The following is a 119,901-nucleotide window of genomic DNA, read 5'->3' as shown; positions in this document are numbered from 1 at the left end:
GTGCAAACAGAAATCACTGTTGGGATGAAACCAAAAAGTCCTGTGGTGTGTGACAGCATCACCAAACCACTCTGAGAGGTGGGCTATAAGCATATCAAGGGCATTAGAAATGACAGTGTTTTACAGAAGTAGTTAACCCAGTTGTTGAGGCATTTAAGCCTAATAATTTTCTTGCTGGAGTGTCTGAGCCCAGTAGCCTTCCTGGCTCTGCCTGGAATGTGGAGAACAGTAAGGATCAGTGAGGTCAGTAAGGGAGAGAGGTCTCTCAGACCTCATCCCAGGGCTGCCCATTGATGGGCCTAGAGACCTTGTGGAGTATTTAGGGAAGCTTCTAAGAAATCCTAGCAGGCCTCAGAGGAAAATCCTCCCTTGCACCTGTTCTTTGTGTTATTGACAATTGAAATGAATCATAGAATCATAGAATCACTAGGCTGGAAAGGACCCACAGGATCATCGAGTCCAACCATTCCCATCAAACACTAAACCAGCCCCTCAGCACCTCATCCACCCATCCTTTAAACACCTCCAGGGAAGGTGACTCAACCACCTCCCTGGGCAGCCTCTGCCAGTGCCCAATGACCCCTTCTGTGAAAAATTTTTTCCTGATGTCCAGCCTGAACCTCCCCTGTGGTGGAGCTTGAGGCCATTCCCTCTTGTCCTGTCCCCTGTCACCTGGGAGAAGAGGCCAGCTCCCTCCTCTCCACAACCTCCTTTCAGGTAGTTGTAGAGAGCAATGAGGTCTCCAATGGAACAGCCATTGAATTCCAATGCCTCTCTGGCAGGGGTGATGCTCAGGGGTCTCAGAAAAGCACGGGTGTGACTCAAACCAAACCATAGAAGCCCTCAGACCTATTCTAATCTTCTCAGTTTCCAACATTGTAAAATCTCTCTTTTTCCTTTTGCTACAATATTCTGCTTTAGGGAGAGGTGATGTTAGAGAAGATGCTTTTTTACGTTTACCTTTGCTAAAGCTGAGATGAGTTAATACATATTTGTGGTCAGAATATCACTGAGGCTCGGTTATCCTCATCTGCCGTACCAGAGTGTTTCTGGCTTAGATGACAGAATGGGTTTGAGCCGGTTCAGAGCACAGTTATCCTGTTCAGCTTGCACACGGTTGGTATCAAACAAGCCTAAGACGTGCAGGAGCGGATTTTTTTTCCTGGTGTGAGCCAGCAGCATCCTAGACCAAATCATTTGCTTACTCAGTGGACAGTAGAAATGGGAGCCCTGTGGTACTGCAAGAATACTTTGTTTGCTTGCCTCGGAGAGCCCAGGCTTCTGCTTCTGACATCTCTGGAGACATTTTCCCAGGAGGAAGCACTCCTGTGTTGTCTCTCTCCCAGGCAGCAACGTGGTACTTCACCTCCCCCCCTGCACAACCACACGGGAGCAGAAAAATCAGGGATGTGCTGGTGGTGCTGCTGGTGTCCATCCAGCTTTCCCAGGCTGTCCACCAAGGACACCCAGCAGCCACTAACCACAGGCCGATTCCAGCATCACGCTGAGAATTCCTGTTAACACAGGCCACGAGCAGAGCTTTGCACAGGATTAGAAGCTGAGGCAGATGTTTAAGACAAGGAAGACAATGGCTGTGAAATGCTGGAGCTGACACCTGGATTATGGTCCCACCCTCCCAACTTCACCTGCTGGAAATCAGTTCTTTGCTCCCCTTGCTCTTTTGCAAACCAGCCTGAGCTGAGGAGATGGCCACATTTTGATAAGTTACAGGAGCTCGATGCAAAGTCAGCTAGAAGGTGAAAGCTGCGATGGATACGCAGAGGCTGAAGCAGCCTTTGATGCTGCTGGTGCCTGACAGTTTATGCTATGAAAGCCTGCAGCCCATCTGAGCCAGCGCATGGAACAGCTTCTAACCTCTGTGCTCCTCAGCGAGCATCACCATCAGAACTTCACTACAGTCGGCGTCTGCCAGATCATTTCGGCCCAGGAAAGGGCCGTACAGTTCCTGGAATCCATCTGGCCCCTTCAGCCTTGCCCGTGGCCAGCCCTGCTTTGTTACTAGCTAATCCCAACTCCCTGGGTACATCTCGTAGGACACCGCTGCCAAGAGCCTGGGAAGCGATTTGGGACTGTGGTTACTCCAGCAACAGGAGGTGAAAAAACAGAGCCAGGAGAGACAAGTCATAAGAGAGTTTCATAATTACCTGACAACGGAGAAGCAGGGATAGAGAGGAGAGCCTGTGGTTGAAACAAGCATTTCTTCCTCTCTTCCCCTGTATTTCCAGCTGCTGCCACAACCCCTGCCCAGCAGTTTGCTGCTTGCCAGGTTTGCAGGCTGCACTGACGGTCAGATCTCCTGGTCTTAGCAAAAAGAATGAAGGAACTGCTTGAGCAGTAGCAGTACAAGAATTTATTAAGAAGCAAGTAGGAAAAAAGGGATCAAAGCAAAAAAACCCCAAAGAGCAGGAACCACACCGGACTGAATCACATAAACACTTTATAAGCCACTGCATCAGGAGAAACCGACCTCTACTGTGTGCAGCACAAAGGACAGTCATACTGAGGAAGGTGGGAAGTGAAACACGGAGCACAGCTGTACAACACACTGCACACTGCCAGCACCTCTGCCACATAGGTCATTCTGCATTTATGCTTCATTTAATGTGAATTGCAACTGCCACATGCTTAAATCCATAACAGTCCTGGAGGAGAAAGCACACGTCTCACTGAGTTGCCTCCAGCACCACAGAATCTTCTTGTGATACTGAAGATCCCAGAGCTAAACCTGTTCACTTAGATGCCCCCAGCCACACCTTCAGCTGCCTTGCACTGGCCCACGTGCGTCAAGACAAGTTGCTGCCATTCTCCCTTCAGCTAAATAATTCCCCCCCCACCCCGGGGCTGTTTAAGGTTACCACACTCAGCCATTAAAGGAATCCCATAAAAGAAAGGAGGGAGATTTAGATTGGATATTAGGAAGAATTTTTTTCCTGCGAGGGTGGTGAGACACTGGCACAGGTTGCCCGGGGAAGCTGTGGCTGCCCCAGCCCTGGAGGTGTTCAAGGCCAGGTTGGATGGGGCTTTGAGGAGCCTGATCTGGTGGGAGGTGTCCCTGCCTGTGGCAGGGGAGTTGGAACCAGATGATCTTTAAGGTTTCTCCCAACCCAAACCACTCTATGATTCTATGATTTGCACTAGCTTAGGGGTTGATTCACGTCTTTTCTCCTGCTGCCCCTGGGGCAGGATGAAGGGTGACTCAAAGGCAAGGGCTGACAGAAGACAGACTGGACAGACAGATGGGCTCCGGAGTTAGAATTTTCACTGTACAAAGAGGATGATTGATCCTAGATTCACTGACAGAAGGCAAGAGGACAGTTAGGAATAGACTCCCCTGCCAGCACCACCAGCGAGTCAGATGATGAATAATGTGATACGGCTGCACCAGGCCCAGCACCTCTTTGATTGGAAGCATCACTGTATGATCGCCCCTGCTCCAGTAGGAAAAGCAACTCATGTACATTCAGAAGGACCTGATTTCTAGCACCATCATCTAGCTACTTACCATCTCAATGTGTTTCCGTTTTACACTCTCCCAGTTAACAAATGCAGAGCAAGAACTTTCTGAGATACAGGCATAACACTTGCAGGCTCATGTCAAACACTGAAATTAATGATCTATTGTTGTTCCATTTGTGCACCTGCAGTCTAGTAAAAATTGCCACGGAGCTACAAGTGCAAAACTTCAGAGATGCTCAGCCACAGCACCCTTCGGTTCCCTCAGGAGCTCGATTGTCCTCCCAGGCTGCAGCAAGCCTCCTCGTAGGAGAGGGAAGATATTTTTCTTGACTAGGAACAGCCCCGAGCACTCATGCCCCCTCAAGGGCTTACAGAGCTGTGAGAATTTCTAGCGAAGCAGCAGTACGGATCATTACACAGACTATTACACAGCAGCATCACCCATGGATTTCCTGCGGCTCTAGCATTCTGCCTCTGGCTCTCTCAATTTCGTAATGATCGATGGCTGAACAAGCAACCAAAGGGAGAAAAGCCTGGCAAACAGACTTGGTGTGGGAAGAAGTCCCAAGTACACTGTGGATAGACAATACTTGGTGTGATATGAAGCCAGTACGTCCATGTCTACAGGATGTATTTGATCTGGGTTAGCGGGTCAAATAGCTTTATTTTCTGAACGATCTCAGCATTGTATTTCATAGAATCATAGAATAACCAGGTTGGAAGAGACCCACTGGATCATCGAGTCCAACCATTCCTATCAAACACTAAACCATGCCCCTTAGCACCTCGTCCACCCGTGCCTTAAACACCTCCAGGGAAGGTGACTCAACCACCTCCCTGGGCAGCCTCTGCCAGTGCCCAATGACCCTTTCTGTGAAAAATTTTTTCTTAATGTCCAGCCTAAACCTCCCCTGGAGGAGCTTGAGGCCATTCCCTCTTGTCCTGTCCCCTGTCACTTGGGAGAAGAGGCCAGCACCCTCCTCTCCACAACCTCCTCTCAGGTAGTTCTAGAGAGCAATGAGGTCTCCCCTCAGCCTCCTCTTCTCCAGGCTAAACAACCCCAGCTCTCTCAGTCATTCCTCATAAGGCCTGTTCTCCAGCCCCTTCACCAGCTTTGTTGCTCTTCTCTGGACTCGCTCCAGAGCCTCAACATCCTTCTTGTGGTGAGGGGCCCAGAACTGAACACAGGATTCAAGGAGCGGTCTCACCAGTGCCGAGTCCAGAGGGAGAATAACCTCCCTGGACCTGCTGGTCACGCCGTTTCTGATACAAGCCAAGATGCCATTTGTGACCTGGTTCTAGACCAGAAGCCAGATTTAACAATTACCGAACTATTTACTGAAGACTGGGAAATGAAACACCACCAAATCTCTTTCCTTTATGTGATACAGCAGGAAGGGGCAAAGATTTACTTTCCCCAGGTTATTTTCATAAGCATTATGACCATAGAAACCAACATCAGCCAATACTACTCTTCCGCTGTCCCACAGGAAATACACAGGCAATGAATACCTCAGTTTTATACTCCTGGAAATTCAGGTAGCTTAGTTCCGATTGATGGGTGGAAGATCCTTCCTCACTTAGGCACAACGACTAAAGCAGTCTCCCTTTCCGGATGCTCCGGATCTCCTGCATCAGAAGCATGTTTCATCAATCACCTTGATTCTCTCCCTAACTGCACTCCAGTCCTCATTTCAGACAAGTAGTTCAGATTATTTTATCAGGATACCAGAGGTAAGACTTACCTTCCCTTGGCTTAACATTGGTGTGGTTCTTGGATACTATGATGCTCACCACCCCATGAAGATCTTAAATAAGGAAAAGCCCAAATTCAATCATTCTTGCATAATTAAAACTTAATGGCATGTTATCGTGAATTTGCTAATAACAAGCCTAAAGCAGTGTTTTGTCACAGTATGCAAATTCCCATCCCACCTCTCTTTTACAATACAGAAGCTATAGCTGCTCACTGCAGGGGAAGACAGGCCCTCAGTATTTCTGGAATATTTTTATTCCAGAAAAGGATTCCAAGAGTTACCAATCTACTCATTCTGCTATGTAAGATGCATCTAGAAACAGTTGTTCACCTTTTGTCACACTGCTGAATTCCATTAAGAGAGGTGAGGCAATAGATGTTAGCAAGCACTTTACAGCATGCTGATACCAGAGGGACAAACACTGGTAATGGGCATTGTTCATCAGGCAGCTGGGCCACACAGGAAACCTTAAAGCATTCCCAGGAAGATATTAATGTTCAAATTTCAAGTGGGGAAATAAAAAAAGCACTAAGTAGTTAGTCATCATTTCGGACCTTAAAATGACATTAATTCCAAGTGGAGGGTATTTGCTGTTGGACACAAGTCCTTGTTCAGATGTAGAGGTCTTGTTTGAGCTTTCACTGCCAGCCAAAACACTGTTGAGTTCTCTACTGTGTTAGAATTATCACTTGTGTTCTGACCATGCTGAAGAGGCTACAGAAGAGACACCGAGGAAAAAACACTCTGTGAATTTATAGCAATATTATACACGTATAAACAGCGGGCCTACAGAGGCACTTGGGCTAGGGAGACACAGAGTGTCAGCAGAAGCTGCTGAAAACACCAATAAATCATTACATAGACTGCCTCTAAGCATCACTGCTGAGTACCTCAGTGGTGCTGCCTCAAGGACAACTTGCCAACCTCTAAATTCTTCTGAGTGCGTGTAGGGCTTATCTTAATTTATAAACCCCTAAGCACTTTCAATGTGACAGTCAACAGCAGCCCCTTTATTTTAAGGCAGCTTGTACCTAAATGAAATACCAGTTTTTGAAACTGAAGTCATTAAGGTTGTGCCCTGATGATTATGATTCCATGTAGTTTTGCTTTTGAGGATCTTAGGAGTCAGAATTGTTGTCTCAACGACTGCTGTTCCTAGAGCACATGTGCCTGCTAAAAATTCTTAATAAGCAAATGACAGTTTTTAACTGACTGCTGCTAAGTAACCACCTAGTGACCAGTACATCCTTCTCAAGTTATTAGACAATGTAGTTTCCTTTTTTATTTTTTTATTTGTTTTTCCTTAATTTTTGTTTGTTGTTGCTGGTTTTTTGTTTGTTTTTAATACAATTAAGGATGTGCCGTTTACACCCCACAAGAAAAAGCAGAAAGAGTCCTTATGGAAAAAAAACAAATATATTGAACACATACCAATCAAATGGTACAGATATGGGACTGGCTTTGATTTCAAAATTTAAGTAGAAATAAAAAAGATGTAATGCAACAGCTGTTCAATTTCCAAGTCTAAATAGGCACTGTAAAAAGACATTTCCACTTTCTCCAGCACACATTCCTGTCTAAATGCTCCCACTGTAATCAACTCCTAGGTTCCCAAACAACAACAAAAAAAATCACTGGGAACATAACCTTAGAGTAAAGTCAATATCCATCCACCCACCCTCTTACAAAAAAAGCAAACAAAAAAAATCCCTCAAAATACAACCTTTCAATGCTGCTGTTTTGACTGGAGCAGAATTGGAGAATTTATAAAGGTTCAAAAGCACCCGAGGCAAGTAGTACAATATAATTTGTTCACTAACTTGTACTGGAAAGGAGATTAAAAACATTGAGATCTGCATCTTGGTACATAAAACTGTTGTCCTGAATAAAGAGAAATCTTTCAGAAAAGTTTTACAACTCGGTGGAAGTCCAGGACTCAGCTTTAGGCATCATTAATTCATGGGGTTTAATTCTGACTTGGTTATAACCATTTTTATACACTGTACATCTACCCTAGTTGGATCAGTGTCTGGAACTCTCACTGGTGTCCCTTTGAACAACTGTAAACTAAACCATAGTATGCAACTCCATAGGAAGCTAGAGATCAGGTGAATATACAGCCAGTTATATCTCCCCTGCTTCACGCTCTTCTGAACTCCTCGGGTCTTCCGACCGGCCGTTTGCACTTTCGTAAGAACGTTTCTTGTCTTTGAAATCTCGCGGTGACCTCTCTCTTGAGCTTCTATCTTTATCACGTGATGTTCTATCACGATCTCTTGAACGTTCTTTGTCTCTGGAAGACCTTTCTTTTGAGGATCTGAAAAGCGCAGCAAATTTGAGAGTTCAAGTCAGTCACAAATCTGTAGCATTTTATTTTTATATTTTTCTTCTTTTTCCAACCAACTTTAGATTTATATAAATACAAGTACACAAGAAGACATGCGAAGTTGTTCTACTTTTCTCCCTTTCCTATTTCCAGTTTCAAAAGACAAATATTGAAAGAGGCAGAATTTAATCGACATCTATCACAGAGCTCATTTTAAGGTCAATGTCCTTCACTCTTAGTTTCAACCTCTGTCCTTAAGCCTGTATTAACAGAAGTTTAATTGGTATTTCTCATCTGTAGTGTCTAGATTGAGAAGAATGTCTAGCCCAACTTAGAAGTCAAAATCAGAAACCTGAAAAACATGTTTTCAAATGGGAGTTCGATTAAAAGCAGGGGGAAATTAACTTGAGTAATTCTAGAATGAGTCTATTACATGACAAAACCCAGATCTGGAATCTGTACTACAATTAGGTTTTGTTAGAAGAATTATCCCTTGTGTCATTCTGCGATGTTGGGGTAGTGTTATTTGAAGACATTTTACTCTGATAACAGGCATCTCCAAAACTTTTACAATGGAGCAATAGAAGAGCTGTTCTGTTAAACAATCCACAGTTTTAGATTAAATGAGCCGCCTGCACCGGAAAAAAACCCAAACAGATTAGACATCCTCCTCTATATTCCCTCACAGAGTGCACTGAAGCCTGTTGAAAAACATTACATATTCATTTAAAGATGTACTGCAATCAGAAAAGAGTCTAATCCATACCTTCATAGACACAAACCATTAGCATGCTACAAAGCCAGCCACTACTTTCTTAGTCAAAAAATCTGGTGTACTGGACAGCGAGCCTGTACTCCTTCTACTTACAAAAAGTTACTGTCATCACTTCAAGCTTCAAAGCTAAAGTCTACAAAAGGGTCCTCCACTAATTTCCTTTTATAAGCTTAAAGGAGTGACCTTCACTTTAGTTCCACAGCTGGAAAGATTATTTTCCCTACAATACGCTGTTTTGCAAGACTTTGTGTTTGCAAACACCGAGATCCACAGACATTATTCATATTCCACAAACTACATGCCAAATAAGAAGAGGAGCGCCACGCAAAAGAAGAAGTTAACACTGGCATTAGTACAGCTATAGCACAAGTATTTTGTGCTGCAAGTCCCCTGCAGAAGTAACAATGCTTCCAAACTGATTGACTCAGGCTAATTCTAGTAATTAATCCTATTACAGAGCAGGCAGGCAGATAGGACATGATGCCATCCACAGCTTGGCTTTTCATTCAATGCATTCTTGAGGGAATGCAAGACACAGTAGTCCAGCTGTGCCATCTCTCCACAGGAAGTCTCTAATCAGCTGACAAAAAGGAAGACTGGCTTTAATGAATCACAGCATACTGATGTGCAGGTTTGGAAGGCTTTAGAACTAAAATACCATTCCTGCCTTTCCTCAAAGGCAGGTACAGTCGTTAGAACCAGAACCCCTACTAGACTTATGTTCTCTAGAATGCTTAGAAAGCATTGCTTCCTGATCTTCAGCAGAAACCACCCCCTTTACCAGATATGCAGGCAGCATCCACACAGTCACATTCACCAACTATAAATAGTGCTAAAATACATGATACTCGTTCCAAGACAGGATCTGTGGATGCTTGCACTGGGTCTGAGGACAAAAAAAAAAAAAAAACCCAAGAGTCACCTTGGACAAAATCCCTATGACAGCCTTGGCAGTCTGGGAAAATCCTAGAGCAGCTCGTCAGATCCAGGAAAGCAAGGCAAGATGTAGCCACAGTTCCAAACCTCCCAGAGTGTGTTTGACTGAACAAGCCTGTGCTTCCCCAACACCCAGCTTCAAATGTCTGCAGTGTAGATATCTAAGAAATGGACACTAAGGTATAATTTTGTCTTATCTTAAAATAGACTCAAAATTATGTCAGATGAGTCTAATGAGACTCAAGATTTACATCTGACCTAGTAATCTAAAGCCAGGTGAAATGAAGCCCCATCTTAGGACTTCAGGTACTCCGTCCATACAATCTCTATATGGGAGTGCACTGGCCCTTGTCACATGAACTCCTGCAATGACATAAAAGATGATTCATTTTAGTTATTTGGAATTTATAGCTAATAGCAAGGAAAAACAGGACTTTATTTAGACCTGCTCTTGATAGAGCAGTAATCCAAGCCTGGGTAGATCTAGAGTTCCTATTACCTCAGGCGCGTTGCCGTTATTACCAGATGGGATCCCACTATCTTAGACACATTTGTTACTCTTGCCAAATACTTTGCATATGTTCAGTTGTGCCCAGAGTATGGAGCTCCACTCCTTATAGTGATAAATTAGAAACAAGAACCCAGAAACAAAAATCCATCAATCTGCCTATTCATAGGGTGAACAATGATACAGGTTAAAGAAAACTTTTTTCCTTACGAATGTGTATTTTAGAATTTTCTCGGATACAGCAAACAATAAACATCCCTTTACTTTCAGAATGCAGAAGTATCTGAGAGGTGGCAGCTTTTCAGTTTATGCAAGAAGCACTTCAGGAAAATACTTTCTGTAAAGGGTGGACAGGAAAAGAAGAAGGAACTGCATGGTTTGCTGCAAACAACACCACTAAGGACATGTTTGCCTATGATAATGTCATTATACAAAACAAAATGGGAAAATTACTTCCAGGAGATGCATATCAAGAGTTTCTCCAGTAAGGAGTCTAATTGTCTAGTATGCTTACATATCAAAGCCATAATGGATGTGATTAAAACTGAAAAAAAACAGACACATGAATAGCTTTTACAGCAGGATTCAACAGTCTACAATAACTGTATTTTATAGTATGTTAACTAAGTCTGAAAATCACTTTGACGGCTTTAGGCTCAAATAAAATGATGCAACTGCTCCCACTTCGCTACTCCAACTCCATGTTTCTCTTAAGGCCCTAGAATTAGTGGCACCATGGGCTGCCACTGCTGCAGCTTTCAGCCATCCTTCTGTTCCTTCTGGTGTCACACTCTGCTCTTGTGCAAGAGTTTGGCAAAAACACAGTGTTCTCAGACCTCAGTTAATTTGGTTATTCAAAGCCACAACGCTACTACTCCTTCCTGAAGTCGTTAATTTGCTGGAGTGTCGCTTTTATTTTCCAGAGTATTCTTGGCCAAAATTCTTTGAACAACTGAATGTTTTGAGCTTAATGAAGACAAGATTTTATATCAGGATTTTAAGAAATTCCTCAAAAAAACCCAACAAAACCCAAACCAATTTAAGAAATAGGATTTGGCAATGAGAACTTCCCTGGTCTAGAACAATTTCTCAGGGACATTTGAGCCTACACGTTCAGGTTTATTTTGGATTTTGTCATCAACAGTGGTACGGGTTTCAACAGAAAGACTTCTCCCTCATGTGAAAAGCAGCTCTAATGGCTAGCAGTACATCTCTAAAAAGCAGGTATCCAGCCAGCCACAAGTCCAATAGCCATCCTGGTTCCAGTGCAGCAAGGTCACAGATCTAATGATTCTTTAGTCTCTTGGAAACACAATATACATAGATTAAGAGCAAAAATTTTGCTCTACCTCAGAGAAATAAGAGGTATCAGATTATAGTGATGGCACAGCAATTTTTCCCCTCAAGTTAAGAGTAATGCAAAACTCTTATTTGTATCAAGGATTCTCCCAACACAGGTGTGCCTCATTGCTTCAGGGCTGGAGCTGACATCAGAAGAAATTTCCAGTACTGAATACCATAAGGTTGAAATCTTGTGCCCTGAAGTACATTGTATTTTTTGTTGAAATCTTGTGCCCTGAAGTACGTTATATTTTTTAACTCATTCACATAAAGCAAAGCCTGAAGGGCTTATTTGTTGATAGCAGCTTGCAAAAGGACACTGACCTGATTTTCAAATCATCTCGTGCTTTTTCAATTCACGTTGAGAAACCTAGACTGACAGGTTTACTGCTATACGGACAGCATCAATGGTCCACACTATTTCCTTGTTCTTGCACATTTCTTTGTTCACATACAGAAAACAATGCATCATTTGGACTGTGTAGTTCATATTGGGAAGTTTGAAAAACTGTGATGACAGTCCTGGAACAATCAATCAGTATAGTTTCCTTGGAACGACTGAAATTAAGTCTTGCAAGGCTGGACTTGAAAGTTGAAGAATTAAAGGCAATTTTAGCATATGCTCCTATACATAAATTCATCCAAGTTAATAAATACGGTGATTCAGAGGAAAAATGTCTATTTTAAGACTGAAAACTTCCACATTTGAAGACTTGCTAATCTGCCTTTGTGAATGCCTTGAAAATGCAAGCCCTTTAGCATAACTGAAAACAGGTGACAATCAAGATGAAAACTGCTGAGCCCAAAACATTGAGACTTTATGACACTGAAGAATTTTCAATACCAGACACTGATTATATCAACTATAGTGCTGGGCATTTAAGTTTTATCTTTCTGCAACAAGAAAAAGGAAACAAAAGACGTGGACCAACCCTCTCTTCTATGCTCTCTTACAGAGCACAATGGGACTACAGTCACCTACACATTTCAGGAAAACAAAAAGCTCATTTTGAGGGCAAAGAGCCCAGGAGATATGTGAACACATTCAACACATTTCTCCCTCCTTGGTGATTTAAATCCTAAAATCGTTTGAATTATAAACCTGGCATGTGAAGCCACTTCAAAAGCAGATCTTTTCTCTTCTTGCAAGTCGACAGTCTGTCAGAGTTTTAAGTCTGGGCACCCCGCCCACCATACTGCACTCAAATCTGTGCCACGGTGGCTGTTCTATACAAGACAGGAATCCTGGTTATAAGCGGACCTCCCTACCAGATGCCTCGTTGTGCAAATTCCAAGACTCTTCTACATTATGCTTACCTCACTCATCTAAAATAAGCCAGCAAATCCTCGGGAGCAGACAGCAATTCCATCATTCAAAAGCAACAGCCCCAGTCTGCTCTCTGCAGTAATCCTTCAATGAGGGGTTGAGACACTTTATTTGCAAAGCAACATCTCCAGATGCAACGCAACAAGTTTATATTCAGGCATATCTAAACTTGTTTTTCTCTGGCACAGTACACAATAGACAGGCTCCAGTGCTGGGAACAGGAGCCCAGGGGAAAAAAAAAATGGATGACACTAAGACAACTGCTGATATATCCCTGGCTTCAAAAGGAGATCAACTGTCTCACTTTGTAGACTGCAGAAAGCTGACAGTATTATCAACCTGACACCAATACCTTATGTTGCTCCTTGAATAATACAGAAATAATACATAACCCTATTATTTTCACTAAAAAAAAAATCACTATTGTATATCAAGTCATAAAAATGCTAAAGGCGTAACTGAGACCTCAGACAGTCTTAAAATGTGTTTAAATTACTGAGTGCTAAATGTAAACTCAATTTAGTGTGAAAATTCTCATCACGCATCTAGGAAAAGTCACTTATTCCTAGGCCAACATTTACCTCTTTTTGGAGCTGCGCTCTCGGCTTCTCTCCCTGGAACTATGCCTGCTTCTATGATGGCTGCGACTCCGGCTGCGGCTGGCAGAGCGAGACCTGTGACGATGGCGTTTCTCACGGGATTTGGAGCGAGTTCTTCTCTTCCGTTCCCGGGAGGCTGAGCGAGACCGATGCCTGCGGCGATCTCGGGACCTAGATCTAGGAACAGAAAGGACTTAAACCAGACGCTACATTCACCAAGCTACTCTATCAGTGTACTTTGAATATTATGCACTCTAAGCATAAGCAAATCTGTACAGAGAATGGTCTGCAGTGTTCAGAGCTATCGTATTGTCCTTTCACAGGAAAACAGAGAGGGGAAAGTAACATTAGAAATCCTACAAACTCCTCTTGTGACTAAAGCAGACAATTTTACAGTTAACTGATGACTGCATGCATGGTTTCAGCATAGCTAATTCCAGCTGCTGAAAGGAATTAAAAATATGGAAAAATCTGCTTTTTTAAATTTTAAAATCTTGTCTTTATCAGGCAAAGTTATAGAACTTCGTGATGCAGTGGCAGGGATCATCTGCCAGAGCCTGTGTATTACGATGTTCTAAGAAAACAGGAAAATATCCTTTCCCTTTAACTGTGCAGTTTAGGATCCTATTGATAGGTCACCTGTTCAGAGTTTACCCAGCATTTAGGATTTAAAAAACACGGGTTTTCACCAAAAAGTATAAACCATAAACTTCTGCTATGAAGAAAGAGCAATTCTCTGTGTTCTAAGCATTATCTGGAACAAAAAGTTGTATTGTAGTAGCCACAAAAATAAGACTACATGTACAAACTCAGTTGCATAGTGATAAATACTGTATGGACACACAGAGTGTAACAGAATGGTTTGTCTGTAAAGATGGACACCTTAAACTAATAGTGCTAGACAAACTTATAATGTTCCAGCTAGGGAAAGACTGGCTTCACAGATGGCATTCCTTGTCTGCAGATTTAAATACCTTTTGGCATGCTTGCTGTGGGATCTGGACCTGAAATAAATGGAAAAGAGTAAATACATTTTTGTTACAGAATCTTACCAAACACAGTACAATTTAGTAATAACAAACCAAACTAGTTGACCATTACTGTATTTCTTATTTTTACTAGCAACCGATTTTGAATTTGTTGGGGTTTTTTATTTGTCTTTGAGCCCACCATACTACAAACCCAAAAGAATAACTAATCTGTTTTGTTTTTTTTCCCCTCCACCCCTTCCACAGAAAAAGCTTACAGTTCAAGTCTGAACTCCTGTATTTCTTGTCAGACAAGTACCAACAGACTGCAACAGCTTTGCAAATTTGCATTGTTCACCTCTGAAGCTGACACAGCAGCAGAACTGCAGTTCCACTCTAGCCCCACAGGCCCAGAAGCAACTATTTCAAAGAACAGGGAATTACTTTCCTCAGTCATAAACTCAACTGCTCACTCCCAATAAGGAAAATTTCTAACATTATAAAGAAAATATCTAACGTTAATGGATGTTAGGAACTCATGTGTATAAGCTCACATTTGTCAGGTCTCAAAACAAGGTACATGCCTGAAAATATGCAGACACCTGTAGTTTTTAAAAAGGCTTTCTATGAAACGATTCAGGTTTTAAGAGTCAGAAATGAAATTCACTTTCAATCCTCCTAAGTCTCCCAGGAAAGCAGACCAATGTGATTCTACAGATTTAAAAATGTGTTTAAACTACAACATTATTTCCCCATTAAATCAGGTCATTATGCATATGCAATTAAAATAGATTCCTACCTCCTTAGTTTCTCCCTTTCTTCTCTTTCTCTCTCCTCTCTACGTTTCAGACGTTCCTGATTTCGTTTCTCCTGTTTATCAGCCACAATCCTCTAAAAGCAAAAGAATATATTCATTAAGTTACATTTCAAAATTTCTCAGATGAAGGTGCTATAAAAATAATCTAGACAGTTAAAATTCAGTTCATTCCCTCATGTTTATTCCCTTTCCCTTGTGTATATTATTCCCTCTCTCTTCCTCAGTGAGTATATATGCATTTTTTTCTCCAAGAAACCAAGGTTATTGCAGAAGAGCTGCAGCAAATAGATGGGCGTTATACAGAAACCTGAAATATATAGTTATATTAAGTTTTCCACAAAGGGGAATTCAGAGCAGTAAGTCATGCCTTTAATGTGAGAGTTTCCATGCCAATCCTATCATATTTTGGCCACTGGGGAAAGGTAGAAAGGAATCAGAACTGGGAGAGTTAATTGTTTTATTAACTCCTTCAGTTATGCTGTGACAAAGAAATTCTTAAGTCTTAAAGGACTTGGTTGAGCTGATACCTAGTTTTGAGGCTACTTATTTCTGTATTGTGAACATGAGACACAATTAGAAAGGATGCTACAGCTGACAGCCCCCAGGTTGCACTCACTACTACTGGGGACAAGGCACGCTCAGTAGAGGGCCCTCAGATGTGGAACTCACAACTGGAGATCTGGCCAAACCCAAGTCTCGCCACCTTCTGGACATGATGCAAGAAATTCAACTCTTTGTAAAGACCTTCTTCTGAGATGTGGAATTGCCCCAGCAGCATCTTGATTAGATCTCTGAGGAGAGCTCTGAGGAAGGAGGGGATAGTTATTGTTTTCTTCTTTTGTTAGCGAAGTACTTCAAAAGATTATTTTATTGATGCTTTGGGAATGGGAAATAATTATCCATGCATTTTTTTTCTGAATGGTGTAAATAACTGGTTACTATTTCAACCCTTTATATCAAATTGTATCTATATTTCCCTGTATAATACCAGTAATTTAATTACAAGCAAGGTTTCTTGCTCATGTGACTCTCTGCATAATTTCATGGAAGGATAAGAGGAAGCACACATGATCTGTTCTAGCCCTCCGAGGTTAAAGTTACAGCAGCTATATTTAGGAGCCTAAATTTTCAATACAGGCAACGGAAAGAGTTGGGCTTTCTGAAGGGTAAGTCACAGTATCCATGCAAGACAGCTGGAATATTACCAAATATAAGCCAAGACAATTTACTCAAATTCAGTAGCGTGTTTTCTACTTTAAGGGATCAACCCATTTAGCTATTATCTTAGTGATTTCCACAGTTAAATGATTAACTAAGCCTTGAGCTCCATCATCTGGGTATTAACATCATAAATGGCATCAGTATCCAAATCAATCCTCTTAAATATCGAAAGTCTAGAACATAATTCCAGTAAGTCTTTCCTACAGCACATGATTTCTGGTCAAGACAGTGTTGTTTAAGGTAATATTCCAACTGAATTTCAAATCTTCATGCTATCTCAGCATGCAACCTCCATGTAACTATTATTTTAACTATTATTTTATTTATTATTTATTAGCTGGATGTCAAGATATACATCTTTTTTGTAATCTGACTTTGGATAGCTACAGGCTTGAGTTGTTGGAACTTATTTTCACCAACTGCCAGTTAAATGTAAAAGCCTTCAAAAATTACTTAAAAAAATAAATAATTTTTAGTTGTTGGTACCTACAGAAAGAAAGTTCCTTCCTAATCCCTATCTGGATAAAATAAACAAATTGGCTTTAGTCCTTCACCATACAGCAGACTATCCAAGCGTTTCTGTAGATCTTTTTGGAAAACTTTGCCACGTGTTACCATCCTCCTTAGGTACTCATACCAAAACTGAGGATTTCAACACCAGCCCTATTAACAATTTATCCCAATTAAATAAACAAAATATCACTCACTCAGACCTACATGTTCTTGTATTGTCAAGAGTCTCATTATTACTTTCAGCCAATCAACTGGCTAAAAGTCAAGTCAATTTGACTGTCTCCTACGATTGCTAAATATGTTTCAACATCACTGTCATTCAAAATACAGTTCTCCATTTTACAAGTGGAATCGCGCTCTTTGTTCCCAAGATGCACCACTCTGTACATGTGTTTTAATGTACCTCAGTACAAAAGAGATCATCTCATCAAATTATCCAGATAACTGACACTAAATTAGAGTGTTCAGTGCTTTGTAGACTAATGCAATCCCAAATTTTAAGGTAATATGAAAAAAATTCACAGGCTCAGAAAGAAATATTCCATTAAGGTTGCCTGGCAAATAATTTAAGTAGGAACACACGCATATACACACAGAAAAAAATAACAAGTATTTACCCTGAGTTCCTCAAGCTTCTCTCTTATTTCAATAAATCCTAAATGCAGTTTTCCTCCAAAGTGGTCAGCAAGTCGTCGGTCATTGTCATGAAGACCAAGATAAGCCGAGCAAACTTCACAAACCCGGAGCTTTTGCTGCTGAAAGCTGGAGGCAGGCATAGAATTCCTGTATACTTCCTAGAAAAGAAACAAACAATTTTCTGTTACTTCTCAAGGCACAGAAATACAAGGAAAACATTCTACCAAACCGATAACAGAATTCAATGTACACCAGCACACCCTTTAGTTAATTCACACTATTCATACAACTGCCTCTTTAAGAGACAAGGCAGGTTCTTTATTTTGAAAATCAGATATACTTAAAAGCAGGACATGAGCCACCGTTTTTGCAAATTAAACAAGGTAGCTGTTATTATCTTTACTTCAGATCATACTGCTTATAAGGATGAACAAATTTTTCATATGCAACAATGAATACGTGCTAACAGTACAACTACTATGTTAACATATTATGAAAATACTACACCAGCTTTAATTCTGAACCCAGTTTAAAACAACAGTAGTTTCATGAAAAACCTACCTAAAGTTTAGACACTAATTAGAGCAAAATTAATCTACTCTCAGATGACAGACAAGCAAGACCACCAGCAATCCCTCTGGCACCATTAAAACAACTGCAGATGTTTGCTTTTGTAAATGCAAGTATATTGGTGAAATGAGATATGGAAAATCTCTTGGTGAGTCCTGCCACCTGAACATTACAATTAGGACCGTTTTGACTTGCCTGATACACAAGCCACTGACTAATTATCTTTCAATGAAGACAATGGTTCGCTTCACTGCAGCTTCCCAGTACAAGCCTCATCAGTGCACCATGAGGCACAACAGGGTTGCCACAGCAAGAGCTGTGAGACCCATCTAGATAAGTCAGTCCAACAAACACAGACACAGCGAACACAGCTACAATTGGCCAATACAGCTAAACTAAGAAAAATGCACCACCTGTGGAAGTGAGTATAATTGTAATGATATAGTAGTGTATTTAAAAGTAGAAACTGTAACTGTACAGGATGCTGCCAAGTGAATTGGAGGAGGGTGCTGGCCTCTTCTCCCAGGTGACGGGGGACAGGACAAGAGGGAATGGCCTCAAGCTCCTCCAGGGGAGGTTTAGGCTGGACATTAGGAAAAATTTTTTCACAGAAAGGGTCACTGGGCACTGGCAGAGGCTGCCCAGGGAGGTGGTTGATTCACCTTCCCTGGAGGTGTTTAAGGCACGGGTGGACGAGGTGCTACGGGGCATGGTTTAGTGTTTGATAGGAAGGGTTGGACTCGATGATCCGGTGGGTCTCTTCCAACCTGGTGATTCTATGATTCTATGAATTCTTTAGTTTCAGATGAAGCAATTACTTAAGGAATTGAGAGCAAATAAGACATCTTGTGTTACACAGATGCCAACCAATTTAAAATCAGAGCCTGCCCTCTCCATAACCCCAGCCTTACACAACCAACTTACTTCTGCTTCTCTCTTCTTTACCCGAGCCTTCTCCACTTCATCCATTACTTTTTGAGACTCTTCCACATTCCCATCTGCTCCAAGCTGTTCTACTTTGGCCAGCAGTTTTCCAATTTCTTCATTCAATTCATGAACTCTTTCAGCCTTGAGAGACAAAGAAAGGCTTAACACAAGAAAGGCTTTTAATTACGGAAAACAACGTGAACTGCTACTGAGTTATTATATGCAAAATTGGTAGGATAGAATTAAAAGAAACATGCAGACATAACTTCTCCAGGTAAAAATGAAACAGAAGTCACCTCATGTAAAAACACACAGAGAAAGACTGAATTACCTAGTTTTATGTACCAACTCCAGAGCAGGATTTTGTTCAGAAACTTCAAGTAATTCACAATGTTGTCTATACCACAGTCTTGCAAAATTAACATATGTGCAACCATTCCTCCTAGCATGTGCATATATGTACAGAAAAATGATAAGGTTCTTCAAGTTAGAAAATCTAGATAAAAGCACATCAAATTGTGTTTACTTTATGAATGAAGTTTTGATCAAAAAGTGTAGGAATCACTTATAATGAATGGAGTAATATCACAGAGTCAAGTTTCCTGAGCTCAAAACATGGGAGGTCTTCTCCCTGCATTCTCCTCTCCGTGCTTTAAAAGCAGTTTTCGGAAGAGTAGAGAAAATCCCTTATTTTTTCCACTTGTTGGTATGAATTCTCAGACTGGATAACTTGTCAAAGCCTTAAGCTGGCTCCTTAGAAAAACAGGCCTTCAAAGAGATTTCCATAACTAGTTTACATGCTTACTTTAGCTGCAACTTCAGCACTGATCTCTTCTTGGGTTTCTGCTAGTCTTTTCTTCGCCACTTCTGTTCTCCTGTCACAGTCTGCAATAAATGACTGCAGGTGGTCCATTGCCTAAAACATCAATAAGAACTCTGATCAATGCTGTCAAGAACATGAATATTTCATTAGCCTTAACACTTTCCAGGTTTATGAAGACTTAACCATTACAAGTTTTTATTACTGAAACCTTTGTAAAACAATAATGTAGCAGTTTATGGTGGCTAATCACACACATTAATAACAACATTTAAAAAAATCTTAGGCTACACACTGTCACAGTTATGAGTATTTGTGAAAGTTTGGAAGTGATACTGTCTTTAAGTCTTCTCTAAGAAGCAGTCAGCATTTCTAAGATGTTAGAATTGTTCAAAGGACATTCAGGTTCACGTCCTCCAGCCAATACACGCAATACCATTACTTTTTTTCATTACGGTTTTAAGCTATTAAGCATATTAACACCAGCCTTCTAAACAATAAAAAAACCCAACCAAACCTTTTTGTCCTAGTGAAGACTAACTCCTCAGTTGGGAGTTCAAAACTGTATAAATCAAACTATGGCATGCTGAGACACAGCATCTGATTTGTTATCCCCAATACAAAACTATTTCTTTCAATAAGCACAGAATTTAAGACTCTCCTCAGAGCACACATAGCATTAACATTTGCTTGCCTGCTATTCAATAACACTAAAAGAGCACCCAGGTTTATGATAATTTGTTCCGTGTAAGGTTGCTAGCACTTCTACCTAGAGATGCCTACCAATACAAATTAAATACTCGCATATAATCATGAAGAGGCAAGGCTCTGTCATGTGACCATGCAAGGGTTTCTCCACCTCTTTCTATAAAATCACTTTCCAAAAGTCTTCCTTTTGTCTGTACCAAAGCTTAAATTTTGTTGTGCAGTATATCCACCTAGATACACAAATTATGCCCTCCACCATTAAGACAAAATACATACATCAAGCTCAAAGAAGAAATCTTGATCTTTGGATGCTATTTCATAGTCTGCCCTTAATGCCAGGTCATGCACCTTCAGGCATTCTCCAAGGTCCATTCTCTGAAAAAAGTGACAGAAGGAAAGCAATATAACTATTCAGAAGTGTTACAAGGAATAAAGTTAGCACGATTTCTATAGCAGTCAAATATTCTGAAGCAACTCATCTCCCCTGTGGGAATGAAACGACAGTTTAATGCAGCTATAAGGCAATACCAGATCTTTAACAAACGTGCCTGAATCAGGAAACAATAAAAGCAGACAGAAAGAACAGCTTATCTTATTATGGCTGTTGGCATCACACAGTACCATCCATGCCCTGCAAAAATGCTGCTTTATTCAAAGTTCAGAAAAAGCGACTGAAGTGGGACATCCTGTAGTGAATCAAAACAGCTTAGAAGAATCAAGTTCCTTGCAAGTAATTGGCAATTAAATTGTCAAATGCTTCATCTGAACTGTCTGCACTCTCTACGATGTGTTCCAGTTATATTCATCACCTGAAATAGCTACAACCACAGCATCACTGTAAGTGCTGCTTGAAAATCTTTCTTGAAGTGTTTCAAGTAAGATAAACAAAAATCAAATCCCAGCAAAACATTCTGCAGACAACTGAAGATTAGCTGAGTGTTGGACTACATTCAATATTCAGGGAAGAAACACTATAGATATTTTACTCGTAATCTAAAAGTAATCTAGAATGGGGAGGAAGGAAACATGAACTTGAAGTAGATTGTCACTAATCATGCATGGAGCACCACCGAGAAGAGTGCCCAGAATTTTATTAGGTAACAACTACTGATTTTAAACTGAAATTTGCATATCATATAGCATTAGGAATTCTAATCAAAAATGTTCCCTCAAAGTTTGTTTAGTGATCAAGACAGAGCAATGTGCAAATGACAAAAACGAATCCCAAAACAACAAAAAAACCCAACCCAAACCAAATCAATCCTCAAAACCAATTTGTAATACAAACAGAACTGAAAAGAACCAAGGCACCCTCTCTGCAAATGCACAGGCTAATGTATAATCATTGAAAGTGATTATTATTTGTGTCACTTAAAACCAGTACAGCTTCAGTTAAGTCTACTCTTGGCACTGCTCACTTAACAGTAAGAAAAATTAATCCATTCCTAACTTTCAAAGCACATAATAACTCTGATGGAAAAAAGTTGTTACTGTTGCAGTTTCAGAACCAAAACTAAAATAATTAATAACTCCCGTTGAGTGTCTTGTAAGTAAAAGAATGTTAACTTAAACTGCAGCGAGTCACTTGGTACCTGAGCCAAATGAGTGCCTTTTTTCTTTAAAAAATAAAGAAAATATTTGCATTTACGCAGCAAGTCAAGCCTCACAAGTTTAGTAAGAGAAACCAAATATCAGCTGCATTCAACTTCGCAAACCATCACTTAGGTGTTCCAACAAATACATTAAAGTAATTTTTACAAAAGCTGTTGGCTTATTTCAAATGTCAGAGACAGAAATAAACATGGTTAAAATACCGAATTTTGAACTTGAAGGTTTTTGATACACTGTAGCTATTTAAATACCTCTCAGCCACCATAAATCTCTCTTTAGAGGACCTGATTGCAGTAAAAGCCATCTGATTGCATTGCTAAAGACTAGCTTTTCCTTTTGCAACTACACAGGACCTCAGCAATTTTGTTAACTGATGCAAATCCACACAGCCCTTGAAGCCGAGCAATATATTAGAGGTCTATTTCCAAGGCACTAGTTGCTGTATCATTTAACTGCAACATTCTTTCAAGGAAGTACTTCAGTACTAGGAAAGCAATGTGAAAAAACATTTTAAAATTAGACACTGAAAAGGCCTCCTAAAATTGTGAAAAGCTTGTCTTTATGCTGGTTCATCACCTGTACTGATCAGATAGTTAACGTCAACTGTAAACCTCAAGGCCAATCCTGTTGAAAGTGAAGCACTCCAGTCCTAAACAAACAGATAGGACTAGTGACACGATAATACATCTGAACATAATGTCAAAAAGTCTGAAAGACATCCACCACAGCATTGGAAAAACCACTATTTTAATATGCAATCTAAATATACTTTGAATAAATGCATGAAATCAGCTTCTATCACACTCACAAAACAGAACTCACATGACACTACCATGACACACTGTTCACTTCACATGCATTTTATGCTTCTTTTTCCAACCTACCAGGGTTGGATTTGCCCTCCTCCAGGCAGTGCATTTTCTGATTTATTTTCCTCTTACTGGGAATTGTAAATCCATAGCCTGAAAGGATGGTAATTACTCTGAGCCAGCATTACTACTGAAAAATATTCTGTCCTCCCTCTATCACTGCATTGTGCCACCCCACAGTGGCACATCCACCTGTGCATTTGAAGACAATCTGAGTACCGACTAGGTAAAATGTATCTTAGCAAACCAAAACTAATTTTTCAGCAGCGTAACTCTGTCTAACTTCTCAGGCAGCCACACAAGCAGACACACTGACAATATGTAGGGGGCAACATCACAATGGACTTAAGCAGCGAGGATCTCTTACAGTATCAAGATGCTGTTTCAGGGACTCTTGAATAACTGAAGTAATACAGCAGCAATTTGGGGGGGGCAACGGGGGTGCTACAGATTATTTCTTTTTGTTAGATTTTGTCTTACATCCTCTGTCTCATTCAGAAGACAGGAAATTTTGGCTCCCAATCCCCTCTTCAATCGAACAGAGTGCAGCCTTATAAATAAGTGGCATTACAGACAGGGAGCCAGCACAAGCAGGTACAACAGAAAACGATTGTTCTTCATTAGTTTCACTGCTAAAGAAATTCTATTTTTGTTGGAACTGCTCCATAACACAGCCTGTATTAACCTTGGTTAATCCTATGAAAGCATCGTCACAGAAATATTACTACTAAATGTGTCTTAAAAATTCTATTGGCAAAACCCAATGTAAAGAAACATTAAAACAAGCATTTAAAAATCAAAACAGTTTGCACGTTACGTGCAAAATCAGGCTAAAAAGCACATCTGCTGGCATAAGTTATGCAGTATCAGGCAAAGACCATTTGTCTTGGGGATGATTCATTAAAGTCAAGTCTATGCTGAATCAGGATTGCTGAGGACCTTAATAAGCACAGAGCACCTCACTTTATAATTTGGCTCATACGGCTAACTGCAAAGTAGATGGACAGCAGATGGAACTGGAGAGAAGATACAGTAAGACTTCTTGCCGTTGTTGAACTCTGCCTAAGACACAAGTGCCTTCTACTAACAAAGACTCCTTGCCTTCCCCTTGCCAAGAACCCAGGCAATAAAGAATCTGAAGAGTTTATCTGTAAAATAAATGTTCATTCGGAGTAGCTGACACTAATAACTGAACCAGACACTGAACTCTGATGTGATGCTGTTCCTTGAACACAAAATTAAGGTGGTTTGAGCTATGTACAGCAAAATTCCGTTTTGGCAGATTTACAACTACTACGAATTCCTTTGACATCAGAGATTAGATTATCAAACTTAATCTATATAGAGTGCAAAAAGAGCACAATAAAGCCAAATTACTTAAAACACAGAGGGCTGATGTTGAGCCAAGTGTTGCATAGTGGCACATACTACTAATGCTTCTAAAACCCACCATGCATCTTCAACAGGTTTTGAAAGATACTCTGGGCAGCCTTTATGTAGAGAATTCTTTCTAGCTATGAAGAAACCCACAGCAAAGCAGTTCACATGCAACAAGAGAAGGTTTTGTTGTTTGTATGTTTCTTTAGGAAGATCTGATATGACTGAAAAATTCATATTGGAGGAATCAGATCTCTGGCTTTATCAAATTGTCACGGCAACTGCTGGGGTCTGTATTGAGAACACCCTTGCTACTGATAAAAAGAAGCATAATACCTCTTCATAGACATTTCTTCCTTTAATCAATACTTAGTTCTGAACACTTCAAGACCTCCACTGAAAGACAAAACCAGCCTTTCTTATTTTTAAGTGAGATACCTCAGTGTTTACACAATATTTGGTCTTATAGCTCAACTATATAATACATTAACAAAGAAGTTACATAAGCATGCAGGGACTAACAACAACACCCCCTCCATACCTGGATAAATTAAACATATTAAACCGGAATATGGTATAACCGGTTCACTTCCCTGGCACCGGCTGAAGAAATTACGAATACGCTTCAAGAGACTGACATGATCACTTGCCAGGATAACAGAGCACTTTATAATTCAGCACCACTAGGCTGAAGGCTACGAATTGAGATAGCTCATGCAAGCCTAATTTAATTTGATTTGCAAAGCTGAAGCAGTTCACATGATCAAATTGGTCCTGAACTGAAAAGCTGACACTCTCCAGCAGAATGCCTGCTTCTTGTAACACTACAACAAATCATCACACTGGCACATCTAAGTTTTAAGCATGGAAATAGTTCCACTGAGCCAATGGGGCTACTGGCAAAGAAATCAACTGCAGATTAAAATACCTTACCAACACTCATATGCAGATGTGTGAACTATCCAAACTTATCCTCCACAGTAAAAAGAGATCTAGACAGTACAGTCAGTAAGCCTAAACGGATTCAGCCCTCCTTAAAGGGGGATACCCAGAGTCAGGTGAACCTCCCCGCTGCTTAGACCCCTTCTGAATTCAGTGCAAGCTTTGACACCTAGCTCCTCAGCTGAAACCTATATTTAGATGCCGTAATCTGAAGCTGAATCCCACCCCTAATAAGCTTAAAGTTAATCACATATTAAAGTATACTGCTAAACCAAGGTTTCAATCAATATGGTTTTAGTCAGCAAGAGTCCTGAAGAGCCAAGTGCAATAAATTCATGAGCGCCTAAAGATATGCTTTACTGCAGGGCTGAGCTCACAAAGAATAGTTTGATGTCTGTACAAACAAAATGTAAGGAGCAACAAATACACATAAATACAAATACAGACAGTGAACCCACTGAGCAGAAAGGATTATCTCAGCCATGGTTTCCAAGACCACATACAGCACTTGTGACACTTTTTTCAACTGGGAAGCACAATCAAGCTGATAAAACTGATGGATTGCTGCACAAGCATTGAACTGCTTGCGTTCTTCAAAGACAGCTAGAGGGTTACTATAAATATTCATACTACTTTTAACTTTATTAAAGGTATTTGCTTTAAATCTTCTCACCTCCTTATTTTCATTAATAGTCAGTTATGCTTTCAGAAACATACAAAGACAGAAAAAACACATTCTTGTAAAAATCCTGTGCCAGAGACAGTACAGAGTTTACACACAGAAAATGTCGCTTAATAGGCTTGTACAGGGGAGTCAGATGATGCCTACATGTGTAGCTTCAGTCCTAATCTCATAATATAGATAAACAAACAAACATTTTTGTAATGCTGATGAAAAATAACTCAAGTACCATGGTTTGGAAAAAAACCCCACAAAACCACAAGCCTGATCATCAGCAATTAAGAATAAAAGAAACCCTAAAGTAAGAGTGTTAACCCTTCAAGACAAAAAAAAAAGTATTTAAATTTGCTAACTTTAAGTGGTAAATTATTCACTGTTTCAGTAGCCAGGGTTTATAAAGTCTTACTAATCCTTCATGATAAAATTCTCAACGTCAAATAAATGAGTAAACTCTTAAATCACTGACTCATGCATGCCAACCAGTGCCCAGGTTATCATGAAGAAGAAGCAGAGCACTGAAACATTAAAAACAATGCCTGTTAAAAGAGCATTTGTGAGAGGCATTGTCAAAGAGCAGGTCTTGAACAGTTAGTTCTACAACTCTGAATACAAAGACCCTTCTGTGATCCTACCAACTAGTTTACTACATGCCTCACACAAACTTCAAACACCATTTCAAATAAAAAGACAATCACAGAGCACAACAGATGCGGAATTACAATTCGATAAGCTATGCTGTAATCTTAACTTTGTTTACATTTTTGTTGCTGAGACTCACTACTCTACCTATGTCTTCCATGTAGTTCATTATTCCCATTGACCTTAGAAGCAGACCACAAAATCCGTACTCCCATCTCTAGTTGAACTGACACCAAATCATCTCCTCCAGGCACCGAGGCACCACTGTGAAACTTAGAATTTTCAGTTCTACAAAATCAGAAACCCAGAAGCCCCAAAAAAAGTCCCTAAGTAAAATGAAATAAAATAGGAAGATAATCAAAATCTCCTGATTTAAGCAGGTAACCAGTGAGGATCATTAACAGATTACTAGACAAGTCTATCCAGAAACATGAGGTTAAGAGGGTAACTGATAAAGAATGAGCTGTTCTGTTGGCAACAGCAGCCAGAAGAAAGAATTAAATTTCAAAATACAGTTAATTCTTATGGCTTTATACTCTTAAGTCAAATCTACAGGGTTCCTTTAAATACAACTTTATTGTTCCTTTAAACAGCTCTGAGGAAGCAAGACACAGAGAAGTGCAAAATAAAGTTCAAAAGAGAAGGAAGCTGTGCATTGTTGCTCATTTAGACAATGGATTTTTCCCAGTAAAACTCAAAACTTCATTAATTTATATGGATGTTTTCTTCCCGAAATGTTTCTAATGTTAACCAAAAGATACATATGATCAAAGAAACTTGAGGAAAACACCTAGTGTGAGCGTTTTGGAGAATTCTAGAACTAACAAGACTTCGTACAGTATTGTTAAAAATGAGCACGTGCTTCATCTAACAGGAGAAGAGAATGAAGAAATCTGGACAACAAAGAGAAACTGTCCAGTCTTCTAAGCAAAGTATACAGGCACTACTTTTACCAATACATACTGCAGCCCAGGGAACATGATTTTATTGTCAAGAGAAATGAACTCCTTGCAGAGTTTTGGGTATTTGGCCATTAAGGAAAAGAACACACTGAATTAACAGGGCCTACTCATATGAGTCTTCATTTGTCTTGTGTTATCTGTGAACATCCTCCTTTAGTGCTTTTGAAAGAGTGCGTGGATTGGAATAACACAGAAATCTGCACTTTGCAGACTGGAACAGTAATACACAGCTTGCAAGGACCGCATAGATTATCTTGTGATACAAAACAAAATAGCAATTCACGGCCAGTATTTTACTGATAATCTATTCAATTAACAGACTTAACCCCATAATATATCCTCAGACTATTTATTCTTTCAGAGGCATAAGATCCTGGATTTGAATTTAAAAAAAAAAGTCACACAATCTTTGTTACCCACAGATCTTGAATGTGAAGATGCATCAAGATTTTCCTATCCAAACTCTGGTGAGAACTCCACAATCATCAATGATAGACTGTTTAGTCACACTAGACATTTCTTGCCCTTTTAAAAACTGTGCTTTTAGGACAGAAGGTCCATTTTTTCAGACTGATTACTAGTAAACAGCAGAACCTCCCGTCGGTCATATAAAGCCTGTCTCTTACGAGTCCTTTTCTACTACTCCCTCTAAAAGGATTAAGCTGGTCACTGTTTTTCTCGACACCAAATTATATGCTGGAACACACTTTGTGGTCTGATGACTAACTGCATTATGAGGAAGAGAGAGAGATTGATATTCGCTGAACAAGTAGTTTAGTTTAGTACTCTCCAAGCAGTAGAATCCAGTGTGAGACAGATGAGAACTTTAGTGAGGACAAACACACTGGGTAAATGGACCCAACCTACATTGGTCTGCATCACAGGAGGCGTTACTGCATGATATTTATGACTGTTACAGCTCTAAAGATAAAGACTTCTTACTTGCTAAAGACACCCATTCTAGAAATCTTTGCTTACAGAAATTAGACCCCAATGAAAAGCTTTCAATTTAATATTTTAATAGCATTTTCTTTTGAACTCTGACTAATGACTTTGTATGTTTTTATAGGACATTTAGGTCTCAAATTTTCCCCCACCTATGAGCTATTTTGCCCATCACAACCAAAACACCAGACAGACCAGACAGCTTATGTTACAAAAAACATTAATTAGTTGTAGCTACCAGAGATCACTAGACAGATATTTGCTGAAAACTGTGAAACTGAGAGATATTACTAAGAACAGACATAATTGAATTTCTCCATTCTTAGCTAAATAAAACACATTATTTAGCTACGTACAGTTCCAGAGAGCACATCATGAGGACAGCAGTTGAGAAGGTGGCTCTTGCACACTCTGTCATCACTGAATTTGATGCGCTGACGGGTCGTGTCACCTACAATATAGAAACCAACACATTCCAGGTTAGAAATCTGGGTAAGCCAGACATGTTCTGCAGGTTACATGCAAAGCATTAAGACTGCCTTGTCACATAGTGAAGGCCTATGTAAACTAGAACTTAAGACACTGTGTGCTTCTTTGCCAAATAACACCAAAACCACAAATATGTGTTTTAATGCTCTATAATGCTGTTTTAAAATCCCCTCACACTTCTCCTTCAAAAATGCAGCATGAGAAGTGCTTGAAACCAGAAAGACAGCATTAGCTTTAAAAACACTTTGCTACAACGGCATTTGTTAAATGAGGTATATAATGGTCTATTCAGATTTTACATGAAATAGTGATGTATTTATATGCAACAATCAGCATATAAAAGCAACCTCATAAACACAAAATGATACACATCGAGTCATCACCAAATCCCACCTGACGCTCATTTTATGATTTCGCTCTTGGATGCAACACACCCTCTTACTTCTGATGGGAGCAGCATAAAGAGTTGAATAATGATTTTAAACACTTACAAACCTGGAAAAAAGTCAGTCAAACATATGGACATAGCCTATATGTAAAATTATTTTACAGATGTTTGCGTATCTCTCGATCATAAGAATTTTTTTTCTTTTCTTTTCTACATGCTGTTTGTTGGGCTGGAAACATCTTAATTATTGATCTTCATCACAGCAGGTTGTAGTTCCTGCATCAGCAGAAGCATCAACCTGCCCACACACTGAGGTCCAATTGCAAGTTTAAATAACCCCATCCTGAAGCAAGACCTAAAGTCTTCAAAACAATGTAACCAGCTGTTATTTTGGGGATGAGGGCAGAAACATGTTTTCCTTGGAGTCTTAACATAATTGTCACTGAGTTTTGGAAGAGAGACCATTGCTACGGCTCTTGTTCTTAAGACACAGGCATGATAAGACACCTTAATTTCTCTCTGGATGTGTCTATTCATTCATTTTTTAACATGTAACAACTTGTTAAAATTTCTTATAACTGAAAACCTACTGGTGAATTATTGAAGCAAGGCAGGCTGCTGAGGGGGAAAAAAAAAAAGACAAAAGGAGTCTAGACAGCAGCCTCCTCCATTTCAAATATTTTAAAGAATGTAGATACATTTTATGGCTATTAATTTTTTTATGGCTTGATGACTTGGAACAATAAGAATTTTTAATCTATTAATTCAAGAAGCCAAATTCATTACCGAGGTAACTACAAAGGGGGGGAATAAAAACCACGTCTATTATTAGTCAAGACTTTCTTACTGTTATGTAACCAGATTTTAAAATATCAGCTCTATGCACAGGATGCTAATATGTAACATTTTCAGATGGAAGCTTCAGATAATTAAGCAAACAATAGTTTCCAAGAAACACCACATGCTTAATTTGCCTGCAGGATACAACAGTTAAAACCTGTAACCGACAGGCTAAAGACAGCTTCAAAGCAGTTCAACAATAGGTTTTCTAGAGGGCAACCTTACTCCTTAGTTATACTTACACTACAAAAAATTTAGAGCAATCCCTTTGTAATCATGCCTGCTACTGCAGTAAAGAGCTTTGAGTTTGGCTTTTCTTTTGTTTTGCTTTTTAGGAGGTGGATCCATATTTTTTTAAAACACAATTGATTTTGTTCCACATTCATTAACACATCTGAAAAGTTATTGATAACTCACGGCTCGGCGAATGCGGGGCCTTTCTGACACTCCCTTGCAGATTGATGTAGGCAGGCAAAGATACATTGAACCTTTATAAATAAAACAAGGGGCCAGATTGTTCAGTTTGTATAGAAAAATAGATTCTGCCAGCAATTTTAACACAGCATCTAGAAATACATGTTGACGGCAAAGATTCTTCTATATAAAGACACATGAACAAAATCACGAAATGTATTTTAAAAAAGACAGCTGATGGCCTAATAGCACCAACCTAGTCAAGGAGTTATCAGGACCAGGAAACTGCTGAAAGACTCATGGCTCCTTCAGTAACATTGGTAAGTAGTATTTTCACAAACATTACCTCAAAACCTAGACATGGCTTTTTTCATACCTCTGCTGCAACTCAGAACTCATGTGACAGTGGCAATACAGTCTTTTAAATCTAAGCGGCTACCATGTTAATCACAACTACCAAACTGAGGTAAGACGACATAGAAAAAAAAAACGGTAGCAGAAACTGATAAGCGACAGCCTCAAGAGCACCCATTTACATTTTAAGCACTTATACTTTCTGCCCTCTGCCTATGGTCTAGTATTTAAGATACTTTCAGAAAGGCTCCCACACACAGAACACTGATATTTACCTTTTCCCTCCTATAAAAAGCAGTTTCATATATATGCATTTATTTTTAATCTATGTTGCTTCAGAAGGAAAGGTTTATCAAAAAGAAAAGGTGTCATACAATATCTCCTAACATATATACTATGTCCTAACAATGACAGTTTCCTGTTCCTCTGGCAGATCATTCCAGAGTCCAACAGACCTATAATACTTTTATTTCTTGATGATTTTTGAGAGTTCCAATACACCTAAATAGTGCAGACCTGTTGGCAAAGACAGAAGATGTATTCTGCCGCTGACCTACAGACAAATCATCTGGAATAGGTGATGACCCAGGGTCTACAGGGGTTGCTGGGAGGGAGAATAAAATCTACAGATCGGCTCTACACTTGATGATCAGCCTATATAAGAGACTTTTGCCTTCTGAGAATTCAAACAGCATGAATAGATGTGTTCTTAAGCCAAGGACTTCAGTGGTACGTTAGCTGCTACTTCTCTTGGCCAAACTGTACTTAGGTTGACATGCTCTTTGTATGGCCAAACAATCACATGAATGCTAAGCAGTGTTTATGAGTATTTAAAAAAAAAAAAGTTTCTATATTCTGTAAGAAGAAAATAAGACCAGTAGGTACCAAATGGCTGCAGTTATCCAATTTTAGATGTATCCTTAAATGTTTATAAATAGGTTTTTATCACTGATATTTCAGCCCTTATTACAAATTCTATTTTAATAGGTAAGTGATTTGATTAGCTCAGAATACCAACTTATTTAACCCTGCCTCTGAAGAATAGCAGAGTATTCAGCTACTTCATCTTTAGGACTCATGCCATTAAAGAAATCAAAGTAATTTGCCAGGGCATTACAGGAGTCAACAACTATCGCTGTTCCATAAGCCATCCTTGCATTTCCAATTAGATTTTCTCCATTAAAAGAAAAAACAAACACAATTGCTAAAATTTATATGGAGATACACAAAAAATAAATTACATTTTCCTCAAGAAGCAGCAGCTCTAGTTTTACCTGAAGTAACTGACCCAAACCACATTTCTATAATAGATTACCTTTCAGGTGAATGGAGAACTTTGAAACCGAACTGAAACTGTTCACGAGAAAATGCTAGATGTCCAGGAAATTTCTACACTTGCACATCTCATATTCCTTACAAGCATAAGGAAACTGCACATGAGGAACACTAATATTAAAGAGATGGCAGCAATGTAAACTTTCTAAAGGAAGTTGTTTAGTTTGCATCAAACGTGCCAACTATAAAATTAACACCAATATTGCAGACCAGAGCATACTGCCGATTAAGGAACACACAGAGGTTAAGAATACAACGTGCACTTGGACCACCCCATCCAACACACTCTGAACTCCCAAGTCTGACCTATTAGTAAGCCTCCACAGTGCCACTCCTGCTCAGTATATCACAAACTAGCAGAATGACTACTTCTGCATCAACAATGCTTATAACACCTCTTACTGTTGTGATGTACCCTAATGCACTAACAACAATCCCAGTGCATTGATAAAACTTACCCTTTGTTATCCAACTGTAACCTCCAATCACGAACTAACAGTGCAATCCATGCAAGAACAATAATGCCCATTTTTGCGTTGCTGACTCCCTGAACTAGGCTACATCAACCAAAACCAGTCAGCTTTCCACTCAAATTTGTGAAGCAAGAGTCCCAACATGTTGGCAGGGGACTCTGAAAGCTTTACATGCTAAGAGCTACTAGCTGGGTGGAATATCAGGTTAAAGACTGTGCATCAAATTTCATCAGCAAAGCAAGCCCTGTTTAACTAGTATCCAACATGACTCTTGAATTGAGGCTTATGTTGTCACAGGAGATCCTGTTGCTGCTACACTCTGAGCAGGCAGCTAATTCTGACAAATCTTGTCACCAACCCTGGATGATGAATCTTTCCCATAACACCATTATAATAACACATTTCTACACAGGATTGCTGCTGGGTTACACTGTGACTAAATCAATACTTGTGAATGCAGAAGAGAATGAAACTATTTTTTTGCTACTTCCTTACAAGTGAACAAACACAGGAATGATTTTATGAGGTATGAATATGCCCATTTGCTTCTTCATAAATGCTGTTTCAAATCATGTCCCAAATGTAGAGTAGAAAAGTTACTCCAGTTCTTTGCTACTCCCCTCATTTTTAAGGGCCAAAGCACCAGGACTTCATAACAAAGCAGCAAATGCACATAAGTCACTAAACGTGATCACTGCTCTTTAAACCTTCTGATCGCTTCTGACTGGAAAATAAAGAATCTTCTAATGAAGTCTGTGTTGCTCTTACTTTCAGGTTACTGAGACGATATCAACCCAACATTTCTGGTAGGTTTTGGGGAAATTTGTGTAGACAAGACACTCTTTTCTGCTCTTACTTTGCTGCTGATCCGTATTTGAGAGAAGAGCACTTGGAGGAAGTTCTTGGCCCCCTAACCTGAATCTCAGCCTAAAGCTCCCAAATAGCCAACAGCCCTCCAATAATGGGCAAAACCGTATCCAAACTGCCTTCAAAAGCCCGTACCACCTTGCACCTACAAGGGGAAAGCGAAGTGGAAAACAGAAACTATGTGTCCTGACGATTCCCACCTCAACCCACCATCCATCTTTAATTACATGGAGAACTCGGCAATAATCCCAAGTGCAAACAAAGAAATTACAAAATGGGTTACAAGTTCTAGAACACATCTGTTACCATATAAAGGGTGTGACCAAACACAGGACGGCTAAGATAAGCACAGGAGAGTCACTTCAACTCCTCCCAAACGCAGGGAACAGAAAAGTCGTGCTTCAGTAACCACTATCAAGGTTAACTGAAATGGGTAGTGTAAAACAGAAAAACTGATGATGTTAACAGATGCAAAAAAGATATTTTATGTTCCAATGCCAGAAGATGATCTAGCTAAAAAACGGCGTTAAAGACTCCAAACACCACAGTTTAGCACAAAAAGCCAGCAGGTGAGGCAAAAGAGGCTGACTGCCACTTCATACACATGAGTTCTGTATATCTAAAGGCTCAAAATGTTTTTCTGGTAGTCATACAGCATAATATTTGTTAGGATGCTTGTAAGAACATTTTCACAACCACATGCAAATCTCAGAAGCACACAACTGTCTCTTACAAAGAGGATAATTAAACTTGCTAGTTTTTCATATTTCTAGAAGGTAATCTGAATTTGATGTAGTGACAATTATATATATATATATTAAAACAACAAACAAACAAACCCAAAACCACCATCACATTTTGGTTTGCAACAGTCAAGTCTTGGCTGTTTTGAGATGTGTGTTTCCAGGGCCATTTTGATCTGCTCTGGGTCTGCACAACTGTCTGCAGTGATAATCCTGCTCCACCTTCTGCTTCAACAGATTCCTAACACTGACTCCAGCGCTCATGCAGAGCAGGTAACTGACCTGGCAGAAAGTGAACCAACTGAGCAAGATAAGCTGATTTAAGATAAAACAGGATCTTTACAATGTGGCCTTTTAAAGAAAATGTGGCAATCTGTTCATTCCAACTGTGATTTTCAAAAAAACCCAGTTCCTGGGCTACTAATACCAACTGTTAATATTTCACTCTATTCATTTAGAACAGTCATGATTGTATTTGTAAGGATCACTCCTGTTTCCTAAAGAACAGGGATGGGTTTAACTTAGCGTACTACTAAAAACTGTTTAAATCAATTTTACAATTGAAAAATAGTACTTAAAAAAAATTAAAATCACACTTTTCTATCAGCTTACTCCTAACCCTTCTGAGTGCCAATTTCCTGTAGCCCCAGTCACTGACAATAAATTCAACTTGAAATTACCTTTTAACTATCAATATATGTAACAAAGCCCTTTAGATCAACTGCTAACAGTAAAAAACAATACAAAGAGAACGTTCGTATGTAAGTAAGTACATGAGATTAGCACTTAGTCTTCAAGCACTCCTTATTTCTCAATACTTGGGAAGTGCACACTACGTTTACATTTAAGCCTCTCTACTTAAATATGTCAGGTTACCAGTACTTGGAATGACAAACTTCAGAGAAGATTTTTTTTCAGCCTACAGCCATGACTGTATTAAATTAGTCCAGCTTTTCATTAACAACAAAATCTTAGCCACTTTTTTTCTTTTCAGTTTTGGCATGGTCCATATCCAATCCAGTTTTCCACTTCTTGTCACAGAAGCATGCAAGAGAATATAGATATGTTTAAAGTACTTTAAAAACAACCCATTTGGTTTTAAACAATGTGCTTTTCCAGGTGTGTAACACAACCACATCTGCCATTTACAGAATGATTTCATTGTACTGACATTAACAATACAATGGCTTTTTAGATGTCCCAGATGAATTCCGAGAACTGCAACTCACTGGAAACACCCGAAGAGCACCTGCCGAACTCCCTCTGTTTCACTGCCCTTCAGGTCACCCGAGCAAAGGCAAGAACAGAGCAGTGGGGCACTGGGCACCTGGCAAGAGGCTGCCTGAACCTCACATCCTGGCAGGTACCCACAATGAGCAACACTGTGTCACTACAAACGCACCTACCTCACTGCCAAAATTCAGACAAGAGAGGAAGCAGGTTGCCAAAGCAAGTCACAAAGCTCTCGGTTCTCCCTGCCCGCAAGCACAGGGCCCTCTGGGAAAGGATTACAGCAAGAGGCAGGCCCAGAGCCACATACGTAGTTCTAGACAGCCACACGTCGAGCAACTCTGCTTGCCATGGGAAGCCTCTTTAGCAGCACAGCTTATATTTCATAAATATTCCTACAGCAGCATTATGGCTGAGCAGGTATCTTCTGAATCCATTAGACCAACACAGACCTGTGCTTTCTAAGTATTCTCAGAGCTCAACAGCAAATCCATAACAATGTTTCATAACTACCTCCTTTGAGCTTCTTCATTCTGACCCCAAGGGCACCAGGTATAACGAGCATGCACAAGCTTCCACAAATCGCAGCCTATACTCGTCTCCTGAAGCCACGTTTGAGCATCTCATTGTGGAATTTTCAAAACATTTTCAGACCATGCTCCTGTTCTCTATGAAGGAGCAATAAACCTAAAAAAAGTAATATAGACCGACTCAGACAACACTGGCTTTGAATTTACCTCCGAGTTTGTTCTATTCTCACTGAAGAGATCAAATGTTTGATCTCCACCTTCTCCAACATAGGTAAAAATTTTAAACCCATGCATTCTAAGCTCCTCAAAAAAATCCAAACCACCAACCCCATGCCCACCAAAAAAGACCCTCACACTACGCAAAGTATAAAATTCTGTTTACTGGAAAATTTAAAAGCTCTTTTGTGATTTTGAGCAATATAAAACACAAACACCACCCAAGAAAGACTGCTTTTTAGAAACATTTTGAACTCAACTGTGTTGCCAGGCACAGCAAAATCAAAGGCAAAGGGGATACGTGGTGAAATGAGAGCTACAATCTACCAAGAAGTGAAAAATGACACATTCTAATAAAAAGCTGCAATTTGCATATTTCTAGAAATAGAATATTTGTCAAAGGTGTAAGGAACATAAAAAACCAAACTACCCTAAAACCCATTACCTTCAAGGTTAACAATATTTCAATGACCTTGAGACTGTTCTTGAATTTTATAAGTACTAGCTCTGCAGAAGAAGATTTCCAATGCTCCACTGGATTATTTTTTTTAACTAGAATGGTGTTACACCGAGATCCTCAATTCCTCACTTAATCCAACAATGGAAGCCAGTTTTGCAAGTAGTCTTTTCTCCTTATCCTTTCCTGGCAAGACAGGAGTTTCACCAGCACAATGTTACTTTGCCAAGTACTTTGACACGTGCAGCACCTACAGGAAGCATTTGAAAATTTTCAGGGCCAAGACAAAACCATCCTAAGTCCAACTCTACACGATGACTACTCGCTAACCAGCCTTGCTCTGGAAGGCACTCTCTACAGAACAGTAATTTTTCAATGAGATTATCACAGTCCTGTTTAAAACAACTAAGAGCACTTAACAGAAAACATTCATAGAATACTGGAGATGTGAAAGCTGGTTACATTCGCTTAGAATTCTAGGTTACACAAAAAAAAGGCTCTCAGAAAGACCACGTTACGCCAGTACCAACCGATGACCAGCATTCACAAGATACATCCTAACTCATACATTCTACTCGGTGCACGGGAAACTAGGGAACAGTTAATTCAGCATGAAGCTTCAACAAACACGTAACACATCTGTTGAGAGCAAGCACGACATGCAGAACATTCAAATAATCTCTAATTGCAGTCTACCCTGGGGTGCAGTATTCTGTTGTTTATAAATAAAATGCTGCACGGCACAACAGCCACAGGCTCTTTAGCTGCCCCAAACCACCTGGACTTACAGACGACTGCCATTTCAAACTTTCACATTGCCTCACTGCACATGCTGACAAAAATTCTGAGCAGCTTTACACAGTTATAATTCCTCAGTCCACTACGTGACTGCATAGCGATCTGAAACCTGACTTTATATCTAGTATCTCTCTGCTGGGATTACTGCCTCTAGATGACAAGCTTTTAGCTAGCGGCTTGGGGCTCGTTTGTTTTTTAGAACAGCTCATCCATTTGGTTTAACTACGTTCTCTCAGAGAGAGACCCACCTGCTGACTGAAATCATAGAATTGTTTGCTTAGAAAAGAGCTTGGAGAACATCGAGTCCGACCCGTCCCCTACTAAATCGCATCCCTGAGCGCCTCATCTACCCGGCTTTAACACCTCCAGGGACGGGGACTCCACCGCCTCCCTGGGCAGCCCGTGCCCGACAGCCCTTTCGGTGAAGAAATTGTTCCTGATGTTTGATCTGAACCTGCCCTGGCGCAGCTTGACGAGATAACGATGGGTTGAGTTGGACTTCAGACAAAACTACAATGACACAAGAAAAAAAAACCAAACCAAAAACCGCTCCGGCGAAGCGCCTGTTGTTTTTTTGGTTGTTTGTGGCTTTTTGGGGGGGGTGGGGGGGTGGGTGTTCCTATTCGTTCGCTCCCTCCACGGCGAGGCTGGGTTCGGCCCGGAGCCCGGCGGGGCCAAGGCCTCCCCCGACCCCGCCAGGCCCCGCCCCGTGGCGGGGGGGGAGGGGGGACCGCAGGGAGCGGGCCCCGCGCCTCCCGCTCGGCCCTCCCGGCGACCGGAGCGGCTGGGGCGGCTCCACCCCGCCTCCCGCCTCTCTCCTTCCCTCCCTCGCGCCGGCCGAGGGGGTCGCTTACCGTCCCGGGACGTGCCCATGAGCTGGTCCAGCATGGCGCGCATCTGGGCCTGCGCCGACATCTTGGCGCGCGCGGGGCCCCGGCGCGGCCCGGCCGGCAGCGAGCGGCCTGCGAGGCCCGGCGCGGCGGCTCGGGCCCTGCCCGCCCTCGCCTCACGGGCGGAGCCGCTCACGCACCCTCCCCTACCCCCCGGAGAAGGGGTAAAGCGGGGGGGCCGCCGCCTCCTGTCTCCGCGCTCCCGGCTGGAAGCGGAGCTGGGAACCCGCCTCGGTGGTGGTGCCGCCGCCTCCCCTCCCCCCCCTCCCTCCGCTCACGCCTGCCACGCGCGCGCGCGCCGGCGGTAACGGAAACCCGCGCGCACGCGCCCTGCGGCCGTGACGTCGGCGCCGGGCGCGCCCCTTGGAGCGCCCTGATTGGCCGCGGCGCGCGCCGCCGGGGCCGCTGACGCCATCCGCGCGGCGAGGGCCCCGATTGGGCCGTCGAGGCTTCCTCCGGGAGGCGTCCCTGGGGCGCGCTGATTGGCTGAGCGGAGCCCCTTGGGGAGCGCTGATTGGCTGAGCGGAGCCCCGTGGGGAGCGCTGATTGGCCGCGCGGCCGCTCGCAGCCGCAGGGACGTCCCGGTGCGCTCCCGGGGAGCCGGAGGCGGGATAAGCACCCGGTTTCTCGCCTCGGGGAGGGGAGACCGGGGCGGGACGGTGGCACGAGGGGTGTCTGTGACGCGCCTCAGAACGTGGCCGAGCTGCGGGTCACGGAGAGCGGAAGGGAGGCCCGGGATCATGGGGTCATAGAATCACAGAATCACCAGGTTGGAAGAGACCCACCGGACCATCGAGTCCAACCATTCCTATCAAACACTAAACCATGTCCCTCAGCGCCTCATCCACCCGTGCCTTAAACACCTCCAGGGATGGGGATTCAACCATCTCCCTGGGCAGCCTCTGCCAGTGCCCAATGACCCTTTCTGTGAAAATTTTTTTCCTGATGTCCAGCCTAAACCTCCCCTGGCGGAGCTTGAGGCTATTCCCTGTTGTCCTGTCCGCTGTCACTTGGGAGAAGAGCCCAGCTCCCTCCTCTCCACAACCTCTTTTCAGGTAGTTGTAGAGAGCAATAAGGTCTCCCTTCAGCCTCCTGAAGGCTAAATCCCAGCTCTCTCAGCCCCTCCTCATAAGGCCTGTTCTCCAGCCCCCTCACCAGCTTTGTTGCTCTTCTCTGGACTCGCTCCAGAGCCTCAACATCCTTCTTGTGGTGAGGGGTCCAGAATTGAACACAGGATTTGAAGAGCGGTCTCACCAGTGCCGATGGTGGGATGGGCACCTTGGGCAGCCGTGTCCTGCTGATCCATCCTCGGGCAGGCACAACTCCTCTTGGCCAGGGTGAGAAACACTTGTTCAGTGCTAAAACATTGAAAAGGACAAAGTCTTTGAAGCAAAGGCAATAATATTTTAATTTTACAATTCAGCACTGAATCGGATGCCCTGCTAAAAAAAAGGCACAGCATCTCATAAAAGTTTCAGACTAGTTTCAGACGAAGAACCATGTAAATCCTCAAAGAATGCTCATTCTTTTTTTTAGATCCACTCATAGGAACAATGTTTTCACAATTCTATCAATCTCAGCGGCCTGCATTTTGCTACTATCCCTTTGGTAACCATCGTTTTGCCATCTAGCACCCACAGACATTGGCAACTGTCACAGGGATCAGTTTTGGCTGCCCACAGCCAGGGTCCTGTTTGGCTCCAAAGCGCAGCTGAGTAGAAGTGAGAAACAGCAACACAAAAAAGGGCACTTAAAACCCCTAGCCCAGTTCTCTGGATTTCACAAGGACTTGCAGAGAAGATGCAGTGCTCAGGCAGGAGTCTTCCATAACAAATTTAGGAAAAGGTTCCCTACCCAGCTCTTCTCAGCCATTCAGAACATAACACAGCTTTGTTTTCCCTTTTACATATAAATTTGATTTTCTTAGTTGTTACATTACTTTGGACTGAAGGAGAAGAAACTGGGAGAGAAACAGATATTGGTTAAAATTTTCTCTACTTAGTACCTTTGTATTTTTAAGAGAAATAGAGAATTTTTAGCTGCTGTTTATCATGAAATGGTCTAGGTTGGAAGGGACCATGGAGGTCATCCGGTCCAACCCCCTGCAGGAGCAGGGACATCTTCAACTCAATCAGGTTGCTTAGAGCTTCATCCAACCTGATCTTGAATGTTTCCAGGGATGGGGCATCTACCACCTCCCTGGGCAACCTGTGCCAGTCCCTCACCAACCTCAGCATAAAAAAAAATTCTTCCTAATATCCAGTCTAAACCTCTCCTCCTTTAGTTTAAAACTATTACCCCTTGTCCTATTGCTACAGGCCCTGCTAAAAAGTTTTTCCCCATCTTCCTTACAGAAGCCCCTTTAAGTATGGGAAGGCAGCAATAACATCTCCTTGGAGCTTCTTCAAGCTGAACAACTCCAACTCTCTCAGCCTCTCTTCATATTGAAGATGTTTCAGGTCTTTGATAGTTTTTGTGGCCTTCCTCTGGACCCGCTCCATGTCCATGTCTTTCCTGTGCTGAGGGCTCCAGAGCGGGATGCAGTGTTCCAGGTGTGGTCTGACCAGAGCAGAATAGAGGGGCAAAATCACCACCCACTTGTACCCACACCCTACGAAGTTTAGCTCTTGGTACTCTTTTAAAGAGCATCTATTTCTGGCCAAACTTCAGCTTCTCTTCCAGACCTGGTTTCAATGAGCCACATATTTTTCTTCTGGAGCAGTACACACCAGACCTTGCGTGGAATGAACCTTTAGTCCACCTAGAAAGTAAAATGCAGAATGGAGCAGCTGCATGAAATAACTCACAGCAACAAATACAGCCATTTTCAGAGTATGCTGACGTCCCATAGCTTTCATCTACTGAGCTGCAAATAGTTTGGTAATTTCCCACCTGTGGTATCAACACTTTTCCACAAAAAAAACTGCTGTTTTAATTAGTAAGGCACTGCAAGAATTGCAAACCAGATTTTTGGTCTACAGAACCTTAAAACGTGTAGTTCCCATCTCCTTGCCTTACCTAAGTAGTCTAAATCTCCGCAGTCCTAAGGATCTATGGTGCCTACTCACTATACTTGGGGAACTAAACTGTCCCCAAGTTTCAAATACAGGGGAAGGAGATCACACAGATTTAGACAAGTAATTTTATTTGCAATGCTCTTCTGACAGAATACTTTTGTTTTCCCTGGTAGTAAAAAAAAACAAACAAGCACTCCTTTGTTAGCCTTGCTTATAGCTCCTCCCTCAAGCAAACAATCCTCGCATTTTTAGCCAGTACATGTCATCCTTACTACAGATTTCTTACACGTCTTGCAGATAATTCAATCCTCTTCTGAGAGCAGGGCAGAGACAATTCAAGCCGTTCCTTTTCCTACAAAGAGACTTGCTGTTCCAGATTGCAAGACAAGCAACAATATGACAGCCTGGTTTGCGTATTAGGTGTGACTGGCAGTTCACTTTAGTTTTCTTGGAATTCACAGTGTGTTAAAAACAGGAAGGCTATAGTCGCAGAATCAACCACTCAGAGGCACTGAGAAACACGTAATTCATTAAGCAGTATTTGTCTCTGAACTGTCACCACTAGTTCACCACCATGAAAAAAAAAATCTTCAAGATTAAAGAGATTTGTGCTACTGCAGTGCTTGCCAGAACCCACTCATGGTCTGAAGAAAGTACCTTTGCTTTTGGGAGAGTAGGAAATATCACACACAAGAGAACATACTAGAAAAGTCCCCCTATATCTGGCACTGGTGAGACTGTGTTCAGTTTTGGGCCCCTCACTATAGAAGGACGAGAGGAAATGAGTCTCAAGTCATGCCAGGGAGGTTTAGATTGGGTATTAGGAAAAATATTTTCACTGAAAGGGTTACCAAGCACTTGCATGGGCTGCCCAGGGAAGTGCTTGAGTCACTGTCCCTGGAGGTGTTTAATAAAACATGCAGACATGATGCTCGGGGACCATGTCTTAGCAGGTAGACTTGGCAGTGCTTGGTTTCCCATTGGCCTTGGTGATCTTAAGGGTCTTTTCCAACCTAAGCAATTCTATGATTCTGTGTGTCTGGAAAACCCTGCCTGTACATAATTCTCTTACCTGCAGATTTTGCTGGGTGGAACCAACCCTTGCAACCCCTTAGACAAAGCAGACACCTCCCACCAGACCAGGCTGCCCAAGGCCCCATCCAACCTGGCCTTGAACACCTCCAGGGACGGGGCAGCCACAAATTCCCTGGGCAACACATGCCAGAGCCTCACCACCAAATTTTTGGTCTTCATCATGAAGAATTTCTTCCTAATGTCTAATCTAAATCTTCCCCTTTCACATTTAAAGCCATTCCCCCTCATTCTATCACTACATGCCCTTGTAAAAAGTCCCTCCCCAGCCTTCTTGTTGGCCCCTAAAATGGTGGGTTTCCCAGCTATGGGGACAGCAACCTTAACCCAACAGAAAACGCCAGCCCCTTCCTAACCAGTCAAGAATGTATTTATTCAGAAACAAAGAGGGAGCATGGCATGATCACCTCAGCCCTTCCCTCCAGGCTGCTGCGGCAACCTGAAGCCCACCAGGCCAGCCACCTCCTCTGGCGAGCGCTCCCCCTTCCCATGATATTCCTGGTGCAGTGCCGCATGCTCCCGGACGCTGCGCAGTAGGCACAGGTATGTGGCAGCCTGGAAGTGCAGCTCCTGCTGGGCCCGGCACAGCTTCTCACTCGTCACCTGTCAGGAGTAACGCAAGTAGTTAATTTTACAAAAAGTGGAATATTTTTTATTTAAGCTAAAATAAGTTTAAGTTTCATCTAAGTAATTGGATTTTTTTGAAAGTTAGACAGAATGTCCCTCTGATAGCGTGTTTTCTTTCAAGCAGTGTTTATCCAGATAGTGAAGATGATAATGCCTTGCGTGCAGCGTGATCTGTGCTGAACAGAATCACTAGACTGGAAAAAGACTTCCAGGATCATTGAGTCCAACCATTCCTGTCTGCCACTAAACCATGTCCCTGAGCACCTCATCTACCCATATTTTAAACACCTCCAGGGATGGGGATTCAACCAACTCCCTGGGCAGCCTCTGCCAGTGCCCAATGACCTTTTCCATGAAATTTTTTTCCTGATGTCAAGCCTGAACCTCCCCTGGCAGAGCTTGAGGCCATTCCCTCTCGTCCTGCCTGCTGACACGAGGGAGAAGAGGCCAGCTCCCTCCTCTCTACAACCTCCTTTCAGGTAGTTGTAGAGAGCAATGAGGTCTCCCCTCAGCCTCCTCCAGGCTAAACAACCCCAGCTCTCTCAGCCGCTCCTCATAAGGCCTGTTCTCCAGCCCCTTCACCAGCTTCATTGCTCTTCTCTGGACTCGCTCCAGAGCCTCAACATCCTTCTTGTGGTGAGGGGCCCAGAACTGAACACAGGATTCGAGGAGCGGTCTCACCAGTGCCGAGTACAGAGGGAGAATAACCTCCCTGGACCTGCTGGTCACACCGTTTCTGACACAAGCCCAGATGCCGCGTTCCTGTGACCCCCCTGTTCGCAGGTCCCCTCTGTTTCCCGCCGCCCCCCCCCACCCCGTACCCTGTGCGCGCGGAAGGCGTCCAGCACGTGCCGGTAGGCGGGCGCGCGCCGGCCGCCGGGGCCGCTCGCGTGGCGCAGCTCGCGCAGCAGCGCGCGGAGGGTCCGCAGCGGGGGGCCCAGCGCCGCCATCGCCCCGCGCAACGGCTGAAGGTGGAGCGGCCGGGCCGCGCTCGAGGCCCCGCCCACACGTCTGGGAGTGTGTTTGTGAGGTCTCCGGTGCTAAAGCGATGTTAGACGCCGCGCGCGGTCCCAGGAACGGGCGCGGATCCTCCCTCCCCGCCTTGATATGGTGGGGAAAAAATATTTTAAAAAAAAAAAAAAAAGAGGGAAAAAATAATCCACCCCAGATGGGACTCGAACCCACAATCCCTGGCTTAGGAGGCCAATGCCTTATCCATTAGGCCACTGGGGCTGCTACAAAAGTTGTTCGCGCGAGAGGGTTCTTCAGTCACGAATCCGCCCTCTCGGCGCAGTTTACGGGCGGCGCTTCCTCGCGCGGACCGGAAGCGGAAGCCGCGGGGTGCGCCGGGAGCCGCGCGGGGCGGGGCGGTGTCATGGCGACCCCTGGGGCGGGGCTGGCGGGGCTGTGCCCTCGGGCCTCTGCCTCGGCGGGGCTTAAAACGCGTTCGTGGCTGCGGGAAGGGCGGTGTCCGTGGCTCCGGGGGGGATGCTTCCGCGCGGCGGCTTGGGAAGCGCCCCGCGTCTATTTGTTTGGGCGGCGCTGGACGCCCCACGGTGTTTTACGTGTAAGCGCGGGGCACGTCATAGAATCATAGAATAACCAGGTTGGAAGAGACCCACCGGACCATCGAGTCCAACCATTACGTCTCGACAACTCTTCTTTTATTCAGGTTAAAGCGTTGATCCAGCAGGTGCTCGAGGTTGAGGCTGCGGGCCACGCACAACACTGACAAGAAAAAACTGTTCTTTTCTGAGATTTCTTTTTCAGAACACCAGTTAATTCAAGCACAAAGGCTTGTAGTGATAGGATGAGGGGCAATGGGTGTAGACTGGAGAGGGGCCGATTTAGACTAGACATAAGGAAGAATTTCTTCACAATGAGGGTGGTGAGGCACTGGCACAGGTTGCCCAGGGAAGCTGTGGCTGCCCCATCCCTGGAGGTGTTCAAGGCCAGGTTGGATGGGCCTTGGGCAGCCTGGTCTGGTGGGAGGTGTCCCTGCTCAGGGCAGGGGGGTCAGAACTAGATGATTTTTTTAAGGTCCCTTCCAGCCCAACCTATTCTGGTTCTAATACATAAGAATATATTAAGGAATATATATTTAAATAAAGCATATATAATAAAGAATGCTTGCTCTTTCTAAAACTAAGAGTTTTATTTTGACCAACATTTACAGTAACACTGCCCCCCAAACAACAATGAAAGACCCAACAAACCCCCCCCTCACGCTTTAAGTGAAACCTCTTGTTTTGAGAAACCACAGAGACAGGGCTAATCTGTACATTCCTCTTTATTTAATACAGCACAGACACGTGACACATAGAAAAAGAAAAGTACACTCATGAAAAAAGCCTGTCGCGGTCGGGGACAGGGAACAGCTACGCCACATGGAGTAAGGCTCCTACTGCAGAACAGGGGTCTGCCGGCAAGGTTGTATCCCAGAGCAAAGTTTGCTGCCAAAGAAGTCTTTGCACTCCTTTCAGGAAAGCAGAAAATAAAAGGGCAAGTCCCTCTCAGAACAGGTGGAGTCGGCATTATCTGAAAGGTGTGCAGGATACAAACCCTTTCACCACGTTTGGACAAAAGCACTGACACACTGAGAAATGCTCTCCAGCTATTCTTGCAGAGGGCCAATAGTCCTGACCTCTGAAAACATCAGACTTCTCAGGGATAGCAAACCTGAGCATCTAGAAGGAGTGAAATCATCAAGTAGTCACACAGAAGAGAGTTAAAATTAGTCTCCCCGTTTGGGCTCTGCTAGCCACAACTGGGAATGTGCAGGGGAACTAACCGGCTTTCCAACTAACAAAAGACTAACAGCCATTAAACTGACCAGAACAATATACACATTTGGAACTGATGCAGGCTTTTGTGGCAGCAGCTTCTTCCTTCTCCTGCTTCAGTTCAGGATGGAAATTAAGCAGGCACCAGTTCCTCTGGCAAAGAGCCTTACACACGTTTAAAAAAATTAAAATACAAAAAAGGGAGACAGGTGTATTTACAAAATCCATGGCTGGTACAGTACATCATTTTTAAGACACACTAAATGCTACAATCTTTCAGGTCCTGAGATTATTACCAAAAAACCCCAACAACTCAAAACTTGTGTTCAGGTCCAGTTTTATAAGGAGAGAGGAAAGAAATCACACATTTAAAACACAGTATCCCTTGAAGTTATTGGAACACACCTCCCTAAAAATCCAAATAAAAGTGGTGCCAACTACCCACACGTAGCTGCGTTTGGTCGTTCAGGCTTGTTGTCACAAGAGGGGAGCATTTCACAGGGGAATTTCTCTGGAGAGCTTGTCAGGTAAGCAGACGGCTGTGGGATCCTCTCTCCGTCACTAAGCCCTATAGTTTGAAATACACAAGTACCGAAAGGAGGAAAGTGACCTTGTACAAATTCACGCTGGACTAAGGAAAGCATCACAGGAATCACCAACTCAAACAGGTTTGCCATCTCGTAGGAACAGTGCATTCCTGTGAAACTCAGGAATGCAAAGAATTCTAGTTGCAATTCAACATTTGTTTATTAAAAAGAAAAAAACCAAACGAACAAAAACTTGACCCTCGGTTTGTTCTGAGCTACCAAGTGAAAGGCAGGAAAACACTTTATCCGTGTTTCTCAGTCTTCCATTGCCTTGGGAATCACAGCAAGTCAGGTAGAGTCTAGGTGGCTATATCCAAACTTGCTTTTATATATATATATATATACACACACACGCACACACACACACTAAAGGTGACACCAAACAAAGGACACGGAGGCCAAACCTCTGTTGAGGGGATGATCCCCGCTACCATTAGCTATGCAGGCAGGTGTTTGGACACTGTTCTTGTCTGAGCCTTTTTATCAGGCAGAACTAAAGGGACTCACACTCACACCGGTTTTGTTTTTTATTCTTCCCAACAAAATACTCTGAACATCATCGTGCTTTTGTATCATCAGAAGTTATCACCACAGATGCCCCTTTATCATAAGCGTCTGACTTTAAGCTAGAGAATGGCAGCATTTTAAGGATTACTCATGAAATGCTTCTAACCCTCCACAAAAGAAGCCTACAAGAGACAAATCACATAACGAGAGTACCGGTTTCACTGCTAAAATATAACGCTGCTCAGTAGACTTCTGGGATAAATAGTAGTAGTTAATTTTGTTTTGTTTTTTTTTAAACAGTAGTCCAAAAATAAAGTTTCTCCATCTATTTTTCCAGTATGGATCTCGAGAACTATGCAAGAACATAGTACTAATTGCTGCATGATGGAATCACCAGCAATTAAACACACACTACAGTTCTCACCTCTGAACTAAATTGTTATTTGTAGTTACATACAAGAAGACTAACAGATCAGTGAGAATTCCCAGGGGATCATGATTTATTTGAAGATCCAGCTACTGTGTAGCCGATAACTCCCCTTGTTTAGAAGCCACTTCATTTAAAGGAGAAACTTATATACTTCACTTCTGATACCGGAAGGAAACCCGGGATGTCTCATTAGTTTCTCCCTCGATCCAATCTATGTTACAAAACACTTCTGCGACTTCTTAAACCAATTTTAAGAGCGGAATATTCGAAACAAGTCTCAGACTAAAACCTGTCCCAAGAGGCGATTTTAGGTACTTCAGACACTTGACACTTGGTGTTGCACCAGTGAAAGGGTTTCTTTTTCAAAATAAAAATTTCTTTCTTCACGTTAGCAAAAAAGACTTCTGAAGTACAGACATTCAAAAAAATATTCCATTTTCTTTGGGTAAAACTTTCAACACGTTAGGAGGGGTAGCTGGGGAAAGGAATGCAGGTAACACTGAAACACGTAAATACGTCTCTGCATAGTTGATATTAGTGACTACTAATCAAACTAAGGCTTTATCTAGAAAAAGCTGAGAACACAAGAAAGTTTCTTCCCCCACTCCCCTGCTGAAATCCAGTAAGTCTCAAAGAAGCTCTGGCTGCCTCAGCAGCTACTTGGTTTGCCTGCAATGGTGGTATCTCCTGACTGGTTTTGGTTTATTATCTCCTTCCCTTTTTCTCTTGGTACTAGACAGTAACAAACACAACCATCTGTTGATAAAACACATCTGCACACACTGCTGGGCAAAGAAAAAGAATTCCCAAACAACCAAAACCCCTTAGTATTGAGCACGACAGGAGTCAAATACAGCGTACACTGCTTGCTTTGGATTACTTCACCATGAAGGAAAACTTAGTAGCTAATGGTTATTATTTAAGCAGGAGATGACAGCAAGGGAGGAGACTGAAATTCACTTCTAGATACAAAACATGGTTTGTTGTTTGTTTTCCAGAGTTGCTTTATAGAATTATAGCTGTCAAAAATGGCTACAAAATACAGACCTATATGCTTGACTACTGACAAGATTAACACAGTTTTATTTATGAGGAGTGTGCAAAAACAGCTGTAGGGAATCTTTGTTCTTCCCCCAGTTTTGGGCCAGTTCCAGGCCATGCTGATCTCGCAGCATAACTCATAGCAGCAGCAGGGCTTTCTATGGCCCCAAAAGGCTATTACAGCAGCAAGGGATCACTAGGTCATAAAAGAAGGATGATGAAGCCACACCAGAAGTTTCCACAAACAAAGCTTTCCCCTACACAACTGTTCTCTTTCCAGTGGCCCAGTAAGCATACTTCTGGCTGCTTATTTTGGCAGTGATTTCTTAAGCAGTAGACAGATACAGTTTTTTTTCAGAACAGCAGCATTTGTTAAAAAACACTGCAATAGTCAACCATCATCACCAGCTGTAGATTCCATGATCTCACAGATCAGCCTAGGATGAAAAAAACCCCAAACATGTGTGCCCAGAATGAATTAAACAGCAACAGGAGAGCCCCATTAGCTCATTTACTGCCACAGGTGAACACGGCAAACTCCACTGAAGTGATCTCACTGATGCACCTAAGGCAGATTAAGAAGCACCCTCACTACCACTCCACCTGGCTGAGCCACCAGAAAGCCCTGTCTTTGACTGGCACCATTAGAGTGATAGAAGAAATCCACCTATGCCCTAGTTTACATAAACAGGTTCACACAAACATGTGAAGACAAGCTAAGAACTAAAATAGCAGTCAGGCTACTCTCTGTCACAGGAACACACTGTATTTGGTATCTTATTTTCTGCTCTCTCATTGGGTTCCCCACCTATGAAGAACTCTTTATTCCATTCCCATTCTGGAAAGTAAATGCTTCCTTTTCATATATTGCAAATTAGCTCTTCCACAGAGGAAGCACATCACCATGCTAGCAAGGTTTAGTGATGCGTCTGTATGTTAAGTTTCTCACTTGCTCAACAAGTGAACTGCTAATTTCAGGTATGCATGTTTATAACACTCATAAGTTAGACAGATCCTCAGCACAAAATTGTTAAAATCACTAGATTATCTATTGCAGATTACTAATTTTGTCAGGGAACAAGGAAACGAGCACAGACATTATGACAACCTGCAGCCAACAACACAGAAACTCATTATATTAAGAGAACAAACCATTAATGAAATCTCAATAAACTGAGGAAAAGTACAACTAGGAAAGTATTTCATGGTGAATGATTTAGGCAACATGTGAAGTGCAGCCGTGTTTAACTTCAATTACCAGCTGTACTCTTGCAGGTTTTACCGACCTCCTTAAATACGATGCATGGTATAAAGTGGCAAGTTTGGTAAATGTAAGAATCCTTGCAATAACTGGTGTCAAGCAGACAGGACAAGCCGTGCACAAAATTCCTTGCAATTCATCTCAACTCAAACTTGATCCAAAATGCTCTTTTAACCTTCTTTCCTCTCCATCTCCTTGGGGCTGCCAGCCACATGTCTTTGCCTCAGATTCTGTAATTACGTGAAGTGGCCTGATACTCAATAAGGTTGCCAGAAAGGGCCCATAATGTTTTACTTGTGACCTAGTTAAGATCCAAATTAAAAACCTTCAAAGAATGCAAGTTTCATTCCCAGTAGCCGCTTCCTTTCTCTCACACACGTTTAAGCACACTCACACACGCTCTTTTATTGTACTGCCATCTTTGCACAAACGTTCACCTTTAAAGTGTTTAACAGAGCCAGCAGAAAGTAGGACAAACAGGTTTCTCAGGAATATTGCTGTAGATGTGTGTGCACGTGTGTAAGTGAGAGAGAAAAAACACACAAGCACACAGGACCAACGCCATGGTACAGCAGCTATGAAGTTACACACATCACACACTTCTCTCTTTACAAAAGGGAAAAAATAGTGTAACAGCATAAAGCCATCTTGGCAAGCTTAAGATTTTCCTCCAAAATGCCTTCCAGCACTCCAGGATCTCTGAGAACAGTTTAAAGAGGGTAGGAAAATAAAACTAAAAAAAAAAAAAAAAAAAAGGCACTTAAACAAAGGACAAAGGCCTGAATCAAGTAGGTCATGGAGGGTAACAGCCATTTCACCAGAGCTAGGACCAATCAAAATCTACCAACCTTTCGTTAATTTCTATAAAATTAAAATTGCATAAAGTGTTAATTAATCAGTCATTTACCTACTGCTTTCACGTTCTTGTTCATTTTATGAAAAAAAAAAAAACCCAAAACAAAACAACAAAACCAAACAAATCCAAACAAAAAGCAAGTGTCCCTTTATTCCCCACCCCTCCCCCCCAGTTCAACAACAGATGAAAGTGAGGTGTGGGAAGAAGCCTTCCACAGTGTGATTTGGCTGCAGGCTTTCCCTGCAATGCCATTTTCAAAAAATATCCAATACAAAAGCAGAAGAGGGACTACTGTGCCTCCACTCAAAAAAACCCCCCAAAACAAACAAACAAAAAAACCCCACAACAACAAAAAAAACCCAAACAAAACCCAAACATCCCAGCACTTCTAATCCACCTGTGGGCAAAACTACTCAAAAGAAAACCAAACTGTAAACTAGATTAAAATTTGCTAATAAATACAGCCAAAAGTTCATTTTATGAATGTAGCAGCAAATGTGATAAAGTTAGTTGGAGTCCAAGATGACTCCCAGAGGGTTAATGGTTCACACAACTGATGGCAGCTTGGGAGAGTTGTAGGATTTCTCTGTTTTCATGTCCTCAAGGGTCTTGCACCAAGTGGAGAAGGAAAGGTCAGGTGATGGGACTGCAGGAAGGAAACAGGCTCTTGGCACCTGTCCGATCCCCAAATCTGTGCATCAGACAACTTTGATTGGATTCAAACAAGAAGCTGAACCCAGATAATTAAAAGTTACTTCTGATTAGCAGAAAACAGATGTGAAACCCACAGCATCCACACTTGTGACTTAGTTGATCAGTATTAGTCATGTATCTCATATGAGAGAAGGCTGGATGTTTGCATCTTGGAGTGGGAGAACACTGCAGTTCAGAGTCCAAGGTCTCAGGAAACTTTGCAGCCTGTTTTTCATCTAGCCTGCCTTCTTTCTTTGCAAGTGTCTCAAAAGAACTTAAAATAGCTACCACAACTTTTGGGACTTTGGATCATGTAGCAGAAAATATTACCCAGGTGGTTTTAATACCTAAAACCTGTGTTTGAAGTTATTGCTTGCATTTGTTTGGGGCTTTCGGTGAGCTTAGCGTGTTAGCTCATATACGGTCCCCAAACCATGTTCAGCCTTGCTGCCTAGAAAAGACAGCTCTACTTGGCTTTCTTATTGCTTGTGAATACTGAGGGTTATTTAGTATGTACAACTACAGTTTATTTATTAACAAAGGCCCTTAAAAAGTAGTAAAAACCTGGGGGGGAAAGTCATTAGAAGAGCTGCTGTACAGAAAACAGTAAAACATTAACCTAATTTTGCATTTGGACTTGCAGAAATCGTTCACTTCCCCATCTTGTTTATGCTACCTGCAAAGGTCTCTGGGAGCCACCCTATTATTTCCTTCAATTTGGTCTTACTAGGTTTAACCAGGGAGAACAGGGAACAGGACACACCGACCCTTTGATCAGCATGTTGCTGATTCCAAAGAAGCTCAGGAGCATAATGACTGAAAACGGTTAGCCTGGGGGCACTGTTTAAACTGTCTTCACCAACAATGCATGGTCATTTTTATTCTCATTATCCTACTCATAATTAAGCATTCATTTACTTGTTTCCCAAGACTGAGACGCTCAATAAGCCACACAGACAGGCCTACTCCTATCCTCCTTAAGATTTAGAGAGGATCCTCCTCCAGTGAAGATGAGGCATACTTCCAGGAGGAGAGGAATACTGAAAGGAAATTTGTGCTGTAGTTATAAAAGGTTCAAGGTCTCCCAGTGTAAAATTTCACTAAGTATGAAGACAAAAGATGGCAATTTGAATGAGATGCCTTGATGAGAAAAACATAGAAGAGGTAGAACTATCTTAGGACAGGGTCTTTAAACGTCTTGTCACCTGACTGCTCACTGCTGCAACTCCCCTAGCTACACGCAATGTTAAAAGTATCAGATTTGACATAGGTCAGAGAATCAGCATCCTGACAGAATTGTTAGGCCTCAAAACCCAAAAGTTGTCTTCCTTCAACCCTTCCTGGAGAAAAGAGGAAAAAAAAAAATCAGATAAAGCTTGCAATCTAAATAACGTATGCTATTTTGACAGAATTTGCACAGTATTAAGAACACCAGAGTCTATGTAGCTGCATGTTTCAACTCTAAATAACCTTGATGACGGAGATGCAAGCTTTTCTATTCAACACATCACATACAAAATATCAGCACTATCTAAAAAGCATTTAATTGGCAGATGCTGTAGAATGAAATTAACAAACTAATGCTTATTTTAATTCAATCTGACTTTCACACAAGTGTTGTGCAAAAACATTTATTGCTGAGCTCAACCCAACATTTTTATACTAAATACACAATATATTATTTTAAATTCACGTATATATATTTATATAAAATTAAAATGAGCTCTAAATAGAAAAGAAATTGTTGTCTGGTCTAAGAAAAATAAATCACATGTAAAAGAAACCTGAAAGCTATAAGTTAATCTAGCAAAAAACACTGAAGATTCATTACTCATGAGTCAAAATCTCTCTGGAAGGTACAAGATAACCAGTAGTCACTGGTTCAATCTCAAATCAAACTACTGGAAAGACTAGCTACTAGGAATTTCAGCATCTCTGATCAAAGGAATGTTCTGGGGTTGAAGGAGAAGGGGATCATACTAGTTTATTTGCTTCTTTCCCCTATGACTTATTTCAGTTTCTGCCATTCTCACCTTTTATCTGACAGCGCAAGGGACTCGACAGCAAAGTTCTGTCCTAGTGTTGAAAGTGCAACATGTGCTGGGTCCTCCCTAACCTTACACATGAACTAGTTGATGTATTGCTATCCAAAAACCCCCCAAAAGCCAGCTTTGCAGTCTTGTGCTACCAGGTAAGGAAGAGTCCAGGTCAGGAACTCCCCAGGCCAGCAGGGGCTGGAAATGCTGGAGACAACCCATTCAGCCCCCAGAAGAGAAGGCACCTCTGGTCGCTTTTGAACGACTCCTCTTTGGCTAATGCCTGAAGCAGTACTAACCTGGCTCTGGAATAGTTCATGATCAGCTTTTGTTAACTAGCAAATCAGTAAAATGCATGGCTTTTGGGAGGAGTCAGATGAAAAACGAGGAAGATCTAGAATAACTAAAGATCTAGAATGAGTAAAGAACGGGTTGTATTTTATAAAATATACGAATAGGACATTACTTGATTTTTAGTAGCAGATAAGCACAAGGCAAAGGAAGAGTTTAACAAATGAAAGGACTGGAAAGTCAGTGTGCCTTTCAAAAGAGATGCAGGAAAGAAATGCTAGTCTGACCAACAAAACATGGGTTTCCTTTTCACATAAATGGAGAGATTTCCACCTCCTTCCTCCCTTACGTAAGCGTCTTTATATTACAAAAAATATCAAACAAGGAGCAAGGGATTTCGCAGTAGTCTGTCTCTCACATCCTGATGCACCAGGAGATCCATTTTTGAAGACAACTCTCTAATGAGACTGCATCTGTAGGCTCCCTAAAGCCAAACAGCTTGTAAAGCTAGAAAAATGCCCATATCGGACACTGTATGTGTGTAAGGGTTTAATTGTAATGCAAAGTATCCCAGCACCACTTCTACTCTACACAGCCTTTGGTCCCCAACCATATAGCACGCTCGGGACCTACGCGTCATCTTATACCGGGCACTTTGGGAACTAATGCAGCGGACGATTCCACCTTACACAATGGATGGAGAAACCTATTCTAGCTCCTCTCATGCTTCAACTCTTCATGGGACATCATCCAGAAAAAAAAAAACCAAACGTTTGTGCTGCTGTGGGTTTGACGATCAATTTCTCTTAAAGGCCAATCAGAGCAGATAAAAAAACTTGTTTCTTTAGGCAAGATCACACTATGACCAGTCTGCATGACCAGGAGGACCAGTCCTCCTTTTCCTTCTCTCTTTGATCAAGTATTGTTTTCTTTTTCTTCTTCCTCTCACCACAGTGCTTGGGATCAGAATATGTAAACATCGACAGAAACAGCAGCCCTGTGACAATAAGCACTTTCCCAACTGGGCAGATTCTGTCAGCCAACCAGAACTGCTTCAGCTCCCTTGCTTGTCCAGATGTCACTGGTTTTTCCGCTGTAACTTAGTGTCCCCTTTACTTTGGCCTCCATCTGCAGTTTAGACACAGGAAAAGAAAGGGAAAAATAAAAACATGAGTGAAATTTTATAACTTACTGCAAAAGTGATAAGAATTTGGCACCTTCAACTTCAACATCACTAAAAAGTATATTTGTCTTCATAGGGTGGAAGACTTTGCATCTTTTCTGTAGTTCATTTATTACAAATACCACTGCTGAAACCTGAGACAGCAGCAGGCTTCACAACAAAAGACACCAGCTTTCTAAAAATTAAGTTGTAGGTTGTGGTACTGAAAAAAAATTAACAATCATAGCTTTCTTTAGAAACCTTCATACTGTAACAAAGCATTTTTAGTATTCAGCCCATGGCACTCACTGTCACAAAAATTAAGGTTGTATCAAATATAGCCAATTGGTTTGTTTTCACACCCTCTTAGACCCTTACACTGCCCAGTTTTTTGGTACTGACGACTCCGAGAATGTAAGGAAGAATCCCCACCAAGTCACTGCCACCCTTCCTGTTCCTTCTCCCGGCAAAAAAAAAATAATCCCACCCTACAGGTAGCAAAGACGGGACACTAAACTGCACTTTCTAATGCTTTATGATTTTTTTTTCAGCTCTAAGCCTTACAAAGAAGATGTTCCCCTTCAAGCTTTTCTTCTCAAAATATACAACTCTTACCAAGGATAATATTCCCAGGGAAGGCAGACCTTCCATTAGAAAACCATCACAATGTTCACACATGTATACAATCTTACAAGAAACAGGAAGAAACTACTAGCAGGAAGGTCAGGTTCTCCTCCAAAGGAGAAACTGAGTGGAAAACCCAATCTTGCCGTTACAGACTTTATGCAGCCTGTAAACAATCACGCTAGGATCCAGTAACCAGCATTCCTTTTTCCCCCGCTAGATGAATTTTTATTCTTAGGTGTTTAGAATTGCTACAATAAAGCATTGTTGAAATTTTTCTGTTCCAGACATTGAAGACCAGTAGAAAGAAATTGTTAAGGTTCTAAAAATACCGCTATGATAGAATGTGCACTGTTTCCTTTTACCAAAAGCTTGTCCCTGTGTTGTGCCTTCTCTAAACTAATTTCAATTCTGGTGGATGTTTTATTTCAGTCTAGGGCAGAAATCTGACTTTTAAAGTTAAAAATAAGAAAACATATGATATCTTTACCTGTGTAAGCTTGCTGCAAGTGAGCAGGCAGAGGTGAGTGAGACAGCGTTGCTGCGTGCTGAGCACCTGGCTGTAAACCCTTCAGTAAGTCTGGGAAAAAAGGGAGAGCAACAAAGATAAAAAAAAAAAAAATTAAGCACAGAGGCAGCTTTTGTGAAATACAAAGTTTTTATTTTTATAGTGTGGCTGTAGCAGCATGCTAATTCACACAGATTTCTGAAGGTATATCTCAACAACAAAATATAAATACCTGACAGCATTCTGATGGCTGGAATAAGTCAATAGAAACAGACCTATTCTGGTATGGTTAATCAAAAGCCAGAGCACGGACCATGCATCGCTCCTGGGATGCAATGCTTCATACCATTTCCTTCGGAGGAAGGACCAAAAATGGATATAGGTTAAAAACCTAAAGAATTTGTCTTTCAAAATCTGGGAAAAAATAACTGCCATCTTAGCTGGTATTTCCTCATCAGAGAACTGTTTGATATCTGAGATCCTAAGCCATTCCTGAGTTTAGGATACTGAGGAATCACCATCTTAAGTCTCTTATTTGTATGGTGACATTTAGAGCCTCTTAAGCTATATTCCTTTCTAAAGACAAAGGATTAAAAGTTAACCCCCAAAAGCATGTTCAAAATTAAGTACATATTGTGAATATAACGATGTTAAGCTTATCAACAGTGATTCATAACACTTGGATAATTACATAAACAAAGTTTTACCAGTAAAAAAAAATCACATTTACTCTCCTGTAGGGATTTTAATGAACAAAACTTCAGTCTCGGAACTTTACTGTTTCCCTTCTTAATTTCCATTTGCAGGATGCATCTCTCCCTATAGCACAGCATGATAACTAATCCCACTCACTCACTCTGAGTTAGGCTGTGGTGGAAAGCCGCTGAGGTAGATCCCGAGGTGGTTGTCACTCCAGCTGTGTCCGTCCCAAAGCCAAGCAGCTCCAAGGGAAACTGGAAGGGCACGGTCACAGGAACAAGGCCACCCAGCATCCCAAAAGGAGTTAATGGTGCAGACGTCACGTTCTGACTGGTTACAGACAGGGGTGATGCCATGAGAGTCAGAGGTGAGGCATTAGCCAGTAACGATGCTCCTGCTGTTGACTGTACAAAGAAAAGGAGTACTTCAAGATTTTGAAGCTTTGAGTTGTACTCTTCAAAGAGGCAAGAATGGACCATTTTTATTAAGTGTGGCCCTATTAAAAAGTGTATTAAACTATTAATAAATATCTACTTATCCACCTAGGAAGTCTTCCCACTGTTCACCTGCTAGGAAAGTACAATTATAGTTCAGATTCAGACATGACAGTATGGTTCATCTCATGTTTTCCTTACCACCCTTGCAGGTAATTTCCTGTTTCCTTTCTAATTAGGCACTGGGTCTACAGTTGGAATCAAATGCAGATTTTTTTATTACATTAATAATATAAAATTACCAAATGCAGATTTGAAGTTCTTGAGAAGCACAGCATTACACTTCCCTCTCCAAATCTGGGTCTTAACAGAACACTAACTTAACTTCTGAAGAGGTTTGAAAATAAGGATTTAAGCATTAGAATCCCTGTACTTCCAGAGAAGTCAGGTTACCAAGATGCAGAAATACACATGTATGCATGTGTATGCACATGTCAAAGCAAAAGGCAAAAGGATAATAATATTTCCATTCTACAAAGGTCACAATGAAGTTAATGTTGCTGTAGTTAAATAATGAAAGCGCAAGATTAGCCAGAACATTTTAGCTCCAACAGCTCCCACATCACATTAAGTCCCCTAACATTAGAACATTTCATTGCTGTTTAACAATCTTTACTTTGTGATGCATATAGTAGTTTCATATGCTAATATTTAGTTCTCTAATGATCTATTACACCACAAAACAGTACAGAGAGCATTTCAAAACAGACAAGCTCAGATGTTTCAGATAATTGAGTTAAGAAGACTCAGACCGAACAGGACTTCAGACCTCTGCATTTAGACAAGTAAGCTTAAACTAAACCCAAAACTTAAAATCATTTTAATGAACACATGAGATTAAAATGAAAATGAAATCTCCTAGAGCTCTGTAATGTCAACTTACAGCAACAGCAAAGTGATGAAAATTCCTAGCAGGGGTAAAGTTTCCATTACCAGTTATGGTCTTAAAATGTTCAGCTCAAAGCAGTTAAAGAAAGGTTAGTTGCTGCTTATGAGAAAAAGTTTTAAAACACTAACCCTGTAATTACAGATATGATTTTCCTAGCAAGTGTTTGTATTGGTCATCTTCGGAGTGACAGCTTCCAACATACACACCATCTTACAAGTAAAAAAGAAATGGACGAATAACTTCAACATATAAGATGATTCTCTTTTGCCTTTAAAAGCACTAATTTCGCAATAAACCTAAGCACAAAAAATGACAAATGTTCACTATGTAATCTTTACCGTGCAACAAAATAAAAGAAGTGCACCAATGTCTCACAAGTGTGGTTTTGTAAAATGCATGAAAACAGAAAGCAGCCCTAATGTGCCCTGCCAAGATCTTGCTTACCCTCTCAAAAAGTTGAGTTCAGCAATGGAAAGAGCTACAGAGAATGTCCTAAATACTTGCACTACAGATGTTTCTATTTAGCTCACCTATGGCAGCACTTAATAAAAGGGTTCATCCTGGTTTTGTAAATTTGAGTCACGAAAATCCTTAAAAGCCTGAGTCAGATTCTGCTCAAGAGTACTAATGGCAGGTAGAGGGTTTTAAGGAAATCACATGCTAATTGCTGGCTTTTAGGTTAATTTGGCTTTATGTTCTTAAGTTGTAACTTCAGTGTATTCCAGAGTAAAATTTCTGTGGAGCTACAGCAGGTGTAAGCTTATATCGGGGTAAATAACTGCAACAATCAAAAGGAAAAAGGAGAGAAGCACTTCATGGAAGCTCTCTCTAGTTAGGAACATCTTTATTATCACATGAAATCACCTACTCTGATCTTCAGTGTAAGCAGACCAGGATATTTTACTGAGCAACTCCGGTACCTTTCTCATCTTCTGACTGATTAAAAGCATCTCATAAGAACTAAATCCCTAAAACTTTAGCAGAAAAAAAAAAGATTCATTTAGTCTTATGCAAGGTTTTAAGAGGGGTAACTAACTCTTTAGTACTTTGTACCTACCAACTAGCCTAGAACTGGTTACGTTCAGCAGCCAGCCATTACTTCTTTATGGTTAAATAAAGCCTTCTTATCACAAATCTCTTCCCCTTCAGCGTACTTGGAGTGTGAGGTAATTTGATTCTATCTTCTCCTGAACAGGGTCCACTGACTAAGCCTCTGTCTGCACAGTAGCAACAGTCGTATTCCATGGTTTATCTTCCTTGTGTCATTCGTCTGAACCATTTCTAGGTTATCAAAGTAACTTCTGAAATGTCACACCCCTCCTCTCCACGTAAAGTCTCAGTAAGTGCTTTAGTGAGAGCAGGTGCTGCTCAGTACCTATAGCTGATTTCCCCCTCTATACACCAACACACCTTATTTGGCAGCATTACAGTATGCACTCGTGTTACTTGATTACCTACCACACCCCGCCCAATCCTCTTTAACATTACTGTTGGCTAAAATTCCTGGGTAATCAGTGTTTCTGAAAAAAATTACTTGCCTTTAACTACCAGAAGGTTTGCCAGAATTCATCTCATCATCCAACACAGTACTATTTACTTTCCTCATCTGTTATCTTTAAGCACTAGCACACCCATTTCACACTTTCTTCTACATCACAGCAATTGTATCCACTGGATTGTGTTGATTGCAAAAGGGAGAACCAACTCTGTTCCCAGTCCATTGACTATAGCCTTTTGTCTCCTCCAGGCACCTTCCAGATTACCCAAACTGCATTGTACCTTGCTCAACCCTTCTCTAGACATCAGTGGCCCTTAAACAGCATATGCGTCGTGGTTTTTTTCATTCAAAGTACCCAAAATGATGAGAAGGCGGTGTCAGAGCCTGCCAGACAATTCTTACTTACTGTAACAGACTTGAGGTACAGTAGGATGAAAGACCATAGAAATGTCTTGTAAAAATCATCCCCCTTCTGTTATTTAGCTGCATTAAAAAATAACTGATAGCAAGCTTAACGATGATAAAGCATTGCCTGAAGCCGAGTATACATCACTGCCATGCAATAACTAGGTATGCTGCTCAGAAAAATACAAAGCTTTTCCATTTGCTGTACATCAAGACTACTTTACAGCGATACTGCTTTTCTTCACTTAACTAGTGAAGGCTTCAGGATAGAGAGAGCAATAGAGAGAGAAAATCCACAAAATATCTCAGTAATTAAATTATTTCCAGTAAGTAATATGTGCAACTCAGGAAAGTCATTTGTCTTCTGGGTAAATGGGTTTGCACGGCTTTTAGAACAAAAGTATTTTCAAAATACTTGTTTTGTATGACTTGTTTTATCCCCAGTGATAAAGTCCTTCATAAGCTCTCTCTCAATTTCTAGGATATCTGTATATTAATGACATGTCAAAGTCTGACTAGATCCTACAAAATAACACGCACATTTAATCACAAATACTAAAGAAAAGGCCTTGCAAGTGTCCATTTTAAAGTCTTGCATTATTCTCAAACAACAAGCAACTGAACTCTAGTTCTGCAAGTTAATAATGAAGCTTGGCTACAAGTGTACCAAGACACCTTTTCACAACCATCATCATTACAAATAAGTAAATATGCAAGAATACGCAAATCCAGTAATGCAAGAATATACCACATCCCCTGAAAATACATCCACACAAATTTTTCTACTGCTCTTAAAAGTGAATTCTGTTCCACAGAATGGACCAACCAGCATTTTACAGCGAGAATTCGTTCCACGCTGATCCTTGCATTTCACATCAGCTAGAAATATCTATTCACTCATGCAAAACAGTTTCATCGCTATTAACGTTTATGCTTGAAGTACGAACACTAAAAATTTATGACATTTTCGAATCAAGATGTTGCAAGAAAAATGAATGTGATAAATAAGAACGTAAAGTTTAAATGTAAACTCATTAGATGCGTACCTGCACGCTGGCTGTTACAACTGGAGACCCTGAGGCAGAAGATGGTCTGTGTGGGGTTGACAGTTGTTTAGTAGCACCCTGTGTTCCACTTCCTGCTCCCCCAGACAGACTAGTTCTACTAGCTCCACTTGAGTTAAGGTTACTGCCTCTGCTGGCAGGTACATTCATTCCAACTCCACCCACATTGTTTTTACCAACAGTTCCAGAAGGAGAAGAGTTGGGCAATTTTGAAGAAGCCTGAGGGTTCTTTGCAGGCTGAAGGCCTGAGGTGCGATTAGAGGGCAGCAAATTCATTGTGGGAGACTGCCTGCTGATATTTACACCACTGGTCTGTTTATGAAGGGGGTTGTTGCTGGAGTGACTACTACTCTGGGAAACTAGTGCACTTGAACTGGAAGAACTGGGTGTTGTCGCGGGCCTGGGGGATGAGGTGGACTTGGATGAAAATTTAGGCGACGCACTGGGCTTGGGTGTCACAGAGGGCTTAGATGCAGTGGGCTTGGGAGAGGCAGCAGGTTTGGGAGAGGCAGCCATGGAGAAGGGAGGCTTGAAACCCTGGGAAGAAACTTGTGACACCATAGCCTTGGCTAAATAGTTACTAGAGGTAGAGGTGCTAGATGTTGTCCGAGAAACCAGTGGGTGAGACACTTGAGAGCCACTTCCAGATGAGGGATTAGACAAAGGCAGGCGATATACTACAGACTTATCTTGAGCCTTGATGACTGGTGATGAGCAAGACAGTTTGGGATTACTACTCAATTTCACCACTGGATTGGTCTGTGATTTACTGATAGTTGCTTGTAAAGGAGATACATATTTTTGTTGTACAGCTGAATGCTGGTGCACCTTTGTTGCTTGTGATGTTGAGGAAGAACCACCTTGAGCCTCAGAAGATGATACCAAGATATTAGCATCCTTGGTTCTTTGAGAAGAGGTGGAAATAGCTGCTTGGGTCTTAGAGGAAGAAACATGAGTCTGCAGAGAGGAGGAAGCAGCTTGGATCTGGCTTGACCTCTGTAGTCCTTGCTGAAGTAGTTTGGCTGGCAAAGGCTCTAAGGAAACCTTAGGATTTTGAATTGAAGATCCAGCAATAAGGCCTGAAGAGATACCAGTGTGAACTAGGTCCTGGGGTTTCTTTGGTACTGGCCCTGTGTGACCAGCAATAAGACTTGATGAATGGGGTGTCTGAGTGGGCTCTGCTTTCTTTGAGGTTGCCAGAGGCAACTTACTCATAATGCTCGCTAGTTTCTCTTCCCTCAGCCCAGGGCGAGGTCTGGATGTTGGTGCATCTAAGGTGGGCCCAAGAGGTGATCCCTTGGCACCATTATTGATAACTGCCAGAGCATCAGAAATAGAGTCCAGTGAGGGTGGGTGGAAAGAGAGGTCTTCATCCAGTGAGTCATCCAAGCAGATCGTCTCTGGAGCTGGTGTACAGCTAGAGCTGGCTGGGGTGCAGACTGGTGTGCTGGAACTCAGTACAGCAGCACAACTCGAATTGACTGAAGACATACAGGTTTTCTGTTCTTTCTTTGGACTGGAGTCCTGAGAATGAAGAGATAAGAAAAGACATGTTTAAAAGCCTTTCCGGAGAAGGATCTAGAGTCTTCAAGTGTGATATTATTATTCTGTAAATTCAGATGAACTAAAGATCCACTATTGAAATTTTCATATTAAGATACCTATGATCTCTAAGTGTCAGTCCTGTGTGCTAACCCAATACTTGTATTTAAAAACCTAGTGCTGCTCTCTACATAACTAGAAGTGCCCACACAGTTAAAAAAAAAAAAAAAAAATCAATGCTGTGAAGAACAGGACAGCTAATCCGATCACCAGGTAAAATTGCTACTGAACTACGACACCACCTAGTCATGCCTAATAAGAACCTCTATCAACTTAACTATGTTACCCTACCAACCACACATTTTTCCAGTGATGCCAGATTTAAATCAAGCCAAAATCACATGCAAAGCACTCATTAAAAGATGTGGAACTTTACTGGAACTACTGCCTCTTTATAGACAATTTTCAAAAACCTAATCCAGCTTTAAGTTGCAAAGCTACACACAAGTCTTTTGTACTACTATCTTTACAGTAATTCATGCCACAAAGTCCTTAAGCTCTTGTAGCATTTCCTGATGGAACCCTTCTGCCAGGATTTTCCTGCATCAGAGGCAGGAAGAGGTTGTATCAAATGGTCATATAGAATTCAGATATTTAAACATGCATTTACCTTCACTTTGGGTTTAGGGGCCAGAATCACCTTCTTCTTTGCCCTAAAACAGAGGAGATACAGGCACATCAGAAGAGAAAAGAAAGGCAAGTCATTTTAGTTTCAACTGTTACCTTGATTATATCCCAATAAACCAGAAGGATGAGTACTGGAGTCTAGCTTTAATAATAAAACATCTTTGAAACAGAGAATGGTTTAAAATACGGGGGAGGGGGGAAAGGGGGAGGAAGATGCAGATTTTAAATCCATTTCTTTGTAATGTATCTCTAAGTAAATTAGATGCAAAATTCACCAAGTTGTTGATACAACCTGATACATATAAGGAGAGCTATTTTTTTAATTTTCAGATTCAGAGAAACTTCAAAATATGAAGTCTTTTCAGCCTCTTATAATCTTAAGAGTTTGTCTACTTGGGAGTGCTTTGTCTACACTGATGTGACCTATAATATTTATATAATTTTACTTTACACCGATGTTTTTGACACTGAGGAATATACTTCACATTCTTATTTATATTCCAAATTTCACAAAAAGTTGCTTTCCCCCTCCCCCCAAAAAAACCCCACTGTTCTGTTGCTTATTGACTATGAAACTGTTGTCTCAAACTTCTGTTCGTTGCAAGAAGCCATTTAAGAAAACTTCCAGGTTCTTTTGCAGTGTAGGTGCACCGCACAGCACTAACTGCAGTTATGTGAGCAAGGACAGCATTTAGTATTAGTCATCATTGTCAATTTAGAAGTTAAACATTTCACACTGCCTTTTCTCATTTCTGTTCCTTCAAGAGGATCAACAGATTTATACCTTACAGGTCATTTATTCTTCTTCCCTAGGAGTATGCCTGGTTAAAAAAAACAAACCCAAATCTTACTGCAGGTGGACCATGACTCAGTTGTACTATTATGTAGAAAAAATATCTCATGTCAATGATATTTATCAAAAAAGTTGCAATTTGGGTGTTATTCAAAGTCAGAATTACTTATTTGAATTCTGTCTGAATGCAGGCAGCTACCAAGCGGGACACAGCATTGTCTGAAAATCAAGAAGGTAAAATTCCACTAAGAATCTGTGGTTACAGAGATATTTCTGAGGAAGAGAAGAGCAGGGAGAACTGCAGCCTGGGTTTAACTTAATCCTCTGCACTGCAAAATTAAGGTATAGTGCTCTGCAATACTTTGAATAAAAAGGTACTAATTCAACAGAACATCTGTTTGAGCAGTCACTTCACAACTAAGTTAAAATACAACGCTGGAAGAACAGTACAGTTACATTAAAGCATTAAAAAAAGTTAACACTAAGTGTCTTCAAACAGATCCCAAAATCTTTTCCTTTTCTCACCTCTGTCCCCTCAAAAGGCAGCAAAAACGTGGGAAAAGATACTATGAACAACCTGAAGATACTAGTAAGTTGTCAACGTTATACTCACGGAGCAGAAGTGAGGTGATTGTGAACACTTCGGCTTTCTTTAAAAAGCATCCTAAAAGGGTGGCGAGAAAAGAAACATAAGGTGATTCAGCAGCAACAATCACAGCACATGACCACCAAACATGCCACTACCCTCGAATTTTCAGAAGAACACTTTGATTTTCTGTCCCAAAAGCAACTAGTAGGTAGTTCACTTATACTGCTACCATGAAGTAGTTCCAGGCAGCCATAAACAGAAGAAAAAAAAAAAGATTTCAAGTTTAGATTCAAAAATACCTCAGTAAATGGCCAAGAAGCCAACACAGCAGAACATCACCTCCTCGGCTGGTCAGGATAAATCCATTTCACTGGTGAAACTGCACCTCAAATACTGTGTTCAATTCTGGACCCCTTGCCACAAGAAGGATGTTGAGGCTTTGGAGTGTGTCCAGAGACGAGCAACAAAGCTGGTGAAGGGGCTGCTGAAGGAAGCTGAGGAGCAGCTGAGGGAACTGGGGTTGTTTAGTCTGGAGAAGAGGAGGCTGAGGGGAGACCTTACTGATCTCTGCAACTACCTGAAAGGAGGTTGTAGAGCGGTGGGTGCTGGCCTCTTCTCCTAAGTGACAGGTGATAGAAGAAAGGGAATGGCCTCAAGCTCCGCCAGGGGAGGTTCAGACTGGATATCAGGAAAAAAAATTTTCATGGAAAGTGTAATCATGCACTGGCAGAGGCTGCCCAGGGAGATGGCAGAGTCCCCATCCCCGGAGCTGTTTAAAAGACAAGTAGATGAAGTGCTCAGGGACATAGTTTGGTGGCAGATAGGAATGGTTGAACTCAATGATCCAAGAAGTCTTTTCCAACCTGGTGATTCTATGATTTCAAATTCTTTCTCCTCAAAGCCTAATGAAATATTCTAAATATTCAACTAAGGGTTATTCTAAACTCTTCACACTATATGTACACACATTGATCATAGGTTTGTTTGTTTGTTGTGGTTGGTCTGCTGTGATGTTTGTTTGTTTGTTTAAAGCACAGTGGAAAAAAGTTAGAATTCAGTAGCCAAGATTGTTTCTAATTTTCTTCAGTATCTTGTATAAGCCATTGTGTACCATTCCTGTGACATCACTACACTGTCGACTTGAATATCCTTTTTTTACTACAGAGCAATATCCATTTTTTACTACATGGCAAGAGTCAGTACAGCAAATCTCAACACTTTACATACTTATTTCCATGTTATCAACTCCGCAGCTGACAAGTGGGAAGTGAAAACAATTCCTGACCTGTACTCTGTCCTATAGCTTCCTACCCAAATGCAGATATAAATAAGCAATCAATGAAAACTTCATCCCCTCCTTTGTTTACAGGTAAGCAAACCAGAACAAACAAGATTTTCCTACACCACTGCTGTCACACTGTGACCACATCACTAACAGCTGTCTAAACAAGAGCTTTTCACCATTAATAACACATCCTGTAGAGTTGCAATATTTATGAAAATCCAAGTATCCACAAATCTCATGTAATCTGGTAAGAAAACACTGATGTCTTCTTGCTACAGTTCCAATGCCTTACTTCTGGGATTGCACTTTCAGCTCCCTTTTCCCATTTTCTTCACTAAACTACCCTCTAGACCTGTATTACGCTGCTCCCAATCAAAGACTACCGAAGGCCTATGAAGAACACTGTGGAGCAAAAGGGTCACTCCTCATTCCAAGTTCAACGTGCCATTTTCTGACCTACCCAGCTTCTCCAGAATATTTCCCTCCCTCCCCAACTCCTTCCTAGTGCTTTGTCTAATCTTTTCCATTTCAGAATGAAAATCCAAAATGCATCCTAGGCCCCAGTAATTTGTACTGTCATCCTTAAGGGTTCAAGACAAAAGCGTAATTACTAGAGAAACAGAAGTCAAAGATATAGTACAAAGAAAGAACAGTGTAGTACATTTTCCAAAGCAAGAACATGCTCGGAAAATAATTCCTCCATTGCATAAAAACATTTAGATATAGAAGTTGATGAGAGATCAGTATGAGATTGTTTCTCTCCGATCATGATTTCACGCCAAGTGTGCTGTTTGACCTGCGCAAAGTGTATGTGCTGCAGCTAGTCCATCTGCATGATCACCTCCAAAGATGATGAAACTCTTGGAATTAAAGGAGATATACTTTGTCCTTAAACCTCTTTTTTGAACATACACACATTTAGGTTGCAGGCTTTTTTCAGCCACACATGGAATTAATATACAACCCAGTTACAAAAAAGTGGGTTACATGATTTGAAAAGGCTTTGGGATCCTTTAGGACAAAAAGTATTTCTCTAAATCCATGAATAAAACAATCTCCTGGGGCAAAGTATGGAAGTTGCACACACAGAAAATTCATGTGACAAAGGTAGTTCCATTATATACAGACAAATGTACAAGGTAAAATTTAAAGTTATGGTTGATACCTTACCTCATGCTTCTATCCTAAGGTATGAGGAAGATAAAATACAGTTAACTTTGAAAGAGCAATAAGCTTTTCCTCTGGGATGAGCCCACAAAGTCCTGGTACCTTACACATACTCGGATTAGTAAGAACTCCTTCTTAAATATATGACCATTTTCAACATTAAAGGGCTAAGTTTTTCCCCCCCTGTTTACAAAGCTCCTCCTCTCAAGGCCACATATAAAGGTAAAAAAATTATAAGCCTTCAGCATGATAATCCCTACCCTAACACCCCAACAAGATGAGCATCCAGCACATGAAAAACACATACTGTATTAAGAGTTACCACCGTCAGACTCCAGGAAATACTTGCATTTCCTCCTTCCACACAACCATCTGCCTGCAAACTACAATACATCACTTCCTAAACAGAAACCAGGGAAGCACCTCCCTGTAAATACAGCACAATCTGTAAAACTTTAGGGTACCAAAACTGCCCAGTTCATAAATGAAGTCTTGCTGGTCAACAGAAAATTATGATTAGGCAGCTCTTGGGGTCTGCTTGGTTTGTTGGTGGTTTTTGTTTGATTTTTAGGGCTTTTTTTGGGGAAAGGCTGTTTTGTTTGGTTGGTTTGAGTTTGTTTGCTTTTTGTCTTTTTATTTTGTTGATATCAGTTTTATAGATAGTTTAAAAGCTTATGGAAGTTTTCAACACGCTTATCTTACTGAACGGAGAGAGACATACACGTTACATGGCTTTGGAATACAAAGTTTTAACATGTTTCACTTCTATGTATTCTTGGATGACCTCACACTCACTCCACTATCATCAGTGATCTCTATATCTGTTCTTAAGATAAAGACGGATTCCTCGTCTCATCATCTTCAATAAAATCTTCATAAGAGATAACATCTCGCTTGTCACCATACTTACTGTACAAAACCAGATCCTTAAAAAGAAACAAGCCAGCTGCACACCAAGAATCATAAAACCTCATTTGTTCCCTTTCATTACTCTGTCACAAACAGCTTATTATTATCAAATATCTTCTCCACTGACTTACAGGTTGATGCAGGTTTGACTAATCTACAATCAAAATATTATCGAAGAAATTGATTAGTATTGTTGTATCATTCAGCTTTTACAGTCAGGTCCAGATTTGATAGGAAACTGTCTTTCGCTTCTATTCTTCCACTTCAGCATCTGAAAACTTTGTTCAATTTGTATCTCTCAATGATTACTACTGCTCTTCCCTCCCGTCCCCTGCCCCATTTTATGTATTTTTTTTCCTTCCTAAGTCAGTCAAAGTGTAAGTTTTCATTAAGAAACTGGTGTATTTTTAACTGCAGCACCACAGAACATCCCAATTGTAAATTGGAAATAAAGAGCAGAAACCTTTGTGTTCTGTGAACTCTGGTGTTGAAATTCCAGCTTATAGTTCTAGTCTCCATCACACTGCACTATCAGACTGCTCACAACGTACAGGCAAAATTGCTTTCCACATCACTATCACTTACTGCATCACAGAAAGAACTTTCCAAGCAGTTACCTCCCACCTTGTACTTCCCCCTTGAATGAAGCATCACACACTGTTATGAACGTCAGTAAATTCAGTCTCCAGCAGATGACAAAAGCAAGTAGTTCTCCAAGGAAAAAAGCGGGGTTTAACTCTCAGGCTTGCAAACAAGACAGAATAAATTTCTGAAAAACCTTCACTATTCTAAAATATTCCAGTCACTGACATATTCTGAAGTTTTAACCAATATTAATAGTACCTGGATGAGTCAAATGTCTAAGGGTCAAGACATCGTTAACAGCAAAATTAATAGATAAATAAAGCAGATATCTTACCTCGCCTGCATCCAGCCTTTAGGCCAAAGTGGTTTCACTTCTGTTTCCATAAAGGCTTTGAGGTAATCTTCAGCAGACTGACTTCTATTTGGCTCTAGCTCATAGCATCCCAGCTTGATCTTTACAAGATTACACAACAGAGACCTGCAGAACCACACATAATAAATATATTGAAAGAAACAATCCTTTCAAAGACTCAGCAGAAAAAGGCCGAGAAATGGAAGCACTGATGCTACACAGCTGCTGTCCGTTGCCAGATATAGGAAGAGCTCAGTTCCAACTGTATTTTTTGGAAGTCTGCCACTGTGCAAGTTTGCTACTACAACTGGTATGAATCTGTCACTTCTCCACCATTCCAAACATACTGGAATATTCTTTATTTCATCTTTACTATAATTTTGTAATTGGTTTTATATTTTCTTTGTGGTTTTCTCATAGCTGAAACATCTACTCTCACTTTCTCAGTGACCTCTATCCTGGAGAATGCCTGAAAGCAAGTGAAATCCATTCTATACCAAGCATTTCTTCCTGACAGGGATGATGTCTTTTACAGTGATTAAAAACATAAAAATGCACACAATTAAGCAACGCTGGCCTCTCAGAGCCTCTTGAATGAAAAAACAAAACAAACCAAACCAACAGATTTAAATACTTCTTTAAGTATGGCTCCAGCACAGTCCAAGTTACACTGTATATATTCCATGAAGCTTGCTTTCCTATTGTCTGAACATACTTAAAAGACTCATCCCGAGAAGTCCACCAGCCCCTTTAAATAATAAGTATACATGTAGTAAAATTAGCTTAGATCTTGCATGGGAAATTACCAATTTAGAAGGATCTGCCTGCTTGAAAGCCTATCTACATTTCATAAATAACAGTAATCTTCAGTTTTCAGTGAAATCTATTCCAGGAAACAAAACAGGGAGAACTCATCATTTCAGTCAAGAATCTGTGCTGCTCTAGAGAGATAACAGAATTTGTGTTCAGAGGGGATGGGAAGGGTTAAGATTCATGTATTCTGGATGCTGGCTTGCCCAAGGACTGGGAGGCTTGCCAAACCAACATCAGCAATTTTGATGGTCTGCCCTGTTGTGGCAGAAATCTTCACCACTCACTGGGTGATAGCGCTTTGTGACCTATTCCTAGAGTAGTGGGAAGCAGGTCTAATTCTGCTTACACTCTGTTCTTTGCTTAAAGAAGCTTTAAGTCCTACAACCAGACCAATAAAACTCTCACGTATTTGGATAAAGCAGATACACAAGCAGCGAGAAAGGAGTTGGACATAAGATAATCTTGCATTTCAAGTTAAAGAAAAGCAGTCCAGCTTGCCTACTTAGCCCCAATATCTCCAGAACTTCTGAGGTCTAATTCTGAGAACAATTATTTATTAAACAGTAATCATTAACAACATCCCCTTGGAGATCCCTTTATGAAGTCAGTGAAAATTCTTGGTGGAAATGGTAGTTTTGTCTCACCTCACTGTGTCATCCCAATGGAACTTCTTCCTCGGTCCCACAATCCTCTTTCCAGGTTTCTCATCATCATCTTCCTCTGATCCATTTTTCTCTCGTTCATCTTCTGCTTGCAACCTACAATTACAACAATGTTTTCTTCATAGTTATACAACACAGACAAAATGTTTCCTTTAGAAATAAGTGCTGGTTTAGATGTTAGGATTAAAAAATAGAAGGATCTGTCTTCAGATTCTTATTATATTCTCCATTCCTGAAAGGGTCAACATCTTCCTCTCCCTGCTGCTCCATGGACCTCAGAGACAAGTGAAAAAGAGACACGATATGAACGCTACCAAGGACAACGGCTATAAGCTTCATTTAGTGCCTCTACTGGGAAATGGCACGATGCTTATCAAGCTATTAATGCTTCTCCAAGTCTCAAAATTAGTTAACCGAGGGAAACAATTACAAGGAACAACAAAATATTTCAAGAACCTGAACATACCATCATCCTCCACTAATCCAGCATTTTGATAATCTCCAATATCCTTCTCAGAGTTTGTAATTTCTTTCTCTCAAGACCTACTTCACTCAGTTTATGAAACTTCTTTCTACAATCAGGTGATAACATCACCTATTCAAAATTAAGTGCTTCATATAATTCAATACTTAGACACCTGTAAACTGGAGCCAAGTACTTTGCTGAGCTCAGGGAATGAACAACATGGAGACAGACTTCCAGTTGGGCTCAACAACGGGCACGTAAAGACTCCAGAAATACCTACTTGGCATTTTTGGCTTGATTGCGGGCCTGACAGTCCTCTTGATACTTGCATAACTGTTCAGGCATGACGTTACTGACAGCCAGTTTCAGTTTTTGCAGTGGTTCTCTCAAGCGGTCATCCTGTGACAAGAGAAACACGAGAGCAGTCCTATTTGATGCAATCTAAACAGTGTTTCAGATAGTTTCACAGAAATTATTTCCCACTCCCTCCTCAGGCAATATTGCCAGTACTAATTATTGAATGCAACAGCAATTCCCTATATGGCAATTGAATCCTGTTAGGTGAAACACCATTACAGAAGCACATGTACTTGAAATTTCTCATACAACTCCTGTAAATCTTTTGACGAGGAATAATGAAAGATAGTCAAAACGAAACATATCAAGAATATCCCAAAACATTATGGCAAGATCTCATTAAATAATGTTTTTTTAATCAAATTAGGGAAGAGAAGAAAACCTGAGGGAAAAAAGCACCTTGACTGGCAAGCATCTCAACACTGGCAAATAAGTATCCAACAACCAAGCCTCCAAAAACTCTGTGGTATAAAAACATCCTAGGTGATGAACTATATATGCATAAGATTATCTGAGTTTCAGATTATTATACATAACTTATGTACCTCAAATGTAAGGAGTACGTATTTAGAACTGTCTCCAAATATTAAGAATTTCAAATATTAAAGTAATAAAATATATGCTTCCCCACATGTTCTAAATTATCTTTCTACACCTTCTGATGTTATATTCTTAATCATAACTGCTTATTGAGAAGAACTAGAATACTGTGTCTTACTGCTTAGAAATACCATATGAATCTGTTTGTCTCCTTAGCAGATCCTGAGGTTTCTGCATTCATTATCCTCAGATCCTCTCTGTAAGTTGTAGTCCTGGATACTGTCTAAACAATTGGGTCATGATACTTCAGTTCACAGATAAATTTTATTCAATAGGAAAACATATTCTTTAAGAGAAAAAGCAGGTGGAAATGACAAAGTATTTGTAAGACCTACCCACACAGGCAAAATAACACAAACAGTACAAGCTGGGTCATTTATTATCCATCTAGCCTTTTGTTTTTCTTGACACGAAAGTGAATGCAACAGTGGGTTTTTTTAGCCTGTCATAACCATGACTATTGCAGCTTTCTAGTTCTGCTACTTTTATGTGTACCCTGTACCCAGCTTTCAAGATGAATGCATTCATTGTCAAATAGATGGTCTGAAATACTTAAAACTATTTGTTCCTAGAGTAGTGACAACAGTAGGTACACAGAAAAAAAAGCATTTAAGCTGATCTAGCAACTGATTGAAGTCTTTTGCTTTATCCGAAGACTGGCTGTTGCTCTCCTCTCCTGCACTCTGTCCTCACCACTATTAAACAGTTGACTCCTGCTGGAGCTAATCTCCCCATCATTACCTGGACATTGAGGTGTAACTTCTTCAGACGCTTTATCAGTGTGTCCTTATTGCATGGCACAAAAGCCTCAAGGTGAGAATATACTCCGTTGCGGATGGCAGGATTTATCTCCTGTAACTGTAGCTCAATGCTGACAAACAAACAAGAGACAGTCAACCAGTAAGGCACTTGATCAAGATGGCAACTGAACAAAAAACTTAAGGAAGTTTATCATACATAACATATTCTAGCTACGCAGACCAAGAACAGTGGGACATTTTCAGATAACCTTTTCTTTAGAAAAGAAGGAAGTCTTAATGGCAAGAAATCATTCATATACATACTTTAACAATGTTGAACACAATCAAATTTCACTTACTCCCACGCTGCACATCAATCTTGATATGATTTTGATTGCTACCACCTTCTAGAGATTACTTTTTTTTTTCCTTCGAATACGAACACAGAACCTTCTATACTAAACATTTAGTTGAAGGATTACAGAGTAAAAAGAGCTGGCATTTTTCCCTTAAGAAAGCTGAAGGTGTTATGAAAGTGGGGGACAGGAAGAAATAATGGCAGTTTTGTTGAATTTTATACAAGAAGCTGAGGACACAGGGCACTACAAAACACTTTACACTGGATAAAGACAGACAGTCACGACAGGAATTGCATTCATATATAAATCTCTTTAGCCAATAACTACCTTAGACTGATCTACCTTCATTGACTTTTAAGGGCTTTGTTGGAACAACCTCAATAATATTTCCTCTTCTGTACTTTTCCTCTCACCCCCTTTCCAAAAAGGGAAGGTTGTACAGATAAGCACTTACTCCAGCAGAATATTATTCATGTCTTGTGTGAAAAACTTCTTCCTGCCTTCTTCATCAAACATCTTGGCAGCCTGAAAATACAGCAATAGAGTATTCAGAAGTTCATAGAGCATTTTATCAAATAAAAGTTTGTATCTTTAAAAATGTGATACAGCTGTAAAAGTATTTTCCAGAGAGCAGTATTACTTGGGGAAAAAACCCAGTAAGCAAAAACAAACTACACTCGTCTGTTTAGAAAAAGAGGGGAGGATTGTTCTTATTATACTCAAATAAAAATGCCTTGCTCCAGGGCAAACAATAATTCCATTTAGAATAGACGTGCCTGGATCACTCATGTCAACACATTCATCTTTTCAATAACCATTAGAAGAAAATGGTAGAGATGTTCCATTATCACTACCAGCAATGTTCCACTACCATTGCTTGCTTTAAAAAGAGCAGCATTTCTTGACAAGTCAAGCAGGCAAGAGCATCAATACATTTCTACTCTAAATGCATAAAAGGCTTCTTTTCTGCTTCCGTTACATGCTTCGCCCAGACAAGACTTCCCAGCCTTCTTAGATCCACCTCAATCCTTGACTGCAATTTCTGCAAAGGGATTATGTATGCTAGAGGAATACCTGCATCCATCTTCCCTGGTGCTGTCAAGTATTCTCACGATCTTTACACTATATCTCTTTAATAACTTTGCCTGGTCTCTTCCTGATTTTCTTCAGGGTTGGAGGAGGAGAGCATGGGGAAAAAACAGCCTTATTCCCACATATACTTCCTTTTATTAGAAGTTCCTACTGATCTCGCAGGATTTCCTATGCAGAATGTCTGTATCTTTGTTCTTATCACCTAAATTCTTATTGTGATGATAGCTTATAGGAGGAAGCCAATTCCTTGCACTGCTCTACAAAAAACAGTAAGATCTTCTCTCTGGGGTCCATCAACTCTGCAGATTTACAGTAGTCAAGGAAAAAAACTCCGACTTTTAGAGGCTTACTGTCATCTTATTTTCTGGCACTGTGACCAGACAGTGAATATCTAAAGTACTTGGAAAAGGATATGCATGAAGCAAAGTAGGCAGGTGGTATCATTATAGTCACTAACAAACATTAGAGGCAGTCAACATGCTACAGGCTGAATATTCAAATAAACTGAAAATCTCTATTTCTGCCGTAAAAGGTAATCAGTAACTTCTTACATTATAGCTAAAAAATACAAACAAATGCAAGTGTTACCTTGGTAAAATTCCTTTATTACTATGAAATATTTTCTATTCTTGCTCTTTGCAACTGACCCATTTAAGTTTGAAAAAAACCCCTATTTTCAGCAATAGTGAACTCTACACTGAACAGGAAAACAGGAGCCTGATACTTTACCAGAAACAATAAGATAGTCCACTGCATGAATGCTTTACCGCTTCAGCCATGAACACTAATACCAGAGTGCTTTAAGCTCCTGCAGGGACTGCAGTCTGCTCACTACTTTGTGTCATGAACTCAGCTGCTGCGAGGTGGCACTATCTGTGTAAAAACACCAAAGTATTTGTCCTGCTAAAAAATTAGAAAGGCCATAGATGTTTACAAGCGATACCATACCACAAAGAGAAGTTTGAAAATCTTAAATCTAGTATCTTTAAGCAAAATTAACACTAGGGCTATTAATACTTTCTGGTTTACAGAAAGGGGAAGGAAAGATAGGTTCAGACATTTTGGTCCCAGGTTGACTTGCTGGCTTTTGAAGACAGCAATATCGGCAGATTCAAAAACTGCACTGCTGTCACTGAGCTGTGGGTTGGTTGTTTTTTCTTTTCCCCCGAGATTATCTTGACAGTTACCTTCACAGGGGAAAAACGCCATTTTATGACTTTCCTGCTTGCCTACAATATTATCTTCTGCCCTGGTAGTTCAGAATTGCCTACTCGGGAACTAAAAAACATTGATCTACAAAAGGAAGCTGGGAATTATTTTGGTATTTAGTCAGTGGATTTTAAAATATATATATGTGTGTGTGTGTATATATATATATTTTAAATCTAGATATATCATACTGCATTCACAGAACACAGGCTTTTTCCAACAGTTTCATAAACTTCTTGGTTTTCTTTGCACTGAAAAGCACTAAAGCTTTGATCCTGGTAATTATTTCACAAGACCCATTTTTCTTTCCTGCTTTTCAGATGATTTTTCCCCCACTAATAATTTGTCAGTTGACTGCACTTTGCAGAAGGTAAGGAAGCCGCAATATAAGTTAACACGCAGTCTAATTTTTCCTCAAGTGTACGGTTAAACCTGCTCAGCCAAACTTCCAGAAGACAGGGGAGTTCGATTTTCCAAGGGACACTTTCTTTCTTTCTTCTTTCTCTTCCTTTCTTCTTTCTCTTTCTTTCAAGAGCTCTCCTCCAGCTGGGTGGGGCTTGTTCCACAGTGAAGCAGCCCGAATTTGGGACAGGATACTAACACTGCCTGACTTCTGGCCTAATCTAGTTCTGCAGTTTTCCTAGATGCTTATTGTAGAATATTCAAGTTAATTTTGCAATGAATCAGAGACATAATAAATCACCTCTCTCATTTTCGTAAACACAAACCCCTTGGCTGTATTTAGCTTGGTACACTTAAAAATAACTAAGAATGCTAGAAGACATATACATCATACAAGATAAGATAAACATCATGTTTATCATTAGTCTTATCTGTAGTAAAGCAAGCTCTGCTACATCTAAAGAAACAGCAACTTGAACTGCTTTTTCAAAACTTACTCGGAGTAAGGAAAAGATACACTTTGTTCTGAGTAAGGAAAAGCTTTAGTATCAGAATCTGGACAACAAAGCAACAAATTTATTTTCAACTTCAGATAACATCCACAACTGGAATAAGGAGCAAGTAATACCTTTATAGCTCTGATCCCTTTCAATAAGCTACAGGGATGTTCATAACCTATGGATTTAATACTTTCCATTAATTTTTTTGACAAGATTGGATTCCATTCTAACCTTCAAAAAAGAAGTGTTCAGCTTTGCATTTTGTTTTTGTATTTGGCTTATGGTTTTGGATGGGGTTTTTGGTTGTTGCTGTTTTGTTTGTGCATGTTTTGTGTGGTTTTTTTTTAAACTGGCAAGTTAGCATTTATGTTACACAGCAAACAATTCACGCCACTGTTTTGTAAGCTGCAGTCATCTCTCAGGTTTCCTCCTCCAAAGTAAGAACACATCCATCCATTTCACCACCTAATAATTCAAGTTAACGTAACACTGATATTTCCATTATGGAAAAACATAAAACAAACATTACAAGTTAATCTATGTGGAAGATTGAGAAAACCTTGTCTCCACTGTGAAACAAACACTGCTTTAACAATTCATCTGTATAATCTCTGCACCCATTTTCATTTCATAGAATCATAGAATCATAGAATAACCAGGTTGGAAGAGACCCACTGGATCATTGAGTCCAACCATTCCTATCAAACACTAAACCATGCCCCTTAGCACCTCGTCCAGTATTAATTTGAGTATTAATGCAGCCGTTAAGATTGACATTAAGATCAATTCTACATTTTTTTAGAGTTTCAGTCAGCAATTCAAGAATAACAACACAGGCTCAAATTATTCATCCCTGTTCTTTTAAGATTCTTGAATATAATCCTTGACCAGTGAATTCATACTTACAGTTCGAAGGTCTCCAATGCGCTTTTCAAGTAGCATAGGCAGACCTTCTGGGAGGGCAGGCACCTGCTTGGGTGTCATGACCTGAGGGGTGTAGGCTGCCTGAGTGACATTTCCATTTTCTCCTGACAGCTCAGATACTGGGCTGCCATCAGAAGTGCCATCAAGCAACTTGTCAAAGTCAATGTCTCCCAGCATCTCCAGGGCACTTTCAGCTTCTTGCAGGAGCTCAGGTTCATTTGTGCTACCAAAAATGGAGAGGACAGGATCATTGATCCTAAGATTCAAGTCGGAGATATCATTTCCTGCACTGAGAGAGGAGGAGGAAACTTTACTAGGGGTAGAGGTTGCAACAGTCACTGGAGGTTTTGGACTAGATTCCTTCTTCCTCATGGCTTCCTTCTCCTTTTGAAATTTACGGATCATGGCAGCCAGAGAAAGTGAGTCTTTATACAACTTCTTTTTCTTCTTTTCAGACTTGTGTGAATTTAAGGCCATTACTCTGTAGAGGAAAAAAACCTTTCATTAAGATGCGTGCGACTTTTGAGGCCTTTGTAAACTTTAACAAAAAAATTTAAGAGTTTAGTGCAATTAAAACATTACTGGTGGAAGAAGCAAGTACTTTGTTGTGTTCCTATCTTCAGACTCTTCTATCAATTACCATAAAGCTTTGCTAGTCACACAATTCCGTGCTCTCTGATTTTGGTTTGGTTTTTTTCACTTTTGCCTTCTCAGTACTGAACTCCTGACCGATCCATGCTACTGAAATACTTTAACTTGTGCCAAAGACTCCTGAATGGTGACAGGTTGCTTTACATTTAGGCACATCACATACGTTAAAAAGAAAATTCTCTTCATTGCCAAGAGTTTTGACATGCAGGTTCAACACCTATATATGCTTCTTAAACTGAGCATTTTCTGCCAATCCTCACCTTGATGAAAAACATCATAAAAAATTTTTCAATACCAAGTTGAATATTCATAGTAAGACAACTTTCACTCAACAACAGTCTTCCAGAAGCCAATTAAAATACCCTCCACCTTAACCCTCCCCTGCTAGCCTCAGAACTCAGGAAGGTGCACATATAGTGAGAAACATGTAGAATAATCAAGCTATTTCTAGTTTTCCAGATTAGAAACCAAGGGACGGGAAGAAAGCTATTTTTCATTAGATGATGTAGTTCTTATTGCTTTGGATAGAACTATGACAGATAATGCTACTCATAGACTCAATCTCTTTTCTTTAATTTGTCTTTCCATGTTTAACTATTCCTGGTTCAATGTTTTAGGGGACAAAAAGACTAGCATTAGCTTGTAGGACTTGTTTTATGTACTCCTCCCCAAATACCAAAATAAAAATCTATTATTTTAAAATAAAATATTCTAAACAGCTGTGATAAACTTGCTCTGGCATGCAATCTTAAAACTAAACCTTACATACAATTCAAGGGTTCTTCCAGAGAAAGAAACCTACCCCAACTGCTTAGGAACTTTCATTTTCCGAGGCTTCTTTTCCTTTTCCGTCCCTTCATCTTTCCGCTTGCGCTTCTTCATTCCACGATCTTCACTTTCTTTTAACTTTGCTATCTAGAAAAGAGATCAAATAAAGAACAATTATTCTTCCACCCCAAAAGACTTTTACAGCAAGAAACATTTAGTTTTCTTTACGCTTTCCGATTCAGAGCCAGGAAAAATACCTCAACGTGCATAAAGGCAAATGGCACCACTGGATTCCTAGCAGCAATTGCAGATACTGACAAGTCTCAGTCATTAATATTTAATTAATAATTAATAACAGCTTAATACCAGCTACTGAATTCAGAGTTGAAGGGCACCCGCAGACTGATGCCCAGTCACTTTTAGAGCAGGGGCCACTCTGGAAGACTGAATCCAGCAGCCTCCTTCTGCTACCACAGTTTCAGTGCCAAGTACGTAGTTTCACAGCATGGAATAGGTTTTTGGCCAGTTCAGATGAGCTGTTTCTCCTCCCAAGTCCTTGCTAATCCCTAGCTTACTTGCTGGTACAACACTGGGAAAAAGGCCTACACAGTGCAAACGTTCAGCAACAGGCAAAATTTTGGTGTGTTATCAACACTATTCTAGTCACAAATTCGTATCATAGAATCATAAGAGCTGCTATGAAGAAATTTAACTTCATCCCAGTCAGATCCACTACAAGAATCTTAAAATTACACTGAAGAATCATAGAGCAGGGAAGGACATCAGAAAGCAGGAAGTTCTTTGAATGGCATGGAATATGTGAACGTTACAGGCGAGCAATTATATTCACACTGACCATAACTTGTCAAAGTACATAGAAGAACAAACTATTTTGGAAAGACCACATATACGCTTTTTAATATAGCTGTTCTTATGTGCTCTGGGTGTATTTTGACAGATATGTTGTTTTAAGTATTATTCTGACTATTAGGAACGACTTCTAATCATGCAAGCTTTGTGCAAAACCATAAAAGCAGTGTCAAGAGAATTAAAGTTCTCATCTTGATTCTGTAATTTTACAGGAATATTGTACATCTGTAACATTAAGATGGATAGACACAACTTACTACCTTGCTTAAACAGATGGTCAGTCTTACAAAACTTGATATCTTGAGTTATTTCCCAAATGCTGGGTACATGAGCCACAAAAGAGACAATGCAATAAAAACAGTACTGTGCATCACTCTGCTTTCAGCCTCTTCATCTGCACTGTTCAAAGCATATAAAGTATTTCCCAATGCCTACCAAGCTGTAAGTTCTGTATGAAAAGCATAATTAAGATCACTCACTTTAGGTGGCCTATGCTTTTTGTCTTCTGCAAAGTCTTCATCCTCGGAGTCAGATGCTTGTCGGAACTGCAGTGTACCAGTGTTGATATAAAAACCTCCATATTTGGTTGTCAGGGATGCAGGAACCAATTCATCATACTAGGCAGGGAAAAGAAGATGTGTTTATCAGCATTTCTTAAAAAAATGAATATGTAGTTCATTTACCAGTCCCTTACATAAAAAATTATATGCAAGTGCACAGTTTGCTAAAATGTAAACAGGATAGCAGCGCTACTGAAAAGTAACTGTTGAAGGCACGAAACGTTAATATCACAGAATAACCTTTCTACCTTCAAACTAGGACCCTTTTATTTTTGTAGAAGAGGCAGGATCATAGCATAATCAAACACTGATTACTGATGGGAATAAGGGTGGGTAGGAGCAATCTCCCTCTGGAAAAAAGAATGTCCCAAAACCTTTAAACATTTTTCCCCCTCAATACTGTCTCGGAGCAAATGCTAGACATTAAATCTCAAGATAGACAAACCATATAAACAATGAACCACCACCTGCCTATGAGCAACTTCGCTTGATTTTTCACTAGTTGGTTTGTTCAGCAAGTAGATGGTCACATAGCGAAGTATTTGTTCACATTTACCACAGCCCAGCAGGCAAACCAGCAACATCACAGGCTGAAACCAAATTTTGTAAAAAAAAAACAAAACCAAAAACCCAAAGCAATACCTGCCTCTGTAGATTTTCAATTTTAAGTTTTATACTTCTATTGAATAACCTTCAATTTTACGTACGGTTCACATTACCTTCTGTCAGTCATACACTTTTATCACAGGCCCTTTAAGTTGCCTGTGATAGGTACAGTTATTTCCAGAACGTATTTCTTCAATATTTTAAAAAAAGATGACAGTATGAACAATCACTATACTACAGGGGAAGAAGCCAAATCTACATGAGACTTTTACAGAATTGGATGTTATATCCAGGAAATGAGACTGAAGATACAAATGTTTTTCTACATCAAGCATTAAAAAACCCCTTCTCAGATATATGCTTTGTTTCATTAAGACTGCCACAGTTTTCATTAATACCAATCTCTGCTAAATACAAGCTATATTTAGTACCAACTCTAACCACAGTGCCCTGCTCAAAATACCACTTCTCTTACAAAGTCCACTGAAATTCTCTTTTGTTAAAAATGCTATCTCAGACATGGCAAACTCACCCACAGTATCTGGTAAATTATTTCCAATTTTAGGTGTTGAACATGACATTGCCCCTTCTACAAATACCACGTTGCCAGGGCTTGTTTTGTTGAAAGTCATATATATTCTTACTCCATTTGGACAGTTTCAAAACCACAAAAGGTTTCAAACTCTTATCGGCTACTTTGAAAAACAGTATTTATGGAGAAATTCCCAAGTTAGAACTACAAAGCTGCACGTCAGAAACATTTAAATCCAAATCCAAAGGAAAAGTGGTCAATAATAAGTATAGCAGAATAAATATAGAATATTAATTGCATGAGCAGCAGTCTCCTCTGAATGACATTATCCCCAAAGTATTACCAGAAAACTGTTAATCTCTAGGAAAGAGCTTGTTAACAGCAAACTCAAAAAGGCTGGGAGGATGAATAGGTCCATTCTAGCTCTCGGCATAAATACCAATAAAGCAGGCCATGCGAGTGTTTGCAAGAGAACTGAGGGAGAGTTGCTTTGACAATGCCTTTATCACTAAGCAGGAGAACAACATTGTCCTCAACTACTCCAAATTTGAACTACCAATCTTAAGTTTTCAAATACTGAAAATTTTAAGATGGTTAACTCACTAAGCAACAAATACAATTCTGGAAGCTAGTCTGCCTACAAGTGTAAAAAGAGAAAGCCTGTGACACATACCTGTCAACAAAGATAAGGAGGAAGCATCTTCAGGACTTAGAAAGTGTTACAGAAGTACCAGAAAGACAGTAACAGCACAATGACCAAGAATCAATTCCTAGTATTTCGACACACCTCAGAGGAATGAACTCTGGCAGAGGAAAACGTTGATTTTGAGTTACAGCTGTAAGCAATAAATGTTTGATAGCACAGCCAAATGATTAAAAAAGATCCTTGAGAAGGAAACAATGTGTGTGTTATTTTGAAGTCTGAACCAGGAGGCTTTGCACTGCATGTCTGTCAAAACAGAATTGAGCAGGCTGAATAAATTATTAGGCAGCTTTAACTGCCACAACATTAACTGAAGACTTGCGATCACCAACACGAAGGGAACACACGCAGTGCAGAAGTGGAGCCTCAGCTATCAGCTTATTTCAATTCTCCCTGCATGCCACACAAAATATACTGAAGATAAAATGGTTTACCAAGAAGTCTAGGCTACCAAAACCATTAAGACAGGAAGAAGAGTTATCCAGAAGAGAAAAACAGTGAATGCTTACTTTAGGGAAGCTGGTGAAAGAGCCTGAACTGGAGACATATGTGGATTTGATCTGAATAAGTAGTTAGAAATTTCCATGAGTCATCACCTTTTATCTTTGTGGAATGGAAGGCTTAACAAGCAGCACAGAAAGGGAAAGGAAAAGTGGTGACAGGATCTATGAAATACCCTTAGATCATATGAAAGACCAGTGCATGAAAGCAGGAGAATCTATTAATTGGACAAAATGAAAGCAAAGTGGCTTAGTTTTGGACTTGTCATTCATCTTAAGAGACCTGGATGATCATGCAAAGTAGGAGGGTAAACTTGAGAGTGGAGGCTGGGTAAGAGTTTTAGACAAATCTGATGTTTTTTCACAGCTCTCACAACCAACTTCATTACGTACAAGGAAGATGAAAGGGAAAGAAAATAAATTATTATCCACAGTGCTTAATTGTCAGAGTAGGCATTTCACTTTTGAGCTGACAGAGTGTGAACTGAATTGGTGAGGCTGGAGCAATACAAGATCAAACCAGAAGAATACAGTAGTTGCCAAGTTTGAAGGAGAAAGCACACAGTCAAAGCTGAGACTATTATCATAAGAAGTAAAGAACAAGGAAAAGGGATTGGCTGCAGAGCAGTAATGGAAGCCCTGGAGAACATGCAACAAAAAGTAAGGATCAAAGACAGTGAGGAAGCCATGAATCACAGCAGACAATTAGAATGGTCAACACCCTACGTGGCAGAGATACGTAGGAACAAGGGCAGAATTTGTTCAGTATGCATAGGCACAAACTATACTGTGACCATCGGCAGCAAACAAGGTCAGCGAGGTGTGGATGTGTAAGTCATCAGTTGTAGTTCCAAAAGCTTCTGCTGACCACTATGAATTTGGTCAGATTTTCAAAGATATTTTTGACATTCAGTTCTTCTCAACCCTCGAGAGAGTTTTACTTTTCCCTACCAAAATTTGGGTTGTCCTCAGCCTACTGAACCAGATATAACTTATAACTCAATGTATTATTTTATTTTAAACTTACTTAAAACTAGGGCCTGCAGACCACAATGTACCTGGCACCCCCTTCTTCACAGTGAGTTTAACTATATTCTAGTGTCTAACAGAACAGAAAATTTGAATATGATTGTATAAGACATTGGCAACCACTAGATTAAATTTCAATTCAGAGTTTCTTCAGGACTCTCAGTTAAAGAAAAGATGTTTCGTGCAACTTCTAAACCTTCTGATAAATTGGTTTCAAGACTTTTGCTTTGCACTAGCTTTTTCTGTGTATGAAACCACAGAAATGAGCCTACTAAGAAAAATAGTTTTAAGTCCTTTACAGTGTTCTGCTCTTCCTTATACATTCCAAGACTGGGAATTAAACAGGACTACAAACAGACAGGACTTCATATACGATTGACTCCTGTGAACATGGATTTGTCCCACAGAAGATTTCAGAATCCTTCTGCAGATAAAGAAGATTGATAAATTGTCTGATCATCTAAAGGCAGATCAATACGTAACTCACTGTCCTTGAGCTCTGTTACTATTCTTCTAGTGCTATAAATCTAACTCAATGTTTAGATGTAAAAGATAATTTAGTTTTTTTAAAAAATAAGTTAAGCAGTTTCAACTTCATTATTATACCAAGAAGAGTGAAATTTTACGGATTATACAAATCTAGTTTTGAAATCCAGACCCACAGTACACAGCAGTATCATATATTAATAGTTTACTCTTGTGTTCATGTATTTTGACCATGATCCTCAGATATTTTGACGAGGATCCTCCTCATTCAGCTTCCTTTCTGAGAACAGCCGACACTATAAAAGCATAGATGTGAAAAGGTTTTTTAACACTTACTGTAATAAGTCCTGGAAATTAGCTCTGCTGCCAATGTGTTCAAGTGTTTTAAGAAAAGTAGCCTGTACATTATTTGCTGCAAAACTCGTATTATTTAGACGTAAGGTAAGCAGGGACATTTTTTGTTCCTTATTCTGTTTATTTTTGAGATGGTTCTAACCAGCTTGAGCACAAAGAGGAAGCTGTTTATTTTTGATCATCATTAGCCCACTGAATAAAGTCAAGCTACTGAAGTTATGTTGAATATGGCTGCTTCAGTTAAATGCTCTGAATATCCATATAGTTCAGTATACTTTTTAAGGTACTTCAAACATAGTTGATTGATCTCTATGCTTCCTAAAAGTACAAAGAACTGAAATGCATTCTTTGGATTTGCTATCCTTTAAGCATAAGTTTTCAAACAAAAACCAGAACTACCTTTTTCGCTATACAATGAAATCCTGAACAAGGTTAAGGGGGAATAATACATTCCTTTTCTAATCCAAGACAGCAAAAAGGCAGGCAGAAAGAGCTTTCCCATGGTAAAGAAGATTACTCTTCCAAAATGCACAGGCAAGTTGGTTTTGGTTGGTTGATTGGGTTTTTTGTTAACTCTAGGGCAAAGGACAGATAGCAAAGCACAACAGACTATTAAATAAAGATATAATACCTGGCTCATACTCTAGACTATAGGAGTTTCCTAGGAGAACCCTTATAATTTATATCATGTGTGACCACTCGTGTGCCCACGTTTCTGTTCAATTCAATCAATTCTTTCAGAGATTGCGCTCTGACCTACACAGCAAATACAGTCCAGTGTTTTTATTACAAATAAATATGCACTATATTACTTAAAAGTTCCAGGTTTTGTGTTACAGAATAAATAAAAGATTCTGTAGAAGAAAAGTTATGCTTTCCTTTTCCATTAATTTAACTTGAAGAGCAGACTTACCATCTCAGACAGTTAAGGCAAATGCTCTTAAAGACCTGTTGGTTTTGGCATCTAATAACTCCCCCCCCCCCCCCCAACCCGTATTATATTAACAATCAAAGTGTGAGTATATTTTTTTGGAAAACACCTAAGTTTCTTGTGCAGCTTAAATAAATCCATTTACTAACAAAGAACAGTCGATCCTAGGCCATGATCTAGCCCTCCAGAAGCTCAGATAACTCTGCAAAGTGATTTTGTGCTCTTTAAAAACCTAAATTTAGCAAGAAGTTGCTACACCTATTACCATTATTATTTCTTAATTATTTCTTACTCCTACATTCCTGATGTACACAAATTTAAACAAAGGTACTACAAAGGCCAGATGCAAGTCTCATTTTTTCTAAGTACCTACGTAGATGCTGACTCTTCAGCTTCCCATTTGTCCCACTGAGGTAATTAAAAACATAAGCAGTCCTAAACTACCTGGTTGAAACCTAGGCCAGAACACAGGATTAAAAAAATTATTTAAGAAATCACTTTTTCCTTCCTAAAAAAATATATGATATTTTGCAGAAGCAGTATGAGAACATCACTGTTGCTTTAACAGATTTGTTCTGCAAATTCAGCTCCCTTTGTCCCTTTATTCATAATGGTTCTTGTACTAGAGGACTACTGGGTATACAGTTTAAACACATCTGTTCTGCATTAACCAAAACCGTATCTGCTTTATTTGTTTGGTACTCCACCCTACACCTTTATTTATCTTGGGGCCAAGAGGGATAAAAAGCAATGAAAGAATCTCCTAGTTGAAATTTACCCCTGTATACACGCAAAACATAAAACGAGTCAAGTGCCAGCCGTCAGGTCTACTCTGAAGACACCTGGGAAGCACAAAAGACATCTTTTATTATAGGTGACACGGTGCACGCAGCTAAGCAAGCACTATTCCCCAACCACAGAACATGCAAGACTGAGCAAAGTGACAAAGAACAAGGAAGGCAGACCAGTAATTTAAACACATAAATCCATATCCATAGCCAGTGAATCACCTTGTAAGAGAATCTCTCAAAAGAAAAAAATGCTTTAATGCACTCTTACATATAGAGTGTGAAGGAGGGTTGTGATAGAAGTGTACAAAGGTAGCTTTTTTCACATGAAAAACGCAGCAATGTTAAACCTATCTCTCAATCCAATGTGAAAATATGTTTAATAATGGATCTTATGTAGCATTTTTCTGTATATGCCTCTAACATTGGCAGGTTGATAGGTAAACGTCTCTTCAAAACAAAATGAAAAAAAAACTTTCTCCAGCAAATGACAACGCTCTCCATCACTATGCATAAAACGCTACTACAAGTAGGAAGGAGGAAAGAACATCATCAAGTTGGCCTAAAACAACAACTGGCCCAGAACCCCCACAAAAAAGGCAAAAATTACCATCAGCGCACTGTGCTTTGCCATTCCCCAAGCAGATGCTTTTTCCCAGTGAGAATGGTATCTCAGATATTCAAGAATACTGAGTAAGATGCTGCTACTGGCAATCCATCAGCTTCGGTTTTAGATCACAATAGCAGGAACTCTTGAGGGGAAGCCAGGCAGGGACAGAATATTAATATCTATCACAGCTTTAATAAGCTTGAGGATTACAACATGAAGTAAACAAAGAAAACATGTGAAAACTCTATATCATGACACAGAACTTTTCAAAAGACTAAGCCCTTAAACTGTGGAAAGTTCTCTAGGGAACTCGGATAGAAAAAGAGCAACACTTTTACCAATGTGTTTGGAATTATTAAAATGGACATACAGTCTTTGAAGGGCTGTCTTTTAAGAGGGTCTGAGCTCTTCAGGCAAAACACTGCTAAAGAAGAATAAGTTTTTCCTTTAGGTTGAAGTACCTGCTTTGGAGAAACTTTCTGTGTTTGAGAAACTATCGCTAGGCTCGTTTTCTCTACCCAGTAGCACAGGACTCTTGCACCAGCGTTTAGAAGGCTGCTGTGGAACCATGCATACAGACGACTGGGTTAAATATTTATATATGGTCCCGGGTGTCCAAAGTATTGAACTACATGCTTCCCATTGCTCTTGGCATTCATGGTTTGCTTCAGTTTCCATCAGCCTGGCTTCAAAATACAGCTTGCACCGATTACAGATTTCTAGGTGGATGGTTCTTCCTTTGCATTCATCTACCTGACCGGGGGAAGGTGCTGGCTGCTCTTTGTTTTGGATGTGCAAGCCTTATTACCTCTGAGTAAGAGAAAATTGCGTGCTTGTTCACCAAGCACCATGTATTACTTCAGATCCCTGTTCTATATTACACAACAGAAAGCTCAGGGAGCGCTGTATTTCTCCTGGAATCTCTATAAAGCTTACAGTGTCAGGAAGGCACGCAACCAACCAAATATTCAGAGGTCATTGCAAGAGCAAGTAGTCCAGCCAAACCAGGCTGATATGCACATGTGTGCAGGCAGGAATATTAGAGAGGCAGCAGAAACCTACAGTAGTATCAATCAGTATTGCACCCCCTCAGGTGAGGGTCTCTATTAGCTGGATTAAGAAATTATCTTCAATGCACTCCAGGAGCCTCCTGAAGGCAAGTTTGGATGGGGCCTTGGGCAGCCTGGTCTGGTGGGAGGTGTCCCTGCCCATGGCAGGGCAGTTGGAACTAGATGATCCTTAAGGTCCCTTCCAACCCGAACTATTCTACATTCTATGATCATTCCACAGAGAATGTAGTCTTGGGAAATTCACACTACAGCAAAGCCTATTTTCAACATGACAGCAGTGGAAACACTGAGGAGGTACAGCTTTCTTTGCAGGTTATGAATGTTTTGTGTGTTACTGCCACAGAGGGCCTCCAAGATAAGCAAAGATTCAGACTTGCCATCAGACTAACAGCTACACAGCTGCTAGAAACAGTAGTAAGATGGTCTGGATTTATATTTTTTTTCTGAAATGAAGGGTTCACAACCCCCTGACTACAGTCAAAATTTTCAGTCCAAAAATATCCACTGCATAGACTGAAGCATGGATTTCCCACTTGCCTATAATTGCATTCAGAGAGGAAAAGCCACTTCTTCCAGACAGGACGAGCTAAAAATTTTCAGAGAACGACAGCAAGATAAAAAAATTAGTAACCTATGTACCAGATACACCCAAAATAAACAGCAACATGTAACTATGTAATTATTCCTGTAAGAGGAGACAAGTCTGATGGAAGATGGTAGGTAGGAACTGATGATGCTACTTAGGGTAATAAGCACCCAAGAACCTTTCTCCCGTATTTTGCTTTAGTTGGCTTCACGCCCGAGTCCACTGAATTGCTCTTCAGGAGCCATTTTGCCTTCTAGTAGCCACAAGGACTTTGATAGTCTTAATGCAGCCACGCTGCTCAAGTCTTTTACTACCCTATATGAAAGTTCTGGCCCATTCTAGGGAAAAAAATGAAAGCAAATCTGTAAGAATCGCATGCATGGTTTTCATTTTCACAGAAGGCAAACAATGGCAATCTAACCTACTAGGCAACCCAAAAGCTACTCTACTTCACCAGGGTAGGTACTAGTGCCATTTGAGGAGTGTGACAGGCAAAAAACTCTTCGCTTAGGAGAAGCTCCCTTCTGTCAGCACTTTCCAAGAGCTTTTCTCTAGAAAAACACATCCTGTACCTGTCTGTACTCCAGCCCCATCAAAATCCATCACTAGAGAACAATGCCATTAGGAGATTCCCTGCACTTGACCCCAATCCATGCCCCCAGAAAACCAAGAACAATTGCCTTCCTGGATCTTTGGAGGACCCAGGTCCTGTTACATATGCTATTTGTTATGTATGCATCTGCGTTACATGTACAAAACTGCTTAATTGAAAATGGATCCAAAGAAAGCACAGTTGCTTAACACAACTGCAATGCCTGGTAAAAACAGGCTAAGAATTTTATTGGTTTGATATCTTCAATATTTGATGGCATTATCTCAAAATCTGTTTTTAGAAGGAAAACTTTTCTAAAGCTGTGGAATGGATCTGTTACAGTGCCAAAGAGCTCAGTATTTCTTTCACACCTGTGACAAGAAAAAGACTAAAATCCTAGGAAGCCTTCTAGTATTTTTTTTTTTTCTGGGATACAGAGGGAGAAAACAGGATACCAGTCCTAAAGCAATTCAAGTGGCATTCATACTCATTTTGCAAGTGTTTGTGCCCAGGACGTTACAGCTTTTTGTGTAGACAGTATCTTCCAAAAGGAACAAAGTCTACAAAGGCTAGGCCTGGCTCTGACATTTCTCAGGATACATGGCGATTTAATAGCTGGCCACACAGAAGATGAGCAAGCCAGACACGTAGAATTTCTTTCTAAACACTTCCCATTTGCATCTGAGCTAGAATGAGAGGTTTTGTTGAACTTAACTCCTACATTACAGGACCCCTAAGCTCTACAACAACAACTTAGACTGCAGCTGGCACACAGTACGTTTATTTTTCTTCTTTTCTAGATAGAAATGGGGATAAAAGCAAACCAGAAATGGGCTCTCAGTGGTCTGTGTCTGTAACACAGACACAAGGAATAACGATTTGTTTAGGAAAGAAAACTTTAAAGAATACATCATTCTCCCTAGTAGCTTCCACAGCTACCACATGATGCAAGCATCTGGTCCTCTAACAACTGCCTTTTGTATATCCTTGCAAGGAGTCTGGCAAGAGGTATCAGAGTAAATGCTCCTGCAAATCTAATGGATCTGCCCCTAGTAACAAGAGCAGCACGGGAAGGAGACACTGTATGAGAAGTACCAACACATCTGTGAGTGTTCAACCCTACTAGACTCACATACATCTTTGATAGATATCTATGCTACAAGTACTGAAAGTTATCCAAATCACATATCAGATCTGTGATGGGTCATGATAAATCCAGAAAAAAAAAAACCAATACAACTTAGGTCCTGTATCATAAAATTTCAAAACTGATGATGGTTAATTTAAGCAACAGTGAGAAACCAGATAAGCCTAAAGGCTCAAGTGGTTTCTCAGCAGGAATGAAGCACATCTGTTCTTACTGAGCTGAAGATCAGCACTTGACCTTTGGAAAGGACATACCAAGGCTTAGGCCCCAATACTGTTAGAGCAGCACAATCAAAAGCTGAGGGATAGCGACAGGACAGTTTAATATTGGCAAGCTCAACTAAAATTTTACTCCAGAACAACAAAAAAAGTTTAATGCAAGATACAAGAAGCACCTACAGCAAACTTGCTTATCACACAATTGGTTCACATGCCTTCAGATCTACTTCAAAACCTTACAGCCCACAAAGACAAGCTCAGCCTGCTGTCCACTGTGGTTAAGCCAAGCTTCTTTTGCTCAGGAAGGTATCAGTTCTCCAGCATGCCTGTGTGCACCTCACACAGTTCTTAAGAGCAACGTTCATTACAACATCTACATACTAGAAACCTCACAGCTCAGTGTTCACAGCAGCTCCTTACAAAGTTTTATCATTTCCCAGATCTACTACTACATTCAAATGGAGGCTTGATGTAGGGTACGCTAAGCAACACACTTCACTTCTATGCTTTTGTTACTCCCTTCTCAAAACTCTTCCATCATCTTTCCTTTCCTACTCAGACTTTTAGCTCCCTCCTCTTCAGAGCAGATCACTGCTGCTTTGCACAGTGTCACTCAGCAGTGGAAGAAATTGCAGGACAGCTGAAGTGTCAGGTGTTTTTTGTTCCTTTTCATCTGACTAAACATCAAAACTACTTCTTCCTGACATCTAATGGAGAAGAATTATAGAAGGTCTCTAAGCTTTCACATCATCCACGCTCTCTCTTCCAAGCTTCTTACTCGTTTTCTTTACTTCATATACCACCTTCTAAGATATCTTCAAATGTCCTCTAGTAAACCTCCCAATACCCTTAATATTGCCTAGTCTCTTTTTTACCTCAAGACGTGTTTTCATTTCTGAAAAATATTCAGACAAAATAAGCTGTAATATCCCATTGTTTAACGAAGCTGGTTTATCTAAAATTTTTTGGACACACTTGGTAAATGTTTAGAATAAAAACAGGATGGTTAAGAGCAGAATAGCTTCCTGATCTAATGCAGGAAATCTAACACCAGTGATCTACGAATAATCCAAGAAATACAAGAAACTAAACAGAGACAGGGTAATTTTAGTCCACAGTAAATTAAGGGCACAAATAAAAATAATTTAATTTCTAACACTGGAAAACCATGTGATAGCAATAGCCTTAATTCTTGCAGTGCATAACGATAACTGAATGAGACTACAATCATTCGCTGGATTACCATGGCAGCATGCCCTGGGATCCATACCTAATATACATGGGCATGAAGTATATTCCCTTACCTTTCCTGTCTATCAAAAAAACCCACTATCTTATTTCTTCTTGCTGCTTTGACGAGGCTTACTTACCGCTTCAGAATTATCAATGAAAGGGTCCGTTTCATCATAACCATAACCTATATCAATTAGATCCTGCAGGCGATCCTTTCGATGTTTGTGGGGCTTTCCACCCTGAAAACAAAGCAAACATTGTATAACTCAGGAAACAGTAAAGTCAACAAAACAATGCATTGGAGGGATGGCCATTTAGGAAATTAGCAGTTTTGCTTTCTTGGATGCTTCCTTGAAGATGGTATAGGTGGCTAGTAAACATTTTCACACAGGAATAAGTTCTGGCAAACATGCTGGACCACAGGCCCTCAAGTCATCCCTGAAAGGTATTCACTAGCCACTTGGATCCTGCATGAAACAGATCATCTTAACACAGATGCTTCATTTCATGCCTATGTTTTTAAAAAGCAGCAATAAGACTGTCAGTGATAGAAGGTCTGGAATAATTTAGAAAGTGTTGAGTTTTTCAATAGGTTACAGAGTCATTACAAAGGAAAACCCTAATAGCCTACCATTCAGTAAAGTGTTTCCTCACATAACGTGGATTGCTTCTCTACAAAAAAGTAAAGTCTAAGTGAAAAAAAGAAAAGTATTGATCTAGTACTTGCATACAGGGTGTCCATGAGTTTTCAAGACGTTATAGCATTCATATGACATAACTGAAGAAAAACACGATAAAATCCTTTGAAATGCAAGAGCTGTCACCTCAGTTGGTAGGACTGGATATTAAACGGTTTCTAAACCAAATCAAAGCCGGGAGCTATATCACAGACTGTGGGCTTACTTACCTCCAGGAGAAATTAAACTTCATTTTAACCTACAGGTACTTTACTTAATAAAACTTTCACATGAAAAAAGTAAAAACTCACATCCAACTAAAACATTCAGGGAATCTAATGTAGTTATACAAATGGGAATCAGCTTCAGATATAAGGCCTAGTTTTCTTGACCTCCATACACTGTCAAAATAAAAGCTGTTAAAATAAAATTCTGAAAAAGGCACCACCTTCACTAAAATGGCAACCACTGTTCTTCCATGAGTTTGAGAAGACTTGCTCCCGAAGCTTCTTTGCCTGCACTCTACAGTTTTAAGCATGTTTAAAACAAGTGTGAGTCTTTTCAGCTGTGACATCCAAATATCACAACCCACTTGTTGCTATGAGTATGCAGACACTGTTCAAAGGTGATTTCATCCTTACTCTTTTCTGAGAAGCATAAGCATCTGAACACCTCCACTTAAACAATATTTCACAAGAATCCAAGTTTGTAACGAAGTAAAGCATGCACTCTTGCAAGCAAACAGGAATCTCTGAAGTTTAATTAAATAAACATATGCAATAGTCTCAGGAGAAAAACATGAAAGCGAATTCAGTTTAATTTGGATTTCCAAGCCAAGTATTCGTAACTTTTCCTATCACCTCCTACAGTCATTCATCTGCTAAAATACCTGAATGACTGCACATTCCCAAATCATGCAGTACTTTTCAGTTTTAAAAAAGGAGTTTGGATAAGAGAAGAAAAAATAAAACCCCTTAGAATAAACAGAGGTAGCATTTAAGAATTCTGTTTAAACGCCAGCGCAAAAGGTTATATAATTCTTATGATTTTGAGGCACCAGCAGACTGTCCAAAGAACGTTACATCAACTACACTTTACCTCTACTGGTATCCCCAATGGGTAACGGAATCCACCTATGTACCACACTGTATTGGGTCTGGCTAAGGAAGACTTAATTTTTCCCATAGCAGAGTGCTGTGCTTCGTATTGGTAGCTAGAAAGGAGTTGATAACACCAGTATTTCGGCTACCACTAAGCAGTGCTGGCACATCAAGTCTGTCTCCTCAACATTCCCACCTCATGGGTAGGCTGGGGGGTGGGCAAGATCTTGAGAAGGGACATAGCCAGGACAGCCGACCCAAACTGACCATAAAAAGCTAAGAGAAAGGCACTGGGGGTGCATCCGTTATTACGTTTGTCTTCCAGAGTAACCCGTACGCATACTGAAACCCTGCTTCCCAGGAAATGGCTCCAGTAATACTTCCCTGCTGGTGCGAAGTAGAGAGTAAGCCTTATGCTCCTTCTGGTTCCACATGTGGCCTTCACTTTTCCTTTATTGCACCACCTTTATCCCGGCTCATGAGTTTTTTTTTCCTTATTTCCTACCCACTCTCTCCTGCTGACAAAGGTACCGACAGAGCAGCTTGGTGGGCACCTGTAGTTCAGCCAAGGTCAAGCCACAACATGCACCTCTTGCTGAGCCCACATAGCTATTAACATCCTTGTTTGTGAGTCCAAATCCTTTTGCAGCAGCAGCTGTTCTATGTTTTCAGTGCACGGGCACTAAAAAACTTTAAAAAATTCTCAATACTTTGACTGTTTGTCATTCATAAAAACATACTATAGATATGCAACAAAGCTAATAAAATAAGTCTCATAACAGCCAAATGAATAAAAGCAGGATTAAAATAGTAGCCTTTATATAGACATATGGAAATATCTGAAACATTGCATGTGTAGTTTGAGAATTTCCTTCAGGCCCAGTTCTACCCAGTTATGTCTAAGGGAGCATGTTGGAAGTCCATACCATCGAGATGCTAAGGATGCAGGAACACAGCAGAATAACTGAAAGGATTACTTGCATCAGCATTTACTATGCAGCAGTTCAGGGACGTTTTACCACTGAAGCTTTTCACCTTTCCCAAATGCTTTCCTCCAAGCTTTCTGTCCCAGAACATAAATAGTCATGATACTAGAGTAAAGTAAGATGTCAATTCCTAAGGCTGCATGCAAATAGTACTTATGCAAGTATTCAGAAAACTCAAATATTTGTTCAACAAATTAACTGTGCCATGTAGCCTAAGGTTTAAACAATCTTTGCCCAACAGGATGAGAAGGTGGCAAATACAATGTCAATTTTTGAAGAACCTTCCAAAGGCCACAACAGGTTCTATAAACCAGTAAACCTGCTCTCTATATTGGGCAAGTTACTAAAAGTTATGAAGAACAGAACCAGCAAGTACAAGAATATACATTCCAGACAAGGCAAGAATATGGTAGAAGGAAGCAGTACTTCAAAGGCTTTAAAAAAGGTCCAAAGATCTTTAAGGACAAGAAACTATCATGGAATAAGAGAGAAGGTCCACTCAAATTAATGTCTGGTTTCAGACTAGGATAGAAAGGGTAGGAATAAATATTTCATTCTGGCAAAGAAAGTAATCGGTGAAATCACCAAGGAATGTGTATTCATTCATCTTTAGAAGCAACAGAGAGGGCTAACAGTCGCAGGAGGGAATGACAGAAATTACTGAGGATAGTAAATTAAAAAAGACAACTGAAGAATCACTGAAAGACCTCACATTTGCTCTGAGCTTAGTGTGATAAATCATCAATTGATTTCAATATCAATAAAAGCAAGGTAATCCACATAAAGGAAGGACAATCCAAACAAGAAAAAATACAGCGAGTTCTTAATTTGTTATGCTGCTCAGGAAGCACTGGAGCTGTTGCACACAATTCTATGACATTTGCTCAACAATCAAGAGCAGTCAAAAGAAAAGAATTGGGACTTATGAAAACAGAATAGAGAACAAAACCAGAAGTCATCATTATATCACTGATAAATCAGGACATTCTACCACTAATATCCTTTCATTTAAAAAAAGAAATTAGAACAAAAAAAGGGAACGCTAAGCCAACAAGGATGTTTAAAGGTAAAAAACGCTGCTTCCATACAATAAAAGAATGTTAAGACACTCCAGCCAGAGAACGAAAGGGCTGAATTTAGATAACAGCATCAGAATCACACACAGCATGCATAAGAACAGGAAATATTTCACTGTTTCTTACAACGCAGACATGCGAAGCACCAAGTGAACTCATGAGGTTTAAACACAAAGTCTCTTTTAATAGGGCATCATCATCATGGTACTTACTGCCATGGAACACAATGTAAATTCAGCAAACCCAAAATGATCTGGCAAATTCATGGCCAAAAGCTATACAAAGGGTAGTTAAACATGCAGCCTGAGGCTTTGGAAGAAATTAAGCCACAGACTGCTAGTAGCATCAATGAACATTTACTCTGTTAATAATTTCAAGTATGAGATTCCACAAGTGTCAGAAGACTAGGCTACCATCCATTACACGGACCTCTGTTTACAGCCAATAAAAATTCTTACGTTATGTACAATATTGTTCAAGATTCAATAATATGTTTTTACAACGGTGTTTGATTTTGGCTAAAGAGTAACAGCAACCAAAAGAACGAAAATGAGAACCATTCAGAACAGATTTTTACATTGGTGTTTAAAACATGCAACAATTGCAAAAAAAAAAATCAAATAATCAAATAAACAAATGGTACATTAACTTTATGCATCTTGTTTAACAAAAATACATATTTATTCATAGGCTTTTTCTAACGTCTCTGCAAGATAGTCTAATACTGCATTGATTTGATTTTAAGTAGAGGAATTTATATGAAAAGAAGGGTCTTCACAGAAGGCTGTTCATCACATTTTTCAGACGTACTGCCACACGTGCTATGATTAAAAAGATTGTTTGACTCCATTTTAAATGGATACGGATAAGTAATACCTAATTGGTTTAAGAAGGATATAGTACTTCCTGCAACTCTGAAAAAAACCTCTACTTCTTTCTCATACAACCAGTAATTACTTTTACCCTAAAGTGCTGTTAAAAAGAAGATCAGAATGCCTATCTACTTTGTGGGATCCCTATTCCAGTTAAAGTCAAGGAGTGAACATCTCACTACAAGAATCAGAAGATGGCTGGATGTTGTTAGAACACAAGCAATTGCAGTGGGTCAGCGTACAAAGATGCAATTCCTCTGAGCACAGATGGTAAGTAGAGACCAACAGTTCTTGCACTGGAAGAGAGAAAGGACAGAGTATCTAACGTAAGAACTATTAATCCCTCGTCAACCTCCATGCTTAGTGGCCCTAACCTCGTAAGTTGTTCTTTATATAGAAGACATTCCCTTTCCAGGCATTCTGCGGGACTGAGAGGCATAAGGTATGGCAGAGAATGACAGAAAGGTAAGAAATCAGAATTGTGCATAGCAATCAAAATACAAACACACCATCAATTTAAACCGTAGTAAAAAGATAGGTTTTGTTAGCTACTGCTTTCTAATAGTTATAAGTATCTATTTGCTCCCTTTATGACTACTGAGCATTGAACTCAAGTTTTCGTAAGTCTAACAACACCATGCTTTGTCCATAAATGTACATGCTTAGCTTTGATGTATGCATAAATGTATATGCAAGATTAGTTTGCTTCCAGTACCACTCCCTCCTACATATTCTGCTTTACATGCTCTACATTGACTTTCATCTGCTGCAGTTAAGCAACTTGTTTCAGGACATTATGAAATCCTAAACTTGTATTATGGAAATGAGTTTTCTAGAAAAGTACACTTAAAACGTTTTCCTCTCATGCTCGAAAAAAAAAAAAGTCATCATTCAAATGAAAAAACAAACAGTATTCTGGAACTGACTTCTTAGTTCACTGGATATTCTGGCTTCCATCAGTCCCTCCAAAAGATGAAAGTTCTTCTCAATTTAAGGGTTTCTTTTACTATGTAGCACAACTAACATGCCCTGAAAAAGTAATTACTTCTACAGAATGTATATGAGCATTTGAAGAAATCTATCTTTGCCAGAACAAAAAAACAACCCCAAAAATAAATCTGACAAGAAAGATTTTACTATGCATAACACTGGCAAAAGACAGAAACAACTGCTCGTTTTCCCTCTTTATTATAGAAGGGCTCCATTAGTAATCCAGAATATCAACATGCCTAAGCATGATGATGAGTTTTGATTGCCAGCTTAGAATTAATCACCCAACCCTACCCATATGAATTCTTAGAGACGTGTTTGGGTGTGGTTTTAGTCAATGTTTCTACCTTCATTTATTAGTGAAAGCCTCTATGTTACTACCTGGTGTTGTTCAAGTCATTCATGCTATGCTTCCAGGAGTCAAGAGAATCTTTATTCAACTGGCAGCTACAAGACAAACTCATCAAGCAATAACATTATTCAACAATAACTTCCTACAGAAGCGTTGCAAATTAGTCAGAAATTCATCAAGATTCATCAGTATTTAGCCCAAACAGGAGAGCTGTGCAACAGTGTACAACAGCGTCACATAAAAATTTTCCCCTGGCACAGTATTTATCATGACTATCAACCTGCATCTATTACCGAGTTGTATTTGTATAGGAAGCTTTTCCAAGAACAGCTTCACAAGCTATAACTTCCTATAGACAAATCTATTTAGTAGCCTCATCTAACAAGCCTGTAGTAGCTTCAAGCTGCTTAAATGAAATATTAAATGAAAACACAGCACCAAAACGTACAGAAGTCATTTGACACTACATCAACAATCCTGCTCAGCAAAGAAAACTGATGTTAACATCTCTACAGCATCATAAGTTATTGCTGTTCAATATTTGTATGTTTTAATACAGGTATAGTAACTCACATATTTTGCCTCGAACTTCTTGGCTAGCATTTCCACTTCATGCTGCTCACGCCGTTCATCATTAAATGGATCTTCCAAGTGAACCGATTTCTTCTGAAAAAAGTAGAAATTAAATATTCGTTTCACAAGGAACACATAGAATGCATGTAATAAAAACCTATTAAGTGTCAATAAACAATGCTCTGATGACTAAGTAGTCAGAATTTATATTAAGAGTCCAAATATCTAATTTTCTAAAATTGAGTTCGACTCAACTATCATTCAGTTACTTTTCTTCTAATGAGAACAACAGAAAAGTTAAGAGGAAGACTCAGATTAATATTTGCCCAAGCATTCCGCTACAACCTCAACTGAAAGTGTAAGAGAAAACTGTGGCCTTCTGGGGTTCAAAGAGAAGGAACTCTCTAAAAACAACTCCTTTTCATCTCTGCTTCCACTGGTGCCTCTTACTGGTGTTGTGATCCTTCTAGAGACAATATACAAGATGTACCTGGTACAATCAGCAGGGAAGCAGCCAGGAGACTAAAAATCTCAGTAAATTACAACTCTAACTAATGTAACTCCTTTAACTCTTGTACTGGTTTTGGTTTTGGGTTTTTTTTTCAGATAATTTCAGTAATCATAGCATGATTTCTACAAGACTGTCACTATGGCAGCCACAAGAACAATAGAGATTTAATATTCCAGCTGTATAAACAAGCAAGAAATATCACACCCCCCCCCTTTTTCTTTGAGAAAGATATTTTCACTAGCACAAAGTCAATGAAGAGTAATCAAGTGGGCACCTAGTGCTTTATTTCTGGAAATAAGGTATAGCTGAAAAACGGAGCTGCCTTCTTCAAAATTAGAATTCAGATAAAATACAGCAACTGTTGGAAGCAGGAAGAGGTACTAGGATGCTGAACATGGTGGAATGGAGCTCCATTTTATGGAGCATTATGGATACCAACTAACTTCACTGCACATGGACCCCTCATCAATGAATGAGCAAAGATTTATGATAGACTAAGAACACAAAGCAACGCTAGGTTCAGAAAACCAAGATACTTCCCCCACAGTCCAAGAAGCCAGGTTGGAACAGGCTTTAAACAATCTGGTCTAGCAGAAGGTGTCCCTGCCTGTAGAAGGAGGGCTGGAACCAGATGATCTTTAAGCCCTTTCCAACCCAAACCGTTCTATGATTCTACATTATGCACATATTTCCTTCAGACATAATTAAAATATTGTTCAATTCCTGCAACAACTTTTTTCTATTTTTAGCTGGGAAAGCCTATTCCACATCATCTGGTAAGCAAATTTTTTTTTTAATTATGAAACAAGACAAGGATGAGGGCAGAAGTCAAGCAAAATTTAGTACTCAAGTGTTCACTCGCCTCTGCCCACCAAACTCTGAAAGCCATAGCTATCACTTCGATTAGTTAAGCACTCTTGGAATCTAGAATTCAAGCAAGTTTTAGTGTTAATGGTTTCCAAGGGCTCCCAAGGACGGCTTTCAGACTTTGCAGTAACTTTAGGCCATTACTACTTCACCACTACTTCACCACCTTTACAGCCTGCTTGACAGAAGCCAACCTGAGATCCTGGCTTACCTCCTTTAAGTTAGGTTTTACTCACTAAAAGAAAAGGGAGTGCATTTGAACTTCTAACACTTTTAACAAGGCAGATAAACTCTTAAACCACACTAACTTGTTATTCACATTCAGAAACTTTAAAAAGCAATTTCTATGGAAAGATGAACTCTGCTAACAGCCCCATCAAATGATGTTCTCTCTATCAAGACAAAAAAAGCAGGACAAGGCCAGCATGAGTTTCTAACAAATGTTTCCACTAACTTCTGATCGAGGCTATGAACCCAAAATGGGTGTAAAATAATAGAAATTGCACTCATCCTGTCAAATGAGTTTTGGAATTCTCAACCGTTTCATTAAGAGACCTATTAAAGCAATATTTGGAGTTACTCATGTGTGCCAGTTCCTTGCCCTCCGGAACAGTCTGCCTCTGGAGAACCCTCCAGGTCACTCCAGTTCCAAGCAACACTACAAGACAGAAAGACAAGCTCCTAGTTTTGTAACGTTGAACATTAATGGGAATAGTTACAAGAAATCCAGCAACTTCTTATTAAGAGATATGGAGTCAGCAATAGCTTTCAGGAAACCCCATCAATCTGCACCCTACAAAAACACTTTGCGCAGCTAATTTTATAGGAACTGTTCATTTTAAACTGAATCATTACTAAGATAACAAGTTTGGACAACTATAACTCCACTTAAAACCACAGCTTTAACTGCCAACTAGTTACTACCTACTTGGAAAGAGTAAATCTCAGATTCTCCAGAAAAGTGGTAGAGCACTGGCGTTTCTCGGTCAAGCTTCATCTTTAAGAAGGTCGTTTTCTCTGTGGCATTAACTGGTATAAATCACCATAGCTATTCTACTCCACAAGCAGGATCAATTTTCAAGGGTTTTTTTCTTTTTTTAGGACTTCTATTTTTCATTTTCACATCATTTGTTGGTCTGAGAACGACCAGGGTAGAAGGCAGACTCCTGTCATCCTATGTTCCCTGCACTGTACAAAGCAAATTCTCCTCTTGCATTTGCTTTAACCAGCACACACTAATTTTATTGCTGGATAACATATCCTTCCCTTCTCTTTTCATGCCGATTAATACAAGTTTTTAAGTCCTCATTACCATATCAGAGTAGCTTTTCTAGCTTCTACCATATAGCAAGCAAACTGACAGGCCAAGTACACATCCGTTTTTAAGCAAGAACAGAAGTCCAGAATCACTGCAAAAGGATCACAACTTCTGACACTCTTTCTGCACCACAGCTGATTGTTCCACACAGTCCAGCAATAGGCAGGCCATTAGGATCCATTCATTTCCATCTGGAGACCGAAAACCAGAATTTCTTATAAAGCATTTCTATCACTATTTCTGCCTCAAAAAGTAGTTTCTAATCCCAATTGTTCCAAAAATCGCCTAAATCAATGCTCTGCACACCAAGACATGGAATTTGCATTAGAACTACATTAAAAAAGCCATTTTACTCCAATTATGTGATTAACATATAACCACCTTACATTAAAAAAAAAGGCAGTTATGGAACTGGGAACTGCCAAAGGGAAAGTAAACCTCCCCAGATTGAACTACTTCTACTCACTCACGCAATTTTCACCTTCGTACAGGATCTGCTCAGAAAGATAGCACTTCACAGAGCAGCAGGCTTCTGCCCTAACAGTTCAGAGGAGTCCTGACTAGCACCATTTGCCCACAACAGCTGCAGGACAAACAGACGGAATCTTTTAACTTGTACATGAATATCTCACAGGGATTAAAATCCGTCTCACTGGCATTTCCATCTTCCACGTGTGAACACAATTCAGCGCGTACAGCCTTCGTACTAAACAAAATGTGAGCAGGCTGCTAAGTGTAGGTATGGCATCATTATCACCTAGAAACACTTTGGTTTGTAAAACAGAAGTTTTAATCATTCTTGATTTTGCGCTGCATGTAAAAATCCAATGGTGGTATCAGTACTGGTACTTGAGGTTTGCTTTTATCACGAGAGCTATCACAACCTTCTCAGTAGCAGTTATTTCCTTACCCCGTGCCTTTTCCAAGAAGACATAAACTACCTCTAAAAATGTCTGCACACCAGAATTAGGAAAAGTCACAACTAAATCACGTACAATTTCACTGTCTCAACTCACTGAGTGGCTTAAGTGTGACCAGTTTAAGGACATGCATCTCTCCTTCCTACTTGGAATGCTGGGTCCTGTTGATTGGCTAATGCTGTTTGCTTCTTAAAGTTGTCTGCTCAAGCCTTCCTCTTTAAAAATCCAAGTAGTTTGAGTACCAAATATTTTCAGGTTGTGAGGACTAGGATGTTACAGTTACAGCTTAGGTTATAGTTTCAATAACATTAACTCTCATTCATTCCCATCCCCTATGAGACTGCAGAAACTCATCTCCAAGTCTTCTAATTGCTTAATTTCGGTGCTTCTCCAGACTTGTAAGCAGAGCCACGCTAATAACTCCTCATTTACCTGCATAGAGCCTACAGACAATCCGGAAAAAGAGACCGGCAGAGCAACAGTTTCGCTCAGGCGCCGGAAAAAGCTCCCAGGAAGGGAGGATGCAGCACCGCCGCTCCCCGGGGTAAGCAGGGTGTGCGAAGGGGAGCCGGGATAAGCCGGGCACAAGACACCCACGCTCCCCCTCCTCTGCTCGCAGCAACACGGGGAAGTCGGGGAAAAGCCACCCGGGAGCCACTCGGCCGGCTCAGGGACGACCAGCGCGAAGCTTCCCCTTCCCCCCACGGGCACAGGCGCAGCCTCAGCGCCAGGAGGAGCCCCGAGCGGCGGCCAGGCCGCCGGACTTCCCTCCAGGGCGCCGCCCCGGGGCCACCCCCGAGCAGGACGAGGCGACCGATAGCGTTATCGGCAGCGATGGGGACGCGGGCAGCCGCCAGCCTGGCCATGGCTGGAGAGGAGGAGGAGGAGGAAGAAGCGCGGGGGGCGGAGGGAGGAGGAGGGACGGTCGGGGAGCAGAGGTGGGGAGAAAGGGGAGAAAGAGAGCAGAGACGGGGGCAGGGAGGAAGAGAAGAGGAGGGAGGAACGCAGGGGCAGAAGGAAAAGGAAAAAGGGGGAGGCAAGGGGAAAGGGAAAACAGGGAGGGGAAACGGAAAAAAAAGGGGGGGCAAGGGGAAAAGGGGGAGGAAAAAGGGGAAAAGAGGGAAAAAAAGAGGGGGCAAGACGGAAAGGGGAAAAAAGGGGGGGGAGCAAAAGGAAAGGAAAAAAAGGGGGGGCAAAAGGAAAGGAAAAAAAGGGGGGGCAAAAGGAAAGGAAAAAAAGGGGGGGCAAAAGGAAAGGGGAAAAAAAGGGGGGGCAAAAGGAAAGGGGAAAAAAAGGGGGGGGCAAAAGGAAAGGAAAAAAAGGGGGGGCAAAAGGAAAGGGGAAAAAAGGGGGGGGCAAAAGGAAAGGGAAAAAAGGAGATGGCAAGGGGAAACGGAAAAAAGGGGGGGGCAAGGGGAAAAGGAGGGGGAAGGGGAAAAGGGGGGGGGGGGGCAAGATGGGCAGGGGATCGGAGGGAGGAAGGGGGCTAAGGATCGAGGGGGCAGGGGAGGCCCGGTGCCGTACCCGCGGCTCCCCGCAAAGCAGCAGCTCGGGGTAGCTGAACTCCACGCATCCCTCCTCGGTGGGGTCCCTCAGCGCCAGCTCCAGGCGCACGGTGCGGGCCGGGAGCGCCTCCCGCGGCGGCTCCTGCTGCAGCCGCGGCGGCGGCGGCTCGGCCCGGGGCGGCTCCGCGCGGCCGCCGCTCTCCCGGTTCGGCTCCGGCCGGGACGAGGACGACGAGGAGGACGACGAGGAGGGCGACGAGGCGGCGGCGGCGGCGGCGGGGGGGGGGCGGCTCGCGCGGCGGCTCCGGCCCCTCGCGGCCCGGCGGCGGCGGCGGCTCGGGGTCCCGCACGGGTGACAGGCTGACGAACGGCACCCGCCGCGGCTCCGCCATCCCCCGCCCGGGGACGCCGCGCTCCCGCCGGCCCCTCCTCCTTCTCCTCCTCCTCCTCCTCCCGCTCTCCCCTCCCCTCGCCGCCGGCCGCTCGGCGCCGCCGCCCCCTACGCGCGCGCCGCCGCCGCCCCCGCCATCTTGGCGCCCCCCCGCGCAGCCGCACCCCGCGCCTGGGGGAGCGCGCGCCGCCCCCCGCCCCGCGGTTGCCCGGGCGATGCGCACGCGGAGCCCCGCGCGCCTCCTCCTCCTCCTCTCTCTCTCCTCCTCCCCTCTCTTCTCCTCCTCTCTCCTCCTCTTTCTCTCTTCTCCTCCTCTCTTCTCCTCCTCCCCTCTCTCCTCCTCCTCCCTCCTCCTCCTCCCTCCTCCTCCTCTCTCCTCCTCCTCCCCTCTCTCCTCCTCCTCCCCTCTCTCCTCCTCCTCCCCCTCCTTCTCTCTCTTCTCCTCCTCCTCTCTCTTCTCCTCCTCCTCTCTCTTCTCCTCCTCCTCTCTCTTCTCCTCCTCCTTCTCTCTCTCCTCCTCTCTCCTCCTCCCTCTCTCCTCCTCCCTCTCTCTTCTCCTCCTCTCTCCTCCTCTTTCTCTCTTCTCCTCCTCTCTCCTCCTCCTCCTTCTCTCTCCTCCTCCTTCTCTCTCTCCTCCTCCTCTCTCCTCCTCCTCTCTCCTCCTCCTCTCTCCTCCTCCCCCCTCCTCTCTCCTCCTTCTCTTCTTCTCCTCCTTTTCCCTCTTCTCCTCCTCCTCCTCCCTTTCATCCTCCCTCTCCCTCCTCTCCCTCTCCCTCCTCTCCCTCCTCTCCCTCCTCTCCCTCTCCCTCCTCTCCCTCCTCTCCCTCCTCTCCCTGTCCCCCTCCTTGTCCTTCTCCCTTCCTCTCCTCCTATCTCTCCTCTTCCTCCTCCTCCCTCCTCCTTCTCTCTCCTCCTCCTCCCTCTCTCCCCTCCTCCTCCCTCTCTCCTCTCTTACTCTCCTCTCTCCTCCCGCCTTTCCCTCGTCCCTCTCCGTCATCCTCCTCCTGTCTCCTCATCCTCCTCCTGTCTCCTCCTCATTGGTGCCAGGGAAGCAGCCACAGTGGGGATCCTCCATCCACTTAGGCGGGTTGGGAGGAAGGGGTCATCCCCATCCCGGGTCCCATCGTGCACACAGGGCAGCAGGAGCCCTCAGCAGGAGGGGATGAGATACTGCTTTTATTCTGCACAGGGTGCAAAGTGGAAGATCTTCCACAAAGCTGGTACACCTATTGAAGACCCCAGCAGCTTATTTATGTAAAACTGATGCTCAAAATCAAGCCTAGCTAAGACAATTGTTACATCTAAGAAAGATATTCATTAGGTTATGTAATTGTACTTTACCACAAAATTGCTTATTTCTTTTCCACATCCTTAGTTAGGATAAGGATGTCCTTCAGATAATCCTTAAACGAACATGAATTCTCCTTATCTGATAATCCATTTCCTTGTTTTATCACACCTTTTCAACCTTGAGTTGATGAACTACTGAGTTCATAATTGTCTTAAGGCTGGTCCACAGGGTGCCAGTCATGGTGGCAGGGAGGGGGATGTTGCTGAGGAAGAGTTGTCCTCTGCGTGGGACAACGCAAGGAAGGCAGGGTGTGAGCAGCAGCAAGGCTTCCTTTGGGAGCCAGGGCTGCCTGCAAGCAGTGCGAGTGTTCCAGCTGACAAGGCAGAGCCATGGCTGGTGTTTCCAGATGAAGGTGTTCCAGCAAGGCACTGCTGACTTTCAGGAAGCTGGGAACATGTCCACATGCATTGAATTCTCCAGCTTCATAGGAACAGGGGGAAAGATGTTATCATAATTTGGTCTTTTTTAGCCTCAGAAATACTGGGTAGTCTCTTTTTTTCCAGATGTGCTCATGTTACACCGATCAAACATAATTTACATGCGTGTATTATTTTGAGTAATTATAGCAGACCATTTAGTGCAGTGCATGACTCCACTTTCCAAACTGCATTCATCCCAGTGCTTGATGTTTTCCTCTCATTGCATATGATGTCTTCTGACTTGACTGTTTACTTTCATCTAGATTCCAGAGAAGATCTGTGACTCCACAACAGTGTTCTTGAAACTTATGGTTTCAGTGACAGGGAATGGAGGACATTCCAGAATACTGCTTGCAGCAGGAAGTCAGTGGAATGACTGACCTTATCTGGTAGTCTCCTTTTGAAGCTTGAAAGGCTTTGTTGAACTTGATAGTCAAAGGGTTTTGTTTTATCCAAAAACCTTGCATGTCCTAGTATGACTAGGAAGCTTGGTAGAGAGATTCCTCAAATATTTTTTTTACTTTCAGCATCATAATAACAGTATTTGGAAATCCTACTTGTTCTGCTGAGACTTTCAAACAGCTGTCAGTTGATACAGATGCAAATGATAGGCAATATATTTCTGCTTTCAGACTGGGGATCACTGAGCTCCAGAACTGCAGATCCTGCCAGGAAGATTAAAGTTCTCATCAAAGCTTCAGCATAGTCTCTGTTATTAAGCCTTGTGATGGTAGAAAGGGGCCTTTCCTCAGCAAAATAGCAATTTATTGCTCAGCAAGCAAAAGTCTTATGTGGAAGTCATGGGCTCTTCTGCAGCTCATTTACCAGATGGGAGACTGGACATTGAAGTAAGTACAACAGGAATACAACAATTTTTGTTCACAGGTAATTGTTGAACATATCCATGGAAAGGGGTAAAGATAAACTGTGCATTTTAAGTATCTAGCCTAAAACTCAGTTCTGTCTTTCAGTCCCCTACAATGTGTATTCAGAAGTAATTTAGTAGAACAGGAACCCCACAAGAAAATGAGTTTTGCAAGTATCTGAATTCAGCACTTGAAATTCTCTTGGTTATAGTGTAGATACACCTGGAAGCACATCCTGGTCAGATTTTTAACAAATTTTTTAGGTAGGAAAAAACAAACTGGATAGGAATTACTCATCTGACCCATGATAGGGTTACAGAATAAAAAAAAAAAGCAGCTCTTGGAAACAGTTTCAGGTAGCCATTTGTTCTAAGTTATGAGATTGCAGACTTTGATAGTAGAAGCAGCCTTTCACATCTAAGGTTTTCGTAGATATTTACAGGTTCCTATAATTCCTCTTCCTCTTTATTTTTTGGGAGTTTAATTAGACAAATAAAGCCTCATATTTATATGATATTTGTATGTTTTCTAACCTCTGAGCATCTTGGAGCTCCCATCTTTTTTATGAGGCTCAATGTTTGTTTATGTAGTTCTGGATCTTTGAACTTGAATTTGAAGCAAAATTGCTAAAGACAGCTTGCTCTGTATCCAAGTACCTGATCTAAATCAAAAAGAAACTTGGCAGCAGATCCAAGCATGGAGTCACTGGAATATGTTATCATTACATTTCATCTCAGATAATGGAAGGACTCAGGAAAGACTCCCAAGAAACAAACCAAATCCACTAGATCTCGAGTTCTTCAGAAACTTAGTTTTGGATACACCAGAAAAATTCCAGGCTTATGCCCTATCAGTCAGTTCAAGAGGAGTTAATGTGTATTTTTTTCATCGTCATTTTTCTGTTCTGCTCTGTTTTGTTTTTCAGCATTAAGCTGTATCTCGGGTGCTGTTGTACCATGTATAATAGTCTGAAAATAAGATTTTAAAAAAGTAATTAGATACATTTTGGTGATTGTTTTGCTTTCTCTCAGGATGTGACCATGCCAAAATAGTCCAACATAGAATACAGGTTCCTTCCTTTTGTAAGCTATCTGAAGGACGATTAATATTGAAAGCATCTCTAGAAAGAGGCAAATTAAGAGTTTAAAAGAAATGTAACAACTGCAGAAAGAGAGCGATTTGGAGGTGACTTTGAAGCTGCTTTTTATTTCATTAGTGAAAGCCAGTGTGAGCAGATCACACAAAGAGGATGCTGAGAACTACAGGTGCTACAGCCACATCAGTGAGTGGAAGTTTCTTGACTTGACTTTGTTTCAAACACAGAAAATGACAAAAGACAGCCCAGTAAGCTGCCAGAGGCCTCTACCATGATGCAGGTGGGATCCTTCTCTCTTGTCTGGAAGACAAAGCTCTAGCATTCTCTTCCTTTCAAGCTGTTAGTGTTGATTGCGTTAGTGCTGTGCCCTGTTTCGTTGCAGAACATTGCTGGCTGCATCCCTGGATCTACTGGAAGCTGCTGCTCTAGTCTGTACAGCTTCCTCTGGGCAGGACACCCCATAGCAGCAGCCCCAGGATCCTGTCAGCAGGCAGAGCTGTCCTTGTGATCAGTTGTGTCCATCTCCAGAACACTTGCTTTCAGTTTCAAAGGCTGAATACTTCACTTCCATAAGCTGTGAGGCCGTTGCCCTGGGGTGGGAATGTGGGGTAAAACATGTTCTGCTTATATCACTAATAAGACTCCTCACTCAAGCTTAGGTGGCAGGGGATGTCTGTTTGTCCTCTGCTTTGCTTAAGGTGAGTGTTAGGACCTACACCGAGGCAGGAGCTATATTGACTGCTAGGTCATGCCTGTGCCAGTTGGACCTCAGCCACTCAAAAGTATCCCAAGAAATACTTCTACCAAGTTTGGGCTTTGTTTAGTTGGTTTGGGGTTTTCTTTTGAGAACATCCTCATTTTCCATGTGTTTCTTCCTCACTATATCCTCCTGGTATCTTGGTTTCTTATGGACCTTTGTCTGGAACTGCTGCCACAGCAGCTGCAACTTTCATTGTTGTGTCAGGAGATGGCACAGCTGCAGGGAGGATGCTGTTTGTTTAGCTCTTACTAGAACTGCTGCTGCTTCACAAGAATCCACTGCACCAACAACGTGGCTGGCGTTCCCTCCTACATTACTAAGTTGCTTCCTGCCAGATCCAGAATCAAAGAATAATAAAAAAAAGTCCTCTTTTTCCTAAACCAAGCACCAATGCTCTGCAAATCATTTGGAAAACTGATTTGGTTTATCTACAGGATCCATCCTCTCTTTCTTTTTTTTTTTATTTTTTATTCTTTTAATTAAATATACTATTTCCTGCAGAACATACCTCTAGCATTCTCTGCTCAGCCCGCGTGCTCAGTTACCAGCTGCTCTGCCACATCCTTAAAAAATCCAAAGTTCTCTATTCAGTGAAGTAAACAATGGTTTAGAAGGACTGTAGGCAGGTAGAGAAATACCAGATGCTGGGAGTAGAAAGAGCGCATTAGGTAATTAGGATGTATTTACCAGGGCACTAATACTCTTGTATTGCAATTTCAAGGCATAAGAACCAAAACTGTGAACTTTATGCCATGCGTTGGTATACTGCTCCTCAGGAACTGGTCAAACTTTACTTCTTTGAGAACGAAAGTCTGAGCCTGAGACACTGTATTTCTTTCAAGAAGAACTTCAAGAAAAGCTTTGAACAAACCTGAGTTCAAGGTTTCAGTCACAATGGGAAGTTTTAAAAGCAACGATGATTTTTATGCAAAATTTAGTTACTGCTCCTGTAACTGGGAACACTTTTAACCTCTAGGATTGGATTTAGGTGAATCTTTTGTTCATTTCCCGAAATGAGAAATAGTCTTTCTGATGCCATGTTGTGTGCCAGGATAGTATAAAAGGCAGTCCTAGCTATCAAGGAGGTAGCTGATGAAAACAAAATGTTGGCTTTTATCATGTTAAAAATAAGCTAGAAACCAAGGCAGGTCTTCATGATAGATTCACAGGACAGCATGTCTCACGGCAGTGTGAGTTCCTCAGCCAAAAGGGAGGTGTTATCTGTCATCTGCCCTGTTCACGTGCAATTTCTCATTGAGAACTTCAAAACTGACACAATTTCTATATGACTAGTGATTTTTATGACCTGCAGAATATTGGAACATTCTTTAAGCTAATAAATAGAATAAGATCGTTAACTTAAAGGAAGCTCAGAGGAAATGGAAAGTTTCAAACACTGTATTTACATGTAATAGCAGGTTAGGAAGAAAAAGTGATGGGAGAAAATGGAAAGAACTGCATCTTGAACAATTAAAAGCAAGCTGCTCCAAGAAAGTGCTGTTGGGAACAGCTTTTGATCCTGCAGAGGAGTCGAGATATTAAGACATTTAACATCAACTCTTAAGTGGGTCCATTTACCAAGCAGAATGCTGGTAATTTGTTCCCTCAGATAATGGTAGCAAAGTCAATTCTAACCAACAAGATAAGAAGATTTTTCTAGTTCACCTTATTTTTTACTTAATTGTTAAGAACTGTTTCTGCTTCCAGTGTCAAGATTTCTTGCCAGAATAAGTATGTGACTTTTGTCTTTAAGCTTTCCTGATATTAAGGGTGAACTCACTTGAAGCTGACAAATAAGCTGTAAACTTCTCCAATAGTAATGATTGTAGGTGAAGTGGAATGTGGACTCCAGGGGCTTAGAGGAAAGCCGGGGAGGGGCTCTTTATCAACGACTGCAATTATAGGATGAGGGATAATGGTCTTAAGCTGAAAGAGGGAGATTTGGGTTGGATATTAGGAAGAAATTTTTTCAAGTGAAGGTAGGGAGGCACTGGAACTGGTTGCCCAGAGAAATTGTGGAAGCCCCATCCCTGGAGGTGTTCAAGGCCAGGTTGGATGGGGCTTTGAGCAACCTGATCCAGTGTGAGGTGTCCCTGCCCACGGCAGGGGGGTTGGAACTGGACGATCTTTAAGGTCTTTTCCAGCCCAAACAATTCTATGATTCTATGACTCTGTGTCTTAACTGAAATTAATTTGGGAATGTCAGCATCTGAAAGGCTTTCTCTGCCAAACAGTGAAGATAGGTTTGAGGTCTAAAATCACTAAGAAATTCCCTTTACTTTTCTAAGAAGGAAACTACAAAGGAAAAAAAAAAAAGATAACTTCTAAGTAGTCACAAGAACATGAAATCCACTGAATTACCAAAGGTAAAATAATCTTTTAGCTAAAATCCTGGAATTTTCTTGTAGAAGAGCAATAAGAGATGTGTCAGAAAGAAACACAGGTGAGATTTTGTAGAAGAGTACCCAGGAACACACACAACCCCCCCTTTTTCATTAAAAATACAAATATCTAGAAAGGGAGTGGAATTCAATGAACTGGTGAAGGCACTTAAACTGAGGAGCATCTGCCCGTGACATGTTGTGTCTGACAATGTCATTTAAACTGTACTTAAACTGAGATTAAAATTTAAGAGGAGCTGCCTCTGGAAAGAATAGATTCCTTAATGGCAACTCTTTTATGATTCACACCTGCTCATTCCACAGTGTAAAAACACTGAGATTGTGAGGGATTATGTGCTCTGGGGAGTTGTCCCTCACTTTTTTTCCTTATTTGCATCAGTTCTTTAAAGGTCCTGGCAGCAGGGAAGCTTATCTCCCACAAAAAGCCTGTTCTATCAGGCCAGCACCCCTGGAGGCAGATGAACATTACTTGTCTGTCTGAAACACTGGAGTCAGGTTATTGTCTTATCTCTGTTTGTTTTACTCTTTCCAGGAGTAATTAAAACCACACAAGAATATAGGAGTCACAATTTGATGTAGCTTCTCCCCAACACCTGTAACACCAATAAGGAAGATTGGCTGAGCAGGGAATTCTCAGCCTGGATGGCAGTGTCTATGCTAAAAGCAGTACTGATGCTGTTTAATGAGGTAAAAGAGTCTGGAAGTAATTCTTAGGAATAGAGGAGCTCCTGTATAATAGATTTTCTTCTGCTGAGGGTTTCTCTTGTGAGTGCGGTTCTAGGACAAGACGAACATGCTCTCAGTGCCCATGAAAACAGAGCCAGGCAGACTGCAAGCCAGACTGGCCTTGGCCACTCGCCCTGGTGATGTTTTCTGGGATTTTTTTTTTAGTGACACGTAAGTATTTTAGTAATTGTCAGACATTTATTTAATTTATTAAATACTCTAATATACTAAAAATTAATGTAGTTACTGTTCAGAAAGAAACTATCAAGCAATGAAAGCTGGGGAGGGGCTCTTTGTCAGGGTGTGCGGGAATGGGCTTAAGCTGAAAGAGGGGAGGTTTAGGTGAGACATTAGGAAAAAAATTTTCTGGTTTGTATGGTGAGGCTCTGGCACAGGTTGTTCAGAGAAGTCGTGGCTGCCCCATCCCTGGAGGTGCTCAAGGGCAGGTTGGATGGGGCTTTGAGCAACCTGATCCAGTGGGAGGTGTCCCTGCCCATGGCAGGGGGGTTGGAACTGGATGGGCTTTAAGGTCCCTGCCAACCCAAACCGTTCTGTCATCCTATGAATATTCACTATTCCAAGAAAGAGAATTACATATAATAGATATGTAGAATGGAAAGCTACCTTCTTGAAATCATAACGACATACAACAGAGGATTTCATTGTGACCTTGCAGGAATTTTACCTTGGAGGAATTTTCTTTATTTTTTTCTCTAGTTCCTCCTTTGACTTTCAGATAGATTTTACAAAAACTCAGATTTCCTAAGAATTTTTTTCAATGCCTCTTAGCACTTCAGAAACTGCTTTTACTTACATAAAGTTCTACATCTAAATAAGTGCACGTTATCACAGGCAGTTGAGGGTGATTGCATAAACAAATTACCACATTTTTAACATTCATACAAGCTTACGATCAGAGAAGTCAGAAGCATACTTTGCATGTGCAGTTCAGCATTTTCATACTTCCATGATTTTATTTCCAAGCCAAATTGCCTTCAAAAAGCAAAGCACATATTCATCACCGAGAATTAACTACATACCAAGCTTGCAGATTCAACACAAAGCTGCTTTTGAGTTGCCACAGCATTAAAAATAGCATCTGAAAAATTACTTATGAAAAACGATTTTCCATACATGAATAATTTAAATAGACAAATTGAATTTTATTAAACTCTGTTTTCTTACCACCTTGAGTTGCATTTTGAGAAGATGTGAAATTTAAAGATTTTTGAGCATATTAAATCAAGAGCAGAGTAGCAGCAATGCAGTGATGATTTTAAGAATAAAGCCAATACTGTGTAGCAGATATGCTTCTGAAAACAAGCTGCACGTTCTGTATGACAACTGTATTTCAAATATTGTTTTCCTGGCCTTAAAATAATTCCCTCTTACACTGAAGAGCAATTGTGCAGTCCGATTTACCTTATCTTTAGAACTTACCGGAATTCTTCCTCACTGTTTTAAGAGACCGAGTTATTTCTTAGCTTCATAGTGATTTCTAGTCCTCCATAGGACTTGGCGTGTTTTACCTATCTGACTAAATCTTGCCTAGAATGTCTGTGAAGCTGAGTGAGGTGAGCAGTGCCCAGGGGTGGGATAAGGGGAGGAAAAGATGCCTGGAACACGGCAGTACTTGGGCAGCACTTTGGCTGTGACCTGAAAACAGCCCTTCTGCCTTTAAACAGTGGGGAAAACCACCACTGTTTCATATAAATAAGTAACTTCCCCATTTGTTCCGTGATGACTAAGCTCAGCGCATGTGGCATCATGAATAAATCAGACAAAAGTAAGATTGAACTTGCAGAATACCAGCGTTGTGATAACTATTGGTACTGGGAACACAGGAGACCTGGCTTAGCAGGTTTGGAATTATTTTTTTCTATTTTTTTTTTTCTCAGACACATCTACCACACATGGATTGATATTCAGGAGAGACATTTACTTCACGTGATGTGAATTCATTCACCGGCTCCGCGAAGAAAGACATTGTGTTTTGTCACATAATGGCCGCCCATATAATGGCCTCACCCATTGATGTGAGGCAAGAAAAAGATTACCAGGAGCTTTAGAGCAGACGGGCATAATGATCCCATCATCCTAGAGAAGGGCAAAATCGTCAAAGAAAATTATAGCTGTTATAATGCACAGTGTAACTGTAAGAATTGAAGCATAGTTCTTTTCTACGTGACATAAGCCATCTCACCGTTATTATATGTATTCTTAAAGGATGTTATTATATATCATAGAGTTCTGCATTGTTGCCTGTGGTTTTTCACAGAACTGACCACATGGAAGTTGCTTACGGCGAGCAAGAAACCAATGGTGAAGTCTGAAGCTCTTCTCTACTAAAGGCACAGCTTAAAGTGCAGTTTGAGGGCTCCAAAAAAGCCACACAATTCCTAGGTCTATGAAGGTGCAGCTCAGAGGCAACAAACAGCATAGTGAACACCTCACTTTTCAGTAACCTGTGTCTGAGAACTGCTACACAATATCACATAGCATATTTTCTGTACTTAAGTCGCAGGTCCCTACTCTACTCGTAAAAGATCTACTCGTAAAAACATTTTAGAGACCATTATTTATTTTACTGCATTCGTGATTTTAAATTCTCTTAAAGAATCACTAAGAACATTATAATGTGGGGCGATTAAATACAGTATGCAAGTATGAACTGAAACAGAACTTCTCTTTTTATTTGAAGAATACGCCGTGTCTTCTCAAAAGTCACAGCTCTTACTAAATATAGATGTTTACTTTAAAATCTATAAATACATGCTAGCGTAATTCATCAATTAAGCAAGACCTAGAAGGAATTTAGGAACTGTCCCATGGCCAGAGATGTAAGATGCCTGCTTTATTTGTTCCAAATGGAAGTTTAAACTCTACCAAGTCAAAACAAAGTTTTTGGTGTGTGGCTTCTAAACATGGTTACCAGGCAAAAAAAAAAGTTGCTTCAAATTCCACAAGCAGCCTTGAACAACTGCACTCCATCAATCTTTCTGGGATGCTGTAGGGTTCATCTAATAAAGAACGAATAGTAAGTATTAGCTCCCACGACAAAGGTCTTCTACAGGTTTAGCTGAACACAACAACATTGCAGCTACACAAAGGCAATACATACATTTCTAATGTCACATACCTAATTTAAAAGTAATACAGTACCTGTAAGCTACACATTAAATAAGCAGAGAATGACAAATGCTGAAAAGTAGCCATCAGTTATCATTAGCCAAATGTTTTGGGGATTTACTTTAGGAGAGTCCTGAAAGGATGGGAGATCCAACATATCCCTTGACGATCCACATAGACATGTAAACCAGCACTAATAGAAGGCTGCAGAAAACAGACTAATAATTAGTGAGGATAAGATTGTGACACAGAGTGATCTGTGTAAGCTGGAAAACTGAGCCCATTTGAACAAAATGTATTTTTTGTAGAGCTAAAGGTGGGCTGTCCCTTCAGAAGGGCGGACTGTACCCTGGAAAATACCAGTTCTGGAAACCCCTGGATGTCATGGCACAGTCAAGAAGCAATTTAATGCTAGCTCCCCCTGCGATAATACAGCAAAAAGGGTGAACGCAGTCTTTAAGCACACAGGTAGAAGAGTGAGCAGCAGTGTTGAGGAGCGTATTCCAGTGTCACACATGGGGATAATTTGTGCCAAATGCTTCCTGGCCATATTTTTCGTTTATTTGTTTGTTTTTTAAATCTGTTGACAAACTTAATTGCCAGTTTTCCAACCTGGAAAATACCCTTACAAGGAATGCTGTCCAATATGGACAGAGGTGACTTGCTTGCATTTTATGCATACTTAAAAGTGAAAAAAATCCAAACCCCACCAAAAAAAACAAACCATAGAATGGTTTGAGTTGGAAGGGACCTTAAATACCATCCAGGTCCAAACCAAAGAATGCTAGGATTTAATTACTAACAGCAAAAATGGACATTGGAAGAATCAAATATTAGAAAATAAGGCCAAACAAGCTGAATTTGGAATTAAGATAAGATTTCTAGAAGAGCAAAGGCAATTTAATATTTGAATAAATTGCAAAGTACAACGATGCATTTTTCAGTATCCACCTTTTAATTAAGACTCCTCAATTTTTTTTCTGGTACATATTTTTATGGAATTATAAGTTACTGGATTCAACATGAAGATCAGCAGATGAAATCTACCATTTTGCAATAGGTAGGGTCAGGCCAAATTATCTAGTAGTTGATTAAAGACTTGATTTTAATGCTTACTGGTGATGCTTTCATGCAATTATCTGCTTAATCACCGATCGTATGAAGAGATGAAATGATCAGAGGGAAGTCTGGAAATGGAACTCAAAACCGACAGTGTCTGGAAATTACTTCTGGATATAATCCAGAGAAAATGTGGTTGAAGAATAAATCACTGGGCAAAACCCAGATGTGTTCCTCAATGTATGTACAGCTCCCATCCAGAGAAGCTACGTGCTCCAACAGCTACAGGTGTAATTGCTTATTTTGTGCCTTATTAGCTCACGGGCAAGTTCCTTATTCAACCTTAGACAATTCTCCATGAAGATCAATGAGTGATCTTCAAGCTGAGGGGACCACATGAATCTAAATGTCCACATAAACCTGTGGAGTTGGAACATGATGTGACTTTTCCTTCACAGTGAACTTGCCACCTCACCTCCGGTTCAGTACCGGCCTCAGCTTTTACTGTGCTTGGAACTTATATGCTGGATTTCAGAATTAATCCAAGGGGTTGCTGCTATATTGGATCAGTTCAGATGCTCACCAAAGCAGATGTTACCCTGGAACTCGCAGCAATAGACAGGATAAACGTCCTCTCCTGTGGTGTAATTCACTTAGATGGTGTTGGCAAAAATGCTGTTCAGGTATTACCAAGTTTAATTAAAGGTCATTTTCCTTACCTATCGGGAATGGGTGTCCAATTTATAGTGCCCAAGTAAAAGCAGTTAAACACTGCTTTGGGTTTGGCTTTCTCTGCTGGTCACTATTAGTAGAATTGCTAGCACAGTAACTCCTGTGCATTCTCTATATCCTGTTTTCCAGATTCCCATGCTTATTCAGAGTGTAAGAAATAACTCTATTTTCCATATTCTTCCTTGAAATTCTAATGATGCAGCAATTTCTTTCTGCCCTACTCTCTCTTCCACTACATTATCTAAAATGCTGCCGTTTCAATTTTATATTCACTTACTCCTGACCCAGTAAACTTACTTGTTCCCCTGACTCTGCACATGCATTCTTCACTGCCTGCTTGTTCTGTATAGGTCACTTCTGTTGTTGTTTTCCTCCACACCCACCTTCACTTCTAGCTGTCCTGTTTAGAGTACCTTGACTCCTTAAATTCCCACAGTTCAGGGAAATAAGGAAACGTCCAGGGATAAAATTTTGTTTACTCAGTCTGAGAAACAGCTTTAGAAATTCTTTATTAACTTTCCTTTCTGTATCAGTTAAGGCAACTTCTATTTGCATCTTTGCTCTCTGCAAATTACCTCAGATTAAAGGACGGAAAATGTTCTTAGAACGTAATTCTAAGGTAAAATAAACACCAGTATTTCAGCACTTCTCTTGTTCTGCACTTTAATAGTACCTATATATTGGTTTCATTACCAAGACCCTAAATACTAGGACAATATACAATATATCTTTTATTTCATCACTGCTGAAGGCAAAGCTGTGCAGTCTCCAGTTCTTTTATGTCTTAAATGACAAAAGCTTTATTACCAGTCAATACAATGCACTGTGCTAAACTCCACCTTATTTAGCACATCAAATATGACTTCGTGACTATAGTGAATAAAGGTGTTTTTATCCAGAACTTCTTCACTGGTCACAGACAAAGGATTTGAAATTAGTCCCCAAGCCCTTGTGCTGCAACGCCTTCACACATATTTCAGAAGATACAACCAACATGTGAAATGGTCTGCAATGGATTTGGATGCTCTTCAGCTCTCCCGCAGGTTAAGCTTCAATAAAGGAAGTAATTAGATGCATTTAACATCTGCTACAAAGCCACCAACCTGGTTTTTTGAAGCTTTGTACCAACACTCATAATTGTATTCCCGATCCGTTTCCAAGTCAATTAAACTGGAAGGGAAAACAAAAATGCCTTTTACAAGTGAAAGGAGTTTTCCAGCTGCGTTCAGTGAAAATACTGCTCCTTTCACACCTCTTTTGAATCAGCATAACGTTGCCCCTGCTGAAAGGCTCAATTACCATTGCTAGTGTGATGGATGAGTTTTGTAGATGTAAATACGTACAAAGTAGCCACAACTCTCAATGTACTTACAGACACTTGAACAATACCCATAGTTTTTGCTTAAAGCAGTGAAAATGTGGATACGCTCTGTGGCAGACAGGTGTATGTGTTCCTTATACACCCAGCCTCCTTATTTTCAGCATCAAACCACCCTAAAATCAGGACTAAGGCTTGACTTTGGTTACTGAACATACGCTTAACAACCAGTCACAAATCTGCCCCCTTCCACAGCAATATGGGCTCATAGAGTGGTTTGGGTTGCAGAGAACCTTTAAGATCATCCAGTTCCAGTCCCCCTGCCCTGGGCAGGGACACCTCCCACCAGAACAGGTTCTTCAAATCCCCATCCAACCTGGCCTTGAACATCTCCAGGGATGGGGCAGCCACAGCTTCCCTGGGTAACCAGGGCCAGTGCCTCACTGCTCTCAGTGTGAAGAATTTCTTCCTAATGCCTAATCTAAATCTTCCCCCTTTCGATTTAAAGCCATTCCCCCTCGTCCTGTCACTCCATGCCGTTGTAAAATGTCCCTCCCCAGCTTTCCTGTAGTCCCTTTAGGTACTAGAAGTTCGCTATAAGGTGTTCCCAGAGCCTTCTCTTCTCCAGGCTGAACAACCCAAATCCTCTCAGCCTGTCCTTGTATGGGAGGTGCTCCAACCCTCTGATCATCTTTGTAGTCCTCCCCTGGGCCCATTCCAACAGTTTTATGTCCTTATTTGTTGAGGATTCCAGAACTGGACACAATACTCCAGGTGAGGTCTCACTAGAGAGGAACAGAGAGGCAGAATTGCCTCCCTTGACCTGCTGGCCACACTTCTCTTGATGCAGCCCAGGATACGGTTGGCCTTCTGGTCTGCGAGTGCACATTGCCGGCTCATGTCTAGCTTCACAGAATCATAGAATAACCAGGTTGGAAGAGACCCACTGGATCATCGAGTCCAACCATTCCTATCAATCACTAAACCATGCCCCTTAGCACCTCGTCCACCCGTGACTCAACCACCTCCCTGGGCAGCCTGTTCCAGTGCCCAATGACCCTTTCTGTGGAAAGTTTTTCCTAATGTCCAGCCTGAACCTCCCCTGGCGGAGCTTGAGGCCATTTCCTCTTGTCCTGTCCCCTGTTCCTTGGGAGAAGAGGCCAGCGCCCTCCTCTCCACAACCTCCTTTCAGGCAGTTGTAGAGAACAATGAGGTCTCCCCTCAGCCTCCTCTTCTCCAGGCTAAACAACCCCAGCTCTCTCAGCCGCTCCTCATAAGGCCTGTTCTCCAGCCCCCTCAACCAGCACCCCCAAGTCCTTCTCTGCCGGGCTGCTCTCAATCACATCACCCCCTTGTCTGTATTGAAATTGGGGACTGCCCCAGCCCTGGTGTAGGACCTTGCACTTGGCCTTGTTGAACCTCATGAGGTTCTCACAGACCCACTTCTCCAGCCTGTCCAGGTCCCTCTGGATGACATCCCGTCCTTCTGGTGTGACAACTGCACCACTCAGCTTGGTGTCATCTACAAACTTGCTGAGGATGCACTAGATCTCGCTGTCAATATAATTGATGAAGATATTAAAGAGCACTGGTCCAAGTACGGACCTTTGAGGGAAACCATTTGTCATGGATCTCCATCTGGACTTTGAGCCATTGACCACTACTCTTTGAATATGACCATCCAACCAGTTTCTTTTCCGCTGAACAGTCCACCCATCAAATCCGTATCTCTCCAATTTAGAGAGAAGGAAATTGTGGGGGACAGTGTCAAAGGCTTTACAGAAGTCCAGATAGATCACATCTGTAGGTTTTCCTATGTCCGCTGCTGTGGTTACCCCATCATAGAAAGCCACTAGGTTGGTCATACAGGATTTGCCCCTGGTGGAGCTGTGCTGGCTGCCATTAATCACCTCCATGTTCTCCATGTGCTCTATCGTAGCTTCTAGGAGGATCTGTTCCATGAATTTCCCAGGCATGGAGGTGAGGCTGACAGGTTGGTAGTTCCCAGGCTCATCTTTTCTACTCTTTTAAAAATGGGCACAATGTTACCCTTCTTCCAGTCACCAGGGACTTCTCCTGACTGCTATGACTTTTCAAATATCATGGAGAGTGGCTTGACAACCACATTGGCCAATTCCTTCAGGGGTCTGGGGTGCATCTCATCAGGTCCTACAGATTTATATCTGTTCAGGTTCCTCAGGTGGTCATGAACCTGATCCTCCTCTACAGTGGGAGGCGGTTTAAGCCCCTGGTCACCATCTTGTTGCCCATTGACCCAGGAGGGGTGAGGAGAGCCGTTAATGGTGAAGACTGAGACAGAACTGTTGAATATCTCAGCCTTCTTATTTGTTGCCACAAGGTCACCATTTTCATCCATCAGTGAGGGTAGGTTCTCTTTAACTTTCCTTTTCTGACTGATGTACTGGCAGAAGCCCCTCCTGTTAGTCTTTGCTTCCCTTGCCAAGTTCAGCTTGAGCTGCATCTTGGCCTTCTTGACTCCCGCCCTGCACAACCAAGCCGCATCTCTATAGTCTTCTCAGGTTCCCTGTCCCTGCTTGCACTGCCTGTGCAGCTCCCTCTTGCTCTTGAGTTTGACCAGCCGGTCTCGACTCAGCCATGCTGGTCTCTTCCCTTCCCTACTTGATTTCCTACATCTGGGGACTAAGCGCTCTTGTGCCTCATGGAAAGCATCCTTTAATATTTGCCAGCTTTGTTCTGCTCCCTTGTCCCCAAGGATCACGTCACAGGGGGTCCTACTGACTCACTCCTTGAAGAGCTAGAAGTCTGCTTTTCTGAA

The 119,901-nt window shown here is 41.0% G+C and overlaps 2 protein-coding genes and 1 non-coding gene across 5 annotated transcripts; all 3 read right to left on the bottom strand.

Moving 5' to 3' along the window:
• Window positions 1-6,631: 6,631 nt before the first annotated feature.
• On the bottom strand, window positions 6,632-44,275 carry LOC138719554 (putative RNA-binding protein Luc7-like 2). Of its 3 annotated transcripts, none has more exons than XM_069854875.1 (11): window positions 43,835-44,275; window positions 42,863-42,989; window positions 28,610-28,704; window positions 20,503-20,601; window positions 19,504-19,614; window positions 18,696-18,839; window positions 17,183-17,359; window positions 14,814-14,905; window positions 14,021-14,050; window positions 13,029-13,223; window positions 6,632-7,551 (listed from the first exon to the last, which is right to left on the bottom strand). In XM_069854875.1, the coding sequence occupies exons 1-11, from the start codon at window positions 43,961-43,963 to the stop codon at window positions 7,359-7,361; spliced, it is 1,392 nt and encodes a 463-aa protein (XP_069710976.1). In that variant the 5' UTR covers window positions 43,964-44,275; the 3' UTR covers window positions 6,632-7,358. The 3 variants fall into 3 exon arrangements, with proteins under 3 accessions (XP_069710976.1, XP_069710971.1, XP_069710964.1); XM_069854870.1 differs by lacking the exons at window positions 42,863-42,989; window positions 43,835-44,275 and adding exons at window positions 30,388-30,458; window positions 38,242-38,376; XM_069854863.1 differs by lacking the exons at window positions 42,863-42,989; window positions 43,835-44,275 and adding an exon at window positions 38,242-38,597.
• Window positions 44,174-44,246, bottom strand: TRNAR-CCU (transfer RNA arginine (anticodon CCU)). The gene has a single exon. It is a non-coding gene; the product is annotated as a tRNA-Arg (tRNA).
• A 2,221-nt stretch (window positions 44,276-46,496) lies between the features above and the next one.
• Window positions 46,497-103,384, bottom strand: UBN2 (ubinuclein 2). The gene is made up of 18 exons (XM_069849746.1): window positions 103,359-103,384; window positions 102,875-103,190; window positions 97,735-97,827; window positions 91,246-91,347; window positions 79,643-79,780; window positions 78,328-78,440; window positions 76,857-77,355; window positions 73,202-73,272; window positions 72,390-72,519; window positions 70,972-71,090; window positions 70,208-70,321; window positions 68,733-68,876; window positions 64,477-64,527; window positions 63,054-63,096; window positions 60,824-62,365; window positions 56,649-56,895; window positions 55,775-55,864; window positions 46,497-54,626 (listed from the first exon to the last, which is right to left on the bottom strand). The coding sequence occupies exons 1-18, from the start codon at window positions 103,382-103,384 to the stop codon at window positions 54,577-54,579; spliced, it is 3,888 nt and encodes a 1,295-aa protein (XP_069705847.1). The 3' UTR covers window positions 46,497-54,576.
• Between the last annotated feature and the right edge of the window lie 16,517 nt (window positions 103,385-119,901).

Source organism: Phaenicophaeus curvirostris, chromosome 1 (genome assembly GCF_032191515.1).
Source record: "Phaenicophaeus curvirostris isolate KB17595 chromosome 1, BPBGC_Pcur_1.0, whole genome shotgun sequence".
Lineage (NCBI taxonomy): Eukaryota > Metazoa > Chordata > Aves > Cuculiformes > Cuculidae > Phaenicophaeus > Phaenicophaeus curvirostris.
The sequence above is the reverse complement of the archived record's forward strand: the minus strand, read 5'-3'. Positions and strand labels throughout refer to the sequence as shown.

Excerpts from the sequence above, each read along its gene's own strand:
- UBN2 (XM_069849746.1), bottom strand. The coding sequence starts at position 103,384 with ATGGCGGGGGCGGCGGCGGCGCGCGC. Across the intron at positions 97,828-102,874 it reads TGCTTTGCGGGGAGCCGCGG|AAGAAATCGGTTCACTTGGA; the intron begins GTACGGCACCGG and ends TACTTTTTTCAG. Across the intron at positions 78,441-79,642 it reads AAAAGCATAGGCCACCTAAA|ATAGCAAAGTTAAAAGAAAG; the intron begins GTGAGTGATCTT and ends TCTCTTTTCTAG.
- LOC138719554 (XM_069854875.1), bottom strand. The coding sequence starts at position 43,963 with ATGGCGGCGCTGGGCCCCCCGCTGCGGACCCTCCGCGCGCTGCTGCGC. Across the intron at positions 17,360-18,695 it reads TAAAGAAGAGAGAAGCAGAA|GAAGTATACAGGAATTCTAT; the intron begins GTAAGTTGGTTG and ends TTTCTTTTCTAG. Across the intron at positions 14,906-17,182 it reads AGAAGCTTGAGGAACTCAGG|AGGATTGTGGCTGATAAACA; the intron begins GTAAATACTTGT and ends TTTTGCTTTTAG.